The following is a 144,179-nucleotide window of genomic DNA, read 5'->3' as shown; positions in this document are numbered from 1 at the left end:
TGGGTCATGACCCAGACAAAAGTAATGCATTTGGTAATTGCAGAAACAATAAGATCATAAATGTTTGACCATATACTTTCTGGTAATTAATTTAAAGCTTTCTTTTTAAACTAGTTCATTTGTGAATTAAACTACTTGTTATTTTTGTTACATTTTGCAAGTCAACAGGGTATTTGAAACAGAAACTCATTTGACAAATAGGTGCTGTCCCAGGGAACTGGCAGGGTTTGTAAAATTTCAAAAATTCATCTGAATGGATGGTGCAAATGTCACAGATGCATTGATTAATTAATTTATATATAGGCAATGTTTTATCTTTGAATTTTGGATAACTGTTATTTTAAACACATTCTCACCACTGGCAAATAATATACTGCTTGCTAAAAAATATACTAAATCATTATCTATGCAAAGAAAAGTCTGCTGCAGTGACATTGCTCAAAATATGAAGGGAAGAGTGATTCATCCATGACTTATCGTGTTCACAGACTCACTGACACACACACATTCACAGACATCATTTTGAAAGGCATGCCTGAAATGAGAATGCATTAAAAAGTTGAAGATGAATCCAACACAGTGATTTCATTATATACTGTATCTATGGCACCATAAGAAAGTCTTCTGCAGATCAAATGTAAAGAAAATGTTGAATATTTTATTGCAGTTTAATTTTTTTTTTGCTTTTGTTAAGCAGAATTCAGTGGCAGATAATAATATATAACTCAGTTGCTGCTAATTACATGAGTTTGTGCCCAATAAAGACTGGCATTTTCTGTTTAGAGCTAGCTATACATAGATTTGTATTTATATGATTCATATGTTACTTTATTATAGGCAACACAGAAAAAACATGATAGAGAATTATCTAAATTCCAAGGAATTTGCCAAATACATAACTCCAGGTTTTGCTTAAGATTTAAAAGGAGTATTTTAATTTCAAATGTCATCACCATGGTTCTTCTTTGCTGTCTTATGTGTCATCATGTGTTCATTCTTGGCATTTTGCAGCAGCAGCCTTGATTATCAATTTACCTGCTTTCACAATGCTACCTTAACCATTCATAATAACCTCCAGCTATTTTCCCTTTGTTCATCCTGCAGAAAACAAGTCCTGGATACTTTCTAATCAATACACAAGTAATTTTTATTCTTCTCTTATCCCACCTTCTGCTTGTGCATCTTTCCTCCACACATGAATGGAAAGCAGAGGTATAACACAAGCAAAACCAAGGAGCTGGTGGTGGATTTTAGGAGGCTCAGGCCCCTCATGGACCCTGTGATCATTAGAGGTGACTGTGTGCAGAGGGTGCAGACCTATAAATATCTGGGAGTGCAGCTGGATGACAAATTGGACTGGACTGCCAATACTGATGCTCTATGTAAGAAAGGTCAGAGCCGACTATACTTTCTGAGAAGGTTGGCATCCTTTAACATCTGCAGTAAGATGCTGCAGATGTTCTACCAGACGGTTGTGGCGAGTGCCCTCTTCTACGCGGTGGTGTGCTGGGGTGGCAGCATAAAGATGAAAGACGCCTCATGCCTGGACAAACTTGTTAAGAAGGCAGGCTCTGTTGTAGGAGTAAAGTTGGACAGTTTAACATCTGTGGCAGAGCGACGGGCACTAAGCAAGCTCCTGTCAATCATGAAGAATCCACTGCATCCACTTAACAGTGTCATCTCCAGACAAAGGAGTAGCTCCACTGACAGACTGAGGAGATCGTTCCTCCCCCACACTATGCAACTCTTCAATTCCACCCGAGGGAGTAAATGCTAACATTACTCAAAGTTATTGTCTGCTTTTTTATTTTTATTTTTTTATTTATTTTTTCATTTTTATTACTATTTAATTTAATATTGTTTCTTTGTATCAGTATACTGCTGCTGGATTATGTGAATTTCCCCTTGGGATTAATAAAGTATCTATCTATCTATCTATCTATCTATCTATCTATCTATCTATCTATCTATCTATCTATCTATCTATCTATCTATCTATCTATCTATCTATCTAACAGGATTGAAGGAATACTTTCTTAGTCCTGACTGAATTCTTTTCAGTTTTGAGTTCTGACACAGTGTTTCTATTATTGCAAAAATTACATGTATACACAGACTTATATAATGATGAGCAGTGCAAGCCAGACCCTCAACTAGATTAGAGGATTATGAACTAGATGGAAAAGCCTAAATTGTATGTTCTGCAACACCATTTTTGAACAATAAGGTATTTAATTATAACTTTCAGTCATGTTTGCCTATGTTTACCACTTTTAAAATAACCCTTTGAAAATAAGAAGAATTTTTAAAATGTGTTTAAATTGCCTTCAAGTTAAACTAAACAAAATCTATGTTTTTGCTGTTACAGGACAACATGTTATTATCAAACTTGTTTGAGAAGTTGTTTAATCCAATCCAGGGTCATGAGTGGCAGAGCCTTGGCTAACAGCAAGAAAGAAGAAAATCCTGGAGATGGTTATCTTTCTATCACAGGGCCAACTAATACACACAACACTTCAGTTCAGCACCAGGACAAATTTTAAAGAGGCCATTGGGTTTTAATGTGGGCAAATGTGTGATAGCAATACAAGTAAAGCCCACAGTATTTTTGATTTACAACAAATATACCAGATAGTGCATATGCAACAAACTTGAGCAAACAATACATCATTCTACTCAACACAAGGCCTCAGCTTTGCACAGCTGCTCTACAAGCCCAAAGACAAGCAGTGCAGTATCTAACCTACAAGAATTAAGTGGCACCTGTAAGGTCAGGGGCTCACATAAACATAATATACACCGCATTGAACATAACAAAACAAAAATAAAAAAACAGGCAAAAAAAATGTGGCCTAACACTTCATGCAGCTAACAAGGCTACTAATATAATGCTCAATATTACAGGTACAAAATGCACAAATGCAATCCCGAAGGCAAACGTTAAACTATAGAGCTCACCATTAGAAGAGCTGAATTTAATATTTATAGAAAGCTTAACTTTAGAACACAATTTAGTGTGGCAAATGCATATATATCATGTTTATGAAGAAATAACTTTGACTTTAAAAATTACCAAGCTTATCTTTTAAGCAGGTTGCATTAAATGCAAGACAGTAACTAGCCCTACACAGCATGTCATTCCATCACAGAGCACACTTTCATAATAAAGCATTAAGCTAAGACACATGTCTCTGGAATATGGGAGGAAATCAGAGTCAAAGAGAAAGCTCACACTTAGGAAGAGAGTGAGCAAGCTCCATGCATCGTCCATGGAGCTACGGTGCAGTATGTCCCACCTTCTTCTTGTGCAATACTAAGTAACAAAGAAAAAAGTAAGGTCTGATGGCCAGGAGGACAGAAAAAACAAAAAAAAAGGCTTTGGTCTCGTCCATTACGGTAGATGGACGTCTCAAGCGGAGCTCCGTTAGCAGCAGCTTTATTTTTTCTCTTATTTCTTATTATCCCGAGGTATCCTGTATTTTCCCAACCCAAAGAGTTTCAATTATAGTATATAAACATGAGCAATAAGAAAGGGGGTCAGAAAGAAACAGAAAAGAAATCTAAAGCTACATCCAAGTCTAGACAGACATCAAGTCCAATTGCAAGGTACGGCCTTTCAGAGACTGACCTGGAACAGACATTGCGAAAGCATAGACTTCCCAGGACCCCGCTCCGCTGCATCGTCTCCAGTCGAGAGCGAAAATGGGAGCAAATGTGCAAGTGATGCAGGTCATGATAGCTTGCTGATTCCAGAAGATCACTTGGAACTGGAAATGGCCTTGCAGTGGACGCTTTAATCTACTCCTCCTGAGCCAGAAGCATCGGCTGTAATGGAGATGGCACTTCACCCGCAGAGCATGAAAGCCAAAACGATCTTTACGAACTGAAGGTCATGATCGCAACAATGGCCACGGCTCAAGAAAGACATTCAGAAAAATATAGAGAGATGCAGGAGCTGCGGCAGGATAATAATGACTTGGAAAAACATGTATATAATCTCTTTGATGCAGCCTTTAAAGGGATTCTGGGAACATTTGAGGAACACATTCAGGAAAATGCGTTCAAACTGAGAGCACTTGCCAATCAGCTGGAAGATGTTAAGGAGATATTCACAACTCGAATTGAAACAGCTGAAACTTTGGCATCTACTGCTGATGGAAATGCTACAGCTGCGAATTCTGAATGCAAAAAACTCGGAGACAGACTTGCTGCTCTGGAAGATGGATACACAAGAGATTATATTTGAAAATAACCACATTCGTATTTTCCCTGATTAATCACCCTCAACAACTGCTAAATGTGCTGCTTTTTACAACATTAAACAGCGGTTACAGAAAGCTGATATCAGATACAGCCTCTTGAATCCAGCCAAAATGAAAGTGGATATTCAAGACAAATATTACATCTTCACCACATACGGAGGAAGCAGAAAAGGAGTTAAGAAAGCTGACCCCAACACTTTATTTTTAAAGTACGACCGTGAGTCGCATCCTGTCATGGCATGGCTGTCTGATCCGCTTGCAATGATACTAGTACCTTAATTATACATCCTTTTCTCTTCTCTGCCACTTTCTGTTTATGTTTTAATTACAATTATACATGTATGTGTGGAAGAAATTAACATAGTTTTTTTTTTCCTTGCTATTCTAAAGGAGACTGTTTAATATCATACCCTTGGTTAATTGTTATTGCTATTATTGCATTAGGGTTTACTATGCTTATCCAGGGCCACTTTTTAACACCATTCCCAGGGTTTACTATCTTAATATTTCAAGACTGTTGAAGAATATATTTTATGCCTATAGTATTTAGACTTTATCGGTAATAGATATCTCTATTTTTTAATCCTCAAACGCCGCTGCTGGAAGGCTTGTTTTGTTTTGGATGTGCTCTGTCTCTAGGTATGTCAGAGGACTGGGACTTTGTGATATGGGGTCCCGCCTCACATGGGGAGGCAAAATGGGGGTGGAGGAATAAGGGGGGGAGAGAAAGAGAGCAAGCTATATCTAATCTATCATTTTAATCCTTATAATTATATTTACTAATGTAACAATAGGCTGCATGGCAATTACTTGTGGGAAAATTGGAAATTAAGGTTAAAGCTGTCCTGTGGCAGGTTGGCACCCTGCCCAGGATTGGTTCCTGCCTTGTGCCCTGTGTTGGCTGGGATTGGCTCCAGCAGACCCCCGTGACCCTGTGTTCGGATTCAGCGGATTGGAAAATGGATGGATGGATGGGTTAAAGCTGTCTCACTTCCATTTAAGACTACAAAATGATATCACAAATTCAGAATCAGTGTCTCCATGATGGGACAGTTAAATTTGTGAGCTGGAATGTTAAAGGCCTGAATCACAAAATAAAAAGAAAGAAAGTATTCTCTCACCTAACATGTCTAAATGCTAAAATAGTATTTTTACAGGAGATCTACTTACTAAGCTAAGATCAGTTCCAGCTGCAAAAAGACTGGACTGGCCAAATGTTCCATTCCAGCTTTACAAAGAAAACTAGAGGTGTGGGAATTCTCATACATAGAACAGTCTCATTTCTGGTATCATATGTAGTAACTGATCCTGAAGGGAGATGTGTGATTGTCATGGGCAATATATTTAACTATAAAGTGATTTTGATAAATGTTTATACACCCAGTGTCGATGATAGGGAATTCATGCAAAATGTATTTACATCCATTCCTAATGTGAACACTCATAAAATAATAATGGCTGGGGACTTTAATTGTGTTTTAAATCCACTCTTAGATAGGTCTCCTGTCACAGGGGTGATGACATCTAACACTGCAAAGACACTTACACAGTTTTTAACTGACCACAACTTATCAGACCCCTGGAGGTTTCTAAACACAGAACACATCCTTCTACTCACCAGTGCATCATTGCTACTCAAGAATTATTTCTTTATAGATAATAATTTCTTGCCTACGATTAAATCTTGCAAGTACGACACTATTTTTATTGTTACCATGCCCCTCTGATCTTTGAGCTAAAATCATTTGCCCCACACACTCATCTCACAGATGGCATCTTAACCCACTTCTACTAGCAGACGAGAACTGAGAAGAATTTATATCAAAACAAATCAGTTTCTTTCTAGAGACAAATACAGTGGGATGCAAAAGTTTGGGCAACCTTGTTAATAGTCATTATTTTCCTGTATAAATCGTTGGTTGTTACGATAAAAAATGTCAGTTAAATATATCATATAGGAGACACACACAGTGATATTTGAGAAGTGAAATGAAGTTTATTGGATTTACAGAAAGTGTGCAATAATTGTTCAAACAAAATCAGGCAGGTGCATAAATTTGTGCACCACAAAAAAGAAATGAAATCAATATTTAGTAGATCCGCCTTTTGCAGAAATTACAGCCTCTAAACGCTTCCTGTAGGTTCCAATGAGAGTCTGGATTGTGGTTGAAAGTATTTTGGACCATTCCACTTTACAAAACATTTATAGTTCATTCGGGTTTGATGGCTTCCGAGCATGGACAGCTCTCTTTAACTCACACCACAGATTTTCAATTATATTCAGGTCTGGGGACTGAGATGGCCATTCCAGAACGTTGTACTTGTTCCTCTGCATGAATGCCTTAGTGGATTTTTGAGCAGTGTTTCGGGTCGTTGTCTTGTTGAAAGATCCAGCCCCGGCTCAGCTTCAGCTTTGTCAGTGATTCCTGGACATTGGTCTCCAGAATCTGTTGATACTGAGTGGAATCCATGCGTCCCTCAACTTTGACAAGATTCCCAGTCCCTGCACTGGCCACACAGCCCACAGCATGATGGAACCACCACCATATTTTACTGTAGGTAGCAGGTGTTTTTCTTGGAATGCTGTGTTCTTTTTCCTCCATGCATAACGCCCCTTGTTATGCCCAAATAACTCAATTTTAATTTCATCAGTCCACAGCACCTTATTCCAAAATGAAGCTGGCTTGTCCAAATGTGCTTGAGCATACCTCAAGCGGCTCTGTTTGTGCTGTGGACAGAGAAAAGTCTTCCTCTGCATCACTCTCGCAAACAGCATCCCCTTGTGTAAAGTGCGCCAAATGGTTGAACGATGCACAATGACTCCATCTGCTGCAAGATGATGTTGTAGGTCTTTGGTGCTGGTCTGTGGGTTGACTGTGACTGTTCCCACAATTCGTTGCTTCTGTCTATCCGAAATCTTTCTTGGTCTGCCACTTTGAGCCTTAACTTGAACTGAGCCTGTGGTCTTCCATTTCCTCAATATGTTCCTAACTGTGGAAACAGACAGCTTAAATCTCTGGGACAGCTTTCTGTATCCTTCCCCTAAACCATGATGGTGAACAATCTTTGTCTTTAGGTCATTTGAGAGTTGTTTTGTGACCCCCATGTTGCTACTCTTCAGAGAAAATTAAAGGAGGAGGGAAACTTACAATTGACCCCCTTAAATACTTTTTCTCATTTTAGGATTCACCTGTGTATGTAGGTCAGGGGTCACTGAGCTTACCAAGCCAATTTGAGTTCCAATAATTAGTTCTAAAAGTTTTGGAATCAATAAAATGACAACGGTGCCCAAATTTATGCTCCTGTCTGATTTTGTTTGAACAATTATTGCACAGTTTCTGTAAATCCAATAAACTTCATTTCACTTCTCAAATATCACTGTATGTGTCTCCTATATGATATATTTAACTGACATTTTTTATCCTAACAGCCAACGATTTATACAGGAAAATAATGACTATTAACAAGGTTGCCCAAACTTTTGCATCCCACTGTATATCCTCAGAGGTCTCTGCAGGAATACTCTTGGAAATTCTGAAAGCCTTCTTAATATGACAGATTATCTTTCCCATAGAAATAAATTAGAAACCAAGAAGGTATCAGAGCTAACCAGTGAAATTACAAGAATAGATCAAGAACATGCCAGGGGCCTCATGCATAAAGCCATGTGTAGAATTCACACTATAACATGGCGTAAGCACAAAAGCCGAAATGTGCTTACGCACAGAAAAATCCAGATACAGGAATCTGTTCGTACTCCAACTTTCACGTTCTTCCACTACATAAATCCCGGTCAGCGTGAAAACTAACGCACGTGCAAGCACCATCTCTCCCGCCCCAACTCCTCCCAGAATTACGCCTTTTTGAATATGCAAATCAATATAAATCGCCCTTAAGCTCAGCCTTCTGTGAAAAGACAATGGGAAAAGCACAGGGGAAAATATAAGAATTTCAGCAAATACCAAGTGGAGGCAAAGGAAAAACATACTATTTATTTAATTAAACCGTGCTATAATCAACAAAAGGAAGTTGATCGAGTGACATAGCATGTTAGAGAAACTTGAAAGCTCAGATATCAAAGTCGCCATGAAAAGGCGAATCGTAGCCCACCGTCTGAGTGTCATATGAAAGCTTATTAGGGTACAGACAAAAAAAGAAATAGGCACCCAGTGGGGAAAAAAAGCACAAAATGTCAACTTCAATCTTAGAATTTTTACTTTAATCATGTACTTTATTTTGTCATTAAAGTAGAACATCATAAACGTCATCTTAAAATCGTTTAATTAACCAGATTCTCAAATCACATTGTAATTAAAGTAGCATGTTAAATGCTTTGTTTTGTATGTGATCTTCTATGTGATCTATGTGTGTGAATCACTACTTGCTTCTTAAACCGTCTCTCTTCCTCCAACTGGACATAGAATCCATTACATTCGTGATATTACAGCTCTCTGAATAACTAAAATACTGAGATGTATACGTGATATCATTTTTATGATGATAGGAGTTAAAGCACTTTATTAAACATGAGTTTCACGGCAGTGATTGTGTGCGACCTTCGATGAAATAATTTATTGCAGCAGTACTCCGGGGCGGGCCTAGGCTTTTGGTGGCACTGGGCAGAGGAAGAATCGGTGGCTCCTTCGCCCGCCAATGTCAGTAAGGTAGCTTATGCACGGTGGATGGGCACATCCGTTGCAGACACTGCATAGCTGCCTCGTGCTCATGACACAAGCATTTAACTTTTGCCGAAATTTGTCGCTGCGTTCTTAGCTGTGTTATTTTCTCTTTCTGTTTTATATTCAATATATATTGGTGTAGCCGCCACTGCAGTCCTTGCTTTTCTTTCCCCAAATACCCAATCACCACACAATCAACTCTGTAATAGAAGTTAAGCCATCTGTAAGCTTAGAGCGCCAATTCTTCAAAATGTTTAAGGAACATTGAAAAATCTTCATAGTACATGTTTAATTATTCTATCCTTCACGACACTCCCAGTGAAGAATATAGATTATTTAAATGAAGTTAAAGTTTTACCTGTATAATATAATCAACATATTTTCCTGCATTTCATCTTAAAAATGATATCATCATCATATGTAAATATGTGCTTTCTAAAGTGGCTCAGGTTGTGCGATATTATAACTGTAGTGCAAGTTTACAATGAGGTAATTGTACTTACAAACAGTTCTACAAGGAGCATTTGATGGATTGATTGAGTGCGTTTATAGTTCTTGGGATGAAACTGTTTCTGAACCGTGAGGTCCGTACAGGAAAGGCTTTGAAACGTTTTGCCGTGGCTGAGGTAGCGTGTGCTTGATTCTGTATCCCGATAATTCTTTAGTATGCAAGCAATGGTATATGCATTCTTGTTCCGATGTAGAAGGGAGCTGAGTTTACCTCTGTTATAGCGCGTCTATGTGAAAACAGCAGTGTCAGATGCGGGGGTGGGGTGTATTTGGGCTCGTGAACGCGGCCAAAAAAATAAAACTGACTAAAAAAAAAAAAAACAAAGCTAACCTTTACAAGTATCATAAATTACACTAGCTGTTACAAACTGAAATCAAATGTATGTTTTTATTCTAAAATAGTAAGAGCAGTTTACTTCTTAAAATGGAGAGGTGCAGGATTGAACTCATAACCTTTTGGTTCCCAGTCAGCAGCTGAGTCAATCGCACCACAGAGGAAGCCATAATCATCAACTGTCAAAGTCGCCTGTTAAGGCGGCTTTTTGTTTCTGCAGTTATATTTTTGAATAAAAGCGCAATTGTTGTGTTAGATTTGTACCTTCTGTGAAAATATTTCTTTTGATATTTGGACTTCAGGCTTCATACATTATATATTTTATGCCTACATTTTTGTCTACTACTTGAATATAAAAACGTTTCTGTTTTAACAATGTGTTTACACAGATTACTGTAGAAACGGAACAGACATGAAATGCGTGTGTTCCAAACAATGATCTATTATTTCCACTCTAAAACTCCACTTCACTCCCAGAAAATCAATCAAGGCATGAGCTGGGAGAAGTTTGTGCACATTCTAAGTCGGTGGGGGGATGGAATAGCCGGCTACTTGCAGCCTGATTTTTATCAGCACATTTAGATGACAAAAGACGCTGGTGGAGAGCTGTGAACGATTTTAAGAAGCGATTTAAGGTGGGACGGATTTATGAGTTTTTTTGTAGGCTCTGGTAATTCTAGTGTTAAAGCACTGAGGAAGAAAATTCTCTTCCCATTTCTTTTTCTTCTCCATTTATCTTTATCTGCTTATTAAACTCATCAATTTACTCATTTTTACTAGCTTTATGTTTTACTCCGTTGGCCATGCTCCAGGGGGTTGATTTGTTTTCAATCCTATTTTTTGTAAAAATGAATCTATTTGTATGCAATGATTGCAATAAAATGTAAAAAAAAAAAAAAATCCAGTGGGCTGGAGGAAAAAACAAAATTTTCAGGTTTCCTGAGGGAGGCCACGAGACCACCCATGCCCCACTGGGCATTCTACCTAACATAAATGATCTCAATCAGTCCTCATGGTTTTCAGGCTGCACATGGAAGAAATTGATGATGATGGTCATGTGGACATCTGGACTTCAATCTATACTAATAAAAGGCAAAGCCCTCACTCACTCATCACTAATTCTCCAACTTCCCGTGTAGGTAGAAGGCTGAAATTTGGCAGGCTCATTCCTTACAGCTTACTGTACTTACAAAAGTTGGGCAGGTTTCATTTCGAAATTCTACGCGTAATGGTCATAACTGGAACCTATTTTTCTCCATATACTGTAATGGACTTCAGCTTGATGGCCGTGGAGGGCGGAGTTGCGTCTTACATCATCACGCCTCCCACGTAATTAGGTGAACTGACGTAGTACGTAGAAAACAAGGAAGTGCTCCAAAGCTTATTCAAAAGTGCAGCTACTGCGGAAACAAAGCCCGGTGTAAACCGTAAGTTTAAATGAAGTTTATAGACACGCTCATGCTAACGTTTGTCATGCCTTCGACGAATACTTCATTCACGAGGTACAACTTTAATGAGAAGACACGAGGTATAAACGAGACTTTGGATCACTTTGTAACGGAGTTGAATTTGCTGTAGCGAGAAACTTTTAACTACAAAAGGTTGCCATTGATTTGAGGCAAGATTGCTTTTCTCCTGGACAACTATACATTGCATTCTCAAGAGTGAACTCGCGCAGCTTCGTCATATTACAACCGGAGTGCAGCCAGAAACTTTTAAATGCCGGGTCTTAGCTAACATTAAATAAAGCCGTGGACATCACAACATCACACAAGAGAGCAGCTCACGTGAACTGCCTGAACACAGTACGAGTGATCACTTCCATGCATCAAACCTGTTCAAAAAACGCATTACACAATTAACAAGGTAATGGCTTTATTTGTCATTCCTTTATAAAACAGCGGAGCAGCTGTGCAAAGGCTGTTTCACAAAAAACCAGCGGACGTCTTATATGAGCAGGCAGTTAGCTAAAGAAGGGAATCAATAAATCTATACTAATAAAAGGCAAAGCCCTCACTCACTCACTCACTCACTCACTCACTCACTCACTCACTCATTCACTCACTCACTCACTCACTCACTGACTCATCACTAATTCTCCAACTTCCCGTGTGGGTGGAAGGCTGAAATTTGGCAGGTTCATTCCTTACAGCTTCCTTACAAAAGTTGGGCAGGTTTCATTTCGAAATTCTACGCGTAATGGTCATAACTGGAAGCTGTTTTTCTCCATTTACTGTAATGGAGATGAGCTTGAAGGCCGTGGGGGCGGAGTTTCGTGTGACATCATCACGCCTCACGTAATCACGCATTACATAGAAAATCAGGAAGACCTCCAAAAAGCGCTGAAGAAAACATGCATTATATAATTGAGAAGGCAGCGAAACAATAAGAAGCGAGCGAGTGACATATACAACCATATTGATGAGTTCTGCTACTTGAAACAAAGCACTGTAAACCTACACTTTAAATTAAGTTCATAGACAGGCTGCGCTGGCGTTTGTAATTTAGTGCCTGCCCATATAAGGCCGTCCGTCAGCGGCAATCCAATAGCAAACTCCACTAAATATTCACGGGTTAAGGACTGTGCTTATGCAGAGGAAGATGAGATGGTCAGCGTGGTGTTTGGCACAAACTCAGCGAAACTGCGAGAGAAAGTTTTAAGTGCCAGGACTAAGGTAACATTAAATACAGCCATGGACATAGCACGAGATGGCACCAGCACAACTGGGAACTTGATGCATGTACACCGAGCGGCTCACGTGAACTGACGCAGTGCACAGATAAAAGCAACAGTTCCAAAGCGCTGAACAAAAACCGAATTACACAATTGAAAAGGCAGCAAAAAATATGAAGCGTCTGATACATACAAGCATATTCATAAATGCTGCTACTGTGGAAACAAAGCACACGGTGGAAAAAGTCAATGTCCCGCTAAAGGAAGACAGTGTAAAAAACCCGTGCATGCAGTGTGTCAGGTCTCGGATAAAGAAGAAGACGAGCTGTTTATTGATGCAGTAAGAAAGAATCGATGAATGAAACCTGTCATCTTTACAACGATTGACAAACACGGAATGTAACTTGAACACAACACATCCTACAAATACGAACCTGATTGAAAGAAATAATGATAATCAAATCATTGATGACAGCAACACTCAGTAACACTCACAAAACAAATACTGTATATTGACAGTCATGTTACGTTATTTTTAAAATGTTCCCTTTTCTTTTTCTAGCTTTTTTAACACACTACTTCTCCGCTGCGATGCGGGTATATATATATGTATATATATATATCCCGATCTACATACTCGAATAATGGATACTTTATTCGCCATCAATGATTGTTTTGGTAAAGCCATACTCAGTGTATTCATTAGATGAGCGGTAAAAAGTAAGAGCGAGGGAGGATGACTTATTGAGGCATGCAGGCTGTAGTGCGCGTCAACTCTATCTGAATTGCGATCACATTTGAAAAATATATCTTTTCAAGTTCTATTTAGTCCATATGTGTCAAACTCAAGGGCCGCGGGCCACATCCGGCCCGGCGTGTAATTATATCCAGCCCGCGAGATCATTTTATATACTGTATTATTGTTATTAATGGCCCGGGTATATGAAGCGCTGGTAACACAATAAACTACAGATCCCATAATGCAGCGCTTCAGCTGCCTTGCGCACTTACGCGTTAATCAAGTCTAGCTTATGATGCTGCAAGTTATTGCGAAGCTAGCTCACACGATGCTGAAGAGAAAAGTTGATTCTGAAAATAGAGCCTTTAAAACCGATGGGAGGCTGAGTATATGTTTACTGAACCCGTGTGTCTCATTTGTGGAGCTAATGTGGCTGTAATTACAGAATTTAATCTAAACCGGCACTATGAGACAAAACATCAGGGAGTTCTGTGTTGTGGAGATTCTCAGGATGGATTGCAGGTGCTCATCAGTGAGGCTGAAAGACCTGAATGCAATGCAGAAGATACAGAAAGCAGAAGAATTAAATAAGAATCTGACACCAGCGGACGTTTTACCGTGCACAATCACAAAGTGATTTCAAGTGAAGTTGCTTTTATGGGAGACACAAATGCACCAGTGCAACTTTCCCTGTTGCCAAGTAATGTTAAACCAAGTCGTCACTACGGTGTTCCCAAATCGCACTTTGCTGATAAACCGGCGCACTGAGTTTGCACGGCGCTTTGGTGACTTTGAAGAACAAAAAGTCCGTCTACATGCGGCTCGAACCTTGTGCATGTTTGGTAGCACATATCTGTGTGAGAAGCTCTTCTCAGTGATAAAGACTAACAAAACAGCACACAGGAGTCGCCTCACTGATGAGCACCTGCAATCCATCCTGAGAATCTCCACAACACAGAACCTCACACCAAACAGAAACGAACCTGTTGCCAAAAATAGATGCCAGGCGTCCAGCTCTAAAATGACATATGAGCAAAGACAACTGAATGATTTGATTTGTTATTGCTGAAAGGAACACATTTTATTTATATTTCCAGGTTTTGTTATGCAGCATGTTCATATTTGAATTTGTATAATTTTGAAAGGATATATTTTTATGGAGAGCAAAATCTTTTGGGATATTTAAAATCTAAGTTTATTTTTTATATAAATTTACATAAGAGTAAAGAAATTTGAATGTTTGTTCTTTTAAGTTATTTAAGGTTTGAGTTGATTTATTCACAAATAATATTCCTGTCTGTTTTTACCATTCCTACCAAAGATATTTCTGTCGACTAAATAAAAATTCCTTCTATTTAAAATTTAAATAGAACTTGAACAAATACGATAGTTCATAATATCCACGCAGACTTGCATGTAAGAGCGGAGTTATCCGTTTTAACAAGCAGCGTATTGCACTGATCTGAAATAGCTGTGTGTGTATATATGTAGATATGTATGTATATGTATATATATGTTTATATATGTGTGTGTGTATGTATATATATATATATATATGTATTTGTGTGTATATATGTGTGTGTATGTATGTATGTGTGTATGTATATGTATGTGTATATATGTAGATATATATATGTACTAGCAAAATACCCGCGCTTCGCAGCAGAAGTAGTGTGTTAAAGAAGCAATGAAAAGAAAAGGAAACATTTTGAAAATAACGTAACATGATTGTCAATGTAATTGTTTTGTCACTGTTGTGAGTGATGAGTGTTGTTGTCATATATATATATATATTTACACACACATACATAAACATATATATATATATACATATCTATACACACACACATATATAAACATATATATACATATACATACATATCTACATATATACACACACAGCTATTTCAGATCAGTGCAATACGCTGCTTGTTAAAACGGATAACTCCGCTCTTACGTGCAAGTCTGCGTGGATATTATGAACTATCTATTTGTTCAAGTTCTATTTAAATTTTAAATAGAAGGAATTTTTATTTAGTCGACAGAAATATCTTTGGTAGGAATGGTAAAACAGACAGGAATATTATTCGTGAATAAATCAACTCAAACCTTAAACAACTTATAATATTTTGCTCTCCATAAAAATTTATCCTGTCTAAATTATACAAGTTAGAAATAAAGTAAACGTTAAAAGAACAAACATTCAAATTTCTTTACTCTTATGTAATTTTATATAAAAAATAAACTTAGATTTTAAATATCCCAAAAGATTTTGCTCTCCATAAAAATATATCCTGTCAAAATGATACAAATTCAAATATGAACATGCTGCATAACAAAACCTGGAAATATAAATAAAATGTGTTCCTTTCAGCAATAACAAATCAAATCATTCAGTTGTCTTTGCTCATATGTCATTTTAGAGCTGGACGCCTGGCATCTTTTTGGCACAGGTTCGTTTCTGTTTGGTGTGAGGTTCTGTGTTGTGGAGATTCTCAGGATGGATTGCAGGTGCTCATCAGTGAGGCGACTCCTGTGTGCTGTTTTGTTAGTCTTTATCACTGAGAAGAGCTTCTCACACAGATATGTGCTACCAAACATGCACAAGGTTCGAGCCGCATGTAGACGGACTTTTTGTTCTTCAAAGTCACCAAAGCGCCGTGCAAACTCAGTGCGCTCAGTTTATCAGCAAAGTGCGTATTTGGGAACACCGTAGTGACGACTTGGTTTAACATTACTTGGCAACAGGGAAAGTGGGCAAGGTGCACTGGTGCATTTGTGTCTCCCATAAAAGCAGCTTCACTTGAAATCACTTTGTGATTGTGCACGGGTTAAAACGTCCGCTGAAGTGTCAGATTCTTATTTAATTATGCTGCTTTCTGTATCTTCTGCATTGCATTCAGGTTAACCTGATGTTTTGTCTCATAGTGCCGTCTTAGATTAAATTCTGTAATTACAGCCACATTAGCTCCACAAATGAGACACACGGGTTCAGTAAACATATACTCAGCCTCCCATCGGTTTTTAAAGGCTCTATTTTCAGAATCAACTTTTCTCTTCAGCATCGTGTGAGCTAGCTTCGCAATAACTTGATTAACTCGGTAAGTGTTCGGCAAGGCAGCTGAAGCGCTGCATTATGGGATCTGTAGTTTATTGTGTTACCAGCGCTTCATATACCCGGGCTTTAATAACAATAATACAGTATATAAAATGATCTCGGGGCGGATATAATTACACGCCGGGCGGATGTGGCCCGCGCCCTTGAGTTTGACACATATGGACTAAATAGAACTTGAAAAGATATATTTTTCAAATGTGATCGCGCAATTCAGATAGAGTTGACGCGCACTACAGCCTGCATGCCTCAATAAGTCATCCTCCCTCGCTCTTACTTTTTTACCGTTCATCTAATGAATACACTGAGTATGGCTTTACCAAAACAATCATTGATGGCGAATAAAGTATCCATTATTCGAGTATGTAGATCGGGTTATATATATATATATATATATATATATATATACGCGTATCGCGAGAAGTAGTGTGTTAAAAAGCTAGAAAAGAAAAGGGAACATTTTAAAAATAACGTAACATGACTGTCAATATACAGTATTTGTTTTGTGAGTGTTACTGAGTGTTGCTGTCATCAAGGATTTGATTATCATTATTTCTTTCAATCAGGTTCGTATTTGTAGGATGTGTTGTGTTCAAGTTACATTCCGTGTTTGTCAATCGTTGTAAAGATGACAGGTTTCATTCATCGATTCGTTTCTTACTGCATCAATAAACAGCTCGTCTTCTTCTTTATCTGAGACCTGACACACTGCATGCACGGGTTTTTTACACTGTCTTCCTTTAGCGGGACATTGACTTTTTCCAACGTGTGCTTTGTTTTGGATTTATGAATATGCTTGTATGTATCAGACGCTTCATATTTTTGCTGCCTTTTCAATTGTGTAATTGGTTTTGTTCAGCTCTTTGGAACTGTTGCTTTTATCTGTGCACTCGTCAGTTCACGTGAGCCGCTCGGTGTACATGCATCAAGATTTCCCAGCTGTGCTGGTGCCATCTCGTGCTATGTCCATGGCTGTATTTAATGTTACCTTAGTCCTGGCACTTAAAACTTTCTCTCGCAGTTTTGCTGAGTTTGTACCAAACACCACCCTGACCATCTCATCTTCCTCTGCATAAGCACAGTCCTTAACCCGTGAATATTTAGTGGGAGTTTGCTATTGGATTGCCGCTGACGGACGGCCTTATATGGGCAGGCACTAAATTACAAACGCCAGCGCAGCCTGTCTATGAACTTAATTTAAAGTGTAGGTTTACATCGTGCTTTGTTTCCAAGTAGCAGAACTCATGAATATGGTTGTATATGTCACTCGCTCGCTTCTTATTGTTTCGCTGCCTTCTCAATTATATAATGCATGTTTTCTTCAGCGCTTTTTTTAGGTCTTCCTGGTTTTCTATGTACTGCGTGATTACGTGGGAGGCGTGATGATGTCACACAATACTCCGCCCCACGGCGTTGAAGCTCATCTCCATTACAGTAAATGGAGAAAAACTGCTTCCAGTTATGACCATTACGCGTAGAATTTCGATATAAAACCTGCCCAACTTTTGTAAGGAAGCTGTAAGGAATGAACCTGCCAAATTTCAGCCTTCCACCCACACAGGAAGTTGGAGAATTAGTGATGAGTCAGTGAGTGAGTGAGTGAGTGAGTGAGTGAGGGCTTTGCCTTTTATTAGTATAGATGTATATATGTGTATGTGTATATATGTGTATATGTATAGATATGTATATATATATGTTTATGTGTGTGTGTGTAAATATATATATATATATATATATATATGACAGCAACACTCATCACTCACAACAGTTACAAAACAATTACATTGACAATCATGTTACGTTATTTTCAAAATGTTTCCTTTTCTTTTTCATTGCTTCTTCAACAGACTACTTCTCCGCTGCGAAGCGCGGGTATTTTGCTAGTATCTATATAATTGTAATAAACGAGCAAAAAATAACGTACAAGCCGCGGATTAAATAAAGGAAATGGGTACCTGAACAGTAAAGTAAGTCTCGAATAGCTACACAATAACTATAAGAATCGTAATAAATGAACAATAAAACAGTACAGAACCGCGAAGCAAAGAGAAACGATGGCCTTATATGCCGTTCGTTTATAAAGCAGCAGAGAAGCTGTGTGAAGGCAGCTACACAAAAAAACAGCAGAGCGCCACACTCTGAATGTATTCCTGGTATCACCGTTATACCCTCTGATCTCCCATTTCAATTGAAATTCCTCAAATTTCCAGTAAGGCTCTGCTTCGCGATGACAATTAATAAGTCTCAGGGACACACCCTACAAAAGGTTGCCATTGATTTGAGGCAAGATTGCTTTCCTCCTGGATAAAACTATACGTTGCATTCTCAAAAGTTATACATATACACACAACCTGATCTACATACTGTCAAATAAACACACCAGACCCTGTGGTGCAACATGAGAGGCTTCGCCTCTAGCGCTGACGTCTGAGGTTCGATTACCGAGAGGGGGTGCAGTGAATGTGTACTGCCTGATGAGCCCAGAATTAGGGCGAAACACATGCTGTTTGCGTTATTTGACAGTAAAACTATTTCAATATATTCAATATATATACTGTATATCAGCGTTTCCTGATTCATTTTACCCTCGTACCCCCTTGGTTTGAGTAGAAGTATGAAAAAATATGAGGTTAACGTAGAAAAACAGATCACCAATTGAAGCTTTATGAATAATGGATACTTTATTCGCCATCAATAATTGTTTTGGTAAAGCCATACTCAGTGTAATTCTCCTTCCATGTTATAGTTTTTCCATGACTAGCCATGATTAAATGAACAGTAAAAAAGTAAGAGCGAAGCAACGGTGACTTATTCAGGCAGGCAGGTGACAGCTCAATAGCTCGAATTTGGATATAAGTAGGTTCTATTTAGTCGCCAGAAATATCTTTGTTACGAATGAAAGATGAATTTAGTCTTTAAATTTCTATGGTGAAGAAAAATTTATGCAATGATGACTAAATTTAACTTACATTCCCTACTAAACATATTTCTGTCGACCAAATAAAAATGACTTATATTTAAAATTTAAATAGAACTTCCACTGATACGATAGTTCATAATACCCACGCAGCACTAAGTGCGCGTAAGAGCAGGAGTCATCTGTTTTAACAAGCAGCGTATTCCACTGATACGAAATAGCCTGTCCATTTAATTATTTAGGAATGGACAGATAAATTAAGATTTTGTACAAATAATGTTTTTAATTTTTCTTCCTTGATGGATTCTGGCACCCCCAACTACAGCTGCTCGCACCCCAAAGGAGATATATACATATATAGATATATAGATAGATAGATAGATAGATAGATAGATAGATATATACATATAGATAGATATATAGAGATATAGATATATATATAGATAGACAGATAGATAGATAGATAGATAGATAGATATGTGTATGTATATGTGTGTGTTGTATATATGTAGATATGTATGTATATATATATATATTTATATATATATATATATATATATATGCCAGCAACACTCATGACAATGACAAAACAATTACAATGTCAATCATGTTACGTTATTATTAAAATGTTTCCTTTTCTTTTTCATTATGTCTTTAACACACTACTTCTCCACTGCAAAGCGCGGGTATTTTGCTATATATGTATATGTGTATATGTATATATATATGTATATGTATACATATGCATATATATGTATATGTATATATGTGTGTGTGTGTGTGTGTATATGTATATATGTATGTTTATATATGTGTGTGTGTATGTGTGTGTGTGTATATACTGTATATATTTATGTCAGCAACACTCATGACATTGACAAAATAATTACATTGTCAATCATGTTACGTTATTATTTAAATGTTTCCTTTTCTTTTTCATTACTTCTTTAACACACTACTTCTCCGCTGTGAAGCGCGGGTATTTTGCTAGTCCATCAATATAAGGACTGCATGGTGCTTTGATTAGGTGGGTGTGGCGCAGATTGCAACCACAGAAAACCAGAAAAAGAACAGCAGAGAAAGTAGGGGTTAGTACAGATTGTGGAGCCAAAGTAAAAATGATAATTAAATGCATTTACAGAATATCCGGGTTATACTAAAATGAAGGTTATAAGAAAGCCATATTAAAATAATGGGTTTTTAGCAGGTTTTTTTTTTAAATGCTCCACCATATTAACCTGGGGAATTTCTATCAGTAAGCTATTACAGATTTTAGGTGCATAACAACAGAAGGTTGACTCACCACTTCTTATAAGTGTAGCTCTTGGAATTATAAGCAAACACTCATTTGAAGATCTAAGGTTACTATTTGGAGTGTAAGGTGGGAGGCATTCCGAAATATAGGATGAAGCAAGATTATTTAAGGCTTGGTAAACCATAACCATAGAATATGTGAAGTAAACATAGATTAAAAATAGATTAGTTTTTCTTTTCTGCTCACTTGGAAAGATACCTAAGTGAATCTTGTTCTTTAAATTGACTATAACTGTAAATGGGATGGTGAATGTTTCATTGTTTTGGAAGTTAGTGCCAATCTCTGATCTGCTGTATGATCTACTATCATAATTGTGTTCTTGTAGTTCACGTAGATAGCATTTACCGGCTGTTTTATAATTATTTTTACTTAATTCCAGTTTGTTTTTTAATGAGTAAATTCTGTGACAACAGACATTTTTTGTTAAATGATTATTTGACTCCCTTTTCTACCTTTATGGTTTCAGTAGGGGTTGAGCTATCAGATGTAAAGAATGTTTTTTGAAATATAAAAGAAAACGTAACTTATTTCCATACAAGTCATATTATCTAGACAAGTGTTTTAAAAATCAAGGTAGACATACTTGGAGCCTAAAATGTGTTACTTAAAGTCCTTTTTTTCTTTTATAAGTAACAGGCAAAATTATGTTTTTAATTAATTTCAAATGCCAGAAATATAATTAGATAGTAGTAATATGGCTAGTAGTAAAATGAATTAATTGTTATCTTCTGAAGGAAATCTTGAAGTTAAACAAAAGTAATTGAGAAGACCAGTATTTAAGCTATGGAGTGAAAAATGAGCTTTTAGAAACCACAACAGAAGAAAGTCCAAACTGAGAGGGACATGAAATCCTGGATATGGGGCCTAAATTAATATTTTAGATGTGGAGTAGATGGGTCATGGGTGGTCAGCACATATCTGATTAGCACTGGGTAAAAGACAGGAGCCAAGTATGCCTTCTTCTTTAAATATGCCAGAAATGGAACTATGATTATGAAGGGACATCAGTCCATCACTGGGCATACCCTCACTCACATTCACAGAATCAATATAGAGTCATATCTTTTAGATATTCAATTAGAATGTTTCACACAGAAACAAGGAAAGTATGCCACCTCCACACAAACAGTGACTTGGCCTGTTTCCATCTAGGTCTCTTGGAATTGTGAGGCAGCAACATTAAACAATTTACAATTGTGAAGAATGGATGTGTTGAATATAATTGAGTGTGCCAATTTACTAAGTAGACACTAACTGTACCAAATATCAATTGATCATATGAAATATTTTCGAGGCATAATAAACTTTGGGGACAGTACAGTGTCACTTTAGTAGATGATGCTGCCTCACTAACCCTCCACCTTGTAATTTAACCTTACACTTTCTTGCTCTCTGGAATTTGCTAATTTATTGGTGTAGAGTTTGCTAATTTGTTCCAGGTCTGTGTAGGTTTTGCTCATATTACTCAGGTTTTCCTCCCATATCCTAAAGATGTGTAGGTTTATATTTACTGTTGATTCTAAACTGGATCCATGTGAGTATGCATGTTGGGTGTATGTGAGTGAAGGTGCCCTACAGACCTGAATTTGATTAAGCATTTTTGGGCATGATGTGTTATATTAGACATTAGAGTCATACAATGATTAGCACTGTTGCCTCCCAGTTCCAGGAGACTGTGTTTGATTTCTGGGCTCTACATAGAGCTTGCACAAACAAACACTAATACATGTTGGTGTGGATTTTTCTCCAAGTGCTCAGTTTTATATCCTGGATCACAAACACTGTGTTGATAGGCGACTTTATATTGGCTGTGTCTAAGTAACCACATCCATGGATTCATACCCTATTTAGGGCTGGTTTCTTGTCCTGCAATTGGTGAGAATGACTTAGGACAGTCTCTTCAGATTGGTGCCTTAGATATCATGTAGTCTATTCAAAATGGGGTCTGACTTTGCCCTTGGATCAGTTTAAGAGAGTTGAACTTCTCCTTTAAGGCCGTGTCACATTGGAGATCAATCAGTTCCAACTGCAACTCCTGTGGCGCTGTTTCAGGGTCCTGTGTGAAGGGACATGACACCAGCTGAAGTGACTTGTAAATTTTTCCAAAATCAGAGAACCGACGGCAGAATTCTCCACGCAGGTCGTCCAGTGATTTCCTGTATTTTTTCACCAGTCGAGGGGCCTCTTTCAGCGCAGCCATTGTGGGGAAATGAACAAATGAGTTGTTTGACATTTCCTTTGAGAATAAAGCTAGCTTGGTTTTGAAGGCTCTGACGTTTGTGTACATTTCATGCACAAACTGGTCTTTGTAGCTTTACGTTCAGCTCATTCATGTGTATCAGTATGTCCACAGCAAAAGCTAAATCACAAAGCCAATCTGTGTCACTCAGCTCAGGAAAATCGTCAGCTTTCTCTAGTAGTTCCAAAAATGAGATAATCTCCTGTTTGAGCTCCCACACTCGTCGACATACTTTCCCCAAATTTAACCAGTGGACATTGGAGCGGTAAAGCAAGTCCTGGGGCCTCGTGTATAACGCCATGCGTAGAACACACTATAACATGGCGTAAGCACAAAAGCCGAAATGTGCTTACACACAGAAAAATCCAGGTGCAGGAATCTGTGCGTACTCCAACTTTCAGACAATGGGAAAAGCACGGGGGAAAATATAAGAATTTCAGCGAATACCAAGTGGAGGCAAAGGAAAAACATACTATTTGTTCAAATAAACCGTGATATAATTAACAAAAGGAAGTTGATCCTAAATCAAGTCTAAATCTGGCCCTGCGAGTGACATAGCGTGTTGGAGAAACTTGAAAGCTCACGTTCACAAAATTGCACAGTGCCGGAAATAAAAAAGAAGTCACATATCGTCATATAAGTCGCCGTGAAAAGGCAAGTTGTAGCCTACTGTCTGAGTGTCATATGAAAGCTTATTAGGGTACAGAGAAAAAAAGGCACAAAATGGGGAAAAAGCACGAAATGTCAACTTCAATCTCGACATTTCCACTTTAATCACATAGTTTATTTTGTCATTAAAGTAGAACATCATAAACTTCATCTTAAAATCGTTTAATTAACCAGTTTCTCAAATCACATCGTAATTAAAGTAGCACGTTAAATGCTTTGTTTTGTATTTGATCTTCTATGTGCTCTATGTGTGTTAATCACTACTTGCTTCTTAAACTGGCTCCCTTCCTCCAACTGGACACAGAATCCATTACATTCGTGATATTACAGCTCTCTGAATAACTAAAATAGTGAGATGTATACGTGATATCATTTTTATGATGATAGGAGTTAAAGCACTTTATTAAACATGAGTTTCACGGCGCAGTGATTGTGTGCGACCCTCGATGGAATAATTTATTGCAGCAGTACTCAGGGGCGGCTCTAGGCTTGTGGTGGCACTGGGCAGAGGAAGAATCGGTGGCTCTTATGCCCGCCAATGTCAGTAAGGTAGCTTATGCACAGTGGACGGCCACGTCCGTTGCAGACACTGCATAGCTGCCTCGTGCTCATGACACAAGCATTTAACTTTTGCCGAAATTTGTCGCTGCGTTTTTAGCTGTGTTATTTTCTCTTTCTGTTTTATATTCAATATATATTGGCGTAGCCCCCACTGCAGTCCTTGCTTTTCTTTCCCCAAATACCCAATCACCACACAATCAGCTCTGTAATAGAAGTTAAGCCATCTGTAAGCTCAGAGTGCCGATTCTTCAAAACGTACTGTACAGGAAAGGCTTTGAAACGTTTTGCCGTGGCTGTGACAGCGTTTCCTTGAAGCTGTATACCGATAATTCTCTTTCCGATCAGCTGCTGCTGTGATTCACACTCAGATACAGTGATATAAATACTCCGAGTCGTGCAGTGAGAGTAATATGGAAAAAGATGATCCGCTGTGGCAACTCCTAACGGGAGGAAGCTGAAAGAAGAAGAAGAAGGTGCAGTGAGAGTTACAACGCTAAAGTAGTTATGGTATTTGGAATACTATGGCTATTCCCTGGACCATTATATTGTTACAAGTTAATTACAATCAGATGCGTTACACTAATAAACAATATGCGGTTAGTTTCAGTGTATTTATAAAGCCGCTTCAGGAAAATAAGGAGTAACCACACAGGAACAGTAGCATTGCTTTGACACTGGGTGCCGCCAGTCTGCAAAGCCGAGCGGAGAACTTGCGTACAACAAGGTATGAGGTACCGTGGAAAAGTGCGTGGCTTTAAGCCAAGTGTAGGTTTTATACATCGTGATTTGAATGTGGAAAAGTTCTTACGCAACATTTCTGTGCGTATGCACTGTTTATACATGAGGCCCCTGGTGATCAGCGTCAATTTCTTCAAGAAACTTAATAACTTGACGATGCTGAAGTCCCCTCGCTTGAATAAAGTTAACGAGTTTTACAACTGACTTCACTACGTAGTCAAGCTTCAATACGGATTTACACAGTGCTTCCTGGTGGATTAGGCAGTGCAAGAAAATTACCTCCTGCTCAGGGATGTCCTCCTTTACCCTCTCCTGGGTTCTTTTGAGCAACCCAACATTTTTTCCAGTCAGATTTGGCAATCCATCTGTAGTAACATTGGCGAGCGTACTCTAAGGTAGCTTGTGCCTATTGATAACCCCCGACACGCTGTCATACAAGTCCTCTCCCCGCGTTTTCCCTTTTAGGGATTCCATGGCCAAAAGCTCCTCCGTTATCTCAAAATTGTCATTAATCCCTCTGGTAAAAATAGAAGCTGAGCGGTGTCCTTTATGTCATTATTTTTGTCCAGTGCCAAAAAATATAATGTAAATGACTCCGTTTTTTTGTTTAACTTGCTAGCTAAGTCTTCGTCAATTGGCTCAACACGGCGAGTCACTGTCCTGCGTGATAAGCTAATTTTTTCAAATTTGTTGTTGCTCTCAGGACACAAGATACCTGCTGTCTCTACCGTGCACTCTTTGAGAAACTCCCCTCCAGAGAAAGGCTTGCTGGTCTTTGCTAATTTGAATGACAGCACATAACTTGCCTTCGTGCTTGATTCTTGGATGGTAGTTTGTCGGATAAAGGTGTTTTGCTGAGCCTGCAAACTAGCTGCCAACCTTTGAGCGGTAGCTGTCCGTTCTTGCGTTGACTGGTTGTTAGCGTAATTAGCATGCTTGGTTGAAAAGTGACGGCTGATGTTGTTTTCCTTTAAAACCACAATGGTTTCTTGGCAAATAAGACATACAGCCTTTCACCGGACTTCAGTGAAAAAGTATTTAATTGTCCGTTCCTACTCGGCACTCACTGTCGACTTTTCTTTTCTTTGGTTCACTCATTGTTGCAGATAGATTCAGAGCAGTAGCAGAGTAGTAACAGAGAGTAACCCGGGTTCCACAAAAGCAAGTCACTGTATCACTGCGCCTAATGCACCACCTGGTGGAACGCCAGGCATTACAGGACAAGGTCAAATGAATGCAGTCATAATTATGATATGACTAGCATAATACCCGCGCTTCGCAGCGGAGAAGTAGTGTGTTAAAGATATAATGAAATACATATATATATACACACACACATCCATCCATTTTCCAACCCACTCAGTCCATTACAGTATATGGACAAAAATATGTTCCAGTTATGACCATTATGCGTAGAATTTCAAAATGAAACCTGCCCAACTTTTGTAAGTAAGCTATAAGGAATGAGCCTGCCAAATTTCAGCCTTCTACCTACACGGGAAGTTGGAGAATTAGTGATGAGTGAGTGAGTCAGTCAGTGAGTGAGTGAGTCAGTGAGGGCTTTGCCTTTTATTAGAATAGATTTGATTTGGGCAATTTTGTAGCAATCTTCGAAGTGCTGTATTAAAAAGATCAACGGGCCGGATGTGGCCCGCGGGCCATAGTTTGCCCACCACTGATCTAAGCCAATATCAAGTTCCAAAATGTAGCATTCAAATGTGTATGCAACGTTTTGATTCTCAGAAACTTGTGGTGTGGTGAAGCTGTGTGAAATGCATTATTTAAAATTTAAAACTATTAAAATCAAAATGTTTCCCATAGTTGTTGATAAGGAAATGGATGTGCATACAATTATCACATTTCATAACCATTCACAGTTTTTTGTATTATTTTGTAATGTTTGAAAAAATTTTGTTTCATGAAAATGTCACCCTTACCAAAGTGCTGCCTGAGGCGATCTCCTCATCACTGACCATGGTTTCATGCAAGATCTATGTCTCCATTCTTTGACCTCTCCTTGCATCCCATCCAGAAGTGTCAGTTCTGCTTCACCCCTTCTGCTAACTGTTCGTCCTTTTGACAGATATACTGAAACTGGATGATTCTTCTCAGTTCTTATCCCCAAGCTTCTCTCAATCATTTAAATGTGTTCCACATTGAGTTACATTTTCTATTACTTTGCACTTGTAAATTACTTATACTGGATATATTATGGTTTGCTTTGTAAGTCTCCTTAGATAAAGAATAACAATAAAAATAAAATAAATACCATATGCAATTTTTGATGTTAAAAATGCATGGCCCAAAGTAGTCAGAGCAGACATGGTAGAGAAAGTGAAAGTCAAAGAGCATGGGAAGGACAGAAGAGTAGATAAATGCAGAGCCACTGTTACAACTCACAACACAATTTTACAGATTAAGCGCAGACATCAGAGCAGTTTATCAGGGCATCCTTTTCTGAGTCTTTTTCTCATTATACACAGCATAGAGAGTTCGAAAGGTGGGTTTTGGACTACAGTTAAATACTATATCTGTGGATGAGGCTGCTTGATAGCTTGATAGAAGCAAGTGCACTGTAGCAGAACATTACAAATGTAAGTGTTAACATTAAATCTCTTGCAGTATACTGAGGATTTTCCAAGCAGTGACTTAAAGCAATTGAAAAATGACTAAAGGGAGAAGGACATTGCTCTGTGATTACTTATGGACTAAGCTTATTGTTATCAGACAGTATTCTTATCTTACCAATTATATGGTCAAAACATTGTGGAAGGCAAATAAGAAAGTACAAAACCAAAGAAAAATTGGGGTGCCAACTAGGTCACTCTGTTTCCTGCCAATGACCAGAAAAGTAAATAAAAATGAGCATGTGGTGGCACAACAGAATATATATACTGTACTGTAGGTGCAAAATCTGACTCTTATGCAGAATACCAAAGTGTTATACATCAATCAAAAGTCCCTACCAATAGATTCCAACCAATGCTTTGACCCCTTCCCCAACAAACATGAGATACAGGCTGAAAACCGGAAACACCACTCTTCTGATTTTTTTGTGTCCTCTCACATATTACTTCACAAAACAACAGTGGCTATCTACAAGTAATACACAGTAGATTCTCCTAATCAACACAAGTCCAAGCACATTATTGTACGCTACATCAACGATAAGATATCCTCGAAATAAGAGGAGTCTCGAGACAACCTTCGGCAAGTACCACCTCACATTTCTGGGTCATTAATTGTGACTCAATAGGTCACACACAAACTTTATAACATTGGATGGCAGTGACTGTGACATCTCCAATTATATGTAGATGTCTATATATGGAAATAATGAGACACAGCTGATGGCATGCATAATAAAAAATACACTGTTGTAAGCAGGAGCAAACAATGTAAATAGCCTCATGTAAATGTGTATGTGGGATAAGGGGATACTTGGGTACCCCAAGTATATTAGTAGATTTGGTTCAGAGTTGTTATATGATTCACTGTTCTATGTGCAATAAAATTGTTCTGAATCTGGATCCCTGTTTGGAAAGGTTTTGGATAATGGATGGGGACCCATGGTGCCAAATGCTGTAACCACTTATTTTCTTGTGTTATCAACATGGAACTTTAGACAGGTACAGTTGACATGTCTGGGAACACCTCAGAGGTGAAAACTGTCCTGGCATTACTTATACCAGAGTTATACTGTATCAGAAAACTAAACTTTGAGAATATTGCTGTTTAGCGCCTGTTTTTTTTTTCCTAGTTTAGCAGCAGTTTCTAAGTAAAGGAATGTTTGAATTTGACATAAACACATATTCTATCACATTTGAACAGTTATCAGTCAGTGGACTGTCCTGCCTTTAATCTTTGAATAATAAGGCTTTATTTTGGGGGTACCCCCTTCCCCTTCAGGTGGAAATTGCTGAAAAATGCCCAAAAAGTGTGTGTGTGTGTGTGTAATTATTTATTTCAAAATCTTTTGTATTTATTTCCTGTATTTTTTTGGCTCCAGTCACTGCATTTGTGGTAAGGCTGAATGGGGTGGATGACATCTCTTGAGGAATGATGACAATAATAGGACATCCTTTATTCAAAGTTGTGTATAAAGATGAAAAAGCACTATCAGATTGACATACTGGAATGTTGAGCTGCATATTCAAAGAAAAAGTCAGAGGGAACTACATTACTAATCCATCTTTATTTTATACGTCATCTGTCACAGAGCAGGCCAATTAAATAAACTTTGCAAACAAAAGTACAATTCAGTACCTTATGAGAATTACATTGTTCATCATCCCTGGTAATGTTGTTGCTGAACCTTGGATTCAGAAGAAAGCAATATGGATTTCATTCTGGCTCTGGAAAATTAAAGTTGTCCACAGAGAGGAGACCTTCACAGGGGGTTGCAGTTTTGAATTAAAGATCTGACTCTCTCCCCTCATTCATTGGTCAAGATTCCTGTCTTCAATTCAGAAATGTGACCCATGTGAAAGTGCTTTTTCTGTTGTGCACTCCTTTCATTTTACAGTTTATTTACCAGTATTTCAGCAAAAAAACACATTATACACATTTTGAGCATATGAATAAATGAATTAACATGTGGATTATATGACACAAGTAACATGATTTTTTTTTCATAGTGTGGCTGATGGCTGGGACCAATGCCCAGTCGAGACACCCCTTTGACCCTAGATCAAGGGGAGCAGCCATGGGATGCACACTGTGTCCCCCGGAACACTTGGTGGCAGCCCCCCAGAGTTACATTGGGGCCAATATTTTGGAACACCAGAGCTAATTTTTTGGGTCACCACCAGGGGGAGTTGCATAGCCTAACAAGCCCATCTGGGCGGGAACGCAGCCACACCCGGAGGTGCAGCTGGAAGTAGGTCAAAGAGCACCTGCAGCACTTCCGGGTGGGCTATAAAAGGAGCCGACAGTCACCACTCCGGGCGCCAGAGTCGGGAGGAGGACGACGAAGCTGCCTTGGAGGAGTGGAGGAGTAAGAAAAGTGTTTGTGGTGGTCTTTTGCTTTGAGCTTTTGTGTGTTTTGGGACTGTGATAGAGCTGAGGGACACGGGGAAGATGTGGCCCCCAGCTGAAGAAAATAAATCTTTTTGTTTCATTTTTACCTGCCTCTGTTGTCAGTGTGTGTCAGGTCGATGCCTATATAGCACCTTTGCCACAATAGACATTTTTAAATTGTTGGCTGTTGTCACCATTGGCTTCATTCTGTCAAAATGTCCACTCTACACAAAAACCTGAGATTAGGATATTGTCTCAGTCATCACTACAAACTACATAGGGTAAACAACAAATAAAATATAATAGATGGGTGGAGTATTTGTTTAAAAGCAGGTATAGCACTTGTACAAAGGTACAGCTTTCTTCTCCTTCTATGAGCAAGATATAAAAGTTCAGGCATGTACCTTGAGGGGAAAATTTTTGATTTGCATGGATGATATTGATATCTTTTTGAATTTCCCCATGGGATTAATACACTTTATCTAATCTAATATTGTCCTTCTTTTTCCTTTTTCTTTATTTGTACTCAGTGTGAGAATCAGCACCTCCAAATCTGATATCATGATTCTCATCCAGATAAGACTGGATTTTGCAAGAGGTGGAGTATATAGTACTATCTTTATCTCTTGGTCACAACTAAGAGTGCAAGGAATCATGAAACTCACTGTTTGGCACAACAGAAGTGTTACTGTAGATCCTAGACCTTACAGAATGTTAATAAATTGATGATAAGGCTTCAGATAAATGTTTCAATTTAATGTTCCCTGTGATACAAAAATGTAGGCAATCTAGTAATTGACAGAAGTACTGGACCTTTTAAGGAGAGCAGATAGCAGGAAGAGTTTTCCTTGTAAACAATGGAATATTGTCTATTCTGAAGAAAGACACACAGATGCCAGAAATTCTGGTAGAAATCAAGGAAACTCCTGGCTGCTAAATGGCACGTAGTCCCAAATGGGAATGTATAGGACCATGTTGCCCCTTTAAGAGAGGTGCAGCCCAGAGGCTGGCTTTTGAAAGGAGTGTAGAGATAGCAGGTGCCTCCTGAAGGAGTTTGAAACTGTCACCATAATAAATACATATCTTAAAGGCTCCTCAATTAAGAGCCCATATTGAATCTAAAAATGTTAGGTGATCAAGCACAAAAATTGATTGTTAGAAGAAGGAGTCCAGGGTCAAAAGTAATAGATAGTGTCATGCATGTTTGCCTGGGGTTTACCATCAGGGCTCAAATGAGGTAAGTGATATCACTCAGGGATGAGAGGGAGCACTAGTTCTTACAACCTGTTTTCTTTCACTCAAAGCTCAGAGAAACCACCAAATGAGGATGTTTAGTTCCACCTGAAACTTTTGGGATAAGTCCTGGCCCTTACAGACAGGCACTACAAAGTTGAACGGCTGACCGGAAGGAAGTATCTGGTGAGACCTGCACTTGCACCGAGATGGAGCTCCCATAAAATTTATTACCAGCTCAAACAGAGTACTTACCCTGGGCTACTGCAGCCAACAGTTTTTGTTCTTGAGTACTCATTTTTCTCTGTTCTTTGGTTCAATTAAACCGGGTTTTCACCCAGTTGGTGTCCCATACTCCAGAATGGTTTGTGTTCTGTGGTGCACGATTACAACAGATAGATAAAGAGAAAGAGGTAACAATGGGAAGGCACTATTTTTTACCTTGAAGAGCCACTCCACCTAGAAGACACAGTTTTAAGAACGATGTAGTTAAACCCATAATGACTTTGAGATTTTAACTTTTTCCTTTGTGAGTTTTGATTTTTGTTCTGTCATTTGTGTGAATTGTCACAATTCACAAAAATAATAATTAAAATGTGCCCATTTCATCATGTGTTATGCCACCTTGATGTCATTCTAGACATTGTTGATGACTATAAAGGCAACTCCTCCCTCTTGCAGATAAAACAACCTATGTCACAAATTGCACTGTTGTTTAGACTGGACATTACTCCCCACTGGCCAATTCACCTCTATGCCAGTGTGACTCAGGTATGAGTGCACTTCTGTTTTTTTCATTATATCTATATTTCTTATAGAAGTTTAGTTGAAATACAAGTTTTAAGGTCCACTAAAGTGGATTTTACATTTTTTATGTTGCCATCAGAATGGGTTGATGAAACACCAGAATTCAAGGAAGGTGAGTTTTTGTTGCCTCTGGGTGATCACAATTTGACATTATTTTGTGTTTCCCTCACTCATAATGTGTGCTGTGCCAGACACATGGAAAAAATCAAAAAAGTACAATTTAATACCTGTTACATTTCTAGCAAAAAAAGTCTTGAATTTGCATTAGTGTTCTTTGGCATATAAAAATAATAATATTTACTTACTGGAGAAAACTGGAAACATGATTTAGAAATGCCCTTTTGTATTTGCCAAATATTTATATATTTTTAAAAGCATCAGAGCTGAAAAACGCTTTAAAGAATTTAAATGATTCTTTTGTCTTTAGGTTCCACAAACTCAACCTTCAAAATAAAATTTATTTTTATTTTAATATGTACAAAACACTTATTTTTTTCAAAATTAATTTCTTTAAAAGGAAAAAAATAAATAAAAAATATATATATTTTTTTTACAACCACAGCACATTCACATAGACTTTTAACTACACAATTAACTACAACAGCAAACTGGTTCACAATTAAACACAACGACTAAAGGTCAAAAATATCAAAGCTCATCTAAATATTATATTTAGGACAACTCAGCATCACGCAAAAGTGCTTCAACAGTTGTCAACTGAGAAAAAACTAAGGCAAATTCTCTGAAAGCATTCTAAAAAACAAAGAAAAAAGTTTACAATGTTAGAAAGGTACAATAAAATTTTACTACGCATAGATAAATCTAGTGAACCTGCAATTTAAAAGACTTTATTTTTGCCTTTTTAAAATAAATAATTAAAGCTAGCTTTATTTTACATTTCTTTTTTGCTTAATAAAACACAAAAAGCCTTCATAAATATTCAAAATTGTGATACACAATAAATCATTGACATGTTACAGATAGTAAAACCATTTTAGTTCACTTCTGGGTATTTAAGTGGTGTTATTCAGAAGAGGAGAAAATATCATAAAAGGTCACAAAATAATTTTTAAACACAAATTAATAGATTTATTTCTCTACACAACCATAGAAATGTCATGTGAAGTGTAATGTACTGTAGATGAATTCATAAAAAATAAAAATCTGGAGTTCAATTTACATTTCATCACAAATACATACATTTAGTGTACACATAAAGTGCTACAATCTGAAATCCAAATACCCAAGTTAAATCGTGGGGGCCTGGCAGTTCTGCTGAGGAAGACAGGATCCATTTTTCAAAAGGTATACTGAGTTAAAAGGCTGGACGTACTGTATTAGAAGAGGTACTGTACAGTGCAACCAATGTCACATCACAAGCAACGTCACATCTCACCCAAGTTTTTTGACTTGCAAAGTGATACATAAATTAATATATATTTAATTGGAAGCCTCCTAACTGTTTATCCATAGAAAATGGCTTGGATTTGCATCTTTGAAGATGATTCAACTTCTGATATAATGTGATTAAAATGAATGAAATATATTCAGATTAAATTGTGGAATATACATTAACTGATTTGTTCTTATACATTGAAAATAAAAATATGCTGTGTAAGATCCTTTTAAATTGTTATCAGTTCAAATTTTGCCCAACATAAGTCTGAAATATTGTGACTAATATTTTTTTTTTTCATTTTTTTCTTGATTGTCAATACCTTGCAAAGCATCACTACGACTCGGAAAGCTACATTTAAATTAAATAACAAGAAGTGCATTCATCCTCATGAGAGGAATTCTTTTGTAACAGGCACTTTAAATGGACCTTGTTGAAATTTATTTTTTTTCCTTTTGCTTTTTAAGAAAGCTGAAAAAGGTGGTACCAGGACTGCAGCAAGTAAATTTTCACTCTCAGTGCTCATAATTGCTTTTATAGAGATTCTGATTCACTGTCTAAATTACTCAGCTTGCTGATAAGGGGGCTACGGGTGATGTTTTATTTACTATGCATTCCTAAAAATGAAATTAAGGGTTAGGGCTATGCCGAGTTTAATTAATGGTTATAGAGTTTAATAGAACATTAGAATAGGTTAAGAACAGACCATTAAGCCCCAAAAGCTTTTCAGTCTTATTCACCTAATTTCTCCAAAATACCAATGAGCAGTGAGTTGAATTCTCAAGGTTCCTAAAGTCCTACAGTTTACCAGACGGCTTGGCGTCTTATTCCTGATGTCTATATGTCTCTGTGTGAAGAAAAACTTCTTGACTACAAATGTTTAGGGCTTTCAACCTTCAGCGCCTTGAGCATAAGAAAGGCACTATATAAATTAAATGTATTATTATTATTATTGTTATTATTTTAGCATATTGATTTAAGGGGCTCCTCATAGGTAATCATAATTAGTAATAATAATATAAATGATAATTTTAATAATGGTCCAGGGTATAAGTGTTCTGTTACTCTTTGTTCGTTGATATAGCCAACAGTATCACTTGTGATATGTGATACAACAACAAAATCAATTTTAATATTACTACTACCACTACTACTACTACTAATAATAATGAAAAATAATAGGTTAAAATGCAAATACTACTACTATTAATAATAAAGATCATAATATTAAACAAAACTACTAATGTATAAAATACTATTACTACTAATAGTAATAAACTTGTAAATGTATTAAATGCAAGGTCAAAATGAAGCTGAATATTTATGTAGTTGAAAAATGAACATGTTAATGTATCACCTACACTTATAAATTTATTTAAACTTCATGTTGCCCTTTCAATGACAACAGATAGCAATAAGATATTAACTAAATCAATAATGCTAGCTACCAATAAAACTAAGCAATTGAAGTTAATCTGAGCTAATTGCTTTTTTTGTATGTCAAAGTTGCTTGCATGGTGCTTTTCCACAATTCAGTCAATCAATAACTAGTAAACAAGAGAGCCAAGGTGTTGGTGAAATTTACAAACATCTCCTCAATGCAACAACACTCAGAGCATCTAAGATGTTAACTAATGTCAGCAGCCTTTAACAACGTGTAAAGGTTCTGAGGTCAACTTGGTAAATAATCCTCAACCATGTGTCAGTTAGGTACTGTAGCATCACATAATGTCTGTTAAATACTCAACATCAAAACTATTACACATAATGCTACTCCATTATTCCAGTAAACTTCTAGCTTTAGTGTATTGGTAACTGATATAATATTAGTGTACTGGAAGCTGGACAAATTTAGTTTTCTAAACACAACTGCAATTTTAGTATAAGCTACTTTTTCATGACTTTGTTCTTTTCTTTTTTTTTCTTTTCTGTGCTTCTGGCAGGTGTTGATTAAAGCCATCTCTCTGCTTGTTAATAGAAAATGATCACAACAGGCGACTGTCAACGACATTAATTTGAGGATTCATGAAACAATAATAACCACAACAGACATCCAGTGCTCTGCTCCATTGAGGAGGTTGCCACTTTACATTACACTTCAGTGACGTTACGTAATACGCCTGGTTACACAATGGTTAGGATTTGGGTTGTGGAAGGAGTTGTTCAACTGAAGTCAAGTAAACCAAGCAACAAAAACATAATTGGCTATCCAGCTGAGCTCCTAAATTGCAAAGGTCTGCAAACCCCCAATGAGCCCCCATGTCCTCTGATCAAAGGCTGCACACACAGTGCGTGATCTGTGTATATAAAGGGGCAGCTCTGGTACAGACCGCAGACAGAAGGCTAAACTAGCAAAAATGAACTTGCCACTATAAAAAAGGACAATCTAGCAAGATGAAAAGACAACTTTAAATTTAAAAAGGTAATTTTCCTGGACATTCAACGTAAGTAAAAAGTGACACCCTCCACTCATTGGTTATCTTCTTGTATGTACACCTCATGTTAATATGATTTGTCATTATGACTTTGGGCAAAGAAAGACTGGGGTGTTCACAACCTGACAAGCTATAAAAAGATGGGTTGAAGCAGGAATAGGGAGAAGATCCAGGAAGAAGGTGGGAAAACTGAGAACCAAGAAGACACAGAAATGTAACCTTAAGAGGCTAAATGACACACACATTGAGTGTGTCAGCCAGCATCATCTATGACAGCTCCTGAAATGGTCAGGTTGTATTTATTGATTTTCCACACCCATTTATTTTTTATTTGCTTCTGCTTTTTGGATTATTGAAAATATTTAAGAACGTTGAAGACTATAATGACAGAAAAAAGTTTATTACCTGCTCCGTTGCTTGCATTTAGTATTTGCTCTATCCTACCTTGGGGTTTAAATGAATAAAGAGAAGAGGTCCTTAAATGAGGAAAGCGAGCCACAGTGCAGAAATGATCCATTATTCCCAAGGGCAAGTGTTGTGTCTCCTTCCGGGCCAGGTAAGAGGAAGGACAAGAAAATAAGAGTTGGGGTGGAGGACATAACTGTGGCTCTATAGGACAAAGTTGGAACAGGGTCACTCCAAAACCCCTCCATGATAACACAGTAGGTTCAATGCACACATGAACATAAACAGGGAAAAGACAGAATTTAAACCAGTGTGTCTTGTCAGTCTGCTTCCTGTCCACCCCTAGCATTATGCATAAGTGAAAACAGTACAATTTAAAGTACAACTAAAATATTACTTATTTTCTTCTATGATTGAGAAAGGGTCTGTCAGCTATGGAGTTAATAATGATGTGTTTCCACTTGGAACCATGTGTTGATGTTCCTGGAACTAACTGTAAAATTTCCTGGCATGGTTTCTTTCTGCTCTGTACATAGAAACAATGTTGGCCTGTTAGCACATCAAAGGCCATAGTGATGTTGCAGTCACTGACTATACCTCTTGCTTTACTTGTTTGAATGAGTGCAGTGGAGACTTTACATACATTCAGTGACAAAAACACATTCATTTTGAGAACTTCATGATAATTTACTTAGTAACAACAGCATGTAAAGCTATGTTTAACTAGTCTCTTTAATATGTTGCAATACTGTCTTCACCATTGTCTGTCATTGTCACATCTGAAGCCAAACTTGACTATGAATGAATCAGTCTTTAAGCAAATTTACCAAAATTTGTAAATAATGTCAGCACCCACACCTATTTTCATTCTCTTCCTTATTCAAGTAGAGTTTTACCATAAAAAATGTAAAACAGATGGAACTTTTTATAGTCAGCAGTTAGGCAGTAATCAGCCTTTCAAGCATGAGACTGTTGTTTCAATATCTGCCCCATAGCAAGTCATTCGTCCAACTGTGAAAAAACACATGCAAAGAATTTTATTAAAGTTGTGTACGCAGTGAGAAGGTTTTCATTATAAAATGTGCTATATAAAGAAGTTACTTCTATTTGTTAATCAAAGACAGAGTTTTTCCTGTATGTAAGTGCATACTTTGTGTGATACTGCATTCTCTAACACTTTTCAGACTAATACAAAATAGTGTCAAAAGATGTAAGCATCAGTATTATTCTATTGATTCACCTTATTAATTAACTGAGTGTTACTAGTAATTTGCGATTATCTGTGATGACTGCTATAAACTGAATGATTGTTCAACACATATTTTCAAATGCAGGCATATTTGACCAATTAATGACACATGAGTGAGAATTCAAAAAAAAAAAAATCTGGGTTTAGGTTATAGCAAAAGATAAACTGGAAATGTGACAGTTCTTGTGTGGGATGAAACATTCCTGAAAAAAAAAATAAAGAAGCCTAAATCGAAAAGGATTAATTATTAATAAAAAACTACTAAAAATGAGCATTCAATATTAAGTGTTAAAATACAATACATCAGCTACAAGCCCACACTATAAAAAGGCTTTCTTAAGTGAGGTTGGTCTGTCTGTCAAAGTTGAAAAATCTTTAAAAAATCTGGTGGCTAGCAGATATAACATGGTAGTTGCTTTCAGTTTTAGAAACATACAAGATATTCAGTTTAGAAAATTATATATAAGAGAGCATATTATCAATAATAGTTTAAATGTCAATGACAGAAATAAACTAACTCCACTAATATAAGGTTTAACTCAGTCTAGTTTTTATTTTATAGTTTGCTTTCATTGTATTTTAGTAAAAAGTCATTTATGAATATAAGCTAAAATCAGAAATTATTTCGCAAATGTGACACTACCCTTCACTGAAATGCATGCAACTTTAGACATTAAAACCCAAGTAGAAAATAAAACAATATCATTTATAGGTGGGTGTTGTACAGTGTCAGTTATTATGGACGAAATGAGAAGTCGAGCAAGATAAAATCTTTTATTGGCTGACTGTACCAAATACAATATGCAAGCTTTCAAGGCAACTGAGGCCCCTTTTTCAGGCAGCTGAAGAAGGGGGTCTCAGTTGCCTTGAAAGTTTGTATATTGCAATTGGTTCAGTTAGCCCACAAAAGATGGCATCTTGCTTGACTTCTCATTGCAAAAAAATATCAGACATGGAAATGTTTTTAGAGTGTCTTGGAGCCAGGCCATCATTATAAGTAAGCATTAAATAATCACAAACTTTGAAATTTGGCAGGCACTGCTCAATTTTTGACCAATGGACAACATACATATTCACAATTGTGCCAAGAGTTATGAAGGTCATGGCAGAACTGCTGTGTAAGCTGGTACTAAAGGAGTCTTGTTCACAGACAATTGGTAATTTAATTTTTCTTGGCAGCAATCTGTAGCATACAACATACTGATTTTAGTTATACTGCATTTCAGCAATAATTAACACAATTATTTAACATCTACTATGATTTCATAGGACACTGCATAGAAAGTATATATTAACAACTAAGTCATATAAAACATGCTCTCTTCAACACCCACATAGCAGAAGTAGTTTATGTGACATGCAAAATGTCACAAAATGAGTCAAGAGAAATAACTCATGCAGAACATTTGGCCTGTTGCAGTTCACTGCCACAAAAAAATCAATAAATAAATTCCAACTACAGTAAAATTAAGGAATGGAATATTTGCACGAAAAAAACACACACAATAAGGTCAATCCATCACCAATCCCATCTAACCTACATGTTGTTGGACCTTGGGGTAGAACCTCACACATGCATGGGGAGAACATGCAGACTCCATGCAGGGAGGACCCAGGACATGAACCCTGGCCTTCTTGATGAAAAGCAGCAGCACTACCCATGCCACCTTACAACACAATAAATAATTTAAATAGTACAGTAAATAATAACTTAGCTGTTTTTGATATACTGTGTGCACTAGTCAGGGCACTTCCATTTGGGAGTTGAGCCTTTTATAAAATAGAATGTTATGCAGTGCAAAATGTAAAATTGCAGCATGAATTTCACTCAGTAGTTTCTGCTACAGCAGTATGAAGGTACATTACAATGAGTCATAGCATTGGTTATATGTCAGAAATTACAACAAATATATGCGTAAAAAGAAGCCATTATGAGGCAGTCAAGAAGTCAAAGTAAAAGATAGCCAGGAACAGAGGCAATAACGCAAAGCAGGAGCGGACATTGGAAAACAAGCTGATTGTCAAATCCAAACATGGTAACTGGGAAGTTTTCAAAAAAGGGAAGTTCAGTTTATTTGAAAAAAAAAAACACATGTTCACAAATACAGTAGAAATACCACCGCTCAGGAGAGACAACAAGTGAGCAAAAAGGTAATACTAGTAATCTCCTAAAGACCCACACTCCTCCCGCCTCCCTCCCATGTGATTGATGTTGCTAGGCAACTTAAAAAGTGTTGGAAACTTATTGGACTTTCATCTGATTCCTTTAGTTGCATTTTTGGGTGTTACATTTAATTGTTGGAATTTCTGTAAATATTGTTATTTTGTGACATTCCATCCTTTTTTGCGGGTTTAGTTTTGATCTGTGCCAGGTAATCCTATTATGGCACTGCAGTACATGATGGTGGCATATACAGGACTGCACCCAAACATTACGAACCAATATTCCTGTCATATGTGTTAAAGGTTAAAGAAAATAACTTTTCATGTAGAAGTTTGTTCTTAAATTCCTGATGCCTTTTTCTGGTTAGTGATTTAGTTTTTGTTACAATATTTACTGGAAAATTTGAAACATTAACTGAACCGATGAGGCATTTGTTTCTTTCAAAACAAATTGTTACTTAAACTAGATATTTGAACTAACACACTTCATAAATAAAAGAAGAGCACATTCGGGACCATATTATTCAGGAGCACATTATTCAACCTGCTCTTAACAAAGAATTATGAAAGTTAAAGTTGGAAGTGTTGGAACATGTATTACGCTAATTTGAAAGGTCTTCAACAACATTGAAATGTTTGACACATAAAACAAAAATGTAATTTATTATATTGTAAGACTATAAAATAGCATACCAAGAAATGTCTTAGAATATAGCAAACATTCTATAATGCTGACTGTAGATTCTTCTGAGCATCAATGTGAAAAAGTACCATCAATGAAATGAATGCTGTCTTCTAAGTTATACATTCTACCATCCATGTATTTTCTGTGCCTGCTTTATTTCCACCAGAAGCTAGCACTGATCTAGACATCAGTGGCAGTCAGGCAGGATCTTATCACGAGATGGGATGCCATTAAAGAAAAATCAATTGGTTTAAAAATGGCATATTCTTAACATCCCTTTCCTTCAATATGTGAAAATTAGCAGTTTTTGCTTAACAAGAATTTGTAATATCCAAATATAAAATGTTCTGGTGTCACTTTGTGTTTGGATGGCAACTATAATTCCAAAAAAATCTTGCTTATGTTTAAAGCAGCTTTACAAGTTACAGATTGTTCAAGAAGAAATAAATAAATATTTAATACCAAAAACAAAACCACATCTTCAGCCTTCTTAATCATTTTCAGATCTTTGAGAGCTATATTAACCTCTTACCATGCTTTTGAACCAATACTTCTTGCTTTTTGACCACAGTTTAAAAAGCTAGAATACATGTCTCTACGGTGGAAAGGTTAAACTACGCTAAAGTAAATCTCATCATCTTTTTTGACCACAGTTTGCATCTTTGGGAGATGTCCACCTTTTGTCTGTTGTCCCTGGGTCTGTCCTGCTTTTGTTCCATTTACCTCAGAGCTTGCTGTGACTCCATCACGAACCATGCTGCAATTCGTTGGAGCCAAATAAATGGTTCGCCTTTGACTTTCCTCCTCTTTACATTTGCAAAGTTTTTTAAAAGCAGATCTAAATTTCTGGGACATCAGGTTATATACAACAGGGTTGATGGCACTATTAGTGTATATACACAGTCGGCAAAACAATAGAAACCAGGCATTCAAGTAGGGCTTTTCAATGAATGAGTTTACTAGTACCAGCGTTCGATAGGGCATCCACAGTAAAGCAAAAAGGATCACCACCACTGCTAGCATTTTTGTAACCTAAGGGAGAGAAAGAAAAAAAAAACTGTGTGGTCAATTTGCAGAACGACTCTCTAGAAACATAAACAATTAAATTGGTTAACATCAGAACATTTCCAGTGTTTTCTTTTTCAATTTCCTTTGAACAACGTTGTTTATGTCTTGAATGCATGTTTATGATTTTAGTATATCGTGCAAAAACAACGCCTAAATAAATATATGGGAAGATTACAGTACTCAATTATTGCTGCACACAAACACATTTTCTAATAGACAAAGTGGTTGCAGATCTTTAGTGCACTTTTCAGGATATCTGTTCCCTTACCAGTCTTTTATGTGTGAATGCCCTCTCAGACTGGGACATTCCTGCATTGCCCTGGTATGTGTGAAGAATTGAATCTCAGTAAATTTCTGGGATGGTTAAACCAAGCATTTCACTAGTTGTAATTGCAGAAAGGGCTAGTAATAACTGATCGGCTTTGTGGTAAGGGTGGAAAAGGGAAGCACTTTTAAAAAAAGAACTGGGAATAGATTAGGCAAAATAAGATTTGGAAAAAGGTGGTTTATAGGTGAAATCAGAACAATGGACCCAAAATATGAGACTTTTAATGATGTAGAGAATAGACCTGAAAAATGAACTCAGTATAAAATAAGGAAGGCAAACAAAATTACTGTACATTCAAAAAAGCTAATCAACAACATATTCTGTTTTACCACCTGATTAATCAATATGTAGTACAGTATTTCATTAATGTGTTACCACAATGCAGTTTGCAAAACATCATAAAATGAATCAAAATTAAAATTGCCCAAATATAATAGAACACAGGAATGCTTCACCAATAAAAACAATACATATTTGTTCAGTTTTTAAAATCTGTTAAGAATATAAGGTAGTCTAAAATAACAGTTAAAAATCATTTGAGTGATGGATGAGTGACGGACTGCTTGCTGCCTGTGCTCATCAACACATCTGCAAAACAAAAGACGCTAATGGAGAGGTGCAAAGGAATTTAAGGTACCCCAGGATTACAACTTTTTTCATAGGCTTTTCGGATTCTAATGTTAATTACAGTATCTATGCCCACAGTCCAATGTAATTCTTTACCATCACCTTGCCAAGAACTTGTCTTAGTCTTTATTATAATGCTGAGTTACAGCCCAGATTTCAATTTCTCACACATTTCAGAAGAAACATAAGAAACTAACAAGAGTCTACCAAATGGTACCACATTTAATTTATTGAACATAGTTTGAATATTTATTTATTGAATACTTATTTTAAACCCTACTTATTTCAAGTCAGATAGGCAATTCTTAACCCAGCAGCATAACATGCAAAGCAAGAACTATTCTCGTGGATGGGACACAAGACTACTACAGTGCACACTCTTTCACATTGGGCCAGTTTTTAATTACTTTATGACCTAAGGTTTTGGGTATTGTGTAATTTTTTAAATAAAAATAAAAACTAGTATTTGGTTATGCTTTTTTCTCCAAAGGTCCATTTCATCTTTTTTTAAGATTATGGTTAAAGATCTGTTAAGCTTCCCTGGTCTGGTAAGGCATTAATAGGCACACAAATAATTGTTTCCTTCTGCTTACCATACAAGATAAGACAATTTCTCAGCAGTGTAAATATTTTCCATAACTGATAAGGAGTATAAATATATATATATCTTAATGACTGAAAGATGCATTTTTTGGTCACACTGCATTACAGATTGTTTCATAAATCAATAACACATTCACAGGTTCTTTATTATCATAACATAATAGTGCTAAGGTATATTTTCCATCTCTGTGATCAAATTTTTTTTTTGGTTGTAATACTTTTTTCTTTGGTGTTGTTATTACTTGTCCTAATAAAATATACACAAAATATCTTTTATTTTACAGTTTAAAACAATCTTGAATTATTTGATTTATTTTAACAGGTGTTTTTTTCCCACCACTTCCTTTTCAAGCATCACTTTTCCATATGTTTACAATCATCATAGTTTGTGATTGGAATATTGTGGATATTCCATATGACTAAAATTCTTAATGTTAGTTAAATATATTAGCTGTAGGGCTTTGTTTCAGCATTGACCTTGCTTTTGACTTTGACCTTTGTTCTTGTGTTGTCCTTAACACTATGCTTTGGTATTTGTTTGAGTTCTGGTTTCGGTCATGGCTTGTCTAGGACAAGGATCTCTCTTTTCTCTTTCAACTGATCATCTCCTGCTTGCAACAATTACTGGGCTCCACTATATTGCCAATAACAAGATGAGAGGGAAAAAATGGCTTGTCAGACAGCAAGTGCAGACCAGGATGAGTGGGAAGGACAGATGTTATGGCAAACATGTAAAAATAGATTGCATTGTATTTATGTAATATTCCAAGAGGCAAGGCAAAAAATGGGCAGTGGTCAAAACATAAGAAGACAGATATCAAAAGCACTAAACAAAGACAGTCTAAAAATAAGCAAAAGGTATAACACCAAAATATAAAAAGTCATTGAAAGCACTGATGTAGATAGAGGCTTTGACAAATCACAATGCTTGAGTAAAAACCTCTAGTTTATTTCCAGTACCCTCCTACCACAAGATTGAAGCATGATAAAAGTTGCATATTAAGAGACTCCAATAAACCATGCCAAACTCAAAAGGCATGCAAAAAGAGGTACCAAGGCTTTGTTAAAATGTCCTCTGGTAACAACTGTTCTTACTGTTACAACCAAAAGGCATATTGCCTACATGTAGAAAATTCATTATCTGCCTAAAAACAGACTAGCTCCTAAAGAGCAAATAATGAGCCAAATAATGTAAAAGACAAAACACAGCACAAAAACATGCAGCAATATAATCAATAATCCGTACATTACTGTGATTTATGCTTTAAATATTTTTGCAAGCATATATATTTGCTGTACATATAGATATAGCTTACATTTAAATACACATATATTTTTTTGCATTTACTACACTTTGTTATATTACACATAGGGTTTATTACCTGTTCTGTATATATTTTCTGTTGTTCTATTGTTTTTGTTAATTTTGAATTACTATTTTTGAGATGAGAGAAGGGGCTATTATGTTGTCACCACTGACTTTTATCTTTGGAGTCTGAGAGCAGGACCTTCAGTCGTCCATTGAAGTTCTTTTGAGTGTGTTTAAAGTGAGTATTACATTTTCTGTTTTTTGGGATTTTGCTTCTGTTTTTCTAGGATGCCAGTTTAAAGGTGGTGACACAGTATTTTGTATATCCAAGACTGTTGTCAAGAAGAATTTTGGTTTAGTGTCTGTTATTTTGTTAAAGGGTTTTTGTTTTATGCTAGGTTTTTTTAACTCTGGTTTCTGATTAACATTTTGGTTGCCTAGTTTGGTTAGGTTAGATCTCCCAGTACTATACACCTGATTGTTTCTTGGTTTATTTTTATAATTTATCCCCTGGTCTTTCCCACAAACTAAAATTCTGTAACATTCTTTTTGTTAGGTAGAACACAGGGGGAAACAGACAAAAAGATCAGAAGTGAAGGACAGGGAGAATGTGGCAGAATTACCAGTTATAGAGAGAAAGAGTGGGAAGAACAACATTTGAATAAGATAATTAAAGGGGCAAACTACAATGCCCTGCTGCTGCTATTTATTTTTCTGCATAGTTTAACATCTGAGTAATGTCTTTTTGGAAGTAATTGAGCCATCCAACCTTTATAAATCTTTTCTCTGGGCAAAGTCACTTGGGAATAGCTGAAGTGCCAAAAATCTGTCTGCCTTCATGTTATATCAGAGACTAGTGCTCTGACAATACAGATAACACTACAGTACGCTTCTTATCTCTATGGCTGCTTGGTAGTTAAATCAGCATTAATAGTGCTATTGTTTATTTTTGAGTTTCTTGTACTTCACCGTCTTTTTATGTGTGAGTGTGACTGTTGCACTTGGCGTTAGAGTTAGGGATCAAATAAACTCTTTTGCTGGGAACATTTGCCCACTTCAAAATACCACCTCCATGATTCTGGTATAACTATCAGTTTTTGATAGATGCATACTAACAAACAACAGTCATCAGTGTTTTCCTTTCCGCAATTTAAAGTATTACTGACTTTCCTAGCAAACAAAACTGGTTTGTCCACTGACACAAACTGCAACCTATGGCCCAATGCTAAGTACTCGTAAGGTATTCTAGGGTCTCTCATGTTGGGAAATTTCAGAGTAGAAGAGAAACCTCCCAGGATCAAGAACTCTGGCTCTAGAGTCAGTGCTGCTCATAGGGGTGTGTGAGCATACATCTAGCCAGTACTTTTGAACCTCCCACACAAGATCCAGTTTATTTCCCCAAAACAATTATCTTCCTCATCCCAAAAGACATTTTCCATTGCTTCCATTGCATAGCATCAGCACAGCAACTGACTCCTATCCCTTCTGTTGTGGGTGATGAATCCAAATGGTAAATCCAAACAACTTCAGGCTGTGCCTGTCTAGGCTACTTTGATTACCTGACCACTAGAAATGTGTACGGATTCCCAATGCCTAGAATTTATCTGCAGGACTGAATGTCAGCATCCTTGTTTTTAGGGGGAACTTCATCTATATTTATATAGAAGTATCATGTGAGACTTATTTTTGGATAACTTTTTGTTTCTTTGCCAATTTGCCTTTGGTAACTCTACCAGGAATACAAGATTCCTGGCAAGTTACTTCTAATGCTTTCTGAGGCACACCAATGTCACAGTTCCAGTAGCGATTGAAGTATTCATATTATTTATTCAGGTCAGTTATTCACATTTAAAATTTTAAATATTCAGTACTCATGTTTCAATCTATTAGAATAAAAAGATAATTAACCAGTCAAACTTCACAAGTGACAGGCCTTATCACATTCTTTACTTACCAGTCTGACGAATAAAACATGTTAAGCTAATTTAAAAAGAAAAGGATGACAAACATCCATCCATCCATCCATCGTCTAACCCGCTGAATCCGAATACAGGGTCACGGGTGTCTGCTGGAACCAATCCTGGGCAGGGTTCCAACCCACCACAGGACACACACAAACACACCCACACACTAGGGCCAATTTAGAATCGCCAATCCACCTAACCTGCATGTCTTTGGAGTGTGGGAGGAAACCGGAGCGCCTGGAGGAAACCCACGCAGACACGGGGAGGACATGCAAACTCCACGCAGGGAGGACCCAGGAAGCGAACCCGGGTCTTCTAACTGCGAGGCAGCAGCGCTACCACTGTGCCACCGTGCCGCCCGATGACAAACATATCATTTTAAAATAAATATTCCAAAATAATTCATTTTTAGCTACATTTAATTCTGGCAGCATTGGGTGCAAGGTGAATAACCAGGGTATCAGTTCAATGCAGAATATACTTAAGTACACATCTACCTCTACACTGACTAACATTGGGCCAGTTTAGAGCTTCCTGTAAACCTAACTTGCACTTTTTTGGAATATGGGAAGAAAACTGAACTAACAGTGACAATCTTCACAAAGGAAGTGTCCAGGCTGTGGTTAAAGCTAGGACTCTGGGGCTGTGAGTCAGTAGTGCTAAGACTAGGCCGCCATGCCACTTTTATGTTAAAACAGAGTAGAGTCTTGCTGAACTGCACCAGTTAGGCTAATTAATGATGATTTTTCCAATACTGGCTTAAGGCACACCAACACGGAGCGCCCCACTTTCAACCAGTTATCAAGAGTCTTATCTTACAGAGCTAATCTCTCTCTCTTTTTGGTTTATTATAATAATATATGGAATACACAGATCTTAATTTTAAAAAACACTTTTAACATTTTTATGGCATGCCATGAAAACTTGATTTAGTTAACCTAATCATTTTTCTTATTTCTCAGGATCCATGATATGCAGTAGTTCATCCATCAGTTTCAATTAGTTTCAGGGAGTTTGATAAATAAATGCAAAATAAGGACAGAGCTGGAAAATAGGTAGCAAATTATTAATTAATTTTGAGCAGATGTGTTTTGATGCCTGCCAAAGTACTTTTTACTAGTGCTGCTATGAAGATCAACATCTCCTACCAGCGTCAAAATTCCCAGCTGCCCACAGCATAAAGGGCATGCTCTTCATGATGCTGTCCATAGTCATATCCCATCTGTTATCTCTGGGAGCAAACCATATTGCTTGCTCAGTGAAGTTTTGGAGCGTGGCTGAAGGAGTTCTGACTTATTAACGAGATTATTTTTGAGGACAGAGAGAGGGTTGATCTGAAAATTCATTGCAGCTTTTTTCACTAGTAATAAAAATAAAGATAATCCATCACTTTATTCAAATAATACAGAACCAGGGACATATCAAATATTGGGGTACATTAACAAACAGCATTCAAAGTGTGAGGAATGCGGAAACATGACTAATTCACATAATGTGAAAGATGCTGAAATCATCTTTTTATATTTTACAGACATTATGTATTTCTGTAAACAAGCTTATTGAAGTGTTGTGTGGAGTTATATTTTCATCAGGCTTTGATTGGTCTCAGTATGTCAATTCACTAATCAGACAGTCCCTGCATTTTTCTGCATAAATGCTTAATCTGCATCATCCAATTATTGCTTGAGGTATCCTGTTTACATGTGATTCCTGGACAAGTATAGAAAATGGAAATTATTGTGTGGAGTTTTTTGTTGTTTTTTAATGAGGGATTGGGAATCGACTTTTTGTACAATCAAATCCTCAGACTACTGAGATATCTTTCAGTCTTATGATGTAACAAAATAAGACGTATAAAGCAGAGATGTTAAATTCAAAGGTAAGCATTAATGAGCAAAAAAATCTAGCTACTCAGAGCTAGGAACAATCTTATGATTTACTTTTTTGAACATGCTGAATCCATTTCTGCAGTTGTTTTTCAATGTTAGTTTGATTTTAATAGTCTTAGTATTTTTTATATATTCTATGTCATTTCTGTAACACTATTATTTTGATCACCGGAACCATAATTTTGTGTATTTTTCAATAGTTGTAGCTATATTGTTGGTGGTAAGGCTCAGCATATTTGGACCTGGCCAGTACTTGGATGGGAGACCAAATAAGAAAAACTTGAGTTGCTGCTGGAAGAGGCGTTGGTGAATCCAGCAGGGTGGGCTTAACCTGTGGTTTGTGTGTGGATCCCCAAGCTCTAGTGCAGTGACAGGGACACTGTGTTGTAAAAATGGTGCCATCCTTTAGCCTCTGTGGTCATAAAAGATCCCTGGGCATCTTTCAAAAAAAGTAGGATGTACCCCAATGTCCTAGCTAAATTACCCACTGTGACTTTGTTCACTCTGGCCCACTAGCATTCCTCTGTCTCTAATCAGTTAAAATCTCTCTCATCCCTTCACCATTTAATATCCAATGCGTGGTGAGCATACTGGCATAAAAATGGCTGCAATTGCAATATCCAGAAGACGAATGCTACACTTTGGTGGTGGTTGAATTGGCTCCCCTACTGTCTATGTTAAAGTGTATTGAGTAGGTTAGAAAAGTGCTACATAAATGTAAGTAACTATGTATATATCTAATAAACAAAACACTTTTCCAGGTATCCAACTTTCTGAATATTGTATCACATATTTCACAATTAGCAAGTATACCAATCCATTTATATAGTTAGGAATTTTTGTTTCTTTGTAAGCCATGTTTTTTTGTTGCCCTCTTGGGTATTAGTTATTCAGTTTGATTGTTTTTCCTAGTTTATAATCCCTGTTCATTTTTTGTTACACCTTTTATTAGACTCATTTTCTGGTCAGATCTTTTTCTTGCTTTTACCTCTTGACTATCTTGACTCTGAACTCTGTGCTTCCCACCTGTGGTCTGATCCTAGTAGCTTATATGCCGTACATCTGCTACACTGGTTACTACTGTTGTTTTTATAATTAGTTGTTCTTATTATTTATTACATTATATTAATTTACCATTTATGTATTATGTATTTTTTTATGTGTTTTTATATATATTACATCGTGGTCCTGGGGAATATAATTTCATGTCACTGTATGCTGCAATATGGTGTGTGAATTGTATGGAAATAATTTCATTTGACTTGAGCTATTTTTTTTTAGACTAGCTAATTTTAACCTTGCAGAACAGACCCAAGTTCAAAAGTTCAGAAGTATAATCAATCATGACAAAACAAAAGCTTCTACCAGCTATATGTAACAGATTTTCCTTATTTACGTTGGAGGTTTATATAGTATAAAGGTAGCAGTGTTTATATGTAAATAAAGTATACAGTAATAGTTAATTTATGGCAGAGAGGTTATAAATCCAGTTACTTTCTGTTACTTGAGCAAATAAGTATATTCTAACTTTGATAACCTTCCACAACATATACTGCATATTATTGTAACATTATATAATATTATGCTGCTGCATATACTGTATATTACCATTACATGGTATGATGTTATATAATATTATTAAATTACACTAGAACCTCATCTTGGGTGAGGGATAAATGGGTGCTGTAATAGCAAAATGTTCTTAGACAGCCCATACACTGACCTTAGTGTACAGAAACTTTAGTTTTGCCTGTATTCATTAATTTATGTGGTAAACACATCAAAAAATACAAAGGAACATTGATGGCATTAAATACAATATACCCATATAGAGCAAAGTTATTTTGCTGATGAGTCAGGCCCTGTGCACAAGACTACAGCAGAGACAGACATCACACCTTGTATAAGCAAGGCTTGAAGTGGCTATACATAAGTTTTGGTATCCTACACATAACACTGATGTATTATCTTAAAACTGTGGAGCACAGGGCATTAGCTGAGAATGTTGTGGCACATTTTCATTACATTTAAGAAAGATGGGGGTCTCCTTGGAGTTTTAAGCACAGTGAGTGAAAAGCAGAGGTAATGGTGGTAGTTCAGATACACTGCCGGCTAGTACCTAAGAGTGTTAAAATTTGATAACTTCCAGTACTCCATATTTGTGAGCATCAGCCCACTGCGTATAAGTCCAGTAGAGCGTGTATTACAACAGAAAACTTTTCCACAAAAATTAGTCTAAGCCCAGTGTCCCGAGAGGGCTTCTGTGGGACTGTGCCAACCTAGTAGAGCCTCTGCCTTTGATCAACCTCTAGTTATCCAGGAGCTACATCATTGTATTTTAGTGAAATTTGCAAAAGGAACACCACTAGCTACTTACACAACTTTTGAGAGGGGGAGAGGGAGAGGGAGAGAAGTAGACAGTTGTGGCCTGGGCCAGCCCATGCAAGCTTCTCAAGGACATCTGAGGGCAGGAAAGCTTGTAAGGGGTAGGGATGCCTGACTAAGAAAAAAAAAATTGAGGCAAGGGAGAGATGGCAAGAAGGCCCAAGACCTCCTGTTCAGCAAGTGGCTGCATGTACCCACCAGCAGCAGTAGGTCTAGTCAAATTATTTCTACTCTATTACTCTAGTATCTATCTATCTATCTATCTATCTATCTATCTATCTATCTATCTATCTATCTACTCTGTTAATGGGTATGTAGTCCATAAGGGGTGGGGGGTTTGGGGCTTACTGGGGAATAACCTCTTGACATAAGAGGACTGCACTGTCTCTCTGGAGGAATAGGCAGCTGAGACTCCCATTAAGGTTAGCTGAAGGTTCTGGGGTGGACCAGGGACATCAGGTGTCATGATTTAGGGTATTAACTACATATTTTTCACCATTATGCCGGTTGCTGGTCACATCACACTTGGGTCTGTTGATGGTGGTACTCTACTCTCAGTGTTCAAGTTTCTAGATATTTTGATCAATCTTTGTTGAACATTTAGCTATTCAGAAATAATTTGGGGGGTCAGAACATTCTGTGTGTTTCTTAGTTTTGATTTTTTGTTTGTTTATTAGCCTTTACAGTTTTGAATTAATGGATCCCCTGACTTTTGAAATTGGCTTGTTTCAGAAAATTATACTCCCTTTCCCTTGCTGTCTGTCTGTTTTATGGTGCTATAACACCAGAGTTGTATTTTGGTATCCAAACAACAAAAGTGGAGCCACCTCTGACCCCAGACGTGATTCCAATGGCTTAATCAGAAATGACTCCAAGAGGAGGTTTAAAGCCATCTCACAACTGTCGGGTTCTACAGCCAGATGAGTATGCAAAGTTATCCCATGGCTGCCAGGTTCTACAGCCAGCTGTACATGCTTAATACCCTTTCCCCTACATTTTAATTAGCAATCTTACATTGTGGTAGGGAACCAAGATGTCTGTTGTGCAAGGGCATCACACAAGGAACTTTTTTTTCTTCTATCTTATACTGCTAATAATCCTCAATATGTCTGCAATCCAAGGATCTTTTTCACTGACAGCTATATGTGACAGATGTAATTAAGCCTATTCAAAACAGTGAATTAATTTAAAAAAAAAACCAGAACAAACAGTATTGTTGCTCTGAGAAGATAATAACAGTTCTTTATGGTTTTTGAATGTTTTTTTTATATTTAATTGAAATGGTATTTTTACCACCTAGAAATGCAGCTCAGAAGACTGAACAACAACGCTGCTGATGATTACAATATTTGCAGAGCTTAAAATATGGGATAGTTGGGGAAGGTAGTTTTTAAAATGACAAAACAAAGAATATTTATAGTTCAGTATAACCGCTGAAAGAAAATGTTTATGGCATGAAGAGTAATTGTAGGAAATAGTACATTATTAGTCCAGCCACCCATTCATGAATTGATCACTCCAGTATTAGGGACACAGTGTGCCACATATCAGTCTCAATGGCACATGTTTAAGATATGGAAAGAAAATACTTTTAAATTTATTGTAACAAATACAATATAGTAAATTGGAAAGTATGTGTTGCCAGTACCTCCATCCATCCATCCATTATCCAACCTGCTATATCCTAACTACAGGGTCACGGGGGTCTGCTGGAGCCAATCATTGTATTTTAGTGAAATTTGCAAAAGGAACACCACTAGCTACTTATACAACTTTTGAGAGGGGGAGAGGGAGAGGGAGAGAAGCTTTTACCACTGTGCCACATTGCCTGTCCTGCAGATTAACTCTGATTCCCTTAAAATGCCTCTTGTTAAAATTAGATGGGAGTGAGAAACCTCTTAGCAACTGTTAACATAATGAGTCAGTCTTTCAAGATTTAAATCAAATTTGATTCCAAAATGTTATTTTTGATGTTTTTCAGAATGTTCTTTAGATTTTCTAAATTCAGATGTACTCTGTAGGTAGTGACAGTGAGTTAAAGCTCAATTTCTTGGTGTTCTGCTGGTATCGATAATGCATATTATGTATAACTTCTTTAGATGCCAAATACAATTAAGACAAGATAGCAGGAGGTAATGCTAAGTCAATATTTCATAAACTTTGGAGTTACTCTTATTTTGTTGGTATTATAGAAGTGAAATGTTTCATACTGTAGTTCAAAGACAGTTGAGAAATTAAGCTTCCATTAGGAAAGCTCAAGATTAATCGAAATTATTGTTAAAAATTGACATATTTCTTGAATAGGCCTACTAAATGAACGATGACAGAGCATACACATGCACGATTTCTGTGTTTGTGTGATACAGGTACTTACCCATTACAGCTACAACTAAACTTAGCTGGTTAGTATCATGGTGTTTAAGTGTTAATGTTAGGGTTAATGTTTATATGGTTATACACCCAAGTTATGTCTTGCCCTCTCATATTCCCTTTTGTTTCCTGGACACACTTTTCCACTGCAGTATTTTTGACAGCCAGAAACTATCCACGTGGCATTAGGCATAAAGCACGGAACACCTTAAACGGGACACCTGCCCAGTGCAAGACACTCGCACACACATAGTTGTAGAGTCAACAGTTAACCTACTGTAACTCACATGCTTTTCACATGTAAGAAAGGCTTCTGAAGCAGCACAAAGCAAACCTGTTAAATGCATCCATGGATTAGAGGAAGCTGTAGGTCCTATTTGATAGACATGAGGAACTGAGCATCTTTAGTCTTACATAGAGAAAGCTATGTGGAAATCTAATTTAGGACCTTGAAATTCTCAAAGGTATCACTTAAATTGGCTGAGCAGAATTCTGTTAGTTTAACAGTGAATTGTGTATTTAATTAAGAAGAAGGGCATTCAAGACAGAAGCCATCAAGCTCTTCTTCACACAGAGTGTCACAGAATCAGGAAAAATTACATAACAGTATAATTGAAGGAGAGACCTTGAAAGCTTTGTAGACTGTTTAGATGGATTACTGGGTAAGCTCTGCTGTAAGCTACCTGCAAAAACAGGATCCAGCAGAGACTGTAGTAACAAAAATGCCCAGGTGGCAGGCACACTTGTAGCGCTGTTATTGCCAGTGTCAACTGGCTACAGTTAATAGGTGTTATTATGCCCCAGTATTGTGTGTGAAGCCCTCGAGCAAGTGACTCATGTGGCACCAACTACTCCCTGGACACTGATAGGTTATGGGAAGAATCCCTATGGTCCTCATTGCTGTTAGGTGACAGCAGGGATGCTTTCTATGCAATGTAAGTCTCCACAGTATTGGCTAGATGGCCAGAAAAGCAAGGACACTTGGGGCTGCTAGAACGTGTCCTATCAAGAAAGCCCCAGAAGTTCCCTGGCTCTTTACTAACTCTATCAGTGATAACTGAACTTCCCATGGAAGCAGCCATAGGCAGAGACTTAAAGCTGCCTCCTGATGATGCACCAGTTGAACTTAGACTGGGGAAAACAATGGAGAAAAATTCAGCTGGCAGGAGGAAGACTCCAAATAAGGATGTAACATGGAAAAAGTAGACAATAGGAGACATGAATGGTTCAATCTTATTTTTTCTTTATCTTTGTTTTCAAAGCCGTGTATTATCCTGTATAATTACTTTTTTGTTACAATAAACTCATTCTTTCCTTCAGATTTTAGGTCTCCTGGGCGTTCTTTGTGTTCAGAGTCTGTAACAGATAGCCATGCTAACCAGACAGACAGACAACCTCTCATTTGTCAAATTTCGTGTGTTCTTATGTAACATGTTTTGAAATCAATAAATAACACAGCTTTAAGTAAGTTGTACAAATACAGTTAACATCCATCCATCTTGCTAACCTACTTATTCAGGACAGGGTTGTGGGGAAGGTACAGGCCATCCCAGCAATCAATATTTGCAAGCAGAAACAACGCCTGGACAGGTGGCCATCAATTTTACCAACACCATTCCACCTAAATGCATACCTTTAGACTGTGAGAGAAAACTGGAGCATCTGAAGGAAACCCATTCAACATGAGGAGGACATGCAAACTTCATGCAGGGGGCACCCAAATGCAAACCCCAATGTCCTTAATGCGAGGTAGCAGCACTGCCACTGCATCACCATGTCAATCAACAGTTATCATTCCCTTTAACATTTAAAATTTTGGAACAGATCTACAAATTGTAGGCAACAACATACTACTCTTTCTGTATTTACATATGATATAGACATAAACTATATAGTACACCACAAAATACTCTCTCATACAAAAGATATGCGGTGATAATTGATAAGTACTTAAGTACAGTGTCAAATAAAAGATTTCAATTGAGAAGGTACTTAACATTCAGATAAGCTATATGCGGTTTCCAGAATGAATACTTAAGTGTCATATAAGCTGGAGGCAGCTACTGTATATTGGATCTTCTATTTTGTATTGGAGCTTTTTATTTTATACATCGACTAGCTGTCCCCCACAGCTCCGCCCACGTAGTAATGAAACAGGACATACTTTAAAAATCAATAAAAAACTTTTAAAATTGTAATTTGTATTGGGAAGAATTTATATTTATAGCTTTTGTATCCGAGGGCCTCTTGGTATACAATATTTTTGGTTTTGCTTTCAGGGTTAAGGACATATAGTTTCTTGGGGAACTAACCCAGGAGAAAGCGACGTAAAACTGACCATGTGAGAAGCATGGTGAGCCACGATCAAACTACCTTGTTAATTGACATTGCGAAGCAAAGTTTCACCAGAAACTGTAATCTCTTGAATTAAGAGGGCATATGCATCGCGATTAGAGGAATGCGAGGGATTAAAACCCTCTTGCCAATGCCACATCACACCAACTTGAACAGAGGCTGGCACGTGAGTGAGGATGGTCCCCGTCTGCTTCCCCCTATCCTTGGCCCACAGCCTGTCTCTCGGATTTGTGTGAATAAATCGCTGCCACAAGCGAACTATGATACTTAGCGCAATGAGAGTAATCGCAAAATCAACCAGAATGTTCAAGCTAATTATCAAAAAAAAAAAATGATTTAAATCTGTTTACTTCTCTCATGAAAAGTGGACAGACATACATACAGACAGGCAGACATTGGATTTTATATATATGTAAATGTTATGTAAGTTTGTATTAACTGATGTTTTATTACTTATTAATTGTTATTATAGCTTAATGTAACTTGTTTTTCTTGTATTATAACTATTTTATGACATCTTTTAAAGCGCTTTAAGCTGCATTCTGTGTATGAAAATGTGCTATAGAAATAAATGCTGTTGTTGTTGTTGAATGTGCTGGTAAGAGGAGAATTCAACCTCGACACCAACAATTTCTGTTTCAGATTGTTCATGAAATCCATTATACGGCTTGCAATTGGACAACTCCTTCTGAATTTCCTCTGTTTTTACTCTTTTATAACACTTAATTGTTATTGATCCCAAAACAAATTTAGTATAATACAAAAGACAACCTGAGTAAACACAATACACGTTTTTAAATAATCGATTTATTGTAAGAAAAAAGTTCACCAACACGTATTATTACCCAGGTGGCAAAGTAATTGCCACCCTAAAAATAATACTTGTTTATCCCTACTTTAGCAGCAACAACTGCAATTAAATGCTTCCAGTAACAAGAGATCAGTTTTTGCCACTGTGAAGAAATTTTGGCCCTCTTGTCACTACAGAATTGTTTTGATTGTTTTTGATTTGGTCCTGCCATAACATCTCAATGGGGTCCAAGTAAGGATTTTAACTAGGTCACTGCAAAAACCACAGGGTTTCTTCAGTCTTTCAGAAGTGGACTTACTATTGCGGTTGTCCTGCTGCAATAAACAAGTTAGACTTGAACTTCAGATCACATTAATGCCCAGACATTGTTTTTCAGCATGTTTACCTTTTAAAGACCAACCACACCATCTCAATGAGATTCAGGACTTTGTGTTTGAGCTTTAGATCAAGTTTTGACTGATGTCCGGACATTCTCCTTCAGTACTTTCTGATAGAGAGCTGAATTAATGCTTCCCTCAATGATGTCAAGTTACCCAGGCCCTGAAACAGCAAAGCATTCCCACACCATCACTTTAACATGGCCATGTTTGACTGTGGACATGATTTGGAAAGTCGTGTTATCTTTGCACCAGATGTTATGGGACCCATGACTTTCAAAATGTTCCACTTTTGTCTAATCAGTCCTGAGAACATTATACCAAACATTTAGAGGGTAATTGTGGTGTTTTTCTGGTAAATGTTAGACGTGTCTTTATGTTCGCTTTGCTTAACAATGGTATTTGCCTTACAACTCTCCCAAGGAAGCCATTTTTCCCCAGTTTCATTCAGTGTCTGGTGGAATCATTAACAGTGATATTAACTGAGCTTGGAGAGGTCTTCAGTTCCTTAATTATCTGGGTTCTTCTGTGACTTCCCAGGTAAGTTTTCTGCACACTTAAGGAGTACTTTTGCTGGTCCATACTCTCAAGGGCAGATTTACCACTATTCCAAGTTTTCTCCATTTGGAGATGATGGCTTTCACAGTGGTTTTCTGGAGTCCCAGTGTTTTAGAGAAATTTCCTCGTTACCATTTCTTGACAGATACAGTATATTTCTCTAACTTTCTTTCTCATGTCTTTTGGAATTTCTTTTGATCAAGACATGATGTGCTGCTTGTTGAGAACTTTTAGCCAACTTCACATTGCTTGAAAGGTTCTATTTAAGTGAAGTTTAAATTCAATAAGGCTGGCAGCAGTCAAGCTTGGATATGTCTATTCTAATTTAACCTGATATCCTTTAAATTTGGTTCATTGGTTGTTTGAGTTACTAAGGGGGCAATTACTTTTTCACATGGTTGATAATAGGTGATCAATAAATCAAATGTTCCTTTAAAAATGGTGTATTATGTTCCTACAGATTAACCTGGAGATCACAAACAATTAAGCATTATGAATAAACACAAATAGAGGAAATCAAGAAAGGGGAAAATACATTTTCATGGCACTGTGTGGCCTCCCTTAGGGATCCTCTGCTGGTATCTAGAGCTAGAGTATAGTTTAGAATCGTAAAAGAAACTTTAACTTTTGTCAGTCAATAGCCAATTGCCAGTAACCCTAGATTGCAGTGTATTATTCAGTCTTTCAGGGAAGTCCAAAATCTTCAGTTTTTTTTTCTTTATAACCATTTCATCACTCTATACTATTGATCAAATGGTTTTAATATTTTTAACAAGAAAATGAAAGTTAAGGGGTGACACAGTGGCACAGCAGTAGCACTGCTGCCTCCCAGTAGTGAGACCTGGGTTTGTATCCTTGGTCCTTCCTATGTGGAGTTTGCATGTTCTCCCTTTGTGTGTGTGTGGGTTTCCTCCAGGTTCTTCAGTTTCCTCCTATTGTCCAATGACATGGATGTTAAGATGATCTGGTGATGCTAAGTTGGTCCTAGTGTGTGTCTGATGTGTGTGTTTGCTCTGCAATGGGCTGGTGCCCTGTCCAGGGTTAGTTTCTGCCTTGCATCCTATTCTAGCAGGGACAGGTTCAAGCACCCTCACGACCGTGGTTGGGAGTAATTGAGTTAGAAAATTACATGACTAAGATCAGTTCACAAGTTTAGTAAAACTCAACAACTTTATTTCCAAAAGAGAATGCATATAGATACTGCATATGAATTCATTGGCTACATTATAGTAAAGTAAAACACATATCGCCTAAAAAGATATTTTATTGCTGAGATAGAATAAGAATCAGGATCTAAACAACCATGTATTGAAAAAAAACTAGCTGAGAAAAAAGGATGGAAGGACAAACAGACAAATATCTAGGAGCGATGTTATGGAAAGCCTCCCCTATTTTAAAGTAATGTACTCCAGACAAACCTAAAATAAATAATGGTACACAAGCAAACAACAAAAGGAATATCATCCACTTTGCTTGAGTATTGGCTAGCAGCCATATGCCATTTAATTCAACTCTCCTAGCGACACAAGGTCAAAATAATGTCTCTGTGAAGCAATGAATGAAACAAAGAATGTAATACGAGTGTTCTTATCAAGGTAGGAACTTTTCCTAGTAAAATACTGTTCTTAGTCTAGCTCTGTGTTTTGGGAACATGGCTTAACTCATCTTGCAGTGTATCCTGTCAATTCTGTCTAAATTATATATTAATCCCAGTATGTTCCGGTTGGGCGGCACGGTGGCGCAGTGGTAGTGCTGCTGCCTCACAGTTAGGAGACCCGCGTTCACTTCCCGGGTCCTCCCTGTGTGGAGTTTGCATGTTCTCCCCATGTCTGCGTGGGTTTCCTCCGGGTGCTCCGGTTTCCTCCCACAGTCCAAAGACATGCCGGTTAGGTGGATTGGTGATTCTATATTGGCCATAGTGTGTGCTTGTTGTTTGTGTGTGTCCTGCAGTGGGTTGGCACCCTGCCCAGGATTGGTTCCTGTGTTGGCTGGGATTGGCTCCAGCAGACCCCTTGTGACCCTGTGTTTGGATTCAGCGGGTTGGAAAATGGATGGATGGATGTTCCGGTTGAGTACATATTCCACCCTGTATTCATTAAAGATTTTTTATTAGAATTTACCAATGGGCACAATGATAAGGACATACAAGGTTCTTCACGTACAGTATATTAGGAAAAGTAGAATGTTCAGGGAGAGCAAAATTTTTTGCAGGCTTTTAGGGAAACTAGTGTTAAAGCATGAAAAAGACAGACAGGAAATAAACACCTTCCTTCTTGTGTCAATGGAATGATTTTCACTGCAAGATAAATTCCATTTGTTTCACTTTTTTTTGTAAGGTGAAACACTGAGTTTTGTTCTAAATTCAGTTTTGCCTGAATCATTTTCCTTATCACTACTGAAAACACTGAAGTTGTCTTAGTAGAGAAGTACTGCTGGTGTTGGAACACGTTATAAAAACCATTATGATAGAAACATTTTGAAAGTGTATAACTGTTTAAGTAATGAGTATTTAACAATAGGAAATTCTGAGTATAGCAAGAGAAAGTTGGGCCTACAGATACAACTGGAAAACTTATAATAAACAGAGCTTCAGAAATTGGGCAATGATTTTTTATTTGTTTATAAAGTGTTATTACTTTTAAACAAGTTATTGAAAAAAATCTTTTCTCGATTGATAGCTCATTAATAATCCTGTTAGCCACAGTAACTGTCACAGATGAATAATAGATTATTTAAAAAAATCTTTGCTGCCTCTTGCCCTGTGTGTACCTTCAGCACCTTTCCTCCGTATTCGTGTGTGTGTGAACACCTCTTTACTGCCATTCTGTCTTTTGAGCATGTTCCTGTACTGGTACAGGTACTGGTAAAAAATGACAGTCTGAAATAAACATGTCCTTAGGCTGGCTGTTAGTCTAGCTCTGTGTTTTGGGAACATGGCTTAACTCATCTTGCAGTGTATCCTGTCAATTCTGTCTAAATTGTATATTAATCCCAGTATGTTTAGGTTGAGTACATATTCCACCCTGTATTCAGTAAAGATTTTTTATTAGAATTTACCAAGTATATTTACCAGTGTGAAATTTCATTTTAATTAAAATTCACAGCTCATATTTCAATTATTAACTAGTAATTTAAAAGTCAAGAATATTTTGCCTTCATTAATATTACATTTAACCTTTTTGAATGCCTCACACAGGAGATACTTTTCTAGGTTAGTCCAAATAGAGCCTTGTAGTGTATATTTGTGATTCCCTGAGGTAAACAATGTCCGACTACTGGGCCAACACAGGAGTGTGGGGACATCTCACAAACAACAAATCTTTCATCCTGTTTATCTCTTGCATATCCATCACTCCTTTTGCTTATTATGCTCTGCTGTTGTTTTTTATTTTGTTCTTTTTAGTACCAATGTGCCAAGAACTATGATTCCCCTTGTCCTTCATCTTTTTAGGGTGGTGCACGAATGAAGTGCTTTGACCCCTGCCCACCTCTAAGTTGTCACAGCTCTACCATGCAGCTACAGAAGACTTTTTAATGTATTGTCATATTATTGATTCAGAGAAAACACTCTCTTTCTTTAAAAGGAAAAATGTCACTAGAATGATATAAACCTTTGGCCTGCTGTTTACCCTGCATGTTGCCACTCAGTATAATGAGACTTTGTACAATTGCAGTGTACAATTTCTCAAGATTTGAGGGGATTATTTGAAATGCACACACAGTTTAGTACATCATCATCCCCCTCATATATAGTGTGGGTTTTTTCTACAGTTTCATTTCATGATATATATTCGATTCTGAAATGAATTACAAACCCAAAAGGTAAGCAGCACAAATTCTGCAAAAAAGTTAGCTGAAAAAAATATATATTATTTTTTATTATTATTAAAAAATATTAAGGTATATACAGATGTGTTTGTTTCAAAAGCCTTTCTACAAGGTAAACACAAATGTGAATCTTGCTGGTATAATTCTCCTCTCTGGATTGTTTCACTAATTGCTCCTGCTAGATATAATGGGGCATTTTAGACAGCTCTTGTACATACAGAAAGGTTTCTGCCATTTTACAAATCATTCACAATTTACACTGTTACTCTTAAATAAGAAATGTCGTTCCACATTAAAGGAGCTCCATTTAAAAGCAAGTAGATTGTGACCCACAGTAATTAGTAAAATTATTGCATTATCAAATATCTAATTCATGAAACACAACTTGCACATATTCTAATTAATAAGAGACGGGTAGTGAGATGAAGGTCTCGCTGACATTTGAAACATAAAAGTTTGGTGCTCATTTTAATTCATGTTTTACTCTCCTAGTCATACCCTGTTATTAAACAAGTAATCATGTTTTCAATAGAAGGTCAAGCTATTAATGACATGTCAGGATTTTATCAAATGAATGAGTCAGCTTTTTCATTGGTACGAAATTTTTGTATGAATGAAAACTGTGATTTAATATTATCAACACCAGAGGGATATTGAATATAAGTCATTGTATCCCTTTCACAATATGTGCATTGAAAAGTCTTTCTTGGCTATACCTGTTTGAACAATATGTTGTAAATTTGTTCCACAACAAATGAGATGAACAAATGTGAAAACTTCTGTAGGACTTAACATGAACAAAAAATTCTGAAAGATTCTGCAACGCGTAGGCAGCAAATAAAGTAATTTTATTTTAGAGGGGAGAAAAAGGAATAAGACTCCTAAAGCCTTATTTCACACTTCCATGTTTACTGGCATTTTTTCCACATCTGTATGAAGCAAGTGATTTGCAGCATGCCATTAAAATAAATTCAATTTAAGCCTGTTATTCGGTGATGTGCATTTTTTAAATACGAAAATGCTACATATTTTCCACAGGAAATAACCCCAAAACACTATTGTCAATGTTACTATGTTTTGTCCACAGGAAAACTCATTACATGGAAAGCTGCTCTTCCCTGCCACTCCCCATTACCTACACTTACCTATTTTGCGATTTCTGGAGATGAAAGTTCTTACGTGCCATGTGTTGTGGAGCTTTAAGTTTCTTTTCTGTCTCTGATTTATCTTTAGGATTGCAATTGCCAAGACAGTCTTCATTGTAAAGTTTTTTTCACTAGAGATGTTCATTTAATTCCTGAATGACAAGTAAACAAATGCAGAATTAACACTAGTTTCCCTGCCAAAATTTTGCTCTCCCTGAACACCCTACCATTCCTTATATATGCGAGGAACCGCCAATGTTCTTATCAGCATAGCAATTTCCCACTGATAACCGCCTTTATTTTGGCAAATGTATCGATTAGCAACCACTCAACCTGCTCCCCCATTGAGCCAATCAAAGCCATTGCCCAGCCGTATTTTTCACTTTTATTAGATTATTAGATTTTATCTAGCACTGCGTTGTAAGGAATTATATAGGTAATGATATGTTGTGATTTGAAATACTGTATATACATTTCATGTGTGTTCCTTGTCTACAAGTAGATGTGTGTAAATGTACGATGAAGTAAGAAATGTTAGGTCTTGTAGACACAAATCAAATGTATGTGTTTATTATATCAAATATAACCCCTCAAATGTAAGTTTTTACTCACATTTTTTACTTGTGCCATCAAGGTTATTACAGCACACAGCCATAACTTTTACAACTAACAAATGTAAACAGACTGCTACTCAAATGAAATATATTTATTGTATCAGATACTAGCAAAATACCCACGCTTCGCAGCGGTGAAGTACTGCCTTAAAATTTTTATTAAGAAGAAAAGTAAACCTTTTTAAACAAAATTTCTAAATTGGTAAAATATACCAATAATTATTTGTTAAGGATCTCTTTGTATACTACATTGTGAGTTCGGCCCTCTGGTTGTAATATGACCAAGCTGTGTGCTGAGCTTACTCTTGAGCATGCAACGTACAGTTGGCCATGTGAAAAGCAATCTTGCCTCAAATCTCACAGCTTGGATTGCTGCTGTCATAATCGGCTTGAGTTTCATGGTTTGTTTCAATTACGACAGTATTTGCAGGACTTGTTGTGTTGAAGTGACATTCGGCATCTGTCAAGCGTTTAAGTATACAACCGGTTTCATCGATAACTTCACATCCAGCTTTTAAGAGTTTAAACTTTCATAAACATTAAAGTGTCCACTACTCAAATTGCCACCTGTGACTCTAAGATGTTTAAGAGGCATTGGTGGTTGTCCAAAGGTGTAAAATATTTGGCCATTTCGGTACACTTGAAAGCGACAACCGAACAATTCAGTGGCAGCCATCAACTCACATGCAGAACCATAGGTGAAGGGCTTAAGCATTTCACTCTTATAGTGCTCCTGTGTACGTAGTATAATTATCTCCTGTACCGTCATCAGTCCACACCTTAAACCTGTCCCAGTCATTCAATGCACAAGACACAATGTTTCTCCGGATATCAAGAGTGAGCCTGATATGGCCGTGCAATATGTAACACAGAGAATGGAAAAGGCAGGTGCCATCTCCGGGCATGGAAACCACTCGGTAAGTGACAGTTCTTTGATCAATAGTGATCACCTCGATAGACATGTTAATGGGGGTACGGTTGGAATGATAAAGGAAATGGGTACCTGAAAAATGTAAAGTAAGTCTAAAATACCTACACAATAACTATAATCATAATAAATGAACAATAAAACAGCGGAGAAACCGTGGATTAAATAAAAAGGCTGTAGTTATCAGCAGGGAGACGTGAATCCCGTGGCAAAGCAAGGAAGGGAATGAAGAGACCGGAGAGATGGACGACCTTATATAGGCAGACAGCCAACAACGTGGGAGGCATTGGGATGGGGGATCCAACACAGCCTCACACGGTGACCGAGCTGAAGGCTATGGACATATATATGTACGTAAGTAGGATTCAGTTAGCGTTGGGAACCTGCGTACCAAATTTCTTGAAGATGGGCCCATAAGTAGCAAAGACTGTTGGAAAGTTCAATATGTTGGCCGACAGTGGCATCATACCACCGAAATAAGTACGTACATCGGTTTTGGTTAGAGCAGGGAAGGAGCCTACCAAATTTCGTGAAGTGACGTTGTTGACCGTTATGACCGTTACGCGTAGAATTTCGAAATGAAACCTGCTTAACTTTTGTAAATAAGCTGTAAGGAATGAGCCTGCTAAATTTCAGCCTTCTACCTACATGGGAAATTGGAGAATTAGTGACGTTGGAAAGTTCAATATGGCGGCCAACAGTGGCGTCTTACCACCGAAATAAGTACGTACATCAGTTTCAGTTAGCGCAGGTAAGCCACCTACCGAATTTCATGAAGATGTGGCCATAAATAAGAAAGTTTAACATGGCGGACATTGTTGACCGTTATGTCCGTTACGCATACAATTTCGAAATGAAACCTGCTTAACTCTTGTAAGTAAGCTGTAAGGAATGAGCCTGCCAAATTTCAGCCTTCTACCTACACGGGAAGATGGAGAATTAGTGATGAGTGAGTCAGTGAGTCTGACATTGGAAAGTGCAATATGGCAGCCAACAGTGGCGTCATAACACTGAAATAAGTATATACATCGGTTTTGGTTAGTGCAGGGATGCCGCCTACCAAATTTTGTGAAGATGGGGCCATAAATAAGAAAGTTCAACATGGCGGATGTTGTCGACCGTTATGACCATTATGTGTAGAATTTCAAAATGAAACCTGCTTAACTTTTGTAAGTAAGCTGTAAGGAATGAGCCTTCCAAATTTCAGCCTTCTACCTACACGGGAAGCTGGAGAATTAGTGATGAGTCAGTCAGTCAGTCAGTCAGTCAGAGAGGGCTTTGCCTTTTATTAGTATACTGTAGATAACTGCTTGAATGTGAAAAACTTCTTTATTTGAAAATTATGTTCTTTTGTGTAACTAGACATTACTTGTGGGAGGGCTTCTGCTCTTTTTCTCTGATGTAATACCCTCATCTTCATCTGAGTGCACCTCTGTGTCTATCTTGTCTTATTCTTTGATAACAAACATAGCCTCTTTGCCACCGTCTGAGTCACAATCATTCATTTCTTACAGCAGAGCCAAAGCCTTTGTAGGGGAGTACCTTCTCTTAAGTGATAGTGTAGTAGACATTGCAGTGTCTAGTTTGCTCAACAAGATAACAAGAAGAAATGATTCACCCACGTTTGTGTGTCTGCTGATATCCCCTCACATCAAATAATTCCCTGTAATTCCCAGTTTCAGTGTCTCAAAAGACCATTCACACCTGCACTCACAGTTATTCTCTGTCTTTTAGAATAGAATGGAATAAAATAGCTGTTATACTCACACATTCCGGAGGATTATTTTCTGTTGTGCCCCGCATGTTTTGTTTTTTTTTTTTGGTTAAAATTAATGTCATATTAGTATAAAACCAGAAGCAAAACTGCACTTCAAATACATTCATACTGCCCCCAATCTGACATTGTTAGTATTATTTCGCTGTTACTTTGTGACACATTTATAATGTATATATCGAGCTTATGTCACGTCAGAGTAATTGTTACTTTTACAAATACCATAAATTAACACAAACTGTTACAGACTCAAATCAAATGTATGTTTTTATTATATAATTAGGGGGCTTGTCCCTGCCAGTCGTGTTGTGAAGAGGGGGGCTGAACGCACCCCAAGGAGATACGGTCGCTCCTCCAAACCCCCTCTTAAATTGTGATACAATGGGAAACAAATACAGTTTTTTTTACTTTCTCTTTGCTTGATCAGCTGCTGGCTTGCTGCTGCTGCCATGCTGCATGATCTGCATTTCACGTGGCGCTTCGAACATTTAAAAGCCTGTGCAGCAGCTATCTTTGTCAGCTACTCTTTTTCTTTTATTTCCAGCCCCAGGGGTGGTGAAATCTCTTGGCACTCTTGGTTAAGTTTCGTTTCGCGGGATGTGAGTTCTTGATATTTTTTAGTTTATAATTTAAAAACGGAATAAGAATCTGAAAATCTAACAACATCACATTAAAGTTCGATAAAGTCTGAAAATAATGATACCAAACATATATATGTAGGTTTTAAAATAAGCCCGATTTAAAGCATGACAAAAAACGTGACATATAAACATCACATAAAATCGTTGCACAAAATCATTGCACTTTTAGGCTTAGGATTTTATATATAGAGAGTAGATAATAGCTCACTACTCAAAGCGATTCACACAGGGAGAACCCAGGATTCAAACCCATGATCTCCTTACTGCAAGGAAGTAATATTACCACTGCATCACCTGTGTGGATCTGCAAGGCAGCAGCATTACCAGTGTGATACGTGTGTGGATATCATATATAGCCTGTTGAAAATGAAACACGCAAACACTCACATGTATGCAAATGTTATTTTGTACCAACTGATATTTGGATTTCAGTTTTTACTTATTCACAGCAACGTGTCATTTGAACAATTTCTTTATATGTGCTTTTATCCTTAAATAAAAGTACACTTATTCTGTTGTATCTTTTTTGAAAGTGTTTTATTTGATATTTGAACTTCAGTCTTTACACATTCTACACTTCATGTCAACATTATGCCGTTATTACTATAACATATGAAAAAACCTCCTGTTTTAGCAATGTGTACAACATTTCTTTCCTCACATTTTCTTATCGTACATTTACACAGATCCTTGTAGACATGGAACACACATAAAACGTATGTATTTTAAATAACAATATTATCATTAGCTATACAATTCCTTACAACTCATTTCTAGATAAAATCTTCAACACAGACTTGAGCTGAAGGTGAAAATTGTGGCTGGGCAATGGCTTTGGCTGGCTGAATGGGGGTAGGTGAGCACAGGTTGAGCGTCGCTAATTGACAAATTTGCTAAAGAAACACAGTTATTGGTGGGCAATGGGCACAATGATAAGGACATACAAGGTTCTTCGCGTATATTAGGAAAAGTAGAATGTTCAGGGAGAGCGAAATTTTTTGCAGGCTTTTAGGGAAACTAGTGTTGAACCATGAAAAAGACAGACAGCAAATAAACACCTTCCTTCTTGTGTCAATGGAATGATTCTCACAGCAATATAAATTACATTTGTTACACTTTTTTTTGTAAGGTGAAACACTGAGTTTTGTTCTAAATTCAGTTTTGTCTGAATCATTTTCCTTATCACTACTGAAAACACTGAAGTTGTCTTAGTAGAGAAGTACTACTGGTGTTGGAACACGTTATAAAAACCATTATGAGAGAAACATTTTGAAAGTGTATAACTGTTTAAGTAATAAGTATTTAACAATAGAAAATTCTGAGTGTAGCAAGAGAAAGTTGGGCCTACAGATTCATCTGGAAAACGTATAATAAACAGAGCTTCAGAAATTGGGCAATGATTTTTATTTTTATTACTTTTAAACAAGTTATTGAAAAAAGCTTATCTCGATTGATAGCTCATTAATAATCCTGTTAGCCACAGTACCTGTCACAGATGAATAATAGATTATTTAAAAAAATCTTTGCTGCCTCTTGCCCTGTGTGTACCTTCAGCACCTTTTCTCCGTATTCGTGTGTGTGTGAACACCTCTTTACTGCCATTCTGTCTTTTGAGCATGTTCCTGTACTGGTACAGGTACTGGTAAAAAATGACAGTCTGAAATAAACATGCCCTTAGGCTGACTGTTCTTAGTCTAGCTCTGTGTTTTGGGAACATGGCTTAACTCATCTTGCAGTGTATCCTGTCAATTCTGTCTAAATTGTATATTTTCTCTATTATTTGTAGCCTAATCTATGAAAACTCCAGAGTATTCATGACAAACTTTTATTTTGATAACTACATTTGTGACATACTTTTATTTTGAAAATCTCCTATACCACATTGCCCCTCTTACTCAACATTGTCCCTTCTACTTTACATTTGGCTCCTGGCTGCAGAGATATATTCTTGCACATACGTCAGCATTTTATTATATAGTAGACTAGGGGGCTCTGCCCCGTGCTCGCTTCACTCGCCAACCCCCGGGTTTGGTCGTGTAGAAATACAATTTAAAGTGTTTTCTTTTTCATGGGAATTGTTACATATGCATTATGTTCACTTTTATGTTTTAAAACTTCAGTAAAAACAATATTTGGAATGAACTTTTCTTCAAGGTTGCATTGAATTTTGATTCCTTGTTTGGTCTTACAGTGTGATTTTCAACGTATAACTGGCCATGAGTAAATATCATTTCTTTTCTGTTATAAATCGACTTTTTCAAATGTTTGTCCTTGTGGTTTGTTAATTGTCATTGCAAAAGCTATTCTCATGGGAAACTGTGAACAGTTTAATATGAATGGCATATCAAGATCTCCTTTTTGCCTGAACACCATTTTGAGTTCATTCAATAAAAATAAGACTTTGTGATAAAACAGTCTACTTACGAAAGTGGGAATATCCAGAGGTGATGTAGCCGGTGGCATTGTTCTCAAGAAGCTGCGGATTTGTGGCCATTGTGGATTGCATGTCATTGTAAGAAATAAATCCAGCCGACCGATAGTTCTGGATATTGCCATTGCATCATGATATAACTGTTGCAATGCTCTTGTACTACATTGATACGATGATGGTAATATTACTGCTTTACTTATTATTTGAATTTTGAACGTGATCAATGAGACCTTGCATATGTTCCATTCTAAGTTTAGCTTGATTCAATTTAATAAAGAAGAGACGATTAGCTGCGACTTTTAAATACACATTAATAATGTAATGTTGTGATAGACGTTGAGAAGATAGAAGTGGGTTATACATGGGAACGTATTGCTAATTTTGACCCGAAATATTGTGTGGGTGTTATACATTTTTCCGAATGCGCTTGTTTCATATTGTACGACCATCCTGTTTCGCCATCTGGGAAAAGCAAAGAGTAAAGGGTCAGCATGTGGCGATGTATTTGACATAAATGACTAATCATGCTTTGCCTTTGGATATACACGAATATCTGCTCTGTCTTTGATATCTCCCTCCGTCTTTCGAAATTATTATCGCTGACAATTCATCACATGTGGGTTAATTATAAATGCGACTGTGATCTTTCAGATTCATACAGAAATCAAAGAAAATTTCTTTGTCCGTATTTTGCTGATAAATTTCGTGTAAGGTGCGATACTTTTGGACGTATGGATTAGCATCCATTATTGGCTGTATAACTTCTATTGTGTCAGATCGTTTAACTCTTTCGATTCTCCGTGATTATAAAGATACACCTGACCAAATAGTTTATTTTTTTCTAAATTTAACTTGTCGTAGCTGTAATTGTTGTGGGAACACAGATTCTCATAGCGTATGGTCCATTATTGTGTAAATCGATGTTTTATGCATTGAATGATGCGAACGCGAAAAGATTATTGTAGCTGCGTATATTTTGCTTGTAGTGTTTGTGAATTTCACTTTCACCAAACAATAAATCTTTTCATTTTTGCGGAAACGCCTCTTCATTGGGAAGCTGCAGTACTTTCCCTGATGGCAACACGAATTAGACGATCTACAAGTCTCCAACTTAAACTTTAAAGCCAAACAATATCTACATACTTCCGACATATTACCTATGTCCATATATTCAATCTCTTTTTGCTGTTCCGTTATTTCACCTAGTAATAATTTGTGTTTGTTTGCGCCAATGCGATCTGTTGTCTCTTTTACTTGACACTTTAGAATTTTAGTACTGTCATATTTTTGAACTTGCTCTACGTGTGTATCACGGCAACATTTTTTTTTGAGCCTTTCAAATTCCACTGCTGTCAAAATCTGTAACATGCACATGTGTATGGTGCCAAAGTTTTTGAACATCTCTATGAAGTTCTACTGTGTCTTTTACACTTTGTCTTTTATTTCTGACCCCATTTGGACCTGCAAGGTTTTCAATTGCACTTGTTTTGGGATGATTATTACTTTCTTTGCCTCAAAGGGACCATGCTTCCAATGGATGTCAGTATGACATGACTTGACTATGTAGCGGGAAGTGAAAGTGTCTCTGCCTCTCTGAAGTGTCTCTCTGTCTCTCTTCAGAAGATCACGTCTCGTCTCAAGATTATTTTTTTATAATAGAGATAGATACTGCAAATGTTGCCTTTATATTCTTCAAGTAAACTTGTTGGTTATTCAAAGTAATACATTTTTATACTGTTCAATGACTTTACTAGGTTCTGGTTTGTAAAAAAAATGATAAAACACCTGTACAATTTGACCTAAATGCACACCTATTTATTTAATTTGAATATGCAGCAGCTCATTTATACTTAAAAGATATCTGACTTTATTACAGGAATACACTTATAATAATGAGGCTCTGTACTCAAATATTTTTCTCAGGATGAAACATTTAAGACAGCAGCATAAAAACAACCTGCCATTTAATTTAAATCAGAAGACAATTAATAACTGCAATGTTCTGAACAAGGATTGTATTTTATGAAATTTGCAAAAATTTCAAAAATTCTGTTTTTGCTAAGACGTTCTAAGGTATTGAGTGTTGATTGATGTGGGGGAAAATTAATATAAACAATTTTAGCCTAAGACTTCTATCTAACAAAAATTGTCTGAATACTTTCTGAATGCACTGTATGTATCTTTTTATAGGGAAGGGTCAAGAGTTTGTGATAAAAAAATGTTTTGTTGTGTTATCTTCCTATATAATACGCTACCTGTAGCTCACAAAACATTTGACCTATTGACCTGAAATATGGTACACATATACTATGTGACGTCTACTGTCCGCTTTCCGGGTGATGATTTTTATTACCCTTTTTACTTTTATTTTATTTTATTATAGAATCAACTCTTGGTAGCAGGCAGCATTCAGTTCCCCTACCTTTCCATATCTCAAATCATTCTTGAGACAAATAGCTAGAGGGCATAATCACTACCACCTTCGCTGTCACTTCCTCTACCTCTTCATATCTTAAATTATTCTTGAGGCAGATTGAACACTTAAGTACCATCTTATGTACTAATGTACTAAGTAATTGCAACACAAAAACTGACTTAATCAGTTTTAACACGAAAAGATGCAGACGAAAGAAGAGAAGAAGCGGGCCACTAGAGTGGAGAAAACAAGAACTGCTCAGGAAGCAGCAAGCACATCAACCTCTGAGCAAATGAATGCTAAATGTACAAAGAAAGACTATGAAAACTATAAGTCAAGTGTATTCACTGTACGTTACACTGCACAAAAAGGTTTTTGCTTCTTGAACACTGTTGAGTGTTTCTTATAGATTTATGGGTGCTGATCATGAGTATCACATCAAAATTTACTAATCACAAACCGTTTCAGTTTTGTCATGATTTCTTCTTATATTTGTATCCAAACATTTTCGCTCCCGTAAGTGACTTATCAACAACGGTTTGTGCAGCCTGGGCATGTCCAGGCATGGAATCAGGCCAGGTTGGAAGCTGTTCTGTGGAAGTTGACATCCTGGGCAGGTCTGAACGAGCTTGACGCTGTCTCAGCATGCTATAAAGGTGGCTTGCATACACCGATCCTGCTCATTGGGTTAATATAGATAGTCAGTGTGTATGTATAGTATCAGTATAGTAAAGTATAGTATCTGTGGCAATATAACAATAAGTAAGCTTGATGCTATAGATGTTTTGGTGTCGGGCGATACGTCTTGTCAATGTCGTAACAGCCACAATACATTCTGCTATATCTGTGGCGAATATACACTTGCGCCTCAGAGACATTGAATGACATCTGTATTTCGGCTGCAAAACTGGTGATCAAGACAAGGAATGGGCACCTCACATTTGCTGTGTGACATGTGCTGTTAGTCTGAGAGCCTGGCTCAGAGGCACTTGAAAGACGAAGCCGTTTGCTGCTCCAATGATATGGCGAGAACAGAAAGACCATGTGACAGACTGTTACTTCTGTTTGACTAATGTGTCTGGTTTCTCTGCCAAAAACTAGAAGTCAATTGAATATCCTAATCTGCCTTCAGCAATGAGACCCGTGTCACATGACGACAGTCTTCCAATTTCAAAACTACTAGAGGTTTGGACCTTAGACGAACCAGATGAAGAAACTGCAATGCAGGGTACTGACAGTGACATTGACCTGGATTTTGAACCATGCTCATCAGGCGATTCACATCTGATAACACAGTCCGAATTGAATGATTTGGTCAGAGATTTGGGTCTGTCAAAAGCAAAAGCTGAGCTGCTGGGTTTGAGACTGCAGGAATGGGGGTTGCTGTCACCAGGTACGAATATTTCTGTGTTTTGAGGCCGACATCATGATATAACCAAACTTTTTGCATAAGTCAACAGTCTCTGTTTCTGTTGTGATATTGAAGAATTGTTCTCTACCTTAGGTTGTGATCACAACCCGGAAGAATGGCATCTCTTCATTGATTCGTCAATTTTAACCCTGAAAGCTGTTCTGCTACACAATGGAAACGTTTTTATCCTTCAGTACCTGTTGGCTATGCAGCCCACATAAATGAAACATATGAGAATATGGAACTGTTGCTGAAGCACATCCAGTATAGCAGGTACAACTGGAATATCTGTGGAGATCTTAAAGTCGTTGCTCTGTTACTAGGACTGCAGCTTGGCTATACAAAGTACTGTTGTTCCATCTGTGAATGGGACAGCTGTGCCAAAGAGTCGCACTATTCTTGACAGAAAAAAGGTAGTTCCAGGACAGAAAAATGTGGCACATGAATCGCTTGTCAACCCGGAAAAGATATTTTTGCCTCCTCTTCACATAAAACTGGGACTCATGAAGAATTTTGTGAAAGCAATGAACAAGGAAGGCAAAGGTTTTCATTCTTTAAGACAGATGTTTCTAAGAATAACTGACACCAAGATCAAAGAGAGCATTTTTGTTGGCCCCCAGATCAGACATGTTATGAGTGAAAAGCGGTTTGAAGATCTGTTAGTTGGGCCAGAAAAAATTGCCTGGAAAGCCTTCAAAGATGTTGTTGACAATTTTCTGGGCAATTACAGAGCCCCAAACTACTTTCAGCTGGTACACAAACTTCTCAAAGCATACAAGACAATGAAGTGCAACATGTCAGTTAAATTCATTTCCTCCACTCACACTTGGATTTCTTCCCCGCAAATCTTGGTGCTGTCAGTGACGAACATGGTGAAAGGTTTCACCAGGACATTGCTACGATGGAGAAACGATACCAGGGCAACTGGAATCTGTCAATGCTTGTTGACTACTGTTGGACACTGCAACGTTGTAGCAGTGCTACTATGAATTAAAACTGCATCTCCCAGCAGTCCCTGCAGGGTTTGTTGGGGTCAAAGGTGGTAAAAGTAGTTTAAAAGGAGGGCAGGTGGCCAAAGGAGAAAGAAGTGTGTTTTGTTGTTGTATTATGGTTCCGTTTACCTGTGAGACTGCCTTCTGTTTAAACCGTAATTAGTTTTATGTCCTGGATTGTATTTGTTGTTGGGGTCTGGATCGTCTTCTGTCTACCTGTGTCCTGAGGACTGATTATGGATTCATTGGCTTCCCTGCAAGAAAAGGAGTGCTCCTGAACCATCCATCCATCTTCACCCTTACAGTGGCTACCGGTAGGACTGTTTTTCATTCCCTTGCAGCATGCAGATCTCTGGACTCACTATCGTCATCTATCAATTCATCCAGTGTTGTTTCCATTGACTTTGCTGTGTGGAGTTGTTTGTGTTTATATGTTTGATGTAATGTCGCCGTAGGGGTTCTGGGGTGGTATTATTGTTTTCATTTATATGATTTAATTGCATTACATTCTTTAATTATTATTATTCACCAGTGTGCTGTATTTTTGTCTCTGTAGTGAGTGTGTGCGGGTCGAGCCAAGGCTGGGAACATCCCTGGGATGCACTATAAAAAATAAATAAATCACCGTCATCTTGACGGTGTGAATCTTTGCGGCACCTGACCGCTATAACGTGATGCACCAGACATTAAATACAAAAGAAAATCAGGAGCAAAACATTTTTAATTCTGTTGAATTTAATAGCTTATGCGAAACATAAAAGTGACGTTATTGTCAGCAAACATATAAATGTCTATTTCTCAGAGTTCCTACGTGATGCAGTAAAACCAAAGCTATATTTGTGCATACCCAGTAGGTACTTGTCACCATCAGCAAACTTTTCAGTAAGCAAGACTTTTCAAAAAAATTGTTGTGCAGTGTTATCGTTCAGTGCACCGTTACTAGTAATTAAAATATTTCATAATTGCATAAGACATGATTTCTGAAATCAGACCTTTTGCCACTTTGAAGTGTATATATTTTGTAAGTTGGTGCTAGAGAGATTTTTTTTAAATAATGCTTCATTTAACCATTAAATTTTCTGGGCAAATGAATTCATGCATGGATGATTGGAAAAATAACTTTCATTTCAAAAAATACCAAATTTACAAATGTATCCTTTAACTGTTAATAATTAATGATAACCTTAGAAAATGCTTTATTTGGCAGTTTATACTCCATTAAAGCGTTTTACCCATTATTGAATGAAAAAAGTAATATTACTTTTTAGCTTAGTTGTTTTTGTTATAAGTAAAGTTACCTTTATTCCAATTTTATGTCCTGCTTTAAAATAATGTGACTATTGAAGTTTTTGTCTTCACACTTGTATTATTTGTCTGTGCCAAATCAAATGGAAAGGGAGAAAACATAAAAGAAGAGAGGGACATGGCACAGGTTGGCCATTATACTTGCAGTATCCTGACATTGGATATTTTTGACTTAGGTGACCTATAAGTTTATTATCAATATGACAGCGTCCTAAATAAGTATTATAATCAACTCACTAAACTCCTGGGTGGTAACTCAGAATGTAGCTTATCATAGAATTCTTCACAATTACAGTTAAACCAGGGTCAGACTCAGGGTGATGTGTAACGATATGCTTTATAGTGTTAAGGCTGAATGACTCTTGGTACAGTATTCTGCTGCCATCTAGTGAATGAAATAACATCATGCTACAAAAACTTGAATATTTCTAGGCTTTCTACCACTTTTTGATAACTCTAGGGTAATTCATAAATATTCATGAGTGGGGGAGGGCCACCAGTGAAAAATGAAATACCAAAAACTATAAAGGCAGTTTTAGCACAAACTGAAACTGAACCATTGCCCAAATCAAGCAATGGTGATGACGATGTGAACTGGTCAGCAGACAATGACATGGATAATGAAACTGATGCATACGGCACAGTACAACTGAACTTCTGTGATATACTCAGTGAATTCAGTCACGTAAGCCTTCATCGTGGTGTCACAGTAGCTGTGTGACAAAAAGGCAAAATGATTGCAATTAAGTGCACGGACAAGAAAGTTATTAGCAGTGCTGGTTTTAATGCGGGTGCTCGAGTAGAATATTTAAAAAACTCTATTCAAATTCATTAGGTAATATGAGATAATCATGAAATACATTTGTTTATTTGCACAATGTGTCTGGTGTCAGTGAATGTCAACAGCCATTAAAAATTGGTTATGACTTGTTTTTGTTTAATTACTGTGTGAATACCTATATTTCCTGAGTAAAGGATGCCAGCCAAATGAGAGTGTATGTAAGTCCTTGATCTTTTGGCAAGCAGGTGGCCTGAGGCTGCCTTTTAATTGGTTGCTTTCATCTTTTTCTGGGAACACAGCTCTCTGCTCCCCTGACACTCTTGCATTTATTGGTAGTGAATTAATATTATTTTAGTTTGTTTTAATCGAATGTGATCAGACAATCATTGACGCAATATTTCATGTTTACGTCAATAGTTCACAGTCCACTTCCACCAGTGACATAACTACAGATGAGCGAACTCGACTTTAGGGAAATAGCAACTTCAAGTGGAACTTGAATAAAAGAAAATTCAGTTATTTCTTTACTGAAACACCCCTTAATAAATTGTTCACTTGAAGAAAAAAATAAGAAGATGAAGGTGCTTGGATCAGACTGGCCTTATTTAAGAATTCAGCAGCAGGCATGTGATTGAGGGTGAGCTTACACACTGACTTTTTCTAGCTCTTGTTATGACGAATGGGGTTGGCTAACTGAATGTGGTGTAAGTGATGCCTTTTTTTGCTTTCCCTGTTTACTGTTTCAAAGTGTTGCTACCGAAACATTGTGGACAACAACAGGGGTATGAGACTTAAAATATCTTCCTGAAAAATGCGAGCAGCATGAAACTAGCCACAGTCGTCCAGAGCAGTGTTTTTCAACTAGTGTGCCATGAGAACTACCCAGATGTGCCTTGGAAATAGTAGTGTAGCACACTTGGGTCTGAACCTGAGAGGTACAAGCTCTGCAGGTGGTCGAGACCTGTCTGAGGAGGATAGGACTGCCTGGAGAGGCTGGCTAAAAGAGGCTCCACAGTCACCATGTTAGAACATTTTGGACGTGTCTCCTGGCTGCTAGAGTACATCTTGCCTGGGTGTGTGGTTGCCAGTGAGTCTCCAAGGAACAGTGGATTGTGGGCATACAAGTTGCCTCTGAGGCAGTAAGGGGCACAGCAGCTGGGAGATGCCAGCAAAGTGGTTACTAAGTGCCGTGTCCTTAAATGCTGATCTCAGAGCTGTTTTTTTCTGGCTTCTTCAGTATCATCACTTCTACAGACAATTGAGCCCATGTACAGTATGAGATATAATGTGTTTGTGGTTACTAAGATAGTGTTATGTCTTGGTGTTTTTGGTTACAAAAAAATGTGCCACCAAAGAAAAAAGGTTGGGAAACACTGGTCTAGACAATAGCATGAGGCTACATTTTTTTTCTGCTGGCTTTGTGAAATGACTCAATTTAAGCAGAAAGTAATTGAGCAATTTTCAGTACTGAAGGTAAGGAAGGCAAAATTTAAAATCAAGGAAATATAGATATCCTGATCATAAAGGCAGAATAAGATTTAGGTTGGAATTGTCCTGTGGGTGTAGTACAAGACAGGTTGGGGGGAGAGTTATATGTTAAGATGTGGGGGTCTGTGGATCTTACAATGTGAATTTGTGCACATTTAAAGTATGCCTGGCAAAATGGGCTAGAACTTGGCAGACTGGCAGCAAGGCTGGGTATGCCTCTGTTGGTGTGGTAAATGATAAACTGGGATGCAAGACTTGAGAAAATCAGAGGATTAGTGATTGTATGATATGGATTTATGGAATACAGTGGGAATGGCCAAGCACTGGGCACTCATTTAGCAGAGGCAGAATAAGATAATGGATGTGTTATAGGACAGACGGAAGTGTAGGATAAGCATTACCTTGTAGGTAACCATCCAAATTATCAGACTGCAATTCAGACCTATGAATATAATACTCTAATCTTCACCTTGTCAAGTAAGTGAACCAGCCTCTGTGGCGCAACATCAGAGGCTTTGCCTCATGCTCAAGGTTCAATCCCCATGAGGCCCAATTACACGTGTCATGCACTCTTTGTATTATTTGGCAGGTACTGACATATATATATATATATATATATATATATATATATATATATATATATATATATATATATATATATATATATTTCATCTAAGTACCTCAGTTCTTTGTTGAATTGTGTTGTTCAGCTCCTATTTTTATATTTTCTTGCTTTTGAAATATGGATTTTTGGTTTGGCTCTTTTGAGTTACTTCTTTTGAGTTAACTTTCATATTTTACCCTTTTTCTTATTTAATAAACCTTATTAAAAATAATATCATTTTTTTCTTTTGTGTCAGGATTTTTTACAGTTCCTTTCTAATTTGAAAGCTTGCTTTTTAAATGGGGGTGTGTAGGCTGCACGACTGTTTAGGACTTTCAGGACTAAGCCTACTCTATGTTCATAGGCCTTATTAGAGGGTATTTGAGTTTAAAGAGGCCAAAAATCATAACATTGGAAGCTCAGGCATGTCTGGCGCCTGCATTCTAGAATTGTGAAGGAGCATTTTATATTTCCACTAAATTGCACCTATTTTTCTCTATATGTTTTTGTCAATAGATTATGTCCAGGGCCTATCACTCTGGTGGTGAAATTCCTTCTAAACTGGCAAGTTGTTTGGTATTCAAGCACCACTGCGGGTCTCTCTCTGTCTGCGTCATGGCTCTGTCCCTGTGCCACTTATTCCTATTTGGAAAGCCTTCACACTCCATAATCTATTATTCTACTGATGTAGCTTGTATCTCTCCGCCCATTTTTTTCATCCATTCATCGATGACGGAAAGCATCTGCACTAGGAGGGGTGTGGGAGCTTTGGGTTGTTTCACAAAGATTGCTGCAGGTAAACAACAGTGTTGATGTTTCAAAAATAACAGGCTTTGCTTTGATAAAAAAATATAGTTTAATCATATCACTTCAGATTTATTTTCACATGTACACAGTTCAATGAAATGATAAAATGTATTATTTTTATTATTATTACCTGTATATTTGATCAACATAGACTACGCCACCACTGTCTAATGGCTCTGACCTTGCATTATAGCTTAGGTAAAACTTACATCACAAAATATAATAGGTAGAGATGAGAAAAACAACTAATTTCTCTTTCATATACAGTTTTGTGGAATTGACATTAAAATTAATTTTGCATGTGATTTTGCAACTCACTAAATAGAGTTTTATTTTTGTTTTTAAAGGATTTTGGTGAGGTTGAAAGAAGAAAACATTGTCCTCTAAGGATTTTGCAACAAAGTACACCATTTTAGGACACGTAACATTTCTCAGTAAAGGGTTCAGATGAAAATAAACAGGAAACAGTGTCTTTTGGAAAAGCAATATACATGGCTAAAAACAACTCATGCTGATAAAAAGATGTATTTTTAAATAAAATCTGTAGTATACAGAGGTAATTCAAATGTTAAAAAAAAAGCTTTTTAAGGTTTTAGATGATATCCTGCTTTTGGTGGTAATCCTATTTAAACTTTGTGCAAGCCAACCTAGACGCACTCCCATCCACCAAGTTTCTTCTTGATGGGCAGGGCCCAATCAAATGGGTGAACTAGGTAGTCGCCTAGGCTACTATCAATGACATAGCCAGTGGCTACAGCTCTTTGATCTGACATCCATGCACTGTACAACTCGTGTGAAATATCAAAGGTGATAATTCTTTCAATTTGACATCCGTGTACAACTCACAAACTGACCCACCACAAGCTAACAAACCTCCGCTCTTTCATCTGACAATTAGGTACAACTTAGGCGAACACCCAAGGAGGAACAAAACCCCACTTGCCCTTCCATGCAATAATATGTATAGCAATTGCCTTCAAGACTCTGTTGTTTGGGACATTTTCACTTTTGCCTAGGACAGCTAACAAGCTAGAGCCAGCACTGCTAGTCGGAACTGTAAACCTTGCATTTGCAGTGCTGCAAGGTGGCAAATTAAATGAAAATGTAATGGAAAACCACTTTAATATATTATATAGTAAACACCATTTTTCCAGGCCACAGGTGCAAATTTCACTATGCTATTTTGCAATTCTTTTTGTGAAGTGAAACAAATTCAACTTCACTCCAATCATTGGCTCATCACTAGTAATCGGGTGGCCTCCCTGGTCCATTGGTCTATATATCCACTTATTGTGTCACAAGGTTGTGGGAAACCAAAGCATATCCCAGCAGTACCGGGTAAAAGGAATGATAAATAGTATAGAAGGTCCATTGCAGGGCTCTGTCTCATGTATGCCCACACTAACTCACACCAGAACAATATGTCTTACACCAGGTCACCTAACACACGTTTCTTTAAGATTAGTAAGAAAACCTAATTACCAGAAAAAATCTCCTTCATTCAGAGAAACAACATAAAAAGTCTATGCAGGTGGTCCACAGATATAGATTTAAACTGACAGCTGAGTATCAGCAGTGGTTACATCCCTCTGTAGCTTGTACAAAGTAATTCTTGAATATAAAATATAAGAAATAACTTACATTCTTAAAAATATTCCATCCTCAGTATAAATGTCATTCCAGCAACATATCTACATAAACAATTTCATTCTGTATTATTGTGTTTTGTTTCATATTTATTTTAAAACTGTCATATCTAAATTTATATAAAGCATTTAAGCCTGGCAAGTTAAAATACATGCAGTACTTTTAACAGCAAAGTAACTCCCCAAATGCCTTGTTCCAGAAAGCTGCAAAGATTGATTCTGACTGGAGATGGGAAGATGAGATTTTCTAGTAAATCGTCATTTTGTTAAGAAATAGAAGAGGGGCGAGCAAAGCCGCCAGTACACAGAGATAGCCATGGAAAACTGATCATTATTTTACCCATCTACTTGACAATTGCCTTTGTAATACAGTGGAGAGTAATTAATCCTCCTCCACAGAAGAGCAGTGGCTAGTGTTTTCAGTTTCAATGAATGCCTGATTTATTTATTCCAGAAATCTGCCAGTTATCAGCTTTAGCTTAGTGACAGAAGCTGCCAGAGGTTGTGAAATCCATTGTGTTATCGGCTTAGAAAAGAGGCATATATTTTGGCACAGTGAAGTGGTCACTTCCTTCTCTGGAAGCACAAACGCTAAAGAATATACAATGCATTTTCATAAAGGTATTTGATGCCAGCAACTGGATGTGAAGAAAATGATAAAAGCAACAGAGGTTTATATGTCAAGGGATTTTAAGAATGACTAAATCCGCTTAGCTTGATATGAATGAAAAACATACAAACACAACAAGACACTTATGTATTTAAAGTATATGCCATTTTCTCTCAAAAGAACTGTTGTATTTAAAAAGTCCATAGTAGTGTCTCTGCTAAATATACACTATAATACTAATATTCTTTTACAATTATTTGTTTTAATTAAGTCCTTGCCTCATGTAATATCTTTTCAGCATATGATAAACCTACAGGTAACAGCAAATAGTTGCCCTTTTCTTACATTGCCAAGAAATAATACAGGCCTGTTTCCCAGGGTATTGAAATTTTAAGTTATATCACAAAACAGGATACTATAAGAAGGGAAATGAACTCAGCATTTGATATATTCTTGCAGATTTAGACAGTAACCATTTCAATAAAAAGGTTGGAATGATTGACTTTTGTAATGTCAGGCAGAAAAGCAGGGCAGATTCAGCTTGGCATGCTAACTTCCATTATTTTTAAAATGCAATGACTTACCATAATGCTCATGATAGCAAAAACTCCTCAAGTTCATCTAAAACTGAATTAATAGTTTTGGTGAACTTTTATTAATATCACTGAGATACAGATGTTGAAAAACACATCTTGCTTAAAATGTATTCATGCATTTTCAATACATAATTATTCCATTACAGATTGACAGGGAATCTGAGCCAATGCCAGTAGAATCAAGGCAAGAGTGTAACCAATCCTGAATAGGATGATGATGAAGAGTATATTCATACATTACATGCAAACATTTACTCACTCATCTATCTGTCTACTTTAATAATTACTTCATCCAGTTTCAGAATTGTGGGGTCCTAGACGCTACCCTTGCAGCATCTTTTGTGGGTAAACGCTCATTAATATACATAACTATATTCATCTCTACCAGGCCAATTTAGAGTAAAAGAAACAGGAGAACATGCAGGAGGGGTAGGACGGATGTCACCCAGCCTGTCCTCAGCACCACTATCCTCAGTTTTAGATATCATTGAGAAATGAAAAGAATACTGTCAGGAACCCCTAAACTGGGGGGAATCTCCCCTCCTCCTCCTCCTCCAAAAAGAAGGATGTGTCAGAAGTATTGACTTCACTTGGGTGTACATCTGTGGCTGTGGTTTGTATGGTGATTTAAAAGCTCCATAGTGGCAAGGCCTCAGTGGTTGATGAGATCTGCCACTGGGTAATGCACAGGAGGCTTTGACTAATGCACTTCTTCAGTGTTACATGGAAGGTGGGGACAGTGCTGTAGGACTTCGCACACGGTATAGTTCAGTTACAAAGGGATCAATACTCCACAGCCTCCCAAGGAAAGCTTATGCCAAGTTATTGGTATGAAGATTCTGTCTAACATAACTGCAGATTCAAGAGGAGGAATATACAGTAGATTCTACCCTGATCATGGAGCAGATGACCAACTCTTTATCCTTGTATAGACCTGGGAGATTGCCAGTAGTTGTGGTGCGAGAGTTGAGGCATGTTTGCCTACTTGGTATTGAGCTGAGGCTGTTCAAAGTAGGCAATGGATTCCACCAAGAGTACAGTATATCTTATCTTTATGGATAGAATATCACAACATAGTTTTAAGAAAACCCAGTCTGAGACCCTGAAGGTTGCATCTCTGCTGTTCCCGTGTACTCTTACCTTCTTGGTCTGGGAAAGAGTGGTTTGTTTCTTTCAGGTAAAAAATGAGCAGTGGCCCAAAGTAGAATAGTTCAAGTACCTTGGAGTCTTGCTCACAAGTGAAACTAGAGGTAATCATGAGATTGAGCAACAAATTCTGTGTGGCAGTAGCAGTGGTAGTTTTATGAATGGTTCAAGGGTTACCCTTCTGCCTGGGGTACAAATTCATGTTTAAGTCTGTTTTGCTCATTTTTGATTTTTTTATTTATGTTACTGTTACTTTTGTTGATTTTTTTGCACTATTCTATATTTTTTATTGTGTCTATGTACAATATGCATGCTACCTGGGTTATGTTCCATGTGTTTTGTAGGTGGTGTCCCAAAAGATATCTGTCATCACCAGGGGCATCATGTATAATGCCGTGCGTAGAATTCACACTATAACATGGCGTACAGACAAAAGTGGAAATGTGCTTATGCACAAAAAAATCCAGATGCATAAATCTGTCCGAATGGCAACTTCCACATTTTTCCGCTACATATATCCCAGTCAGCGTGAAAAGTAACGCACGTGCACATGCCTGCTGTCCAGCCCCAACTCCTCTCAGAATTAAGTCCCTTTGAATATGCAAATCAATATAAATAGCCCTTAAGCTCAGCCGGTGTGGTTCCCTATTTACCTTACGAGGTAAGAAGGTGGTATCGTGGCAGCAGGAAGTGGTGATACAAGCCTTTGGAGCCTTCTGTGATCCTGGGAAATGTGAACTCACTACCAAATAAGATCGATGAACTGGCTGTGCTGGTGAAAGATGTCAGGACCTACAGAGAATGCAGTTTGTTGTGTTTTTGTGAAACGTGGCTAACAACTAACATCCCAGATGCTAACATGGAGCTACCTGGGTTTAGCACAGTTAGAGCAGACAGACGCAAATACCTGCAGAAAGCGGAAAGGAGGAGGACTCGCTCTCTATGTGAACACAAGGTGGTGCAACCCTGGACATGTAAACGTTAAAATCACCACTTGCTGTAGGGACATCGAACTACTGGCCGTAAGTCTGCATCCCTACTACCTGCCCAGAGAGTTTGGACATGTCATTGTTGTTATTGTTTACATCTCCCCTTGGGTGGACGTGGAGATAGCATGTGACATTATCCACTCTGCTGTTGTTAAACTACAAACACAGCACCCCGAGGCGCTTGTGCTAATCTCGGGAGATTTTAACCATGTGACACTGGACAAAACATTACCTGCCTTCTCCCAGTATGTGGATTGTAACACACGGGGAAATAGGATTATTGACCTACTGTATGCAAATATTAAAGTCGTATACAACATCATCCCGCTGCCTGCGATTGGGAAAGCAGATGATAACCTGATTCTGCTTCAGCCTACAAAGAGACAAACCAAGAGTGAGGGAGCTACCTAAAACCACACGGTCATTCAGGAAGTAGTCCCCTGAGGCAGTGCAGGCTCTGAGAGACTGCTTTGGAACTACGAACTGGAATATCCTGTAGGGGTCACATAGTGAGAACATTGAGGAGGTTGTTGACTGCACTACTGACTACATCAACTTTTGTATGGACATTGCAGTTCCAGTAAGAACGGTACGCTGCTATGCTAACAACAAGCCATGGATTACAAGTGACATCAAGGGCCTTTTGAACCAGAAGAAAAGGGCTTTTAAAGCTGGTGATCAGCATGAGCTCAAGCACGCACAGAGGGAACTCCGTGTCAAGCTCAGGGAGGCGAAAGAGCAGTTCAGGAGAAAGCTGGAGCAGAAGTTGCAGAATAACAGCATGAAGGAAGTGTGGGATGGGATGAAGATCATCACTGGCTGCAGCTCGAAGCGGGGTGCCTCCATCGAGAGAGACAGGGAGAAAGCAAACCTTATGAACAACTTCTTTAACAGGTTTAACCACCCTAACCCACTCTCACCTCAAAGTACTGCATCCTCCACCCATTCTTCTGCTCATACCAGCATAGGAGAGAGTTTCCCCCCACCCACAATTAAAGTAGCCCAGGAAAGCAGAGAGCTGAGGAGACTTCATGCCAGCAAAGCAGTAGGTCCAGATGGAGTATCGCCATGACTGTTGAAGGCCTGTGCATTGGAGATGGGGAGTCCTCTACAACGCATCTTCAACCTGAGCCTGGAACAGGGGAGAGTCCCGAGGCTTTGGAAAACATCTTGCATCACCCCCAGTGCCAAAGGTATCACGTCCTGGTGAGCTGAATGACTTCAGGCCTGTCGCACTGACATCACATGTGATGAAGACCATGGAGTGGCTGCTGCTTCACCACCTGAGGCCACAGGTCTGCCACGCCCTCGACCCTCTGCAGTTCGCATACCAGGAGAAGGTGAGAGCAGAGGATGCCATCATCTACATGCTACACTGATCCTTCTCCCACTTGGACAGAGGCAGTGGTGTAGTAAGAATTATGTTTCTGGACTTCTCTAGCGCCTTCAACACCATCCAACTTCTGCTCCTTAGGGACAAGCTGACAGAGATGGGAGTAGATTCATACCTGGTGGCATGGATTGTGAACTATCTTACAGACAAATCTCAGTATGTGCATCTCGGGAACTGCAGGTCTGACATTGTGGTCAGCAACACAGGGGACTGTACTTTCTCCGGTCCTGTTCAGCCTATATACATCAGACTTCCAATACAACTCGGAGTCCTGCCACATGCAAAAGTTCGCTGATGACACTACTATCGTGGGCTGCACCAGGAGTGGGCAGGAGGAGGAGTATAGGAACCTAATCAAGGACTTTGTTAAATGGTGCAACTCAAACCACCTACAACTGAACACTAGCAAAACCAAGGAGCTGGTGGTGGATTTTAGGAGGCCCAGACCCTTCATGGACCTCATGATAATCAGAGGTGACTGTGTGCAGACCTATAAATACTTTGTACCTGGGAGTGCAGGTGGATGATAAATTAGACTGGACTGCCAAAACAGATGCTCTGTACAAGAGAGCACAGAGCCGAGTATACTTCCTTAGAAGGCTGGCATCCTTCAACATCTGCAATAAGATGCTGCAGATGTTCTATCAGACGGTTGTGGTGAGTGCCCTCTTCTACGTGGTGGTGTGCTGGGGAGACAGCAAAAAGAAGAGGGATGCCTCATGCCTGGACAAACTGGTGAGGAAGGCAGGCTCCATTGTAGGCATGGAGCTGGACAGTGTGACATCTGTGGCAGAGCGACGGGTGCTGAGCAGGCTCCTGTCAATCATGGAGAATCCACTGCATCCACTGAGCAGTATCATCTCCAGACAGAGGAGCAGCTTCAGCGACAGACTGCTGTCACTGTCCTGCTCCACTGACAGACTGAGGAGATCGTTCCTCCCCCACACGATGCGACTCTTCAGTTCCACCCAGGTGGGTAAACGTTTACACTATACAAGATTATAGACTGTTATACCTGCCTCGCACTCTCCACCTTGCATTTTTTAACTTGCACTGCTTTTTTTTTATTGCTCTTTAATTAATATTGTTTTTATCAGTATGCTGCTGCTGGAGTATGTGAATTTCCTCTTGGGGATTAATAAAGTATCTATCTATCTGTCTATCTATCTATATGACAATGGCTAAAAGCACAGGGGAAAAAAAAAATTTCAATGAATACCAAATGGAGGCAAGGAAAAACATACTATTTGTTGGTTTAAACAGTGATATAATCAACAAAATGAAGTTGATCGAGTGACATAGAGTGTCGGAGAAACTTGAAAGTTCAAGTTCACAAAGTCGCACAGTGCCCAAAATAAAAAAGAAGCGGTCAGATATCAAAGTCGCCGTAAAAAGGCAAGTTGTATCCCACCGTCTGAGTGTCATATGAAAGCTTATTAGGGCACAGAGAAAAAAACAATAGGCACACAGTGGGAAAAAAGCACGAAATGTCAACTTTAATCTTGAAATTTCCACTTTAATCAGGTAGTTTATTTTGTCATTAAAGTAGAACACCATAAACTTCATCTTAAAATCATTTAATTTACTAGTTTCTCAAATCCTATCGTAACTAAAGTAGCATGTTAAATGCTTTGTTTTATATTTGATCTTCTATGTGCTCTATGTGCACTACCTGCTTCTTAAACAAGCTTTCTCTTCCTCGGACTGGACACAGAATCCATTACATTCATAATATTACAGCTCTCTGAATAATTAAAATACTGAGATGTATACGTGACATCATTTTCATAATGATAGGAGTTAAAGCATGTTACTAAACATGGGAACATGGTGGCGCAGTCATAGTGACGAGCTGGCACCTCATCCACAGATTGCCTTGCCTCCCGCAAGATGCTTGCTGCACCATGCGCGACCATCGATGAAATAATTTATTGCAGCAGTATTGTATATTTCAAATGTACTAACCCCCAATTCATGTCCTTCCTTTTTTTTCTCCAAGTAACCAATCGCCACACAATCAGCTCTGTAATAGATGTTAAGCCATCTGTAAGCTTAGAACGCCGATTCTTCAAAACTTTTAAGGAACATTCCAATATCTTAATAGTACACGTTTAATTATTCTATCCATTTGTCTTTCCGCAGTGTCGCGCCAGCCCCAGCAAGAATACAGCATGAGGAAGGAATAATCGGGGTGCCAGCTCGTCCCTAGCCCTGCGACACCGTGTCCTCACATGTTTATTTATTATTAATATAGATTATTTAAATGACATTAACATTTTATCTGTATAATGTAATAAACATATTTTGCTGAATTTCATCAATTATATTGTCATCATATGTAAATACGCTCTTTATAAAGTGGTGCAGGTTGTGCAATATTATAACTGTATCGCAAGTTTACAATGAGGTAATTGTACTTACAAACCGTTCTACAAGGAGCATTTGATGGATTGATTGAGTGCGTTTATAGTTCTTGGGATGAAACTGTTTCTGAACCGCGAGGTTCGTACAGGAAAGGCTCTGAAGCGTTTGTCGGATGAGAGCAGTTCAAATAGCGAATGGCTGAGGCAGCGTGTGCTTGATTCTGTATACAGATAATTCTCTTTCCAATAAGCTGCTCTGAGTGGTGCAGTGAGAGTAACAACGCTAAAGCAGCTATGGTATTTGGAATAGTTTGGCTATTCCGTGAACCATTATATTGTTACAGGTTAATTACAATCAGATGCCTTAAACTAATAAACAATATGCAGTTAATTTCAGTGTATTTATAAAGCTGCGTCAGGGATGTGGATCTAAAAAAGAATGGGAAACCACACTGGAACAGTAGCACTGCTTTGACGCTGGGTGCCACCAGTTTGCAAAACTGAGCAGAGAACTTGCGTACGCCAGGGTTTGACCTACCTGTGAAAATGTGCGTGACTTTACACCAAGTTTAGGTTTTATACATTGCAATTTGAGCATGAAAACGGGCTTATGCAACATTTTTGTGCGTACGCACCGTTTATACATGAGGCTCCAGGAACTTTCCTCTGCCCTATAAGTTTTGAGGGTCTCCCACAGTTCCTGGAGGTGTATTTTAAATAAATTAAGGGGTTTTAGTGAGTTCTTTTTTCACTGTGCTTTTGTGATTTTTTTCTTTTATATTTCTGACACTTTTTTGCTCTGTTTCCTGACCATTCTCAGAATTTGGGACTTTGTTTACTTGGAATGTCTTGTGTTTTAGGGAAAGGCATTTTGACATTGTGCTCTACCGAGCTTCACTTTGTGACTGAATATTTTTTGTTAAGAATAAAACTTTTATTTTATTTTTTAGAGAACTCGGTGTTTGCCCATTTACCTAGCCGGGGTCTGGCAGTGTATCCCCCTCTGATGGGCATTATTAGAAATGCTTTTTAACTTTTTGGGATGTACATGCTTTGGAATACCTGGTTTACAACAGCGCCAAACTGTGGTGATGAATCTGGAGCTTAGTCCATGAAGAATGGTTTTGATTTGCCTGTCAGTCTACATTTGCTCTTCAATACTATGGTGAAGAGCTCAGGGCCATGATGGACTGGAATCACAAGTATAGGGGACTGTAATGAAATTCCTGTACAGGTCTACTGGACTCCCGCTCTCTGACAGGGTGAGAAGATTAGCAATGTGGTAAAACATTGGAGTAAAACTAGTGCTTCTCCAGTTTAAAAAGACCCAGTTGAGGTGTCTTGGGCACCTAGTTAGGATTCCTCTAGTTGTTTCCCTCAGGGGAGGTACAATCTATGACTCACTGAGAGAGAACTGAAGACCAGAGCCAGGAAACACTGAAGATATTACATTTATTGACTGTCCTGGCACCATCAGAGTATTCCCTAAGAAAGGGAGAGGGGAAGTTGCTGGGGAAAAAGATGGTTGGGTAGGTCAACTTGATATGCTGATATTACTCTCACCAGGAAATCTGGAATGAAAATTATGATAACAATGGTAACTTTTGTTTTCTGGGAGGTTTGGGAGGTTTCTTCGGTGGATACATTGCAATCAGACGTAAAAGCTTGCCTTTTCTTGTAGCATTTTAATCATCCATACCTACAACTGTAACCTCTATTTTGACTCCTCTGCTCTGACTGTTTTCAGCCTCATTCTACAATATTGTAGACTTGTATAATTGATCAACTTCTATATTTTATCAGTTGATGTTTATTTCAGTAAACTCTTTTATATTTGCATTTTTGTAATTTATCATGCATTGGCAGTTTTGCATTTTATCCTCTCACTCTGTATTGTATTTTTAAATATTTTGCAAAATGCCTTCTGATGGCATGCCCTCTGTAGTGCTCTGTATGTAGTAATGTATAGATTAAATGATTACTTACGTAACTGACATTAATATAAACCTATACAAGCTAAAAGAATTGACAGTGTAACCTTTCTTTACTATGACAAGTGGATTTCCACTACCAATTTTAAATGAAAATACATATGGTAAAGTGTTATATGCCATTATTATGACATATATGCATGGAAGATGAATACTTAATACACAACCTTGGTGGTGGCTTGATTATGCAAATGGCCATTTTTTAAATATTCTTTAATAGATAAATAAAATAATGTAAGCATCTTCTTCCCATTTTATCCAATGTTCTCCTTGCTTCAAAATGCAACTTTCAGTGATCGTCAATCAGGTTTCATGAAGCCAGTCTGGACCTTTCTTAGTATGTCTGGTTGTGGGATTACTTTATCACTAATATTAAAATATAGCATAAACACCCTCCTTTTAGTCATTGTTTCTTTACAAATAATGTGTATATAATATGCAGCACAATTTATCCATTTTACCTTTGACTATCCTCAGGGTTTTACTGTAGTAGCCACTAAGTAATTTATAATACTTTGTCACAAAGGTACACATTGGTGACATCTTCAGGCCTCAGCTAAAGTAAGCAATGCCACCCCAGGATGAGAGGTGGTGCTAATACTTTCACTCTTTTCACCCACAGCCCTGAGATGCACGCAGCAGATTACATCTAGCCCACCTAAGCCACACCCCTTCCAAAATCGAATGCATTTATACAGAAAGATGCCCAGCAATTGGTGGTCATTTGGTTACCATGTGCTATGAGACAGAGCTCCATAGCAAAACCTTGGCTTGGGAAGAGGAGCATTTAATGTGGCAGCAAAGCCGTTCCTTTGGTGCAATCATAAGCTTTCTTTTTGAGACTTTTTGTATTCATTAAACAGAGATCACCTGGCTAACGCCCCACCATTGCTTTTTTTCTGTTATGATTTTGTGGCAGTTCACAACATGCATTGCACTTAACATTTCATTATAGTTCCCCTTGGAAACTGATATATACTGGCAATTGATATGAAAAGTGTTTATTAAAATAATAATATCTACTCTAAATATCCACTTTTTTAGGCACACCTCCTTCATTGTTCACATTATAAGCTCAGCACAGTACTTTGATGCTCTCAGAGCAAGCAGTGAAGTGGTGCCTCACTTCCAGAAGATGCTGTCATGTGTGAACAAAGTGCGATCAAGTGAGATTAAGTTTTCCCACTTCTGGTATAAGCCTTGCAGAGCAAGATTTGATGGAGATGTACATTTAGTGATTAAAACATAAAGAAAAGCGAGTACAAATATTATCATGAGGAAAGTAGGTGTCATATTTGTTGCATATCCAAAGTACTTCAGCTAGCAGAAGGCCAATTCACTGGTTCAGTATCATTAACTGCCATTGCAAAGCTTGGAAATATGGCACAGTTGCTTAACAGCCAACATGAGTCTTTAAATATCCCCTTATTCATAGGAAGATTTTTGGTTTATGTAATAATATTTTAGCAAAAATACATGCACAGTTAGCATACAACTCGATGTCAGAAATATTGATTCTGCGACATGAGTAACATGAGATTTTTTTTCATAGATGTTTTTATATTGTTTGCTGTTGTTCAGCATTGGCTTCTATTGAAGCCTATTGTATTAAGAATTTTGTTTTCTCCATTCTTCATGAAAACTGAGCTTAGAAATTTTTCTCATCCATCACTACAAACAACACTCAGTAACAGATATAAAAATTGACATTTTTGAGTGGAGTATTCCTTTAAGATTTTGAACCCTTAACTGCTTCTTTCAGTCTTAACAACAGCATTTACAGTTTCATTCGTTTCATATTTTCTCAGTGAATGGCATGAAATGCAAATGACAACTCATCAACAGCTTGGTAGATAACTTGGTTCCATTTTTACTTGAATGCATTCATCGTGATCTATTTTCATCAAATGTGTGGAATGAAATAAGAGGAAAAGGATTCATGTCCAAGTATTAAAAGACTTATCAGCAATACAGTATAGACTGGAAGCACCTGCTCGCTCTAAGAACCCCTGCACAGAGCACAGTTAGTTTAACTGGAGCACTTTATGCAAGTGTCCTATACCTCCACAATAAAAATATAATACTTCCTTGATAGGTCTCCTATGTTCCTTCACACTAGTTACTTTCTTGGAAGACTCCATAGGAATTTCAGATTCTGTAATTTCAGCTGAAGGTCTAATTTATACTGGTTTCACCGCTATTTCTTCACTTTTTCTATATTATATGTGAGTGTCCAGTTTTATTGTATGTGAGTAACTAGTTTTAAAGGCCTGGCTAATTACTAATGCCATGCCATACCATGTGATCTTTTACCTCTTCAGACAGCCCATTTATTAAGGTTGAAATTAGTGCTGAAACATATGAGTTCAGGAATCCACAGCAACTGTAAGAATCACAGGAGTGGTGTTGAGGGTGTTTTATGTGATGTTCTTTGACAATATTGAATGAAACGGAAGTACTTGGAAGACCTAATATATGTTGTAAGGATTATTTTTTAATTAATTATTTTGCTCGTATATGCTTATAATTAGTAAAATAGAGTTTGCCCTATTAGACAAATGTTATAGCGGTCAGCAGAGATATTAAATGGTCTTTCCTTTCGGATAAAGGTCAATAGCTGGGTCATTGCACAAAATTCTTCTTTCCCCTTCCACAGTGTATTTAGGACAAAACCAAATTCAAAATCAAAGGGGGAGTAATATTCAAAGCTAGTGATATTTTCCGTTAAAGTTTCTTTTCTCTTTTACATGTCTGAGCACTGTGTGTTTTTGTACAGGTCCATCTGTTGTTTAGTGAAAGCACAGACTCTTCTGAGTTTCCTTCTTTTATATTGAAGTTATGCTGATTTTGCAGTCTGGCACCCATTAAAAAACATGGTTACAAAATGAAGAACAATAAGAAATAAAATTAGTAACAGGACACTGTTGACCTAGTCCTTCCTTTAAGAATTCATCAGGCTACACAATTATGAGAAATTATTTCATCCTTAGAAGAAGTTGTAAGGATGAAATAAATAATTTCTCATAATTGTGTCCTATAAGATCTCACCTGGGGACACCACTTACATTAGCAAGACAACTCTTTGACTACTTGCTGGAGACAACCATTCTCTGATTTGTACTGGTGGGGTTCATCCAGTGGTGGGACCCCAAACTCAGGCCACAATTTTCTTTTGGTCTGCCATTACTCAGCTTCAAAGCATAATTTGGAGTGTGAGAGACTATGATAACACTGGAAATTATAAAAACAATGCAATCATGGCAAGCAATACAAAGAAATATTTTTTCTTGACTTTCAAGCTTGGGAAATGGATACACTGTGTGAGTAATGGTGAATAATTTAGTTTAGGAGCTTCTATTTAGATACCAGAAGGATTTTTTAAATTTTTTTTAAATATCGGAACCTAAAAAATAAATATTTTCCTAGGATGAATGAAGTAACAGAGATGAGAGTAACATATGTAACAAATAAATAAAAGGCCATAGAAAACCCTTATAATGAAAGACTTAGTTAGGGAAAGAATGACAACAGTGCTCGTGTTGGTCAGTGATAGCAACTGCTTTCTCCTTGTACATTATTTTATGTATTTTATATATATTTTTGGTATTTATGAATTTAAATATTCCGTTGCAAATTAATATTGTACACCCAGCAATGCACATCAAACACTCATAGTGTAAAAATTACTTTTCATGATTTTTGCTGTCTCCAGGCTTTTCAGTGTAATTTACAAAGAATCTTGATATTCATTTTATTTTCTGAGTCTTATTAGGGTCACGGATGCCCAGGGTCTATTTACACCCTGGGTAGCGTGCCAGACTATCACAGTGCACACTCCTGCACACAATTTACAATTGTTAATTAACCTGACAACAATCACCTAGCTGAGATTTAAATGCAGATTTGTGGAAATGTGAAGAAGCAGAATTAACTCTTTTCACTTTTTGCTCATTTTTAATCATTCACTTTGATCGGTGGCTTCTTAGTAGCATACCTAATAAAAGTTATCAATCCCTAACATCAAAACATGAATGTTTACTGTTCACATGTCATATCCTGTTGTTTTTCAATTTAATTAACTTAGCATTGTCAAAGCCACTAAATCCATTTCAAAGAAACAGGGGGCTGCAGACTAACCCTGTATTAGACAGCAGTCCATTGCAGATTCTCCCTCACAAACGCATATCTACCTTAAATTCTTATAAGATTTTAATTTAGAATTGCCATTTACTTTAACACTCACATCTTCAGGATGTGTTGAGGAGAACTGGAGCATCCAGAGATGAATCCATGCACACAATAAAATGCACAGATTATGTGGGTTTCAGAATGTTATATTATGCAGTTTAATTATTTTGTAATTTCTGAAACCATATTTATAGATAATCTACAGTTAAATGTTGTCTTTTTTACCTATTGTGTTTAAATACCATAAAATAAGGGGCACATCAATAAGAATTATTAAAGTTCTCTTTCATAAAGCAACCCCAATATTTTTTCAAAATCAAAGCATGCAAATTTTGTCTGGATACTCACCTGTTTCCTTGAAGAAAGAGCTCCTTTGGTTCGTGGTCGATTGCTGCCTTTGCTGCTTTCTGAATCCATTCTGCTTTTTTCCTTTACACTTTTATCTTTCCAGCGCTCTGTGGTGTTGGTGTCAGCTCGATTAGGAATAGGACCAAGGAAGAGGATCCTTGCAATAAGCCCATACAATACAATTGCCCCAAGTAATGGGGTCACATAAAAGATGGCAAAATCAATGAGATAAATGGGCAGGTAGAGATCTCGAGACACTTTGTAGCCACATTCCACATTCATGTCTTTGTTTATGTTGATGTCTACCAGGAAAAACCATAACATGCAGTAGACTGATGTCACCACCCAAACAAAGGCGATGATTCGTTTGGCTCTGGACACGGTGCACACAGTTTGAGCCCGCATTGGATGACAGATAGCTATGTACCTTAAAAAATAAAGCATGATAAGCATAAACATGTAACAAAGCATAACTGATTTGACATAATCAACTTTTCCATTTTGGATTGGCACACATCATTTAAAATCCACAGCCTCAGAAGGTCTCATTACACAGCAAAATGTATCTTGTCTATAATCAGTGTTTCCCAAACTCGGTCCTGGGGACCCCCTGTCGCTGCAGGTTTTTGTCCCAAGCAGCTTCTGTTTTTAATTGAACTCCTGGGCTAATTAAGTGAGCTGATATTTCCCAAGTTCTGTGTTTAGGGAACAATATAGAAATTAGAAAACTAAGTTTGCTAAAAAAAATATTAAAATGTACCAAGTAGTTATATAGGAATAATGTATTTTTTTTCTTTTTAACAGAATTTTCATCTTGATTTTCATTCTACTTTTCAAGGTGTTCTAATTGTTTAATTAACCCATTATTTACTAATTAGTGGGTCTGACTCTAAAGTAGTTGCAGCCTTTGATTATTCAATGTTGTTTGCCTGGGTGTCTGCTCTGCTCATTTTAAATTGTCATTAATAAGATACAACGAAGGGAGAAAGACTGCACAAAGAAAGGGCAAAGTATAATGAAAACAACAAAAGAGAGTTAAGCATTTAAATTTATAGCAAAAGCAGAAATATTTATAAATTTAAAAATTATGCTGCTGTGATTTTCTGACTGTAGAATAAAAGAAAAAAAAAATATCAGCTAATTAAATGAGATCAGTGTTATCAGGTGTTGTCACTGATTAGGAATCTGGTTGGAACAAAAACCTGCAGGCACAGGGGGTCCCCAGGACCGAGTTTGGGAAACATTATATAATCTACTCACTTTCATTCAAATATCTTTAGAATTGCTTTTACAAATGTAAGGGAAAAACTATATAATCAGCTGTTCTTTTGCACAAAATGACATTCCTAGAAAAATCGCAATAAAAGCACAAACATATATAGTATGTCTTCCATAACACTCAAGTAAAAGAAATCAAAGCAGACTCATTAAAAATAATTTTATGGAAAACCAAAATGGTTGACTTGACACTTTGGCACAGTGCAGCCAACCCAATAGTCCAAGCTTGATAAATACTACTCTGTTTTTTTCCAACATCCCAAAGAAGGTTAAACTGTGTCTCTAAATTGATGTGGCGTGAGTGAGTGTGAGTGTGTAAATGAGTGTGCACTGTAGTGGACTGATGTTCTGCTCAGGGCTGATTCCAGGCTTGTACCCAAAGCGACTGGGATTGATATGTATTCCACATGGCCCTGTGCTGGACAAAGCAAATCAATAATGTAGACAGCTATACAGCAAATGGTCAGTTTTGAAACAATCTAATTGTGGAGGCATTTCTTACATCAAGCATCTCAATTGAGATGGTTGGAAGGAAGGATCAGTGGGTCTATTCAATATTTTCTTTATTCTCAGCATTTGTGTTTTCTAAATTAATGGTTTAACTCATTTAGTGAATAGATCTGCAACATTCTGAATGACAATGAACATTTAAACAAATATGAAGCAAGTCATTTTAACAAGTATGACTGTGAATTGAGGTTATTTTTTTAAAGCACTGCATTTCACTCTCACTTTCTGCAGTCTCCTAGATGCAACTACTGGGATCTGTCCAAATTGAAATTAACCACTTCTCACCCCAGTTAGTATAATTTGTGGATCATACAGTGGTGATAAAGAAGGCAGTTATGCAGAACAATTACCTGTGTACATTTTTTCAGTTATAGTTAAATTAGCACTGTCTTTTCCCTCTGTAGCTCCATATCAATACTATTAAATGTCCATTTGACACTGGTAACTATTTTATGTTCTCAAAGAGGAATGCAGCAGTTCTTTATTTTAACACAGTGTATGACATCCTATTTTGCAGTTGCCATTATCTTACCTATGCATGTGGGGATATTTAGAACTTAATGGCAATAAAAATGCTATCCCCAAATAGCAATTCCCACATCTGAGATTCAAGAACATTCAATATTTATTTGGTTATTATGTATTTTGTTAAAAGTTCTGGGGTTCATCATGTGGGGGGGGGTGCTGCAACATGCTACCAATGTATGCTCCCAACCTGTCTCCTCTGTAGTTTTTAATCTAGTCTAGTCTTATTCATGCAAGCTTCATAAATATAAGCAGCCAACCTCAGTCATTGGCTCCTGTTTCAAAAACGTGGGTTCTTAAAGCTCACAGATATACACAAGCAATGTAAACAAAAAAATTCAAACACAGTGGCACTTTGTGGAGTAAGAAAATTTAGATACTTCCACAGTATCATCAAATTAAAAAAGAAACACACTTGCTAAATGATCATAAAACCCATTACATTTCTAATAGTTAATATTGTAATTCTTGGCTTACACAGCATAGGCATTTATAGTCATGGCAGGATACAGAACTTAACTTTGATCCTTTATAGATGATACTAGCTGTGCTGCGCATTTAAGACGGTTTGAAATCTAAATAAAGTAAAGTAGACCTCAGCGTTAACATTTGCAGTGCATCATGCAATGCATGTGCCTCTGTTATATGCCATTTTCATGGGATTCTTAAGCAGTGTTAATGTTTGTGATGCGCCATCTACTGGAATAACAGATGCAATGCATTTTATTATTAAAATGTAATGTGCCATCTGTTGGAATGGCAGAGACATAGCAATCGGACAGACACAGACAGACCCACAGACACTTATCCTTTTATTAAGATGGATTGTTTAATATTTTATTAATGTAATATATGAACATACTGTAGAACAGGAAAAATACATGCTCAAATTTTTGATGCCCTAACCTACTTGCCAACCCTGAACACATTTTTTTTATTTTTTTATTTAAAGAGATTGACAGGGGAATGATATTGTTTTATTTTAAAGCCTAAGGGACAAAATAAAACTTGGGAGTACATAATTTTTCCTTTTCATCATGATCATGCTTCAACTTTTGGGTGATACTTAAAGGTTAGGTAGATTATAATACACTGCCCTCTCATGTCTACATTACATTAATAATTTTTGCTTTGGTAACACTTTAGTTTAGGTACTGCAAAATGAATCTATTACTCATTTACTCTTATGTATCAAGACCTTAACAAAGGCTTCTTCTTAACACTTATAAAATATTTGTAGATGGGTTATTCATCTCTGTGCAGTGTGATATATTGACATGATGGTAAAATTACACTCACCAATTCAGTTCTCCTAGAAATCTACCTACTCTGATAGTTGATTCATAAAATTATTATGAAACATTCACTTCCATCAGATTTCAGCCTCATTGTGGTCGAGAGACATTGTGCTCTGACAGTACTGCACCCTTAGAAAAATGGAAAAATTCCCCAGGCTGCCTCTGGCACATGAACAGAGGGAAAGAGTATGTTCCATAAGGATTTATGTTAAAAAAAACAAATGATAGGAGGACAGAATATTCAAAATCAAGTGAAAGCCAACCATTAGCACCCTTAAGAGTGGAATAGCAAAGACAATGTGCACGAGTAACCTCATACAGTGCCTCTGGAAAGTATTCACAGCGCATCACTTTTTCCACATTTTGTTATGTTACAGCCTTATTCCAAAATGGATTAAATTCATTTTTTTTCCTCAGAATTCTACACACAACACCCCATAATGACAACGTGAAAAAAGTTTACTTGAGGTTTTTGCAAATGTATTAAAAATAAAAAAATCGAGAAAGCACATGTACATAAATATTCACAGCCTTTGCCATGAAGCTCAAAATTGAGCTCAGGTGCATCCTGTTTCCCCTGATCATCCTTGAGATGTTTCTGCAGCTTAATTGGAGTCCACCTGTGGTAAATTCAGTTGATTGGATATGATTTGGAGAGGCACACACCTGTCTATATAAGGTCCCACAGTTGACAGTTTATGTCAGAGCACAAACCAAGCATGAAGTCAAAGGAATTGTTTGTAGACCTGCGAGACAGGATTGTCTCGAGGCACAAATCTGGGGAAAGTTACAGAAAAATTTCTGCTGCTTTGAAGGTTCCAATGAACACATTGACCTCCATCATCCATAAGTGGAAGAAGTTTGAAACCATCAGGACTCTTCCTAGAGCTGGCCAGCCATCTAAACTGGGCGATCGCCGGGAGAAGGGCCTTAGTCAGGGAGGTCACCAAGAACCCGATGGTCACTCTGTCAGAGCTCCAGAGGTCCTCTGTTGAGAGAGGAGAACCTTCCAGAAGGACAACTATTTCTGCAGCAATCCACCAATCAGGCCTGTATGATAGAGTGGCCAGATGGAAGCCACTCCTTAGTAAAAGGCAGCCCACCTGGAGTTTGCCAAAAGGCACCTGAATGACTCTCAGACCATGAGAAACAAAATTATCTGGTCTGATGAGACAAAGATTGAACTCTTTGGTGTGAATGCCAGGCGTCACGTTTGGAGGAAACCAGGCACCGCTCATCACCAGGCCAATACCATCACTACAGTGAAGCATGGTGGCAGCATCATGCTGTGGGGATGTTTTTCAGCGGCAGGAACTGGGAGACTAGTCAGGATAAAGGGAAAGATGACTGCAGCTATGTACAGAGACATCCTCAATGAAAACCTGCTCCAGAGCGCTCTTGACCTCAGACTGGGGCGACGGTTCATCTTTCAGCAGGACAACGACCCTAAGCAGAGAGCCAAGATATCAAAGGAGTGGCTTCAGGACAACTCTGTGAATGTCCTTGAGTGGCCCAACCAGAGCCCAGACTTGAATCCGATTGAACATCTCTGGAGAGATCCTAAAATGGCTGTGCACCGACGCTTCCCATCCAACCTTTTGGAGCTTGAGACGTGCTGCAAAGAGGAATGGGCAAAACTGGCCAAGGATAGGTGTGCCAAGCTTGTGGCATCATATTCAAAAAGACTTGAGGCTGTAATTGCTGTCAAAGGTGCATCGACAAAGTATTGAGCAAAGACTGTAAATACTTATGTACATGTGATTTCTCAGTTTTTTTATTTTTAATAAATTTGCAAAAACCTAAAGTAAACATTTTTCACATTGTCATTATGGGGTGTTGTGTGTAGAATTCTGAGTAAAAAAATAAATTTAATCCATTTTGGAATAAGGCTGTAACATATCAAAAGGTGGAAAAAGTGATGCGCTGTGAATACTTTCCGGATGCACTGTATTTGTGCAGCTTTAGAACTAGCAGTCCCCCAACTACTGGACTCCCACTGAATCACTCCTGATTAGTCCCAATGTATTTTTCTTTGGGGATCCTCATTACTGCCAGGCACTGGAAATCTTATGCCTCTGCTGAATCTTGGACTATTTTCATTATAATCTGGCCAGGGCTCCATATTGATGTTTATGGGTGTCAGATCTTTTTAATTTCATTTTGGTATTTGGAGTTCTACTAAAATCTGCATCACAGATGGAGACTGTTAATTGTAGTGTAAAAGAAACTCCAAATTTGTTAAACATGTTAAGCTATTTTTTTCCTTTAATGCATGTTTGTAATCCTATTATACCAGTAATCACTTTTTATAGTGAGGAAGAGGAATTGTCTAGACTTAAAAAAAAAACTGTTTAAATGGAGCTCTGGTAATTATGCATTACATGAATGTCTGCAGAACAATTTGCCAGTTATAGAAGCTTGATATTATACAGTTAGATTAGACTAGTTTTCATTTTCCCTTCTGCATAATTAGATTTTTCAAAATCTTTTTATAGGTTTTACTGACTTGAATACTTAAACAGTTTTAAAAAATTTCAAACTCAAATAAAAATTTAACATTTTTCAGATTTCTTTTAGTACATCTAGCCCTCTATTTTGATATAAAGACACCTCAGCTTATCCTTTCAGTTTTAATAACACATCCATCTATCCAATGTTTAACTTGCTTAACTCGATTCACAGTCATTGGGGCTGAAGGATATCCAAATGGTACAACATTCCTTAACTTCATGAACCTTGCAGCTACATTGGGCAAAAAGCAGAAATCCATATTGGAGAGGGTATTGAACATCTCCTTACCTTCATTTCTGAATCTAGTTATTCCAGTTTAGGGTTGGGGAAGGAAGAGTATGTCTTTGCAGCATGTGACAAATACAGGAACCAGTCTAAGATGAAATGGCAGCCCAGTGGAGAGCACTCCCACATATACAGCACACACATTCTTGTATACTTTCATCCTTTAACCCACCACACATCTTTGGGATGTCAGAAGAAAAGCAGAAAACTCTGAGAAAAATCTGTTCAAATATAGAAAAGTGAAAATTTCACACCAGAGTGACCAGATCAGGATTGCAATTTAGTCTCCTAGAGCAGAGAGGAAATACCACTTACCACTCTGCCAGGATGTGAGAACTTTCATACAAATGGTAAAGAGTCACACTGGGTCAGTTTTAATTAACAAGGCAACCAGACTGCTTTATGTACAATAGGAGAAATCCTGTGTGACTTCCACATGGGGACAACATATAAACAACATGCAGAAGAAACTGGCCTGTGACTCCAGAGTGCACTTCTACTGGCCCTATAATGTATTGTTAGTATTAATTTGCATTTAAGGGCAGCTTCTATTTACAGGAGTTTGAATCTCTGATTTGCATTTTATTGGATTCCAAGAAGCTGCATCCCATAAATCTTCCATTTTTAAACCTTTTTCTTTCAACTTACCTTTCAACTGTAAAAGCTGTGATTGAGCAGGAGGATACATTTATTCCAAGGTACTGAAAATACGTAATGCCAAGGCAGCCAGCATGCCCATAAATCCAAGTTCCTGCTAAACTCTCAGAGACGTTAGGTAGCCCTGCTGCCACCAAAACCATGAGATCTGCCACAGCCAAACTCACAAGATAGCAGTTGGTTGGGGTCCTCATATGGCGAGTAGTCAAAACCACTAGGACCACCATTATGTTTCCGATAATTCCCATTCCACATATCAACAAAACCAAAAACACAGAGACTGTTTTATATTCTATTGACCTGAACACAAGGTCTGCACTGTTAATCAGTGATATGTTGGTTGGTGTTTCAAATTTACTGCTGTTATCCATCTTTATTTTTTTCTTAAAGAAACGGAAAGAATATTTAACACTGTTTCACATCTGCAATGGGGTCAGAGTTGTTCATGTTCTTCTTTTCAGTTGTCTTCTACTTTTATTGCTTTCTTTTGAATCTCCAAATGTAGGGCTGGTGTGTTTCATTATCCCTGAAACAGAAAAAAGTAATATAAACATTTCGCAATTTACTGTATTTTACTGTAGGTAGTGCAAAAATGCACATATTACTCATTTACTCTTATGTAACAAGATCCCTTAACATGCACACGTACCGCTCCCGGTACATAACGACGATTGGACGACGTCACAATCATGTCACAGCCATGTGTGCATGCCCCTCTGTCATGCACCTCGACATACTACACATCAAATGAAAATTCAGAGTCTCGTCTTTCCGATGATATAAACCATTTTGACACACAACAACCACAGCACTGACACTAAATCCTTTTTTACAGAGAAGTAAATACTTTTAAGAGCTGACTTTTCCTACCTTTGACTACCTTTGAAGGCTCTCTGCAAGTCAAACATCAATATTTCCGAGCAATATTGATCTCAATCTGTCCGTAAGGCTCCAGGGAATATAATCAGGTAAAACGATTAGGTCCAAAACACACGATAGATCCTCAAAGGGACAAAAACTCCAGAAAATGTTTTTTAACTCGAGACTAGCGCCGACATTTTTTTTTCATTTCTATTGGTCATATCAGACGTAATTTGTTTCTGTCGGCAATAACCATGCTAAAGCATGTTACATGGAAGTGTTAGCTTCTGCTTGACACCTAAGTTGGCCAATTAGCCAACGAGTGTCACAGACAGCTGAACGATGACGCACAACTCCAAACCCTGGTAGAATCTACCAGTTTGATTGGACGCTGTGAGTGACACTCCAAACTTACAGCCAATGAGCAGCTGAGCACGCCGATATGTAACTTGCCATACCAACTTGTAAACAAAACCGATCGGAGCTGCGCAAAGCTGGCATTTATGCCAGTCTGCAGACTTGGTGCGTGGTTGTTTATTGTGATTTCACCTAGTTTTTTCGCATTTTAAATATGGATAAAAGTACAGATAAACATAAATACACTCTCGATTAAGTAATAGAGGCATGTACGCGGCGTGAAAGTGATCAATCGGACCAGAAGACGTCTAATGGCAGAGAGCGACATGTGGCTTTCTTCCTGCTGAGGATTGCTACAATCAGTGGCACGTGGAAAAACGCTGAGCTGTATTGTAACAGTTTGTAAAAAAATGTATATAGTTTGTGTGCATTTTATTAAAAAAAGTAAAAAATAAAATATATATATATATTTTTAGCCCATAAGACTTGTTTTGACTATTTTTATATTGAAATGTGTATTTTTTATTGTTTTTATTATGGAATATGAATTTCCATAACTAATAGAGTGACACTGTGTGTAGATATAGATTCCGTTAGGTGTAAGCTTTCAGTAGAGCCCTCATTGATATATGTGGGTTGAAGCATTCAAAAGTTATTACACTTTTTCCATACGTTCCAAAATGTGGATAATGGATAAACCATAGGTCCCTCTAAAAAGCACCTGGACATGCCCACATAAAAACTGGTGTAAAAATGTCATTTTTACAGGTATTCTTTTCAAATTTGAAATGTGAGTAGTCAACAAGTTATTCTGTTGGTACATAGTTTGTTTCTGTCCCCACCTACCTACTGCAGCTATAGAGGCCTTTATTTTCACAAAAAAAACTTAGGCGAGAACAAAAAAATTCATTTTTTCTGTGAGTTCTAATGTGCATAACTTTTGATCAGTCACACCTACAGTGATTCTGACTACTAAGGGTGAAACTAGAGAATGTTACCTTTACAAAGAGACCAAACATGTGTTTATACTCCAGATAGTTCAATAACAGCAATGATTCTAATTTGGAGAGGTCAAATTACAAGCGATTTAGCAAAAATTACCCCGCTTGATAAGGGGTTTTAACAAAGGCTTCTTTTGATCTTCATTCTACTTATTGTGGACGCTAAGGGTCACTGTTGCCCCTTAAACCCAACAGACAGACACACAGGACACAAGTTAAAAGCACCCAGAAGATATTTATTAAATATTTTTTCTTCCACAGTGCTCCCAAAACACCACAGACAGCAATACACAATCAATAAATACAGTAATAATCACTGTTCTCTCCTCCACACCTCCCAGCAAGCTTTGCCCGCCAACCACCCAACTCTGGCTCGCCTGCTGGGTCTTCAGCAGTCCTTTAAATATTCCTTGACCCAAAAGTGCTTCTGTTCTTCCTCCCACGTGACTTGCCAGCACTTCCGGGTCAGATGGAGGACTTGAGTTTTCTTCAGCCAAGAAGTACTTTGGAGCTTCCGTCCTCTTGACTTGGGAGTACTTCTGGGCTATGGATGAAACACAACTCCTTTCAAGCAGGGCTGTGGTATTACGCCACATGTCCCATGGTGCCCTGCGGGAATCTGGGGCACTGCTGCAGTCCAGGGGAGCTGCCATCTACCATCTTGGGGGAGGTAGTGTCCTACAAAAGCTGCCTTCCCCCTTCCTTAATAATAATAATAATTCTTTGCATTTATATAGCATTTATATATACTAATCAAAGTGCTCAGCAATTGCAGGTTAAGGGCCTTGCTCAAGGGCCCAACAGAGCAGAGTCCCTATTGGCATTTATGGGATTTGAACCGGCAACCTTCCAATTGCCAGTACAGATCTTCCATGTCTCTTAAATTATAAAACATCATCTCTTTGCATAGGTCATATTGACATGATGGTAAAATGAATTTTTAATATGACAGTTTCCCAGGTCTTATACTAAATATGTGATATCAAGAGAAATGAGTTTCAGTTAAGTCACCTCAGACCAGTCCTAGGTGAAGTTTTATTAATAGGGTACATTGAAGAGATTAATAAATAGCTTACTGATGCTTTTTATGTGTTATGAAGACCCAAAGAAGTGTATTTTTACATGGTAGTAAATGAATAAGAGATACATTTTACAGTACCCATACTAAAGTGCTACCCAACATTTTCAAAAACAGTTAAATGTGTACCAATTAATATGCAATACTGTAGAATAAAGGTTGAAATTGGCGTAGCCTTGAAGTTGTGGAAATACTGGTCTCCTTGCTGATTAGGCAGTAAGGCAGCAGATAGGATAGAAAGACAGCTGAGATCTTTGGATTTAAGATGACGTATGGTGGTCTTTAAAAGGCAGCAATGAGGACAGTGAGGCAGACAGATGGTGTGGGCTGTATGTATTAAACGTTGCAGGTATATGAGGTAGCTGTTTAATTTGGCCGTGGCTTTGTGTGATTTTTGTCTTTGATATTAGGTGAAGTGTCTTACAGGTGTCATACTTGGTGCTGTTTCCTTTTAGAGGATAATGACTGAACTTACAGTAAGTAAATATGCAAATACAAGTTACAGTAAATCAAACACAAACATAAAAACATCAATACAAGATTAAAAAAAAACACCCATCTCATGCTGCCCACCCAACAGCCCCAAGTGGGTGAATATTTTATTAGTGCATTTATGGCCTTTTTATTACAGGGACTAAAGCCAGTGAGAAATATGTTTTTTTATTTGGAGTATGTAGTTGTTGGCCACAGTCTTCCATATTTAAATACTTTATAAATAGGAGCTGATGTCTTTCTGCTTGTCAGATGAGGTCAATAATCCAGCATTTTAGCTGAATCTTGAGCCCCTTCTTTTTATAGAAGGGGTTATTGGTGTGGTTGGGTCTCCAAGGGTTTTAAATGTGGATGGTTTAGATTTTTATCGTTCAATATATAAAAATATTTAGGCTTTTGTTTAATACTGTTCATTTACTGTGTAGCACTTATGAGAAACAAAATGTAATATTTTTATCTTTTCTGAATGAATCCTATTAACTCTACAACAGGACTGTGATTAATTTTTGTGTAAAGTTTTAAACCACTTCTAGTTGACAGCAGTAATGGGATCTGTTGTATTACTAACACTTCTTCTGGTCCTGTATTACCTCTTTTAGAGTTGGTGTAGTCACAGTGAAATTGTATATGACAGGGTTCTTTATATAACAAAACACTAAGATATGTGTGTTCAGTTCCTCAGAGCAATTTCGTTGGTCAGTTTGACTTTTAGAACATTAGAACACTCTAGATGAGAACAGGCCATTCAGCCCAACAAAGCTCGCCAGTCCTATCCACTTAATTCTTCTAAAAAAACATCAAGTCTAGTTATGAAAGTTCCTAAAGTCTTACTGTCTACCACGCTTCTTGGTACATTATTCCAAGTGTCTAAGGTTCTCCGTGTAAAGAAAAACTTCCTAATGTCTGTGTGAACTTTACACTTAACGAGTTTCCAACTTTGTCCCCGTGTTGGTGACAACGAAAGAGGAAGTGTGAGTGTGACATACATGAAGGGGTGTAAAGGCATATGAAGCTCACTGACAGAGTTGGCTTCAAAGAGGGCAAGTAAAAAACAGGACAGAAGCTGAGAAAGGTGCCTCGTTAATAATGACAGTCTGAGAAGAAGGTTTTATGGGAACACACTTAAGACACAGAGTACCGGTGAAGAAGCATTCACCCATATGAATACAGAAGAAAGGCACTGAAGGTCAAGAGATAGCAAATACAGGTAAAATTCCATTACAACAAAATTTTCATTACAACAAAGTATTTTTATGGTCCCAACAGTTTCGCGAGTCTATAGAAATCTTGTTACTACAAAGTACATTCAGCAGATAATTTCATTACAACGAAGATTGAAGTGCCCAAAAGACCTTGAAATGCCTGAATGAATCATCCACAGAGCAGATAGTTCCATGGCTGCAGCACAGTTGTGCACAACGATCCCCCAAACAGAAACATTGTAATTTTTTTTTTCTTTCTAGGAACTTTCCTCTTACTGTTTTTTTGCTGTTTTTGTTTTTTTCGGTGGTTTTCAGTGATACCTTTTGCTTACTGCTCTTCAATATTTGAAAAACATCCATTGGAATTTAACTCATTGTCACCCTTTTAATAGAAACGGCAAACACGAAAAAACAATAACAGTTCATATTAGAAAAAAAAACTACAGTTTTGCAGCTCTCGCTTGCGGCAAAAAGAAAAAAGATGTTGCCAGTGAATTCAGAATTTCGCCAACAACGCTGTCAACTTTCTTGAAAGACTGAGCAAAAAAAGAAGAAAAATCTCGGGTTGCAAACATATTTGAACTGCTGCATTTGAAGATGTTGAAAAAGCAGTTTTTATGTGGTTCAGTGATGCTTGTTAAAGAAACATTCCTATTAATGCGGCAGTCATTCAAGAAAATATGAAGTTTCTAAACTCTCTTGGGACCTCCCCCAACTAGACAGCACGCTGAAGAGCATCCCGAAGTCCGATCTCCGCGTCTATGGAAGACTGTTTATCTGTTGCTGGGGCAACAGCAGGTTCAAAGCTATGCTGCATCTCTCCAGTAAAGCAAACAGAAAAGATATTGATGGGTGATACAAGGAACATTGTAAATGCAGGTAACAGGATTACTTGATCACTGATCTGGGCACGACCCTGCCTGACTGCTGTGTCTGTGTATAGCAGAGTGGCAGATCACGCTACAATAAATAAGTGTGCCGTTCCTGTTTCAAGCTGAATAAAGCTGGTTTTACTAAAGTACTGAGACTAAGCCTCGTGTTTTGGGGTACAAGACAGGGACTTATAGTGTGACGCCGATCTTTTATGATTTGCTTCTGTGTCGCTTCACTGCAGCTATGAGCCTGTTGTTGCCCTGCCTCGGCAGTGGACAAACAATCTTCCACAGATGCTGCAATCACGCTTCGGGACATACTTCAGCGTGTCATTCCTGTTGGGTAGGGGATGATTCGGCTTCTGATTGATAACTGTACTGCCCACAACATGCTTCCACATTTAGATAATGTTCGTGTTGAATTTCTCCCACCCAATTGCACATTAGTGCTTCAGCCATTGGATTTGGGCATCTTTTGCATCCTGAAAGTGTATTATCGCAAGGAAATGCTGAGAAAAATTCTCGTCAGCATAACTTATAGGCAGAAGGAGATATAAATTAAGGTGAAAGAAACGATTGAAATTGATTGCAAACTCCTGGGCGCAAGTTAAAGAAAGCACTATAGTAACAAATACAGAATCTCATTACAACAACATTTTGGTTACAACAAAATATTTTTTAGGTCCTTGGGAGTTCGTTGTAACAGAATTTTACCCTTCAGTTTTAATTATTCTGTTAGTTCTCTTTGACAGGTATCATGGCTAGTATAATATGCAGAATTAGAGTATACAAAACTGCATTTGAATGGAATGTCTTTCATAGTCATATCTCTTTGTTAATGATGGAGAATGTCATACCTGAACATGCTTCTTAGTCAACATGACTTCAAATAAAGCAGGGTTTCAGCTGTTCTTCCTGGAGAAAAGAGTGTGGGTAGCTTTTTTGATTTCTCTTAAATTACAGACTATGGTTATGATTGGAACATATGAGGAGCCCCAACCCCCCAGCTGTAAGGATTTCGTATCTGCTACTTTCAGCTAATTACATCATTTGATTGCACCTACTGTGAGCTCTGTTAATGCAGTGCAGAATAACCCTGAACCATTTTTTCTATTGTAGTCTTAATGATTAGTGCTACACCTTCTAGCCTCCTCTTTGGCAATTACATTGTAAACTTAGCTTGTTTCTCTGAGCTTTGTCTTTAAGATGGTCTGGAACAATGATCCTGAATGATTCCTTGTCCTTTCATCTCTGTTTCTTGACATCCACACTTCCTCGTTTTTTTGCCACTCAGATTCTTGGACTACTCTATGCTGGCAATGCTTCCATTAGCTGTTTTCTTACCTCTAGAGCTCATCTGGAATTCTTCTACCTGAGCTATTTGTCCCTTTCTACAACCATAGTATTCTTCTGCTTTGCTCTCTTTACTGGTAATTGCTGATAGTATATAGTTCAAGGCTGCTATCCCTATACAGCTCTTTTTCTCACTGCTTCCAGTCTAAGGTTTCTGTACATGCCATGACAAAAAACCTTTAGTAGCCTTTAAGCAAGCTGAATCTGTCCATCTCACTTTTCTAGCCTACCTGTGAAGGTAGCATTCCATGTCCATCTGAATTGCTTCCACTTTGTTGATGTTAATGTACCACTTAAAGACCCACCTTATTGCAAAGCACCTGAGGACTATTTAGGCTTGCTGCTCTTCTACAATTGTCTGGATATCTACAGGCTTACCCCAGTAAATGTCAACCATTTATACTTTTACTAGCTGTGTAAGCCCGTGCTGTAAAAAGCCTGGGGTCCTAGAAATGATAGAAGTCGTCAGAAAAAAAATTGAAATGTAGAGATGCCAGGTAATTGAAAGGAACTACTCTGGCCATCTCTCTCCTAGGAGGTTTTATTTTGCTGACAGGCTCGCATCACTTGTGCATTAGCAACGGGAGGAAAAGTAAAAGGGATACCGTTTTGCCGATGTTAGTGGCTAAGCGACTTTGTCTTTCTTCTGAGGTTTCGTTTTGCTGACGTGCTGGCCTTGTTTGTGTTATTAGCGGCTAAGCGAGTTTTTTGTTTCCTCAGAGGATTCCATCTCTCACTTCCGGGCCGGACAGACACACACACTTCCATTCGTAGACATTTATATATAAGATTAGACTATAGTACTGACCTAGTGCTGTACTTTAAAATGATATTCATCATAGATGTTAATTTAGTATTTTCTTTCAAAACACACACGTGATGATTATGAGTTGCCATGGGGAAAGGCATCTATTAAATAAAAAAATAATACATTTTTAAAAATTACTGAAAGTCATTTATCAGTTCATTAAGAGCACACCACTCCTGGACTACATTTAAAACAGCTCAGGGGCCTCTTGTATAAAACTTGCTTAATCTTCAATAAGCTACTTCTTACCCAACAGTTGTAGTTTATGAATCCTAAACTTGGTGTGGAAATTGGCTTAAACTTATGGAAAATTTCAACCATCTGTAAGTCCTATGCAAACTTTTTTGGCATTGGTATTTTAGTGACTCCAGTGGAAGGCAATAAAGTCAACAGAAAATATCATTTCATTGTGCAGTTCAATGATTTGTCAGTCACATTCTGATGTCCGCCCATCTATCAGTCCATCTATTTTCTAAACCCAGCTGTTAAAACCTGTAAAGCATTAGGGATGTGAGTGATGGCCATTGTAATGTAGGCTCCAATATAGCCCACAAGTCCAAAACAGCTCTGAAAGGTCTAAATCAACTTATAAATCAGCCTTCATCATGAAAAAAGGACACAAATACCATGAATGATATTTAAATCACAGAAATGTTGTGTTTTTAAGCTTGTTTGTCTAGATATTTTAATTGTGGCAAATTAAGAAATTTCTTATTTTAAGAAGCTGGAAAATGTACACATAGCATAACATTCAGGTATGACTTTGGCAACTGATTTGAAAGTTTGAGTGTTTTCTGTTATTTATTAATTTGCGTCATCAAAGAGACAGGTGTCACATTTTTTGTTTTTCAGATATTATGTCACAGTAGTATGTGTTGCTCAGAATGCCACACTGCTCTTTGTACAGGTAGGCATAAGTAGCAACGACACACACTACTGTTTCATTTATTCATGCTGACTACCAAGGATGTGTTTGCTGACTGGAGATTACCATCCCGTTGGGTAGAGGGGGGATCCCAGGGTGAGGGGGATTGGGATGGGATCCCAAAGGAGTTCAGAAACCTCACAATATGAAGAAGAAGAAAAGGATGATTCGGCTTCTGATTGATAACTGTGCTGACCACAATATGCTTCCACATTTAGATAATGTTCACGTTGAATTCCTCCCACCCAATTGCACAGCAGTGCTTCAGCCATTGGATTTGGGCATCATTCACACCCTGAAAGTGTATTATCACAAGGAAATGCTGTGAAAAATTCTCATCAGCATAACTTGTAGACAGAAGAATGCTATTAAAATGATTGCAGATGTCTGGGCGCAAGTTAAAGAAAGCACTATAGCTACAAATACAGAATCTCATTACAACGAAATTTTCATTACAACAAAATTTTTTTTAGGTCCCTGGAAATTTGTTGTAATGGATGGAACTGGATATGTATGTAATTCTTTAGGTACAAAACTTAACTTCCAGAATGAAGTTCTGAATGAAATGAATGGCATCCATTCGAGGAGCCAGAGTCGGGAGAAGGAGAACAAAATTTGCCAGAAAAGGAGTGGAGGCAGAAAAGAGAGACAGGAAGAGATAAAGAGAGAAAGAGAGAGAGAGAGAAGCCAAGAAGAGAAAAGACAAAAGGGGGTGTATCTTGTGCTCAATACAGTGCTTATTGTACTGTGCTGCTGTGGGGAGTGAGAGGAAGGCACTTCCCCAAGAAATAAACATATGGTGTGCTGAAACTTGTGTCTGTCTTTGTCAGGTTTGGGCAGCTGGTGCGTCCCCTACAGGGCACAATATATATATATAAAATGCAAAGTTGACTGACTCATTCATTTACTCTCACTCACTCACACACTTAATCATCAACAAAAACACTATTACCTGTTTAGTTAAAAGCTGAAATTTGGCAAAATGGTACATCTAGTGCACTAATTATCCTCTAAGATAGGACATATCAATATTTCAATATTTAGGGGTTAAAAAATACCCCAGTCAAAATAAATACCCCAAAATCTCAAAAACACTTTGATTGATTTAATTGAAACGTCTATGCTTTGCACTGTGCTTAGAGCATGCTTTGTGCAAACAAAGGATGGAGCAGAAGTGATTGATAGGCTGAACAGCAGCATTAACCAATAGGGTGGTTATGCAGGTAAATGACCACCTCAATAAACATGCTGTTCTTGATAAGTTTCAGTCTGGTTTTCGAACAAATCACAGCACAGAAACTGCACTCATTAAAGTAGTAAATGACTTGCGGGTAAATGCAGATAGAGGCCATTTATCTGTTCTCATCCTCTTAGATCTGAGTGCCGCATTTGATACCATTGATCACAATATTCTAAGAAATCGCCTTAGTCAATGGGTGGGCCTCTCTGGCAGTGTCTTAAATTGGTTTGAATCCTACCTGGCAGGTATAAAATTCTTTGTGAATTGTGGTAATTATAATTCAAAGACGCATGATATTCTATATGGTGTTCCACAAGGCTCTATCCTGGGTCCGCTGCTCTTTTCAATTTACATGCTTCCGTTAGGTCAGATTATCTTGGGGCACAACGTGAGCTACCACAACTATGCTGATAACACACAGCTGTATTTGTCAATATCCCCTGATGACCCAGACTCTGTTGTTTCACTAACACAATGTCTTACTTGTGTTTCTAAATGGATGAATAGTAATTTTCTCAAGCTAAATAAAGAAAAAACAGAAATTTTAGCGATTGGCAATAATGGATCTAATGAGGTTATTAGAAATAAACTTGATGCATTAGGATTAAAACCCAAGACGGAGGTAAAGAATTTAGGGGTAACTGTTGACTGTGACCTGAATTTTAAATTGCATATTAATCAGATCACTAGAACAGCATTTTTTCACTTAAGAAATATAGCAATAGTTAGACCTCTTATATCATTAAAAAATGCTGAGAAACTAGTTCACGCTTTTGTTTTCAGTTGACTAGATTACTGTAACACATTCCTCTCAGGACTACCCAAAAAAGACATATATCGTTTTGCAACTAGTGCAGAATGCAGCTGCTAAAATCCTAACTAGGAAAAGAAAATCCGAGCCAGTTTTGATGTCACTACACTGGTTACCTGTGTCATTCAGAATTATCTTTAAAATACTGCTTATGGTTTACAAAGCCTTAAATAATCTCACTCCATCTTATATATCGGAATGTCTGACACCTTATATTCCAAATCGTAACCTTAGATCTTCAAATGAGTGTCTGCTTAGAATTCCAAGAGCTAAACTTAAAAGAAGCGGTGAGGCAGACTTCTCCTGTTATGCACATACAATCTGGACTAGCCTGCCAATAGGAATTCACCAGGCTAATATTGTGGAGCACTTTAAAAAAACTGCTAAAAACACATTACTTTAACATGGTTTTCTCCTAACTTCATTTCAGTTTAATCCTGATGCTCTGTATATTCAATTAATTATCATTGCTATTCATGGTGGCTCCAAAATCCATACTAACCCCTACTCTCTCTTCTGTTCTTTTCCTGGTTTTCTGTGGTGGCAACCTGCACCACTACCACCTAATCAAAGCACCATGATGTTCCTACATTGATGGATTAAAGGCCAGAAATCCACATGACCATCATCATCAAGTCCTTCCATGAGAACCCTAAATACAATGAAGACTGCTAATTTATGTTAGGTAGAATGCCTAGAGGGGGCTGGGTGGTCTCATGGTCTGGAACCCCTGCAAATTTTATTTTTTCTCCAGCCGTCTGGAGTTTTTTTTTGTTTTTCCTGTCCTCCCTGGCCATCAGACCTTACTTTTATTCTGTTAATGATTTTTGTCTTATTTTTCTTATTTATTTATTTTGTCTTTTTTATAAATATATGTTGTTGTTGTTGGTTGAATGACTAAAGTATTGGCAGTATCTTGGACAAGAAGAAAGAGATATGATGACATTTATTATTTACACTCAAGTATAAAATGCCATGCCTGGGGTTTGTTCCTGCCTTGCGCCCTGTGCTGGCTGGATTGACTCCAGCAGACCCCTGTAACCCCGTATTAGGATATAGCAGGTTGGACAGTGTCAAAGTTACAAAGGTCAGTGGTTAGTAAACGTGCTATAAACCTCTATTGCTGGTGCCAGGTGCTGTGGCTGTGAGTAGATGTTATTTGCTAGAAGCAAAACAGAGAGAAGTAGAGACGGAATTGGTGTCCTCCAATCCAAGATCAGCCAGGAGCAATGCAGTGGCATCTGGTAGTGGATACAGACTTCAGTGGCTTAAGCCCCTGATCTTTTTCTCAGTTATATGCATGAAAATAGTGGGAAACCCGTGATCCTTTTGTCCATCATATACAATACAGACCCAGTCAATGTTACACCACTATATGCATGCATGGAAGCCAAAACAGACCACTCCACACCCCTCTGCACATTAATTTAATATACATTTAAGACCAGGCACAGCCATCACAGACGGTGCTAAGACCCTGATACCTACAAATCAGTTTAAATATAACCAGTCTTCCCACAAGCTACTCCATTGGGATATACATTTGCATCCACAGACTTTGAAAGGGGACCCCTAACCCTGACCTCTGAAATTATTTACATTCACATGCACATCTGTTTACTTTGAATGTCCTGCCCCACCCCAGGTTTTTCAAAATTCTTTGCATCCGTGCTTGAAGTGGGTCAGTACTTCTCAGTTTTTTGCTTTTGATTTCCAGCACTCTTATTTGCAAACAGGCAGTTTTTTTCTAGCATACCAGTTCTCATTATTACTCTTCATTTTGCTCTGTCTACTTCCAGCCCCCAGTTGTAGCACTGGCAACTCAAAAGGAGACTTAATGGTAATTCCAAAGTAGACTCTCCCAATGGTCTTCAATCACTATGCTTATATCATGCAATATACTAGGTCTTCAAAAATGGCGCTTGGAATTTATAATGGGGAAGCCACAGAAATTGTGATGCATGACTTGAAGCTACTGCTCTGTGCTCCTCACTCTTCATGTTAATACATCAGTGTATCACATAGGGTAGTGGCACTTATACAGTATATCTGAGGAATCTGAGGAGACCACATACAATTTATGAAAAACACAGAAAGAAATACATTCCAGAAACCCCTGCGATAGGTGAAAATCCGCAAAATAGAAACCATATGTTTGTATGGTTATTTTTATATACTGTATTTTAAGCCCTTATAAACTCTCCCACACTATTTATAAATATTCCCCGCACAGTTATACAGCATAAACCCTTTGTATTCTCTTAGATATTAGGTAAGATTCATTGAAATTACGTATGTAAACACATTGTTTATATACATACATCCATCCATTTTCCAACCCGCTGAATCCGAACACAGGGACACAGGGGTCTGCTGGAGCCAATCCCAGCCAACACAAGGCACAAGGCAGGAACCAATCCCGGGCAGGGTGCCAACCCACCGCAGGACACACACAAACACACCCACACACCAAGCACACACTAGGGCCAATTTAGAATCACCAATCCACCTAACCTGCATGTCTTTGGACTGTGGGAAGAAACCGGAGTACCCGGAGGAAACCCACACAGACACAGGGAGAACATGCAAACTCCACGCAGGGAGGACCCGGGTCACCTAACTGCAAGGCAGTAGCACTACCACTGTGCGACCGTGTTGCCCCATATATATATATATATATATATATATATATATATATATATATATATATATATATATATTGCTTGCTTGCTTTTTCCAATACTGGGTAAGGGAGAATTGAGCAAAAGGATAGGACCAACTCTGAACAAGACGTTTGTTTGTCTCAGTCATGCTTAGATACACATCTACAATAACCCTAGGCAGTCATCAACCAACCAACTTTGTGCATTTTTGTGACGTTGAAGAAAGGCTGTTCACACAAAGAAAATGTAACACAGACATTTTGAAAATAACATAACACTGCACAGAAAGTGAATAGCATATTATGAACTCATAACTCTGTCTGAAGCTGTCAGACAATTCCCTGCTATGCCACACCTTTTCTTTGCTGATATGCTTAAGTATGCCAAAATGAATATAAAAAAATATATTTTGCATTTAATTACACAAAAAGGGATCTCTTTACCATGACATACCTAAAATATTAATTAAACAAATAAAAGAATGGAAACTAGATTACAGGAGTTTTAAGTAAAAAGTCACAACATACTTCCATTAAAAATTATCGAGCTCTAAAGTTCTATTTCAACATATATGTTGATGCATCACAAGCTAGTCTAACAGAAAACTCTGAGTCATAATGCATCATTACTGGTTCTGAAGTATTTGCTTCTAAATAGGACTTCCCATACTGCCATCATTTATTCCTTTCTAAGAACAGACACAATTGTTGGAGCACAAATGAGTAGTTGGATAGAAATTTACAACTATAATTTGCAAGACTATTGAAGAATCTCTGTTGTGTTGTATTTGCTGGTTGCAGAGATTAGACAGCAGAATTTGTTTTGTCCTAAGTTTTGCGTATCTAATTTGTGGCCACAAGACAGAGTGATTCTTTAAAGGACTCACATTTCTCACTCAGTTTGTAGCCTATATTCTGTTTTAATGTCTGTTTTCAAGTTTGAAAGGATTTCCCTGTCTGTGCGGTCTATGGTTATCATTGTCATCTCTTTTGAGAGGACCTGGTATCCCTTGAAAATCCTGATCAGAGGTTTTCTACTATATCACATTTGCAAAAATAAACTTACATACGGCAAAATTAATCCAATTCAGGTTTGCAGTAGGCCACAACTAATTCTGGCAGGATCAACTGCAAGGTAGGAATTAACCCTGGATCGGCACCAGTCCATCTCTGGGCCCCCTCATACACATACCCACAAAAAGACAATTGAAATTCATAAATTATACTAAACTGGATGTCTTTGGGCACATGGGAGGAAAACTGCACAGGCATGTAGAGAATGTGCAAATTCTGCAGTAACTTGATGCTGGATCAATGATGGATCAGTTTTAACCACCATACCACACTGAAAAGCACACCTATTATACAAAATCTGTATAAACTTTGGATGGTTTTTATTGTTGGCTCCAATTTGGACCTTTTCTCAACTGTTAAACTTGTTTGAGTTCCATTGTGCTGGGAAACAATCATCAAGATGAGCCAAAGAAAACTGATGTAGAACAACTTAGAAGTTCACAGTTAGCATAAAATCCTCACATATCCTTACCAAGTCATTCTTCTTGACAGTGGTCACTCAGGGTAGCCTACCTATGGCTAGTAACGCTAAGTCTGGTTTTATAGACCTTTGGGGTTGTTCCCACTTGGTGGAATTGCTTGGCTATAAAATAAATAGTATCATTCCCTTGTGTTTTTGAAGACTTCAATATAATTTTTGAGTAACTGTTTTATTGCTTTTGCAAGAGTCTGTTTCTTTTGTCTACAATATTTTTTTACCATTCTTGCCTAGCTCTGTATTCAACAGCATGTCTTTAACAAACAATGGTAGCCCTGTTCCAGGTAGGGCTTCCAGTTGTTACTAATTCATTTGTTAACCACAACATGCACACAAATGCAATATTCCTACAGGGCTTGAAGACTCTCTGAATTAGGTTTTATAAAAGAAATGAGTTCATCTTAAGGACATATAGTCCATGTACATTTTGTATACAGGCGTGGGAATAATAGACACAACTTATCCTTCCTCTTGATCCCCTTTTCAGGTGAGATCATTCAACTTTTCTAGAAAACCAGAAAAGACATATACCATAATCCAAATAACTATTTTTGTTTTATTGTTAACACTTTCAATAAAACGTTCTTTTTGTAGTAGTTTACTGTATGTGAGTTTGTTATTTGTAACAGATTACATACTGTATATACTCACGTTTAAGTTCTCCCGCGGATAAGTCAGGGCTTGATTTTACCGTATAACTTCTTGTATTTTATAATGTTGGTCCTATAAGTCAAATGCGGAAAACTTACGCTATTGGTCCGAAAGATTATAATATCCTAACTCCCACCTGAGAGATTAACCATGGAGCCTGTATTGTAGGTATTGTGTCTATGTGACCATACGGTAATACCCGAACTATTCTGAAGCGATGTTTGCATTGTTTTGTGTTTTTTCTATCTTGCACCCCTCATACACCTTTATCGTAAGAGCATCCCTTATCAACGATGGAGCGTTCAATCAGAGGAAAATATTAAGCTGTTTTTAAATTAAAAGTCATTAAAGTGGCAAAAAAATTTGGTAACTGCGCTGCTGCAACAAAATTCAATGTGTCTGAGAAACTGATGTGAGATTGGAGGAGGCAAGAAGATGTAAAACAAAAATGTAAGTGTTGCATTTTTGAACGGGCGCGTAAGTCGGAATCTGATTTTATGATAGATTTTTATCTGAACTAGTGTGATGCTGAGGTGTCACCCATTGCATGACTGCACTCGGGTCCTGGGATCCTGAGGTGGTTTGCCATGTGGGGGGAGAGGCAACGCACTGGATCAGAACATGCTCCTAACCTCTCTCTCTCTTGGATGGCAATTTCAATTAAAACTATGTTCCATGGTTCAGGCCATAACTACTCACTTTCTTCAATAAAACATTAAGATTACCTCCAATCTTGCAGCCCCTTTTTTATTTCTACCACATAAACAATAACTGATTCTCTATTCTGATCCATTTTGTGAAAGTAAAAATATTTTGTAATCACCACCTGTTTGAGGAACTGATAATTTTGCAGAAATGTTGTAGATTCTGAAAACTTCTTACTTGAGGACTGAGGTGTTAAATTATAGAGTAAGTGGAAAGTTCTGGGGGCAATCAAACTAAATAGGACACAAAATATTTTATCTGCCTCATGACTGTCAATGAAATATATGTACTGTAAACAGTTTTCTTGTCCTTCATTAAACTTGCTTTTGTAGAGTCCATCACCATTATTACTCATACCCAATTAGTTTCTAGACTGCTATTAACTTCATTGCTATTTATTCCTTTTTTTTTAAAGTATGACACACTCTAAACACATTCACAATAAACTCTACCCAACAACTGACACCATACCATATAATGCTCTACCACCAGACTGTCAGGAGTTATGCTGAAACTTCCATGCAGTTGTCTGCCCTGTGACCATGACACCACTGGCAATTCAGTTTTACTGGTTTATTGTTACTTGTTCTGTGTGTTACATACTGTATGTTGATATCTGATATTAAATATTTGTAAAATGGGAGGCAGGAAATATTGAAAGAGGCCAGGAGATAAGATGTAGTCATAAACAAGGTAAGGTTCATTTTCATGAGATTGGTGCTATCTGTCAAAAAAACACTGAACGAAATTTATAAGTCAGAAAAATCTAGGCAAGAATTGGTAACCAGCTTCTGTAACTTGAAAAGCAGCATGGCACCATTTTTTTCTATGCATTATCTTGAACAGTTAGAAAATTTATTGTGAATAACTGGGTATGTTCTGCTCTGATGCAATTCTTCATGAAATATGCCAAATGTCTAATATAGCAGCAAATATATCAGTGTATGAAGTACGCAGTTGGTATCAATTTGACAAGGGAAAAGAAGAGCACACAAGATAGCAATTGTGGACAGAACAAGCTGCATATGAAGAACAAAGAAGAGGAAGGTAACTCATTCACAATATTTTCGCAGGCACAGTACAAATAATAGTGAAGGCAAATACAATAATAACCAGTCAGTTTTCTTTGCTTGCATATGCATCTGCCATGTATGGGTTTAAATACATGTGACTGTGTGTGTGTGTGTATGTGTGTATGATTTAATATGTACACCAGTATTCCAATATAAAAGAGCTCAAATATTTCTTTTAGTTTTAAATGGAGCCTCTTGTTTGGCCAAGAAAGTATCTTGCTGCATTGGCCTCTCTGATGAAAACACTTTACTTTCACTGTTATTATACTTGAAAGGATCACAGTGACAACAAGAAAACCTGGATAGGCCAAGTCTCACCAATTGCATCCCACTCCTCATTGGGAACTTCCAGATGCTGCCATTTCAAAGACTAATTTAATTCTTGCAGCTTGTTTTAGGATTTCTCTCTTTAGGATGAAATCAACTCTCACTCCAGAAGAGTGTCTACTGTACCTCAGAAGAGGTAAAGAACACAGAGAATTAATCAACCCCAATCAAGACCACAACAGTGCAAGCAGCTGCAAGGAGCTGTGGCCAAAAATATGTTTGTGCTCACCATGACATAAACCCAGAACCAACACTGGTGGCAAAAATACAGTCAAGTCAAAGAAAGAGGCCTTGGGTGCAATGTTAACAAGTCAAGCTATGTTAACTAATTCAGACTCTATAATGCACTAGTGAGACAGCATCTAGATTATAATGTGTAGTTCTGATCACAGCGCTACCAAAAAAGACATACCAGCACTAATAATAAGAAGCGACCAAGTCCACACCTGGACTAATCAGCTTGTCCTTGTGATCTAATCAAGGATATTGCATGGTCTTTCATGCACTTATATGTCTCAATAATTCAAAAGTACAGTCCTATAAAACATAACATATACAGAGCTACCTGAAAGCAATATCTGCATCTGTAGTTCCAGTAGGAGATTGGTCATATTTGGACTATTTTGAAAATGGCAGTGACAACAGTTTCATATTCAGGTTCTTGCACAGACATCAAAAGTGTGACATATCAGTTGAATTTCAGTTTGTTAGTGCAAACAGTTTATGAATACATTACTGTATAACATTTTTGAATGCATTACAAGTGACTCACCTAACACAACTTATGACATGAATCATTCACACTTTTGTCATTAATTTCACAAACTATATTTTCACATAGTCTTTTTCTGCCTAACTTTGTAATAAAATCAAAGCAATAATAAGAAATGAAAACACCAAATCAGATCATACTTTCCTAATCAGGAGTGCTTGCCTTGGATGCCTAATAAAGTTCTTTACCTGAGATTCCATGTATAGAAATCTGATAACAAAAAACATGACAGTACAACATGCAGCTGTTTAACAAGACTTATATTAGACAGGGAAGTCTCCTTATGTTCCTTAAGGCTCATGATCATTTCATCACAAACTCCATGATGTTAATTTCATTGGTATGCCACCTTGCTCCAGCAGGAGCACAGAATTGCAGGCACATGCCCTTCAGAATATCACAAGTGCCCACTGCAAACTGGTTTGGCTCTGAAACCTGTAGAGATCTAAATAGGATGAAGTTGGTTTGTAAATCAAAGGCATGTATTCTTAAACTAAATCTCAGGAATTATGATTTATTTTGTTGTGCTTTATTATTATTATGCCAAAATGAATAATCATAATTTTAAAATTAACGTTGTTTTTTTAAATAACTATGCAAATGTTGAACAGATTTAAATGCACGTATAATATTCTACAATATATATGATCTAATTCTAAGTCACAGCAAACCAGAGTCTGTCTTTAAGCACAGGCAGATTTTGTCATAAAATGTTTGTAAACATATTCTTCATAAATACTCTTTTTATAATACTCAATAATAATTTTTGAGGAGAAACAAAATATCATATTTTTACTAAATGTAGTTGAGATAAATTAAATGAAAATCAGTGTTTGGCGAAAGTAAGCTTAATCATCTGTTAATGTCTTTGTGTTTCTAGTTAAAAACCTTCAGCATTTTAACATTTCTTGATTATCAGCCCCGTGTGATTGTTGATTTCATTGACCTCAATAAAAAAGGGAGCTGTGAACAAACTTTTTAATGACAAGAACAAAAAACTTGAGTCTTAATCCAATTTATTACAGCACCATGGGCCATGTAAGAGTAAAACCAATTGTTACTTAAGTATGCCCAGGATTCTAAGCCTTCTGAGTTTCACAAAGTTCATTTTCTTTGAAGGACTCTGAACTAAGTTTCATTTTTAAAAGAAAATTCCAGTATTTATGAAATAGTTCCCTTACAAAAGAAATAAAGACAATGCATTTTTTTTCCAGTTTGGCAGCACTTTAAAAATATTCCAAAGCTACGTCACATCCAAATGCAGCATTAACATTTTTCTTTACAAATTCCAAAATGTCACTTAAATAAATGACTATACACATCAAGCCTACTTTTGTTGTTTAAAACATTTTACAGTGCAATACATATCAATACAGTAATATTTACATCATTTATGGGCTAATGTAGTGTGGGATGCACTAAACTGGGAGAGGAGAAAAGAGTAATTCTATGCCAAAAAATCAGGTTATTTTATGCCTGAAATTGGTCTTTTCTGATATGTTTGGGGCTTGGCCCCCCATTTGATCACTGTTTCTGTTTATATATATATATATATATATATATATATATATATATATATATATATATATATATATATATATATATATGTGTGTGTGTGTATGTGTGTGTGTGTGTGTGTGTGTGTGTGTATGGTCTCTATTATTTGGAACACTATATTAGTACTGTGCAGAACCTTTCCAAAACAGCTTTAATTCAGCCTTAAAATGTTGGAAATATTCCTTTGAGATTCTGGTCCATGCCCACATAACAGCATCACATAATTTCTAAAGATTTCTCAGTTGCACATTCATGCTGCGAATCTCCTGTTCTACTGGGAAGGCCACTGAAGAACACCAAACTTATTGTCATGTTCATGAACTGAGTTTAAGATGGTTACTGCTTTGTGACACGGTGAAGTATCATGCTGGATGTAGCCATTAGAAGATGGGTAAATTGTGACCATGAAGTGATACGCATGTCCAGCAACAATAGTCCATGGCATTCAAATGGTTATTGATTGGTGTTAATTGGCCCCAAGTGTACCAGGAAAACATTCCACACACCATTATACTAACATCATCAGCCTGGACTGTTGACACAAGACAGATTGGGTTCAAGGATTCATGCTAGTCTTCTACTGTCCAGTTTTGGTGAGCCTCTACCCATTACAGCCTCAGCTTTCTGTTCTTGGCTAAAAGGAGTGGCTGTCTGAGTCACTATTTGTCGACGTAAACCAGTCCGGGCATTCTCCTCTGACCTCTGGCATCAACATGGCATTACCATCCACAGAATGGTTTTGACCATGCTGAGTAAAATCTAGAGATTGTTGTACATGAAACTCCAAGGAGATCAGCAGTTTCAAAAATACTCAAACCAGCCTGTCCAGCACCAACAATCATGCCACAGTCAAAATAACTGAGATCAAGTTTTTTCCTAATTCTGGTGTTTGATATGAACATTATTTTAAGCTCCTGATCTACATCCATATTATTTTATTTTTTGTGTTGTGCTGCTGCCACATAATGGGCTGATTAGATAATTGCATGGATAAGCAGGTGTATAGGTGTTCCTAATAATTTTCTCAGTGAATATGTGTACATATATATGTACGTATATATACTCATAGGTACACAGCCATTTGAAAATCATTCATTAGTTCATTTGGTGACAAAAACTAATGCTGAATACTCAGGAAAGACACAGGAATCCACTAAAAATGAGTTTAAGAAGCTCCACATATCTCAGATGCCTATTTTTTCTCATCATGGTACAAGACATGTTTTAGCCAAGATTTGATATAGAGAGGAAACCAAAAGTGGAGAAAATCCAGCACACCCTTGAACATCCCAGAAGAGATGGGGGTACCTATCTCTTATGGCTTTGTTTATTATGAAGAGTATAAAGGGACACAAGATGAGAAAATAGTAGGAATTTTGCCAAAGAGGCTGCTACTTGAGCATCAGAGAATCGGTATATAAATAAAATGTATTATTATTATTAGTATTACATTCATCCCAAGGAAGAAACATATACTCCTGATTAACAACTATGGAAACCTTTGTTTCTAATCGTTGATATTAAATACTATATGGCTAGAATTTGACCAAAAGTCTGTCTGTTGGTTTCCCTTTTGGTCATTATATTAATGTATATACGAAGAAATACACAGTACTCATAGCATGTCATAAAGTATTTTTAAAAAAACCACAATAAAGCAAAACAGTTTAAGTTAATAAAGCAGAACAGGTTAAGTGTTACACATTCTTAATAAGATGAATATTAACAAAATGTCCCCTTGCTTGTGGTCAGTAAGACCTATAAGGGTTTTAATAACATTTCTTTTTGCTGTAGGTGTTGAAGGTGAGGTAGACGCACAATGAACAATAAATGTGATTATGCATTTACTTTGGTGTAATAAATATGTGTTTCTCCCCTAACAACCAAAACATAGCAATTCATATACTTTAACTAATATTACTATATCATCTATCCATTTTCCAACCCGCTGAATCCAAACACTGGGTCACGGGGGTCTGCTGGAGCCAATCCCAGCCAACACAGGGCACGAACCTATCCTGGGCTGGGTGCCAGCCCACCACAGGACACACACAAACACACCCACACACCAAGCACACACTAGGGCCAATTTAGAATCGCCAATCCACCTAACCAGCATGTCTTTGGACTGTGGGAGGAAACCGGAGCGCCCGGGGGAAACCCACGCATACACGGGAGAACATGCAAACTCCACGTTTATTAAAATATCTTATTAAAATAGAATAACCTGATTTTTGTCGTATCGTTGGGCAAGTGACTGTCAATATTAGATTAGGTTGCATTTTATTTTAAATATAAATGCGTGCATTCCAATTTCAATATCAATGGTGTGTTACTCTGTTGAGAAAAAAATTACTATCTTCTCGAGACTGCTAAAAAAGACTTCGCAACTCGTTCCGCGCATTACCATTATTAACCGCTAGATGTCAGTCCTATACTCCAAATAAAACAGCCTATCCCGCTTTTGGTATTCATTTTCGAGCCCGCTCAATTCAATTCAAGGTACCTGCTGCTCATCCCAGTAATATATTCCGAAGGGTTAGTTATTTTCATCTAAGTAAAACTGAAATATATATTAAAATAGCATGTTTTATAATGACTAATGGGTGTCCTCCGGTGGCGGGAATTCATCAATGTTAAACTGTAGTGATCACCACTTGTTGAGTTCCATGCAGTTACGGTAATACAAGCAATCTTGCGATTATTCTTTACAGGTCTTCCCTGCTTTCGGAAAAGTTAATGGTGCTGCAGTTTATATTTATAGTGTTATATTAGAGACGAATGAGAGCTACCTTTACGGATTCCAAAGAAAGAAAGAAAGAAAGAAAGAAAGAAAGAAAGAAAGAAAGAAAGAAAGAAAGAAAGAAAGAAAGAAAACAAAACCCGCGGCGTTCTGATTTTCACATTTACCAATTTTAATCAATCTAGACAGAAATAACTTTTTTGGTAAAAATGTGTTTAACGAGGCACAACATGCACACGTTTACTCTTGGCATAACTATTTCTCTAGTTAACGCTTCTGAATTCCATTTATTTGAATTAATTTCTTTCTGCATTCTTGGAGGGGGCTAAACGTACTGCATTAATTAAAAAAGACAGCACATTCACGGGACACAGTGATGCATGCAACTGACGCATAGTATTTGCATGGAAAAGAGAATAAAACTCACCTTAAATCCCCATCATGGGCTAGTCTGAAATGTAGGAAGGTGAATGTTGGTCTTCTTTTATTTTATGCGTAAACCTCTGAACAGACAGGGATGCCTAGGTTTTTACTGGCTCTGCTTTCCAAGTAGCCTATTGAATGCATCGAGCGTCAGTTCCCTTTTTCTAAGTAAAAATCTCCTTTGTAACCCTCTCTCGCATCTCGTTGGTGGAGCTTCCCTGCTGTCACATATAAAGGAATTCTCAATCAGCTGATCCCGCTTCCACTCCTCCGTGTCCTATAGCACTCGGCGCTGCGCCCTTGCGCACACGGTGAGAGACGCTCGGGCTCGCGGGCCACTGAGCATCTTGGCAGCTCTACACACCTCAGCTCTGGATGGTGCCATACCTCCCTATGTAGAGATTCTCAATAATTATCCGTGGAAAGCAACGTGCTGCTTGACATCTAAGGTTCTTTTAAGAATATACCATTAATTCTGTTGCACCATATTTTATGCACCTGCTTACTACAATGTAAGACCAACCGATACATCCATAGACATCATTTCAGCAGTATTAACACCTATTCTATTGAACAGCTGCCTTGGATTACATTGGCATTCAAACAGCTGTAAAGAACTCTCTGAGCTGCCAGTGTATCATTCTTGACATAAATTTCTTAACTGATGAATAATGTATTACTAAATAGGTGTATATATTGGGTAACATTGATTCAAGTTTTCATTGTTTTGAAGTTAATACAGCAGTTAGGAAATTTAAAGAACCAACGTTTCGACTTTATAGCCTACATCAGGTGTACAACTGAAATGGAAGAGCAGGTAAAATGTATAAGGGGAAAGAGGGAACTAAACTGAAGAAAGGACAAAAGCTGAGAGTAGTTGTGAAAATGCTGACAACAAAGAAGAGAACAAAGGGAGAAATTAAAAAGTTAGTTGGTCATTGAGACCTGGTGAAATATGTGATCCCAGGCTGATAATGATTTTAGCCTAGGTATGTAGAGCCAGATTAAGACCTTCAGAGGCCCTAAACATTTGCAAGGGTTTGGTGCCCCCCATGTATATGAGCTGCACTCACTCTCAGTGGATGACTGAAAGGGACAGCCAACATGATCAAGACAAAATTATCACGTGAGCCTTGGTGGAGCATGTGACAGTTACGATTCTAATTTTGTTGTATTGCCAAGATTAATATATATCATTAACCTCTATTATTGCTATTTATTATTATTTTTATTATTTATTATATATATGTAATGTTTTCATTTCAGTGGGAGGCCATTTTTGTGGAACCTGGTTCATCTGCACCATTTGTGGTTTTGCACCATATTGTCCATGGTAAATCCGACAGTGGAAAATTTCTGTAGTATCCATCTTCCCTTGATTTCCTAAGCAATTGCTTATTTTGCTTAATGGTTAATTCAGCCATTCAGAAATGTCGTTAAGAAATGCAGAGATCAGGGCTTTAGTCTTTCTTTTGATTTATTCATGTAGTCTTATTTGGATTACTTGAATAAAAAAAATGGAAGAGGGAGTGTCAGGGGCTGAATTACATAAGATTGACAAACAGATCAGAGGCTTACCAATATTATTCTTGTACATTACCTAAAAAATAAAGGAGTCTTGGCATAAAAATCAGCAGGTGAAGCATTTGATGAACCCCACCGATGGCACTGGCATGGCCCAAAAGATCTCAATAATTGTGTTGGTGCTGCCTTTTGCTCCAGAACATAGCTACAGGAATTCATTAATGATTTTCCTAATTTCCATCAATCTTTCCAGAACTTAAAACTTCTGTCTCTTACAAACCAATTGACTCACAGTTACCTGCTCTACAGCTCTTTCCATCACCGGCATACTAAAATATCTCTGCCTCTCAGTTCATTACACTCTGCCATCTCTACAGCAATGAAGGTGACTCCTGTAATGACGAAGTGTTCACAATGAGGAGTTTCTTTATTCATAGAGGATATCCTTTTCATATTGTGGACAGGGCCCTCTGTCAAGCCAGGAGCAGATCTTCATTACATCCATTCTAAGAGGAACTCAAATCCCCCTGGTCCACCCATTCCACCCTAACACTCTATTTCTTCCTCAGGTCATCAAAAAAAAATTACCCATTTTATAGACTGATTCTTTCACTGGAGTCTTTTCTCCTCATTCCAGCTCACTTCACAGAGGACAGCCACATTCCTCTGAGCTGTAACACTGATTCACTTACAAATATATCGCCAACAACACCCTTGTATCAGGCCCCTCTTGTAAACTCAATATTAAACAACTGGCATCTTGTGTGTATAAAAATCTTATTTACTGCATATCTTGTAGTAAGTGTCCAACATTTCTGGAAGCATGTTGCAGCCATTAAGATCAAAGAACTTACAAGGCCTATTATAGAACACTTCACAGCCACACTGATCTCTCTGTTAGTGTTCTTTCACAGTGCTTCAGAGACACTTTTCAAGAAACATCTGAAGAAGCTATGCTCATTCTCAGATGGGATCACATATTGCTCCAGGTCTCAATGACTGACTACCTTTTAGCTAGTCTCTTCATCCTCTTTAAAGGCACCTACTCTCAGCTTTTGTCCTTTTATCTGCCCAAGCTTTGTTCAACATTCTGCCTATATATGTTACCTGCTTTTTGCTCTTTAGTTGTACGCCTGATGAAGGCTGTGCCTTTAACTTTCTTTCCTTTCAGTGTGGATCTAACTACAGTAACTACATAAAAATGTAGCACTATAAGGACAAATTCAAAGGCTACATCCTCTGGTAAAAAAGCACTTCACAACTCACAATGCACACTAATTTTAGCTAGGCATATATTTAAAACTATGTTTTATTTATTTCAAAGTATATCAAAGGAAGGAATAAATGATCATATACAGAACATAAAAGAATAAGATCCTTTGACTATGGGTCAGAGAAAACTTCATAAACTTTGAAAGTGTTGCATTTCCTGATTATTTTGAAATATGTTTTTGTTTGCTATTTACAGCACCTTGTGATGGTGTATTATATGAATGGTGTTATATAAATGAAGATTCATAATTCAAATAACTTCTTACAGAAGTAGGGGTGTAAACTGAGTATGGCAGTGATTGATTCTTCTTGTAAATGCCATTTATTTTTAAATGCAAGAAAATATATACAAAAAAAAAAATCTAATTTAAGAGATAATTAGGAATTTGGTTGTAATAAAAGATTATGGCTCTGGTAGTCCCTGATATTCAGGTTTTTTTATTCCTACTAGAGAAGCAAAATGAAGATCAATATGTTTTACTTTAATATACAATTGGAATTTTTAAAAATAGTAAGCTGCACAATGATAGTGAATACTGGCAAACTAAATATGTAACATAACATAGTTCTTCATAAGCTGGTAATATTAAAGGCTTCAACCTAGCACTGTGTCTTCTTGAGTCCTCAGATGGTAGCATACCTCATGAATATTTATTTTTAAAAGTTAAAGTTAAAACATTACCCAATGCAGTTATTCTAAAATACACCAGAGCAGGTCCATAGACAGGTATGGAAAACTGCCCTCTAATTTATAATGCTATTTCTTTTTAGTTTAAATCCTTATAAAAAGATGTTGAAGGATTTAGAAAGTAATGCAATTGTAAATTCTGGTATGGAAATCGTAGATCAGACCAGTAAGTAAAAACTAAAGAAAATGGCATTGATTTCCATGGAAATAATGGGGTTATGGAAAATTTTCATGAAAGGCTGTTATTTAAAATGTACATCAGAAATTGATTTTTACAATAACATCTAATTCCAGAGTCAAAAAAGAGCTGGAGCTTGAGTGAAACAGACAAGCTACAAAGGCCAATTTTCCAAATTACTGGACCCTAACTGATTCAGATTTAATTTAATGCTTAAACTAACATCCCATTAATGCTCAACTACACAGTACAAACTTATATGGTAGGATGTTAAAAGTTAATCTAAAAAGAATTTGAAAGTAAGGACAAGTGGAAGTTAACCACATATATAATTTTGTTGTTATGTCTGTCAGTGCATTACACTGGTCATTATTGGTCATTATTATTTTAAGCAGGGGCTGTTGTTGAAAGGCAAAAAATAAAAGGATCTTTATAAAGAGGAAGTTTAAAAGAAATAATACTGACGTCAAAGGAATATCTAATTGTACTCAAGGATTAGTGAAAGCAGAAGATAAAAGATGTTTCTCCTTTTCTGCAAACCTTTTCTAGACTGACTTTTGTTGGAACATAGGGGCAGATGTCACAAAGTTGACTATTAACATGACAAAGGGATTCTAAGAAAGGTTCACTAGAACACATTAGGCAGTGTCTGTCTGTGTGATCCTTACCACTATTTATAAATTTAATTTTAATTTTGTTTTGTTTTTTTGTAAGCATGAATATAGGTTCAATCAAAATGTGCATGGATGGGAACCCTAGGCTGTCATCTTGAAGGTCCAAAATGCTGACTATGAGAGTAATGCATTAACTAAGAAGAATGAATTTAAAAATTAGAAGGTGAAAAATGCTTACAATATGCTGAAAGAGTGGCCAGTCACAACGGGTCATACACCCAAAGACATTACTGTAGGAAGGACACAAAATATTCTCATCAAAGTCAGCTCCGCAAGTTATCGCTGAGACTAGTTGCTTGCCAAAGACAGATTCATTAAATTAAAACACAAAAAAATGACATTTTATTTTGTTTTTTGTCCATTTTAACAGGTATTTTTACCAGGTTATTGTAAATGCCATAATAGATGGTCTGGCATCCCAACTGTGATGGAGATAGAATATTTGCTCAGTTGTTATCCTAATCAGGGTGAAAAGATAATGGATGTACTTGGGGGGATGCTATCAAGAGCAATTCAATCCCCAGTGGCAGTGCTTCTCTTGATTGATCCTATTTTCGACATCTGCAAAGTTCTCTGGGGTTTGTAGTTTGGAAGGGCAACCCTGACAGGGCCCTTGGGTGCCGCCAGAGGAAGCTATCTGGAGACCTCCCTATTTTGTGCAGCATCCATATGGCCCGGAAGTACTTCTGTCATACAGTACTATGGCACTGGAAGTACTCCTGGGTTAACCATAAAAACAGCCATCATCTACCCTCACTAGCGGAGTCAGAATCGGGATGAAGGGGACAATGCTCGATGTGGAATGGAAGGAGATGGCTAAAGAATTAAGATTGTATTGTTCTATATTGGAATGACTTAAATTAACCTGTTAATTTAGGTTTGTACAATATTTTAACTCAGAACTGTGTCGGCGGGACTTGTGTCTGGTGTTTGGGGCTCTGTGAAGCCCCCTAGTGGTTACGCTAGAAAATAATTTTAGAAACTCTTTCAAATTTCATCTGGTTGCTTTGGTGTAAGAATAAAGGGAGAATTGTGCCACAGTGATTAGCCCTTCTACTTCCCAATTCTACAGATCTGAGTTTCATTCCCAGCTCAGACAGTGTCTTGATGAATATGTGATTGAGTGTGCTCTCCACCTTGTTCCTTGTTCTATTGGAATAGCCGCCTGCCATGGACGTAGGTTTTACTAAGTTGGTTCACAAAATGGATGGATGGTGTGAAAATATATTTTGAGCTATATACATGAGTGAATAAAAGTTTTAGGGGTTCAGGCATAAGTGTTCTTTTTAATTCTTCAGATAAACAGAAATGTGTAATTAGATTTTTATTGTATTTCTACCTGCTGCTCAGTAGCTGAATTACAGGATATAATTTTAAGAAATCTTGTGATTGACACATAAACCTTCTATGGCTGACTCGCTCTTTATGAATAGTGCTGCTGAGAGCAACACAGACTTTCTGAAACCCAGAACTGCATAACTGGGGGATAAAACTTTAAAGAAGTCTTCTCAAGGAATACTCTAAATATAAATTACTCATAGACTACTCACCATAGTTGTTTTCATCTACAAAAGTCACATGAATTTTCGGGCCTGCTTCTAAACAAATGATCATATTCTGTCATTTTAAATGTATCAACATAACTCAACAAGGCAGCAAATAAAGTTGATGTAACAGGTGAGTTTCATAATACATACAATATAATATGACAGCAGGTTTTCAGCTTAATTAATGCAACATAATTATATAATGTATTTAATAAGGCAAATTCTTGTCCAATATTTCAATATTACACAGACAAGTTTTATTTGATTCTAATTTCAACCACAGTAAAACAAGAAAAATAAAGCAAAAGAAACTACAATGTCTTAGAATGAGAAATGCTGCATATTTTCATCAAAGACACAGTGGCCATCTGGTGGAAAAAGTAGGAAATGAAGTTTTATCTTAGCTGCTTGCTTACTTGAATTATTGGTGATCCACAACACTGTAGTGCAATCCCCATCTAGTGGCAAAATAAAATTATTCATAGAAAACCAGAAAAAACAAAAACTATTTTTAAAAATAAACTTATGGATAGTATTTGGAGGCTTTATTTGAGTTTGTTTATTATAAGGTATGCACAGCATGTATTTGCAGGAAATCTCTCCACTATACAACAAAACATTAAACACGAAGAAAAGAACAAAGTATTACATTCATATATACATTTAAAATGAACATTTTAAAAGAAAGAATAATGCCACAAAGATTTAACATTCTTAAGGCTCATAGGCAACAAGACTTCTTTTATCAGAGAGTCAGAAACCCCACACACTGAAACTACCTGTCAGACGGAAACTGAATAAACAGCCCCTTGCTAAAGTGTCTTGAATCACCAATGATCTTAGCATCTTCTGATATACACTTATGATCTAAAAACAGTATGACCACCTGCCTTGCTTCTCCATGTGCCACAATAACAGCTCTGACCCACCAAGTCATGAATTCTACAAGACCTCTGAAGGTGGCCCATGGAATGTGGCTCCAGGACATTATCAGCAGATTCTCAAAATCCTATAAGTTGCAAGTTGGAGCTGCTGTGGATCAGACTTGTTCCAACAGACCACTCAAATGCACAACTGTATTGATATCTGGGGGAATTTAGAGACTAAAGGAACACCATGAACTCTTCATCATGTTCCTCAAGTCATTCCTAAGGAATTTGTTTCAGTGTGGCAGGGAGTATTATCCTGCTGAAAAATGAAACTTTCATCAACGAATACAATTACCATAAAGGGGTGTACCTAGTCCTCAACAATGTGTAGATAGATGGTACAGGTCAAATTACCATACACATGAATTTCCAGTTCCAAGGTTTCCCAGCAGAACATTGCTCAAAGCACCACACTCAGTCCATCGTCTCACCTTTTTCCCACAGAGCATTGCAATGTATTCTCTTCTTCCTGATTAACAACATACATGCACCCTGCTACCCACATGACACAGCAGAAAACAGAATTCATCAGACCAGGTGACCATCTTCTGTTGATCCAATGTCTAGTTCTGATTCTTGTGAGCCCAGTTTAGGTGCTTTCAGTGATGGCCAATGTTAATGTTCAATGTATTCTGTGTTATGACACATTCCTCCCATAACCATCATTAAAATTAACTGCAAGTTGTGCCAAAGTAGCCTTTTGGTTTGTACCAGACCAGATAGTGTTCAGTGACCCCTCGCATGAGTCTTGGCTGCCCAATATCCTGTTGGCAGTTTGTGGTTTTCTCCTGTTGGCAGTTTGCGGCTTGGGAAATGCTCTGACCAAGTCGTCTGGCCGTAACGAAGTAGTCCTTATCAAAGTCACTCAGATTTTTACATTGGATTAAAGTATATCTTCTGCATTCAACATGTGAACTAGAACTACATAATGTCTGCTTAACGGCTAATATATCTCTGACCTTGATATGTGCCACTGTCATGAGATAGTTGATATCATTTGCTTTATTTGAGAGTGGCCAAAATGTTTTGGCTCATCAGATTATGTGTCCTATACAAGAAGGATGACAGACCATAAACAGAGCCATCATTACCTCATATTGAAAGGGCTTTATGGGAAAGGAGGAAACAATGCAATGTATACAGATGTCGCTTGCGGGCAACCCCTTTCCAAGTAGCTCACCAAAGGGTTAATGAATCCTAAATAAATTTGAAAACTTGATTAGTCAAATTAGGGGTGGGTGATCATTCCAAAAAATCATATCATGATCCTTTTAACACAAAATCACAATCTACAGTCTGAACTGCAATCTGTCTTTTCAATGTGGCATACACTTAAGAGAATATCCGAACTCAAACTCATCAAGACCTAAGTAACACTTTATTATAATATCAAACAAAGTTGAATTTAATTGTTCTCTCGTTCGCTAGCTAAGCAGAGTTAAGGAACATGGCCAGAAGGTGGTGAGTGACTGAGGAAGGCCCCTCCCCTTGGCCTGTTCTGTGGGTCTTGGACTCACGCAAATAAATCGGTAACAAGCGAACTATGATACACAGCGAAACAAGAGAAGTTGCAAAATTAATTGGATTGTTCAAGCAAATTACAGAAAAAAACCTGATCTAATACAAAGTAGTAGTTCTCTCGTGAAAAGTAGACTGGCATACAGACAGAGAGACATTGGATTTTATATATTACTAGACATTAAGCCCGTTAAAATAACGGGCGCTAGAACAGTAGTGCATAAACATTTGTATGAACAGTCTATATTAAATGGCAAGGGACCTTGTATGTGGCTGTAATATGTGTCACTGTATTGTGTGCCTTTAATTTTCTCTCTCAGTAATGCTGGTTTGTATTTCCGTGAAATGCCTGTAATTTTGTCTGACAGTAATACAGTGGAAACTCGGTTCACCACCATAATTCGTTCCAAAACTCTGGTTGTAACCCGATTTGGTCATGAACCGAAGTAATTTCCCCCATAGGATTGTATGTAAATACAATTAATCCGTTCCAGACCGTATGAACTGTATGTAAATATATATTTTTTTAAGTTTTTAAGCACAAATATAGTTAACTATACCATAGAAAGCACAGCGTAATAGTAAAATAAATGTAAAAAAATTGAATAACACTAAGAAAACCTTGAACAACAGAGAAAACTAACACTGCAAGAATTTGAGTTATAGCCTTATGACCTGCTCGCTAAAAATTCTTTTTTTAATGAGTTTTAAGCACAGGGGAAAAAAATTAACATTTAAAAAATCTGTAATTTAATAAACAACCAAGAAAAGTAACATTGTAACAATGCACACGCGCGCCTGTGTGTGTGTGTCTCTCTCGCGGGCCTGCGTGTGTGTCTCTTAAGCGCGCACCTCTGTGTCTGTCTGTCTCTCGCCTGTGTGTGTGTGTGTCTGTCTGTCTGTCTCTCGCCTGTGTGTGTGTGTGTCTGTCTGTCGCGTGTGCCGTGTGACGCGCCAGTGTGTGTGTGCGTGTCTCGCACGCGCCTGTGTGTGTGTGTGCGTAACTCGCTCGCGCCTGTGTGTGTCTCGCGTGTGTGTGTGACTCGTGTGTGTGTGTGACGCGTGCCTGTGTGTGTATCTGTCTCTCTCTCTCTGCACAGGGAATGCACAGGAAGAGACTGAACACGTGCTGTGTGGCTCCGCGCATGCGCACTTCACCAGAAGACACACGCACGGACACATGGACGCACACAAGGGTTTTATTAAAGAGGACTAGGCTGACCCGCCTTTTAAGGCGACCGACTTTTAAGTTGACCACTTCTTAAGGCAATTCAATTGTAGATCAATTTGATATTTTATACAAACTCATTAATTTGGTTATATTGCATTTGAGCGGTATTACTTTAATACTCGTAGTTTCTGTTATTTTTTTGATTTAAACTTTTTTTCTGTATTGTGGTCCCCCTTTTGAACCCCACTGATATTTACTACGCGGTGAGGCATTTGTACTCCATCAACATTAATTATTTCCAGAGACATAATTTTTGTCTATTTTTCCAGCGCATTGCGCACAAAAGCAAGGGAACAATGGGAGCACCAGAACTCTGCTTACATCATGTCGCTTTGTACCGCAAGCTGCAAGTAGTAAGTCTGTGATAAATGGAATACCGCTACGTTTTCCACTCACGGGATGGAATGACAATCCCGACCGCTTTTATATAGTAAGAAAGAAGAAGAAGATATCGCACAGTCTGGAGTAGAAAATCATCTTTTACCTGGAAAAATGAAACTACAAATCCCATTGTGCATTGCAAAATGGACGGGGCGTGTGTGAAACTCCGCGCCTGCGTAGCAATCATGGGACGGAAGGACAATTCCCGACTGCTTTTATATAGAAGGATATATTATATATTAGTAAACCTTAAAAATAATGTGCAGTTAAAGTCTCAACAGCATTCTCAGAATTTCTGGAGCTTAGTAGAACCAGATAACTATAAGAATCTTCACCAAGCAGCTCTGAAAATTTCTGCTTGTTTGGGTCTACATACCTCTCTGAGTCTGCCTTTTCTGGCATGAATGTCATGAAATCAAAGTTCAAAATAAGACTGGCAGATGAACATTTAAATGACTCCAGAAGAGTGAACCTAAGTGGCTATACTTCACTATACACCTCTCTTGTTGACTCCATGCAGTGCCAGTCATCTGACTAACTAAAAAACACATCACACATGCAACTGGACATGTGGATACTCTTGTGAAGTGAAACAGTAACATGTAACAAAATTACAAATTAATAAGTAATACTGGTGTATTTGTAATTACATTGTTTTGTTTTGACAGCATTCATGTTTTAAAAAAAGTGTGAGATACACTAGAAAATGCTTACAGACATAAAAAATGCACTTGCAGGTGAACTAAATACTTTTTGTGATGTTTTAATGCAAAATGTGAGTTGTGGACACCAACAAACATGAGTAGCTCTCTGCCATTTTCTTTTTGTAAAAGTAGCTCTCAGGAAAAAAAGGTTGGAGACCCCTGATATAGACTGTCTTAGAGGACCTACGCCATATTATGCTCAGTTTCCTATGAAGTTATAGTGCTAATGTGCCTTCTTGAACAGAGTGACAGTTTTATGGAACCATTCCAATACTATTCTATATACAGAAAAATGGAAGCAACTGATTCTCTCCATTGCTGTCTCACCATCACAGATCAGGGTATGTTCACCACCTGAATTCCTAAACCCACCAGTCATTTCCTTTGTTTTACTGACAAACAGGGAATGGCAGGTGTTAAAGTACCATACTGTTATTTTTCTATTTCCTTCTTTAAGTCTGAATCATGGTTACTAGTGATTAGGCCTAAAACAGTGATATCACTGTAAACAAGGAGTACTACAAGGAGCTGAGCACATATCTTTCTAGAATTTCCAAACTGAGATTACAGTAGAGGAAGTGCCACTGCCAGTCCTTATGACCTTTGGTCTGCTTGTTCAAAAGTCCACAATCCAGTTACACAGAGAGATATGTACAGTAAGTTCAAAGCTTAAGGTTAGTTTGAATCCATTGACTTTACCCATTCTGAACATTAATCAACAAACACCATTCTTATATACCTGGACCTCAGCCAGGCCTGAAAGGGTTGTGTGTATTGCAGCAAAAATTAGATATATTAAAAGAGTTGCCAAAATGAAACAAAGTAGATTTTGGCCAGTAAAGAGAGGTGGGGTGATTATTCTCAAACTATTCCTAAACTCAAATAATGCCAAGGCAGTTAAAAAACGTCAAAAAATAAAGATGTGTTTATTATAAAAATAAACCACATATAAGAGGATAAACAAAAATAGAGATCAAAGCAAAAGAGAATAAATAACCTGGTGCCCCTCTTAGGTTCTACAGACACAATCTGCTCCCCTGTTTAACTACTGTGGTGCCTTATACACTTTCTCACTCAAAGGTGCCACACCAAGCACTTCTTTTCTGCACTTACTATACTTCTCCTCTTAGCTCTCCTGTTAGTAACAGTTGTTTCTAACAATCCTACTGACTCCAAGCTTACTTACCATATGACCAGAAAGGCTTTTAAGCTTAGACCAGTGACTGGGAAGTACTTCTGGTAAATCTAGATACTGTGTAGAAGTCCTGGGTTTGTAAAGTCAGAGCTCTTGCTAGTAACACCAGTGACTTCTGATTTTCCTTACTTTTTTTGTTCTAATCTTACTTTATTTCATATCTTATTGAATTTAAAATATTAATTTAAAATCTTATCAGAATTAATCTTTTGGCTCTTTCCCTTCACTCATACATGGTTACATGGAGAACTGAAATTTACCTATTGAAAAAACAATAAAAACACAAAGGGGAGATTTTATAAAAAAAGCAATTGCTTACCTTCCAGATCTTATTTATTTTTTCTTATTTTAGGGATTCTCTTTTGTATTCTTCAGTCTTCTTTTTGGCCATCTGTAAAACACTAGCAATTGAGTTTTTGTTTCTTTTTCTATGTGAGTCTGTTTCTTACTTTTGATATTGTGCTTTTTATAAAGTTTATTTTTACCCAAAACTTTCTTTTTTCTCTTTCACCCACACTTTCACCAAATTTATCATATAATGTAATGTTTTTTAAAATCCCTTTTTTGCCTTTTCCCATACCTTTTGGGCATAAGAACATCCCCACATTACTTGTACTACAGTCTTTATTTTATATCACCTTTTCTTTGGGCAATATTTACTTTTCACACTTTTTCTTTTGAATAAGTTTTGATTTGTTTTTAGTATATTGTGTGCCATTTTCCATGCCAAATCTCTCAGGTTGCCTGGTAGGTCTTTTGAGGCAATCAGTTCCCACACTTGTCCTGCCTCTGCTTGGGGAGTTCTTTTATACATATGGTTTCTTCATTTTTTTCGATACTTTTCTTTAAAAATTTCCAATTTCTGAAAACTTTATGTTCTTCTGTTAGCGATGTTTGTTCTAAAACTTCCTCTACTTTCTTTAAATGTTTAGGAGTTACAAAGGCCATAGGGTTTATTTTCCAGAGCATTATATTTTTTATATTTCCTCAAAACATGCCCTAATTAATATTGTAATTTATCTGTTACTTTCGCTTTTCCTTGTTGTATTAAGCTTACCATTTCTGCTATATATTTTAATTTTAACAGTCTTATACCTGGAAATCCTTTACCTCCTTTTTTTTTGCCTTCTTTACATTTTTTTCAACCAAGCTTCTCATATAATTTTTCAATTTCTTTAAGAGTCTTTACTGTGGGTAAAGAAATTGTTGTTAAATATTAAAGTTTTAGTAAGATGATTGATTTAATCAATGAGATTTTGCTCTTGTAACTTAAGGCCTGCATTTTACTTTAGGAAAAATATTTTGGGTCAGATGAAGTTAAGCTCGGCTATCTTCCCTAATAGCTCTTATAAGCCTAAATGCAATACAGTGTGACACTTTTCTGCCTTCTAATGACTTTGGCATATATCAGTGCCTGTTAAGTGTTGTATGTTCCTGTACTGGTCTATTAGCACTTGCTATTGACAACTTGCATTATTTTTACAAGATCTACTATTATTTACTGTTGTAATAGAATTAATGTTGGTCATAGTTAACGATAATTCAGACAAAACAGTTTTCTTAGGGAGTGTAATGATGATAGCCATCTTGAAGTAAGTGGTCATTTAAGGCTAGATCAAAAATAGATTGAAGACTCACACCCTCTAGAATGGAGAACATAGTCCACAAATATCTGCAGGTCATTATGGGCATCTGCCTTATTAAGAAATTGTTTTACCTTTTTGATTCTATACTACTTTTACATAGTTTGTAAATGGATATTTTATATACATGCATATCCCTTGAGGTAAATATTGCAGTATGGGCCATTAACAAATCTTATAAATCCTTCCATTAATCAAAGCTTTCAGAAGGATATGTATGAGTTGTAATGGTGGGCTCCATATCATCAGTATATTTCCAGATAAAACCAGTATCTGATACTTAATATGCAGTATTAATAAAGTAGTTCAGAGTAGCCGAGTGTTTAACAACATTCTACTGTAATCACAAGACTATCTTGGAAAAATGATTTTCTTTTCCATCAATACCTCTTCCACTGTTTTCAAAAGATGTTGATTACCATGGAATAAGAACACAAAGGCATGATATACAGTAACTGGCTGAAGTTGGGAGGAGGAATTATTTTACACATTGGGGCAAAGTTCATATAAACAAAATCAAACATGTGTTTAGTTATCATAGGACACGAATTATGATAATTCTTACTATTTGCCTCAGCTCAGGTCATTCAATCACACTCAAGCAATATTGGTCCAATTCTGCACAGCCATCATCGAGTCCATTCTGACATCATCTATAACTGTCTGGTTTGGTGCTGCCTCTGATCAGGGTAAGGGCAATCTGCAGTGCATCATCAGATCCTCTAACTTACTACACACTCAAGTCCTATATGAGTTCAGGGTAAGGAAACGGGCTGCAAAGATCATTGCTGATCCAACTCACACAGGACATCACCTACTGTATTCCAAAGACTTCCCTCTGGCAAAAGTCTATGTGCAGTGAACACTAAAACAACACATCATCTAAACAATTTTTTTTCCATGTGCAGTTATTCTGATTTATCAAGTCTGAGCTTCTCCTCAGTATCTATGTATTCCTACACACTAGAATACCCAGACATTTTAATTGTACTTTATTGCTTTATTTTTTGCATTGCCCTTGTGGTAAAAATGAAGAGACTTGACAACTTGAAAAGAGTTGGGGAATTGCCCTGTATAATGTCCAGTGGACTAGTGAAAAAAACTGATGCAAAATTGGATCAAATAAGAAACATTTGACAACAGATAGCAATAAGGTGGTGGTTTTCATACAAAATGGCAACCAGAAGGAGGTATGGCTAGAAGTGACATCATAATGGAAAGGCAGAAGTGACGTCATCAGGATGAGCTGAAAAGTGACTTCATCATGCTGGGACCGGAAAATGACATCATCTTTGGGAGTCAGAAGCAGAAGTGATGCCTTGGCTAGAATGCCATTTTGTGGATCTGGAAATGAAGGTGGTAAGTGAGGTATCTCATTATTTTATTTCTGTAGGTCTGGTGAAAGAAGGAGAGAGGCATTACTGCTGAATAATAACCCTTTATCTCACAAGAATTCACTCACCTTAAGACTTGGTGGCTGTCTCCTAAGTGCTCGTGTGTGACATGACCTCAGGCCAGACCCATCAGCGTTAGCCTGTAGAGAACCTTTACGATAAATGACTCTGGATCAATAAAGTTGACGATCTACAAAACAACCAGGTGACACAAAGATTAGACTCTCGATACATGACCATCCACTGTAGGACAGCATGATCCATGATCAAGGTAAATTCATGGCCCAGCAGGTAGTACCTCAATTGAGTCACAGCCCATTTAATCGCCAAGGCTTCCCGTTTTACCATTGCATTCCTGGGGCCTCATGTATAATGCCGTGCTTAGAACTCGCACTATAACATGGCGTAAGCTGAAATGTGCTTACGCACAGAAAAATCCAGATGCAGGAATCTGTGCGTACTCCAACTTCCACGTTCTTCCGTTACATAAATCCCGATCAGCGTGAAAACTAACGCGCGTGCACGCGCATTTTGTAACGCCCCAAATCCTCCCAGAATTACGCCTATTTGAATATGCAAATCAATATAAATCTCCCTTAAGCGCAGCCTTCTGTGAAAAGACAATGGGAAAAGCACGGGGAAAATATAAGAATTTCAGAAAAAAAAGGCACACGGTGGGGAAAAAGCACGAAATGTCAACTTTAATCTCGAATTTTCCACTTTAATCACGTAGTTTATTTTGTCATTTAGTAGAACATTATAAACTTCATCTTAAAATCGTTTAATTAACCAGTTTCTCAAAATTACATCGTAATTAAAGTAGCACGTTAAATGCTTTGTTTTGTATTTGATCTTCTACTCGTATGTGATCTATGTGTGTGAATCACTACTTGCTTCTTAAACTGGCTCTCTTCCTCCAACTGGACACAGAGTCCATTACATTTGTGATATTACAGCTCTCTGAATAACTAAAATACTGAGATGTATACGTGATGTCATTTTCATGATGATAGGAGCTAAAGCACATTATTAAACATGTGTTTCATGAGCCTCGTGCTCATGACAAGCATTTATCTTTTGTCGAAATTTGTCGCTGCATTTTTAGCTGTGTTGTTATTTTCTCTTTCTGTTTTATATTCAATATACAGTATATTGGCGTGGCCGCCCAAGAGTCCTTGCTTTTCTTTCCCCAAGTAACCGATCGCCACACAATCAGCTCTGTAATAGACGTTAAGCCATCTGTAAGCTTAGCGCCGATTCTTCAAAACGTTTAAAGAACATTGAAATATCTTCGTAGTACATGTTTAATTATTCTATCCTTCACGACACTCCCAGTGAAGAATATAGATTATTTAAATGAAGTTAAAGTTTTATGTGTATAATTTAACAAACATATTTTGCTGCATTTCACCTTAAAAATGATATGTCATCATATGTAAATCGCGCTTTATAAAGTGGCCCAGGTTGTGAGATATTATAACTGTAGTGCAAGTTTACAGTGGGGTGATTGTACTTATAAGTACAAACCGTTCTACAAGGAGCAATTGATTGAGTGCATTTAAAGTTCTTGGGATTAAACTGTTTCTGAACCGCGAGGTCCGTACAGGAAAGGCTTTAAAACATTTTGCAGTGGCTGAGACAGCGTGTCCTTAAAGCTGTATACCGATAATTCTCTTTCCGATCAGCTGCTGCTGTGATTCACACTCAGATACAGTGATATAAATACTCCGAGTCGTGCAGTGAGAGTAATATGGAAAAAGATGATCCGCTGTGGCAACTCCTAACGGGAGGAGCTGAAAGAAGAAGAAGAAGAAGAAGAAGAAGTGAGAGTAACAATGCTAAAGCAGTTATGGTATTTGGAATACTATGGCTGTTCCCTGGACCATTATATTGTTACGAGTTAATTACAATCAGATGCATTACACTAATAAACGATATGCGGTTAGTTTCTGTGTATTTATAAAGCCGCGTCATGAAAATAATGAGTAATCACACAAGAACAGTACCATTGCTTTGACGCTGGGTGCCGCCAGTTTGCAAAACCGAGCAGAGAACTTGCGTACGACAAGGCATGAGGTACCGTGGAAAAGTGCGTGGCTTTACGCCAAGTGTAGGTTTTATACATCGCGATTTGAACGTGGAAAAGTTCTTACGCAACATTTCTGTGCGTACGCACCGTTTATACATAAGGCCCCTGGTCCCTCAATCTAGCAATTTCCAAGTCAGACAGAATATGGGGTGTTCAGCACCTTCAATGCATTGGCCCAACATGGCTCCCAGGTCTATGTCCGATGCATCGGTCTAGCGAATAAAAGGAAAAGTTAGGAGTTTTCAGCACAGGTGCTGACGTTAGGACCATCTTTAAGTCATAAAATTCAGTTTCAGCTTTATCATTCCACACCACTTTCAGGGGGTCTCTTTTCTTTGTTAGATCAGTTAATGGCGAAGGAATTTCTGAAAAAGAAGGTACAAATTGGTGGAAGTAGCTTGCTAAACCCAGAAAAGCTTGTACTTGCTTATTAGTAATCGGAGGAGGCCAATTTAAGATGGCATCAGCTTTAGAACACTGTGATTTTACTGTTCCCCCTCCCATCAGATAGCCTAAATACTTGGCCACTTTTAAATCAAAAAAGCTTTTTTTTTCAATTAATCCGAAGCCTATCTTGTGCAAGTGTCCGGAAAACAGTTCTCACCTGCATTACATGTTCCTTCCAAGTCATCCAGATAGGCGGCACTGTGGGAATTGTGGGGCTTTAACAGTCTATCTACTAGGCGTTGGAAGGTTGCTGGTGCCCAGTGCAAACTGAATGGAAGGACCGTATTTTGCCAGTGTCTGCTAGGTGTACTAAATGCTGTTTTTTCTTTAGAGAAGGCCGTTAAGGGAATTTGCCAGTACCCCTTAGTCATGTCAAGAGTAGCTAGATACTGAGCATTACCTAGCCTTTCGAGAAGATCATCCACTCTGGGCATCAGATAAGTGTCAATCTTGGAGACCTGATTGAGACATTGGAAGTCATTACAGAACCTCCACGTCCTATCAGGTTTAGGAAGACAATAGGACTGGACCAGGGACGGTGGCTTTCTTCAATTACACCCAGTTCCTGATTTCCAACTCCACTTCTGTTTTCTTTGCCTCAGGAAGCCAATATGGGCGTTCCCTGATGATTACCCCTGGGTCAGTAATTATATCTTGTTCAATCAAGGCCAGTGTGACCAGGTTGTTCACTACTACTTTCGGTATAGCCTGGATGGCTGTTTCCAGCACCAATCTTTGTTTCCAGGTCAAATCAGGACCGAAATTAAGGTGAAGATGTTTCACAAAAAGGGAACGAGGCTGGCTGGAGGAGGGATCGCTGTTCCTGTCCTTCCATGGTTTCAGCAGGTTCACATGATATACTCACTTACTTGGTCGACAATTTGGTTATTTAATCAAATAATCGAAGAGTGCTTTTCGTTCCTTAATTTCGTATGGGCCTTGCCAATGTGTCAGCAATTTAGAATGGGAAGTAGGTATGAGATCTATAACATGGTCTCCCAGAAGAAACTCCCAGAGAGTGGTGTTTCTATTATAATATTGCACCTATGCTGTTTGAGCTTTCTCTACATGTTTTTTTAATATGGGTCGGATTTTAGCAAATCTATTGCGTAACTGTGCGATATACTCTAAAATGTTAGAGGAGGGAAGGACCTCTTCTTCCCATCCTTCTTATAGCATATCCAATAGTCCTTGGGGTTGTCATCCATATAATAATAAATATAATGTTGAGGTCTGAGGGACTTCCCGATAGGCAAAAAGTACAAGGGGAAGTAACTGATCCCGGTTTCTTCCATCCTCACTAACTACCTTGCATAACATCTCTTTAAGTATTGGATTAAATCGTTGTATCAACCCATTAGTTTTAAGGTGATAGACTGAGTTTTTAAGATGTTTAATTTGTAGTAACTTGGCTACTACCCTGAATGTCTCCGAAGTGAAAGGAGTCCTTTGGTCAGTTAATACCTCCTTTGGGATCCCGACAAGCACAAAAATCCCTACTAGTTCCCGTGCAATAAATTTTGAAGTAGCTGAGAGCAAAGGAAAGGCCTCTGGAAAACGGGTGGCATTATCTACGATGACCAATATGTATTTATGACCACGTAATGAGGGCTTTAATGGTCCCACAGGGTCAATACTGACTCATTCAAAAGGGATATCAATCAGGGGTAAAGGAATAAGAGGAATGCGACCCTTCCTAGGAATCTGACGAAGTTGTCATTCAGGGCGTGAAGTACATAATCATCTGACCTCCTCATTTGTTCATGGCCAATAAAATTAAAACTTCATTCGTTGTAAAGTTTATTTGGTTCCCAAATGGGCACCTAGGGGGTGGGAGTGTACTAATTTGTATACCTTCCGCTGATAGGTATGTGGGACTAACAACAACTTCCGTACCCCCCCCTCATGTTCCGCCACATGATACAAAAGATCGTTTTCAACAACAAAGTAAGGCACTTGTGGTGAGAGATCCTGGGACATCTGTCCGTTAACTGAAATCACCCCATTCCTAGCAAATTTTAACAGTCATTGTTCCATTGCTCCCTTTTGAGGGAGGATGGTGTTAGTATAAATTGCAAATTTATTTCCTGTATGGGATCCCTTCAGATATCAATGGGCAGAGTTTCAGTCTGTTCAGGTTCTCTGGTCGTCGGAACAACTTCTGGATTACTGTACCTGAAAGACCATCTACCCTGTCACACTGAGTTGAAAAATGGGTCTTAGTGGCTGTCGTACACGACATGGAAGCAGACAGAATAGTATTATCCCCATTCATTAACAAGCCCATCTTTTTAGCAGGAGTAGTTATGTTAATACAGCTTTTACTATCAGACCAGTCCTGCCCGGTATTATTGGATAAGGTGGATCAGGCAAAACCACTACTACTAAACTCTTCATCGAGTCATCAGTTGATATAATACATGAGGTGGGTTTATAATAGCAAGTTTCACCATGTATACATCTGAGACTGGTCTTAGTCTTAAGCCATTGTTACAGTAATACACAATGGTGAGCAACAATGGAAATATTACGAAATCGAACATAACTACAGTATTACTTTAGAACGTTTTATTATTACTACTCCTGTATAAGGAAGAGACAAAGGATTAATCAAAGCACAATACCTCTCTGCCTTATAGTGAGAACAATCCATTGGCGAGTGGTCCGTTCCTACCTTTCTAATTTACAGACCGCCCAGTGCCACACAACCACCTCAATTAAGGCATCCATGATTTTATAAATTCAGATGTTCAAGGAGGGCACCCTCAAAAGTTTCACAAGCCAGTTGTTCAACTATTTATTGGGCATTATTGATATCTGGCCTTAACCAGCATCCTAATTTGCCACAGATTTCAAAAGCTTTGGTGTGAATGGGTCATTCGGTATCGAATTTCCACTCCCTCCATTCCCTCACCTGCTGGGCCGCAGAGACACCATAGTGCTTAAAGACTTCTGCCTTCAAGGAGTCATAATCGGCGGCCTGCTCCTCAGTCAGGTTGTAATTAGCCCTCTG

The 144,179-nt window shown here is 37.6% G+C and overlaps 1 protein-coding gene across 1 annotated transcript; it reads right to left on the bottom strand.

Moving 5' to 3' along the window:
* Positions 1-39,299: 39,299 nt before the first annotated feature.
* Positions 39,300-123,934, bottom strand: trhr2 (thyrotropin releasing hormone receptor 2). The gene is made up of 4 exons (XM_039762470.1): positions 123,757-123,934; positions 100,279-100,813; positions 93,224-93,650; positions 39,300-41,176 (listed from the first exon to the last, which is right to left on the bottom strand). Exons 2-4 carry the CDS (start codon positions 100,656-100,658, stop codon positions 40,754-40,756), a joined length of 1,230 nt encoding a protein of 409 aa, XP_039618404.1. The 5' UTR covers positions 100,659-100,813; positions 123,757-123,934; the 3' UTR covers positions 39,300-40,753.
* Positions 123,935-144,179: the final 20,245 nt, after the last annotated feature.

This window comes from Polypterus senegalus, chromosome 9 (genome assembly GCF_016835505.1).
Source record: "Polypterus senegalus isolate Bchr_013 chromosome 9, ASM1683550v1, whole genome shotgun sequence".
NCBI classification, from domain to species: domain Eukaryota; kingdom Metazoa; phylum Chordata; class Cladistia; order Polypteriformes; family Polypteridae; genus Polypterus; species Polypterus senegalus.
Note: the sequence above shows the minus strand (reverse complement) of the source record. Positions and strands in the feature narration are given on the sequence as shown.

Bases quoted from the DNA above. Each gene is read 5' to 3' on its own strand.
- trhr2 (XM_039762470.1), bottom strand. From the start codon at position 100,658: ATGGATAACAGCAGTAAATTTGAAACACCAACCAACATATCACTGATT. The intron at 93,651-100,278 runs GTAAGTTGAAAG...TTATTTTTTAAG, and splicing joins ACAGCTTTTACAGTTGAAAG to GTACATAGCTATCTGTCATC. The intron at 41,177-93,223 runs GTGAGTATCCAG...TCTCTCCCTTAG, and splicing joins CTCTTTCTTCAAGGAAACAG to GTTACAAAAATGCTAGCAGT.